This window comes from Pleurodeles waltl, chromosome 10 (genome assembly GCF_031143425.1).
Source record: "Pleurodeles waltl isolate 20211129_DDA chromosome 10, aPleWal1.hap1.20221129, whole genome shotgun sequence".
NCBI lineage: Eukaryota > Metazoa > Chordata > Amphibia > Caudata > Salamandridae > Pleurodeles > Pleurodeles waltl.
The window spans coordinates 150,129,577-150,273,755 of NC_090449.1; the positions used below are offsets into that span (position 1 = coordinate 150,129,577).

The 144,179-nt window shown below is 43.9% G+C and overlaps 1 protein-coding gene across 2 annotated transcripts; it reads left to right on the forward strand.

The window, feature by feature from the left end:
* The first annotated feature begins 15,458 nt into the window (after positions 1–15,458).
* On the forward strand, positions 15,459–96,181 carry NT5M (5',3'-nucleotidase, mitochondrial). 2 transcript variants are annotated; one of them, XM_069210064.1, is made up of 6 exons: positions 15,459–15,520; positions 16,165–16,426; positions 51,015–51,115; positions 62,559–62,619; positions 77,535–77,649; positions 83,027–96,181. In XM_069210064.1, the coding sequence occupies exons 2-6, from the start codon at positions 16,199–16,201 to the stop codon at positions 83,194–83,196; spliced, it is 675 nt and encodes a 224-aa protein (XP_069066165.1). In that variant the 5' UTR covers positions 15,459–15,520; positions 16,165–16,198; the 3' UTR covers positions 83,197–96,181. The 2 variants fall into 2 exon arrangements, with proteins under 2 accessions (XP_069066165.1, XP_069066164.1); XM_069210063.1 differs by having other exon boundaries at positions 15,460–16,426.
* The last annotated feature ends 47,998 nt before the right edge of the window (positions 96,182–144,179 follow it).

Sequence of the window (144,179 nt, forward strand, 5' to 3'; positions counted from 1 at the left end):
CAAAATCTACAGGTAGGCACTTTGCAAAAAACACCTCTGTTTTCTGTCAAAAAATGGGATGTCTCCACGTTGTGTTTTGGGCATTTCCTGTCGCGGGCGCTAGGCCTACCCACACAAGTGAGGTATCATTTTTATCGGGAGACGTGGGGGAACGCTGGGTGGAAGGAAATTTGTGGCTCCTCTCAGATTCCAGAACTTTCTGTCACCGAAATGTGAGGAAAATGTGTTTTGTTAGCCAGATTTTGAGGTTTGCAAAGGATTCTGGGTAACAGAACCTGGTCAGAGCCCCACAAGTCACCCCATCTTGGATTCCCCTAGGTCTCTAGTTTTCAAAAATGCACAGGTTTGGTAGGTTTCCCTAGGTGCCGGCTGAGCTAGAAGCCAAAATCTACAGGTAGGAACTTTGCAAAAAACACCTCTGTTTTCTGTCAAAAAATGGGATGTGTCCACGTTGAGTTTTGGGGCCAATCCTGTCGCGGGCGCTAGGCCTACCCACACAAGTGAGGTACCATTTTTATCGGGAGACTTGGAGGAACATAGAATAGCAAAACAAGTGTTATTGCCCCTTGTCTTTCTCTACATTTTTTCCTTCCAAATATGAGAGTGTGTAAAAAAGACGTATATTTGAGAAATGCCCTGTAATTCACATGCTAGTATGGGCACCCCGGAATTCAGAGATGTGCAAATAACCACTGCTCCTCAACACCTTATCTTGTGCCCATTTTGGAAATACAAAGTTTTTCTTGATAGCTATTTGTTACTCTTTATATTTCAACAAATGAATTGCTGTATACCCGGTAGAGGATGAAAACCCACTGCATGGTGCAGCTCATTTATTGGCTCTGGGAACCTAGAGTTCTTGATGAATCTACAAGTCCTATATATCCCCACAACCAGAAGAGTCCAGGAGACATAACGGTGTATTGCTTTCAAACATCTGACATTGCAGGAAAAAGTTACAGAGTAAAAAGTAGAGAAAAATTGCAGTTTTTTTCACCTCAATTTCAATATTATTTTTGTTCAGTTGTTATTTTCTGTAGGACACCCTTGTAGGATCTAAACGAATTACCCCTTGCTGAATTCAGAATTTTGTCTACGTTTCAGAAATGTTTTGGTTTCTGGGATCCAGCATTGGTTTCACGCCCATTTCTGTCACTGACTGGAAGGAGGCTGAAAGCACAAAAAATTGTAAAAATGGGGTATGTCCCAGTAAAATACCAAAATTGTGTTGAATAATTGGGTTGTCTGATTCAAGTCGGCCTGTTTCTGAAAGCTGGGAAGCTGGTGATTTTAGCACTGCAAACCCTTTGTTGATGCCATTTTCAGGGGAAAAATCACAAGCCTTCTTCTGCAGCCCCTTTTTCCCATTTGTTTGAAAAAAACGAAATGTTCACTGTATTTTGGCTAATTTCTTGGCCTCCTTCTCGGGAACCCACAAAGTCTGGGTACCTCTAGAATTCCTAGGATGTTGGAAAAAAAGGACGCAAATTTGGCGTGGGTAGCTTATGTGAACAAAAAGTTATGAGGGCCTAAGCGCGAACTGCCCCAAATAGCCAAAAAAAGGCTCGGCACAGGAGGGGGAAAAGGCCCGGCAGCGAAGGGGTTAAAGGCAGCAGCAAAGAAAACAAAGAAAATTTATTATAATTTGCAAAAAAACTATTCTAAATGAAATCTAAAAACCTCTACATGCCCAATCTGTAAAACATTCTAACCATATAAAAAAAACATCTATTGTCACAAATAATAGCGTTAACAGGACATGAGAAGATGCATATAAGAAAAAAGAACATGAATAAATTACATGATTTTTTTTTTTATATATATATATGTATATATATATATATGTATATATGTATGACAAGAGAATAACATACAGAGTAAGACAAATAACAGGACAAACAAGAGCAAACTCTCAATGATAGAGTAGTAGTAGTATTTACTTTACTTCGGTAAAACAACCATAAAAATATACATAAATACATTCATAAAATTGAGTAAATACAATCTCCTAGTGCATTCAGATCTTAAAAAAATAAATACAAATATTTATTATTTGCACATGTAAAAGAATTAAAGCACATATGCATCGTGTAAGTGCAAGGTACAAATTTAACTTGAAGTACATGTACAGCATATGGGAAACAGGTCTAAATTGGAGATGGAGTAATCAAATGTAAGTTCTATAGTATCTGTCTGATAGCTAGACAGCCTGGGCACTTTGTCTGTCCAAGAATTTCCATTAGGACATGGCTCTCCATCTTATGCGCCATGCTTGCTTCAGATATTTGGTTACAGCAATGACTATCACCGCCTTTGAGTCATATTTAAGGATTCTCAGGGCCTTTCCGGAGTGTCTGGCACCCAAGAGCTTACAAAGAGGGATTATCCATCTCCCGCGAGGGTGTGAATATTGTGGGCAGAAAAAGAGAAAGTGTTCTTCAGTTTCCTTTAGCTGAGGACAGAAATGACAAGACACACAGGAGGTACCCTTCTCCCATTTAGCCGTTAAATGTCTTAGTGGTAAGAACCCGTACCTTAGCTGTAGGTACAGGAGCTTGGCAAAGGGGGGATGGATTTCATCCTGGAAATCAAAGGGGGGATGGATTTCATCCTGGAAATATTCATAGGATGGGGAGCATTTAATATTAAAAAATTGCCCAGTCAGGTTTTCATGACCATTGTTCAACCATGTCAGCTCCAAGAAATAGTTCCAGTAAGCTCTTTTTAATATCAGGGATACGTCCTTGGCAACCGCTGTGGGTGACTTCCAAAGGTCAATCATTTTCAATTTCTTACACAGGGACTCAATGTAGATCAGCTAAGGCGTAATTACCCCTGAGTCACTAGAAATTAGGTCAATCAAGGAGCCCCTATACAGTGTTGGTTCCCTGCATTTCCACAGCCTCACCCAATACAACAAGGGTTTTAAAGCCACCACCAAATGTATAGGATTTAGTGCTAAGTCCATCTTCAGTGGCACCAATGGCGTACCCTTAGGTAACTTGAGCATGTTCCTAAGAAAATTGTTCTCAGCCGTAAGAACGGTAGCATCTGCAAAACCCCAAATTTCTGCCACATAAGTGGCTGCCGTGAGGGCAGAAGATTTGTATATCTGGAGAACCGGGGACACTGCACCACCCCCGTTTCCTTTTGTTTCCTGCTGATTGGGTAATCCTTCTGTATGAGACGATTTTTGCTCTTCACCAACTGATGGCCCCAAGACATTGAATCAGACAGTTGGACCCCTAAATAGTCAAAGGGTTCGACTTGTTCAATTGTGGAGCCATTGATTAACATTCTCCCTCTAAATGTCTTGTAGGTGTTTATCCCCATAGATTTAGTTTTTGTTGGGTTAATTTCCAGACCCCTTGCCTTACAAAAGGCCATGAAGGAGTCCAGTTCTGCCTGAAGGCCCACTGGAGTTCTAGAGATGAGCAGGGTATCGTCGGCGAACATTCCAAGTTAGTACTCTAATGGAGTTTTTAGCAATCAGCCTGCTATCCCACCTCGGTCCCGCACTAGTGCCTGCCTGTCCAGCCATAGTAGAATTAGCTGTGTCCCTCATATCATCTCCCTCGGCACTCAGCTCTAGGTCCTCGATGGCGCATGCTGTAGTTTGCCCACCCATGCCCCCCCTAGATGTACAGTTAAGGACAGAACTTGTCCTTAACCCCCCAACCCCGATTGTCAATCAATGTCTGCTAAGTTAGAGCATTCCCCCACTAATGTGGTACGCTGGGGGTGAGTTAAAGAGTTACACCCTTCTGAGATCTGGGGTTCTCCTAGTCGGCACGGGGCGTTGAGTTTAAGGCGTATGTGTGTTCTTGGTGTAGGTCTAAATCTTAATTCCATGGATATCAGCTCATCCACCAATTTAGGACTCTTAAGTTTCACTCCTATATAATCCCTTTGGAGTGCAAAGGGGCTACAACGTGAGGCAGATAATATGTCATCCCTAATAACAGACGTACAACCTGGTGTGGCTGAGCCAGTGGATTACTTTGTTAATGCCTCCGTGTGTGCGTTTGGGGACATTTGTCAGGTGGATAAAGCAAGACAGACGTGTACTCTGGTTGTTATTTTGAGGTGTTTTGACTCCCACAATGATTCTGGCCTGTTTGGCAGGCGGTGGGCCGAGTGGGCTGTGCACTGTGTTACTTGAAGGTGTATCTACCTCCAATTAATTCTCCTCTTACAAGGTTATATGAGGTTGAGCGCGCTACACTAGCAAACCGACCATTGACAGCAGCTACTTCACTGTGCGCTACTCCATTATATGCTATTCCACTCTACGTTATTCTGTTGCATGCCACTCCATTCTAGTTCATTCTACTGTATGCCACTCCACTGTACGCTATTCCACTCTATGGCACTCCAGTGTATGCCACTTCACTCTACACCACTTCATTCTATGATATTCAATTGGACCCAACTCCAATGTATGGCACTCCACTGTATGCTATTATACTCTACCCCACTCCACTGTACGCCACTTCAGTGTACACCATTCTATTATATGCCACTCCACTGTACCCTACTCCACTATACATTATTACACTCTACGCCACTGCACTTTACAACACTCTGCTCTACACCACTCCACTCTATTTTATTACACTCTACACAACTCCACTGTATGCCAGTCCACTCTAATCTATTACACTTTATGCAACTCCACTCTACACTTGCTCTGTGTAAGCCACTTCACTATATACCACTCCGCTGTATGCTACTCCAATATATACTATTACACTCTCCTGCACTCCACTCTATGCTGTTCCACTGTATGCCACTCAATTGTATGCTACTCAACTCTACGCCACTTCACTCTATGGTATTACACCCCACCCCATACCAATGGTTGCCTCTCCAGTCTGTACCATTTCACTGTACGCCACTGCACTGTACGCTACTCCACTCTATGCTATTCCAGTCTACGCCACTCTACTGTACCCCACTCCACGCTGTTCTATTCTATGCCACTCCACTATACTCCACTGTATGCTATTCCACTGTAGGCCACTCCATTCTATGCAATTATGATGTACGCTTTTTCAATCTTTGTCCCTCCACTGTATGGTATTCCACCCCACTCCACGGTATGCTACTCCACTGTACACTAAACGCAATTCCACTTTACGCCACTCTACTGTACAGTACTACACTATACGCTATTACACTCAATGCCACTCCACTGTACGCCACTCCAGTCTATGCTTCTCTATTTTACAATACAATACTCTACTCACTCTACGACAGTGTCCAACGCTATACTACACAAGACTCCACTCTATTGTCTGAGGCGCCATTCCAATTTATAACAATTTCCTCAATTATATGCCACTCCAATTATGCCACTGCACTGTACCCTAATCCAGTGTACCCTACTCTACTATACAACAATCCACTCTACGCAGCTCCACTGTTTCACACACTATTGTACCCTATGCAACTCCACTCCACAACACTCTACTACACTATGGCCCTCATTACAACTTTGACGGGCGGCGGAGGCCGCCCGCCAAAGTTGCGCCGCAGGAATACCGCACCGCGGTCTGAAGACCGCGGCCGGCATTCTGAGTTTCCCGCTGGGCGGGCGGGCGGCCGCCTTAAGGCCGCCCGCCAGCCCAGCGGGAAACAACCTTCCCACGAGGACGCCGGCTCGGAATCGAGCCGGCGGAGTGGGAAGGTGCGACGGGTGCTACTGCACCCGTCGCGTATTTCACTGTCTGCTATGCAGACAGTGAAATACAAGCGGGGCCCTCTTACGGGGCCCCTGCAGTGCCCATGCCATTGGCATGGGCACTGCAGGGGCCCCCAGGGGCCCCGCGACACCCCCTACCGCCATCCTGTTCCTGGCGGGCGAACCGCCAGGAACAGGATGGCGGTAGGGGGTGTCAGAATCCCCAAGGCGGCGCAGCAAGCTGCGCCGCGTTGGAGGATTCCAACGGGCAGCAGAAAACCGGCGGGAGACCGCCGGTTTTCCTGCACTGACCGCGGCCAAAGCGCCGCGGTCAGAATGCCCTGCGGGGCACCGCCGGGCTGTCGGCGGTGCTCCCGCCAACCGCGAGCCTGGCGGTCACAGACCGCCAGGCTCGTAATGAGGGCCTATATGCCACACTCTGACACTTAAGTCCTTTCTATACCCTTTCACTCAACTGTTCAAAACTATACTATATTATCTGTCACTGTACAACACTCTACTTCACTCTACTCTAGGATTCTGTAGTCCACTATACTAAACTGTACGCCACTCTTTGTATGCCACTGCACACCACTTTACTCCACTCTGCTCTGGCACAGTACTCCACTCTATTCTGCTGTATGCCACTCCACCCTACACCACTCTATTCCATTGTACTCTAAAACACCGGTTCCCTACTTATGGCCTGCGGCCCCCCCAGGGGTCTGTGATACATTCCTAGGGGGTCCGCAGGCCTGGGCCAGCAGGAAGGCACTACTCCAGCCGGGGCGTTTCTACAGAAACACATGCATGTTTTTATAGTTATTACTTTCTTTGTGTTGCAGTTTTAAAAGCACTGCAAAGTCCTTGTAATTCCAGCAGCTTTGGGCCGAAAATAAAAGCGTCAAGATAACTATGTTGATTAATGTACCTACTGGAGAGAGATTGGAGTTTTTGTCTAGTGGCAGTTTTGACTCATTTAAGGTAGTGCAGATGGTTAATATGCCTGCTGCAAAGAACGTGATCATGCAAAGAACTGTGTTTTATGAGCATAGCACAGTGAATTACTGCTTTTGTCACAGAGATTATTTTGCTACTGTGCATTTCGTAAGTTACAACTGTAATCTAGCACAATGAGCTACTAACTGCCATCAAAGAACTGCATGCAAACTGCATGGCAAAAATTAGAAAGTTATGTTCCTTTTTCCCAGTCTTTCATTTTCCTTATGCTGCTAAAAAAAAAGGTTTGCTTGCTTAGAAATACATTCTTATTTTTAAAGTCAACAATAACCACTGTGTTTTGTGATAAATCCAGCATTTGTGCTTCCCCTGACGATGCACACTAAGCAAATGCCTACCAATGGGGATGACATGTGAATACTACACCTTGTAGTCCCATTTAAAGTGCTCCAACACTCTACACTGGTATGAGAGGTGCTATAAAACAAATGAATTACATGTGGCAGAGAGGCTATGCAGAGGTGAGAGGCCCTTATGGTTTTACTTCCTTTCCTCACCACATATTTATGTGAAAAAGCTTTCTCGGATCTTAAGTACCTAAAAAATAAAAATCTGAAATTGCTTGGAAAATTTAAAATCTGACCTGAGGATTCAGCTTTCCTAAATAATGCCAAACATTGAAAAGTTAGTTGCCGAGATTCAGCTCCAACCTTCCCAATAAAATCTTTACATTTTTGCATATTAAAATAATTAGATGTTTGGTCATTTGAGTATTTGGTTTGCACCTGTTTGTGTATTTTTTGTGAATTCCTGTTTTAATGTTTGAAATTTAAATCGTACAAATTGCTTTTGGACCCCGGCTTCCAGTAGTGATTCAGTAGTCGTCCTCAAGGGTCAAAAGGTGTATGTCAATGCACTTTACTACAAACTACAACACTGCACTGTTCTGCACACCACTCCACTCTACAAAAATCAGCTAGACTGGCACTCTACTGTATTCTACATCACTTTCCAATACTGTACAACCTACCACACTCTAGTGAACAACACAGTACTCCAATTCATGACACTTTACCTGACTGCATTATGTGTCACTCCAATCTGTTGCACTCGAACACCACTAAAGTGTATGACATGCCCACTCCACTCTACTGCACTTTACTCTACACTACCACACTCCAGTGTACTCCACTGCACTGTACTCCACTCTGCTACACTTTACCACTCTATGCCACTATACTATACTCTGCTCCACTGTCTGGCACTCCACTCCCGTGTGCAACTTCACTCTACCACACTCTAAAACACTGTATGCCACTCTATGACACTCTACTTTACTCTATGCCCATCCACTCTACGCGACTGTACTACATTTTATGACACTCCACGACACACCACTCCACTTCTATCTATGATGTGCAACTCCCCAATATGACACAGCACTACACTGTATGACACTCTCCTCCATTGTACTCTACAACACTCCACTTGACAATACTCCACTCTGTGACAATCTATGTCACTCTACTCAGTTCTAAAACACTCTACTCCACCCTATGACAGTCTTCAACACCCTACTCTACTGTTCGACATGCCATTCCACAGTATAACTTGCAGCTTCAGTCTACGATATTTGACTCCACTATAGAAGAAACCATGCCACTAGACTATATAATGCTTTTCTACACTGTATGATACGCTACTACACTCTCCTCAACTCAATTCCATTCTAATATACTCCACTCTATGACAATGGACTTTACAACTTTCTCCTCCATGGTACTGCATGACACTCCACATAACAACTCTCTACTTACAATACTGGGCTGTACGATTTGAAACACATTTTTTATTAAAAAAAATAAAAAGCACTGGAATTCAATGAAAAAAAGTTTTGAAGTTTAGTTATAGATAGGAAAATGTATTTTTCCCTATATAAGCCAAGTTTAAACTACACAAACTTTAAAAATTCTAAAGATATAGTTAGAACTTTCATTTACAATGTATCTACCACCTTCAAATTAATATAAGTAGCGGACGTTGTTACAGACTCTTTTCAGCTAGCTAACTGTGGCCACTTATCCAAATAAAGGGGGGCATGTGACCCGCCACTCCAAGCCTTGTTAGGCCCCGGGACCCCGTTCCCCACCCCAGGGCCACTCTTTTAAATAAAGGGGAAAGGGCACGCATGGCCACTCTTCTCAGGCTGATTTTGGCCATTTTTAGGTGGAGCAGGGCACACGTCCCCCCTCCCCAGGCCTATTTCGGACAGGGGGACCCCAGGGCCTGGTTCATTTTATAGAGAGAGGGGGGTATTTTGGCCCCAGCTTTATTATCAAGAAGAAGTGGCTTGCGCCCCCCCACACCAGGCCAATTTGGGCCCCAGGGATCCCACTTGGTCCCACTTCCCTGGGTCAATTTTGGTCCAAACCGCCAATTTGACGACCGACGATAAATGCTTTCTTGCCCAATGGGATGGTGTAATTTTCAAATAGGAGTCCATGGACAGTTTGCACATAGAGTTTGCAAACCGTCCACAACATAGTAGATCGCCCTTATGTACAAAGGTGTAGGGCTGACAATAATTAATGAGGGGATTTACACCAAACAAAGTAAAAATACAGCTCTAAGACAAGTTTTGGTTTGATAGCAGATTTGGTGTAATTCTACTCAGAGGTTTTTGCTGCAGCAGATAGCAAAGATTTCTATGGAAGTTAACATTAAAAAACAACTTTTTTGAACTCCCACTTAATTTATCTTCCCTGGGACTCGTTTTCATAAAACATGATATGCGGACTTAACTAGTTTGCTATTTGATCTGCATTTTGTGCAGGTTCGTCAAACTGCGCCAAAGTTAGAAGCAAACCAAAAATTTTTTTTTATTGGCAGTCTAAACTAAAACAAAATTGCCTCTATTGTCGACTGTAACATTGCCTCTATTGTCGACTGTGTCACATAAATCAAAATAGATAGCTTGAAAGATAGAGTCACTAAAAAAGTTATTTTTAAGAAGGACAAAAACAATTGTGAACAACACAGAAATTCCCTTAAAAAACTGAAGTTCAATAGACTTTATGGTTAAAACGTAAAAACCACTGAAATTTGGCAATTATGTGACCAATCTACCATACCTTATCCTTATACACTGCTTATACCCTGACACATTATATTACAGAAAGCACCACAAGTGACATCATCGGTGTCATTACTGGTGAAATCACATATGATATCCCCTCTCCATTGGCATTACTAACGTCATGAATATGGATACATAAATGCTTGTTGGCATTTGTGGTGTTATTTACTGAAAGCATATAATATTGCGGATATGACCAGCAGGTGTGTCTGTATTATGATTGACCCCTTATGCCATTAAGTGGCCCTTATGTGACTCTGTATGTTTTTGTCTTAGTGATCGATGATAGTGTTCTACTTATTTTCCCTTTTAAAGTTTGATTCGAGGAGTGCGAGCTGCCTTGCTCAGAGATGTTGCGCTTTATAATAGAGTTCTATCCTGGCTCCTTTCCCAGGCCACTACTGGCGGTTCTGCAGAGTGCCTGGTCGGGGTGTGCAAAGCGGAGGTGATCTGGACCCGTTGGTGGTGGCCAGCTTTAGGGCTGCGCGGCCCTGTGGTGAGCAATAACGTATGATTTAAAAGCACCTGCTGCAGAGTTCCTTGTGCATCCAGCTTTCAGGCAGCAATAAAATGACAAGATAACGCTTGTGATTAAAGTTCCTGCTATAGAGAGAGATTGGAGTTTTGTCTAGTGGCAGTTTTGACGCCATAAAGTAGCGCAGAAGGTTAGTGTGCCTGCTACAAAGAACAGATCTATATTTTATGTGGATAGCTGAGTGGATTAGTAAAACCAGACTTTACCAGTGCTTTAAAGAAGATGAAGTTTATGTGAGAGAGGGGCTATGGAGCGTTGAGGGGCACTTTTTCTGTGTAGTAGTGAGGGAATCTGAGGAGGAATTCGGGGAAGGGGCAGAGGGCCAAAAAAGGTTGTCACTCTGGGTGCTACCAGCACTAAAGCCGACCCTGGCAGCCACTGATATGGTGTGAGATCTGTGTTTCCCAGAGATGCAAGGTCGAGATGAGACAGAGGTGCAGTGGCCACTCAAGATGATGCCACCACTGTAGTTGCTGACTAGGGACAGTCAAGATGGAGGAAAGGAGTGTCTTCGACGCTAATGATCGTCCATGGGGTACTTAGTGGATAATTGCAGCAATTTTGAGTCCCCAGACAGAGGCCTGGACCCTATGGAGTGTAGGAGTGGTGATGGCAGTGTGGTACGGGAAAGAGTGTGGGTGATATTATTAACAGACTCGAGCTGAAGAGAATGGGCATCCATCGAAGGTGCTTCCAGCTATACAGACTCAACACTGTAGAGAGGGGGGTGAATGCCCCCCCCTCTGCTATTGGGAGATACACAGCTGAATTCCAGTGTAACTAAAGTCATCCTGCCTGATATATTCAGGGATACCTTCAAACTCAATAAAAGTAAGCCTGTGAGAGATGAGTGTGATTTTTTAAAAATCTAAATCCCGTACATCTCGGGAAGAAAAATCACTCGGACTGAGAGGAACCTCAGGCGTGTCTGTCCTTTTTGATCTCCTGCAGTTCTTAACAGATGTCACAAAGGAAATGGCAGGCAGCATTTCCATGTTGAAAGCCACTCTAAAGAAGAGGAAATCCAGGCTGGAAGAAATTGAAAAAGGATCTGAAGGAACTCAGGGGGAAGTAGAGGTACATGTGCGTTCCTTGTTAGTCCTGTGACACTGAGGTCCTACCGCAAACTGTTTATGTCATCTGTGCCCACACTGAAAATTTGAATAACTAGGAATGCAGGAAGAGCATACAGGTTGAAGGTGTTGTGGGTTCCCCTACCTCGAATGGCGAGGATGTTAAGTCCCTACTGCTGTCATTGGCCAACAAAATTCATGCCGCCTTTATTTTTCTGACAAACATGTCGTCGCCTGCACTTCAGCGTCTAACTAAACAGCGAACAGTTGGAGATTGTGAAATGCAGGTGGGCAGAATGGGGGGGCGGGGGTGGAGCAGGGAGCATGGAGGGCACCCCCATTAAAAAAATGTCAATCACCATGAAGGACATAGGGGTGTTGAGACTGTGTTGGTGTTTGTCCAGGAGGTGAAATGTCTGGAAACTCCCTGGTGTTCTTGAATACTGAGGTCTTTGGGTGTTTCTTAATGTTTGTGCATCCCGAAATTGCACGATTTCCACAAACATCAAGAAACAAAAATATAAAAAATTAATTACCTGAATATAAAATGTAAACAAGTCTGATGATCAAATTCATTTGCAGAAAAAGTGGAGATACAAATTTGTGAAACAAGCGTTCCAGTATGGATTCAATACTGTGTGGTGGAGACTAACCAAACAAGAGTGCACTTGGTTTTTCGTGGATACTTCTATGTTTTAAGAACCAGACATTGTTGATGACAAACACCCCCTGCACCCTCCACCAGTTTGTCACATTTTAAGGAGGGCGCAGGATAGTTGCCATTTTTTCAGCTATTGCTGGTTTTTGCTTCATAGTCTCTCTATGAGAGTTATTGCTCATATCTTGTTTTATTGTTAGCGTACTAATAAAAAAGATTGAAGTCTAAAGTGTGCGTCCATCCATATGTAAACAGTAGTAATCGTATTAATAATGGCGATGGAAATTCACTGTAGCCGGCTTGAAGGCACTAAGGGGGTTATTCTAACTTTGGAGGAGGTGTTAATCCGTCCCAAAAGTGACGGAAAAGTGACGGATTTACCACCAGCCGTATTACGAGTCCATTATATCCTATGGAACTCGTAATACGGCTGGTGGTATATCCGTCACTTTACCGTCACTTTTGGGACGGATTAAGACTCCTCCAAAGTTAGAATAACCCCCTAAATGTGTTTGCCCAACTCATCTCAAAGCTAGACTTTCTTACTGCATACTAAATGCAGGCAAAGTACAAGGCCAGTGGCCTTTGCTCTGAGTGAGCATCAGGTTACAGCACAAAGCACGTAGTTGCACAAAGTATATCTGTGTCCAGTTGCTGTTTCGCAGATGAGCAGCTTTTCGGAGGTTATAGCGGCAATCTGTAGTGAAGAGATGACAAACACTGGGGCAGCAATGGACTCAGCGGCCAGAGTTACACCTAAAGATCTCTAAGTCAGTCGGGACTAATGCAGCGAGAGCCTTTGTTACCAGAGGCTGTTCAGTGCGCCACGAGCTGTTGGTTTACTAACAAGATATGTGCAGTAATTGTAATTGTAATCGTATTTATATAGCGCTTACTACCCCTGACGAGGCGTCGAAGCGCTTTTCGATGAGTAGCACGCTACTCCGGTACCCAACAAGAATTAGTGATGGATTAGTATAATTTAATAAGGAGTACAGTTTTAGTATTATTATGAGTTAATTTGATATGCGGATATGAGAGTTTGTTAGTTAGATTGACTGGAGTAATGGAGGGGTGGAGGAGGAAAGAAATCCAGAAGTGTTAATTGGGAGTTTATCCTTCATTTACTCAATCCAAAGGCTTGAGATGAATAAAAGGGGAGCGGAGGGGAAAGAGGATGTGGAAGGGTTAGGGAGAGCATAGTAGCAGGGTGAGATGAATGCAGGAGAATTTAGTAGGGTTGTGTGGGAGGTCACAGAGGTAGAGTGAGGTTTGGTGAGTTAGATGTGGAGGTGGAGGGAAGAGCTTAGGCAGAGATATTTAGGAGATGAAAGTGGTCGAGGGGATTTGGGATGAGTCCGAGTGAGAATGGAGGATAGTTTGATAGAGACATGACATAAGAGTGATGAGTGATGAGTAGGAGCCATGCAATGATCCACAAACATGCCAGGCACAGAAACAACATATACACATACATACACATATATATATATATTTATACACACACACACATATGCACATACAATACATAATTAGAATCATGGGTAAAAAATACCTAGTCATCCATCCATCATCCTGGTAAAAGGCGGGAATTCCTTTACCTACTTCGAGGGTGGACGGGGTGTGGCTCAGCGGGCGGAGCTTACAGGTGCTTTATAAAGGGAGAACCTTCCACTCTGCGTCTCCAGCAGAGGAAGACAGAACCCGCTCGTCTCAGTCAGACACAGACTACGCTCCAGTACATCACCAGCCCACCTCCAGGAAGGATTCCAGATCCCCTCTGCCATGGGATCTCTGAGCGCACAGCCCCGCCCCATCTTTGCCAAGCCCAAGAGTCAGGGTGGCCTGCCCCCTCCAGAAAGGTGAGCCTCAACTGCGGCATCTGCTGCGTTTATATTGTACACTAGGGGTACGTGATGGGCCATGGGGTAAACGTCTCCAGCAACCTTGTGTGCCTTTGGCAATGTTATTGTTACTAGTGCGTCTATGTCCTGAAAGATTTGTTTCTAATGCTAGACTTATGTGCACAGACTCCCTGAAGATTTTCCCCTGCTTTCAGAGGCCTTTCACCATAGGCACAGAATTTGTCTTGTATCCTAGTTTACGATGACGCTGCCGTCTCTACTGAAGTCGTCATTGATGACAATTGTGAGGCAATATGTGATTTCACTAGTGAAGTCACCAATTAAGTAATTTTTTATGTCTTGTGAAGACATAAGCAGTGTTTTGGTGGGATCTCCATAACTGCAATTTTAAAATATATTTGTATGTTTTAAATTGTAAGGGAATTTCTGTGTTTTTACAATTGTTTTTTTAATTATGTACATGGTCCCCTGGACAGACTAAATGGCCGCTGTCCCTGGTTCAGTGTCGGCATAAACTACCATGTCCTCGAGTATGGGGGCAGGGCCTAGCAGCAGCAAAGTTTTTGTAGTGTAGTTTATAAATTCAGTTTACAAATCAAATAATGGTGGGCGGAGAGAAAAAAAGTAATGTAATGCTGTCCCATCAAATGAGTTTAGGTGGCTTGGATGCCCAAATCCTTTTCCGTAAATCAGTGTTTTTCTGAACCCAAGTTCATGAATAGGTTAAGGAATTTAGCCTTCTATTTAAATGGGGGCACTACAGGCCGGAGGCAGCCAAACTGAAGCTATTTTTGGCTTCAGAAATCGGGAGCCTCTCTTCTGAATCGGGTCTGTTGGCATGTATGGATATTCTAAGGATTGTCACTTTCGAGCCTTGATTGTCAATTTCAATTGCAACTTCATGAAAACGTACTGAGCATTTCACACCGCAAAAATTGGTGTATTCTAACAAGGTCATCTAGTGTACATGTCGTCAAAACTGTTTTCGTTAATAACTTTTAAACCCCCTACCCATTTCGCTTGGACATTTGGAAAGCAGAGTAAAAACAAAATAGATAATAGGTGACTTTACCAAATTTGGAGGACATTTGTGAGATGGGCCGGAAGTTATCAGCGAAATTAAAAAAATGAACTCTTAAAATATCTTCGTTACGTTAAAGTTTATTGCCTTGAGCGGGTTTCGTCTGTCGTATTTTATCATAAATAGCGACATCTGAAAACACAGAGCAGCGGTTTGCTTTTTAAAGGCACAGGAGGCACAGCAACTGGGGTGGGAGATTCAGGGTTCAAGTTACTTACGTTCCTGCCCCTTGCATAGACCGCAACGAGCCTCATTTAAAGGGATGTCCTGAATATATTTGTCTATGTGGCAATCGATTTCCTTACTGGGATTTTTGAGACGACCTAAAAGGGAAATCAAATAACATATGTTGGTTAAAATAAAATGTTTCAGCGGCGAGTGGTGGAATACAAGTTGGGCTTAAAGCGGCGGGGACTGCCCCTTTAAAGGCGGTGCTGCAGCCGCTGCTCGGCAGAGGAGGGGCAGGAACTCTCCACCGGAGAACACTGCCGGGTTCAAGCGGTTGTTTATTATCGCGCTCTTTGCTGGGGTAGGAAACCCGGCACTGCAGAGACCTGTGTTAGCCAGAGGGCATGCACAGGGCCCCCGCCCGCAGTGCCGTGGCCCCGCACACCTCCCTGTTGGAGCCTGTGTCAGCACAGGCTTCAATCATTTACCAGCCTGCCTTTGCACAGCACTGTTCAGTCACTGCAAGGGGAGGAGGGTGGCGGGGATCCAGGCGGCTGCGGGAGAGGGCACTACACTTTTGCCTTTGGTCTAGCCATATTGCAGAAAAATACAGAATCCATTTTTGTGCCAGCTGTTATTCAAATGTGCCCTCCCCAGTGCACCCTGTTGCATTTGTGGGGGACATTATCAGGGGGAAGTCATTGCCTCGGCGCTGAAACGTTTGCCATCGTAAACAAGTCAGGCAGTGCCAGTCACAGAAATCATGTCTTGCAAAATTTAGACGACTATCAATTTTGCGCATTATTTTGTTGACAGGAGTAAGGGAGGGATCTTAAATTTGGATGGCCCATGATTGTTGCTTAATTGGGTGTGGGTGCTCCTAACCAAAATTAGGGTTTCATGTTCATTATAAAAAAATCCTCTGTAGCTGGACTAAAGTATATAATTTGTACATGTATAGGGTAGATATTTATTTTTTAAGGTGGTCATGATTTTACTTTCTAGGTTTTTGTCTCTGCGGAGAAGGGGTGGTATCCTTATGTCATTGGGTGTTGGGTGCTCCTCCAAGTCCAGAACGGGGTCATGTGATGCCAGGTTGAGGCCACTGCGTGTTTTAGTGGACATGGATGGGGTGATTGCGGATTTTGAAGGTGGATTTCTGAAGAAGTTCAGAGCCCGCTATCCAGATGAGCCTTATATTGCCCTGGAGGATCGCAAAGGTTTCTGGGTGTCGGAGCAGTATGGGAAGTTGAGACCAGAACTTTGCGTAAGTACATATATATATTTTATTGATCATTTGATTGTGTAGCCATAAAACCGTGCTTAAATTCCTGGTGATAAACTATTTGATAGGCCCAGTTTGTAGGCCAGCTTAGTTTCTATGTTGTTGTTTATGCCGAACTCCAAACTATGTTTGTATAGATCAAACACTGTTAAGTGTTTGTGTATAGCCACCTCTATTTCACATCTGTGTACACCAATCCCTATTAAACGTTCTGTGTACCAACCACAATTTCAGGCATGTATATGAATGTCAGGTCCCAATGCTCCATCTTGGTTGACAACCTCTATTACATTCACTTTGGTTGGTAAGTACCCACTCTTTTCCATGTCCCCCTCCATTCCGTGTAAGTTGGAAACCTAATCCTCCTCCTCTTAAAGAACGTTAACCCTGCAGGCTGATGTTTGCACAGCACACCACGAGACCCAGTAATTATGAACTCTGCTGTAGAAAAAAAAACAGCTTCAAGCCACCTTCTAAACAAATATTATGCAAAAATGTGAGTATCGCAGCACAGTGGGACAAAAGATCACATCCCCAAGCACTTGAGCTTTTAATGCTAACTCCTGAAGTTTCCCCAGCAATTATACATTTTCTTTATAGAGCCAATCGAAGGAGGGTACATGTGAAAGAGATCAAAACTTTAGTGGTGTTAGCAGGTGTATGGCTTTCTCACAGGAGAGTGCAAAATGAGTTTCAAAATGATACAACAAAGGAGCTCTCCAGATGCTGAGGGAGCTCAGTTGAGAATTCTCACTTTGCTGTGCCAGGCTTAAAAGTAAGGCTGTGTACGTCAGAATGGAGAAGGCCCAAGTGGCTTGGTTTAACAAAGGTGTTCAAAAGGGCTGTAAGCTAAGTGACATAGCCTTTAGTAAATATGCTATATGTCAATAAATATTGCTTGAACTCACACTACGATGTATATAGATATACCTAGTTCTCCAGCATTGGACCTTTCATAGAGTCACGTGCTTGAATATTTCCCTGACTTCAGGCCGGAAACCCTTGGTGGTCAATGTTAACACAGCAGCATCCCAATATAGCAACTAACATTAAGAACAAATTGAAAACAACATAGACAAAAGTAGTCAATCCAGCTCATTTTATGACCTGAACACCAGCCTAACAGCTGTATGGACCCAGACCTCCAGCTCTCCTTCTAGGCACCAACTGTCGGGTTTTCTGCTGCACATCTGGTGAATGGATGGGAATCCTCTCTGCTCTTCTCCAGAAATATTTCTTCAGTAGAATTTCACGTAGAAGGTAAGTTCTGTGCTTCTTCTGTGGCTAGGAAGCTGATCCACAGACCTCTCTTTTTCCTTCAACATGGCAGTCTCCCAAGAGGAAATGTCTGCTCATCCTTTGTGAACCCTGTGGAGCTAGAAAGGTTTCTGAAACACAAATTGTTCCCATTTTCTCCGCAAAGCTGGAGATCCAGTAAAGACGTGCCCCTTATGTACAGCTATTAATGCTAGACCCTTAAAGGGCTGCTTTTAGCTCTTAAAACATCTCTGCTTAGTGGTGAATCTGTTGAAAGTGCTAACCCTGCCCAAAGCCAAGAAAAAGTAAATTATATCCTTTTGCCTGCAGGGATTATGGTGAATCCTTGAACTTCTGCTTTTGAGGTGCCCTCTGGTTCTGTTTAGAAAGGACCAGGCTTCTGGTACACATGACAAGCCCTGTGCTACAGTATGGATCCAAATCTCACCAATCTTCAGCAGCGTCATCTCCAGCTAAAGCTATATACTTTCCATTGCTGAAGACATCACTGTCAACCAATACTGCATCCATGACAACAACCAAGATCCTGTGGATGTCGACCAAGAGACAGATGCTGACAAATGAGACCTTGCCATCAGCGACAAAGGCATCTTTGTCATTGGCATTCTTGTTGATGACAAAAGTACCATCAGTGATCCTGATGGCAGAGCGACCACCAACTATTGCACTGATGATGGTGACATCGGTCAACATTGTCGACGATGACAAATTTGTCCTCAGCGCTACCAACTAGTCTGATACTCTGCTCCTGTCGGTTTTCTCACTGATTTGGATCACAAAAGAACCTTCATCAAGGTTTCTTGAAAGAGATGATGATGACCTTTTAGATAAATGACAACAAATGTGCTGCTGCAGGTGTATTCCAGCAGAAATGACAGTCAGCAAGAAGATTCTTTGACATGCTAACATTAGGACCTATAAATACAATTTAAACATGATGTGACTCTACTAAGAGGAAACTTTACATCTCCAGTGCCATCGTGAGACGAGGCGTTGCGTTATGGAACCACCATCATTCCCAATGATGCCAGTTGTTCAAGTTCTTGCAAATTCATGGAGTCATAAAACGCACCTCGGTTTTTATGACAGGATGCCTCTGCCTGAACAGTATCCACTGCATTATATGCCTTCTCCTTCTGTTCCAGTGTATAACCTGTGGTCCTTGCCCCACCACCACGTCCTCCCTATTCTGAGTCTGTCACCGATCCTTCTCAGTGGATCACACCTGAACCTGAACTTCCTGGTCCATCTCCTGAACACCAGCAAGACGCAGGTAATCTTCTGTCATTGATGACAACAATGGTCCATATCACTCTGATGATGATGATGCGGGCGGTGACCAAGGCAATGACTCATCATCTGTATATGACCACATGCTCAAGTGGGATGTGTATGTTCTTTCAAAGGATCGCAAGATCCCAAACTACCCAACTTGACTCCTGATGACATTGGGAAGGTCTACAGACTCCTACATTGAGTGGCCCAAATGTTTTACATACAAGTACGATGTGATGTGAAAACATGTTTTATTTGACTCTAAAGATAAAGCAAGGAAATGTATTTGAACCACCCAAACTTCGACTGCTTGTGGGAGCAAGGTCTATTGCATATAAACAATCTGGCGACACTATCAGCATCAGTGGCAGGTTTAGAGAAAAAAATATATGGCCTCCTCTTCTTTCCTAGCTTGCTTTTTGAATCATCTCTGCAGCAGCACTGAACCTTTTTGGCTACTTGTACTACTACACCTCACAAAGATGGTTGTGGCCTGGAAACCATGGGCAAGTGCATAGGTGTATTTTTTGCACCATCAAACCTGCCAGTACTTCTCCATATTCTTATTGTAAGACAGGCAGCTCTGGCATGAAATATCCCCTCTTCAGTATAAACTCCTGTATGAATACCGAACCAAGTCTAGGACTGTTTTTAAAGAGGGGGAACATACATTTTCAGCTCTTAATGACACATTGTTAGACGCATATAGCAGTGCCGTATGCCAGATATCTGCAGGAGCCATCCTAAGGGGATATTGTGAGAAATTGGTTTGTTGGTCACAGGGGATGTGAGCTCTTCTCAAGCAACAGCCACAGTCCTTTTCAGGGTGAGCAACAAACAGTTACTAAATTAAACTGTGCTGAACCCTCTGGTAGCTTGGCACAAAAGTAGTAGCGCTTAGCTTAGAGGCAATGTGTAAAGTATTTATGCTTTACACAAACAGTAATAAAGATGAACAAATCACAAGAAAAATGCCACACCAGTTTATAAAAATAATGTATATTTGAATACATTATTTGACACCAAAATGACAAAAGTCCAATCAGTAGAACCAGAGATGCGCAATTTCAAAGTTTTAAAGTAAGTACAGCTCCTAAAAGCAAAGCACCCAATGCAGTTATCTGATCACCCTGGAACAGGACAAAGTCACTAGTTCAGGCTGACCGCGACAGCGCTGGCGAATGTAGCCAGCAAGTTTCTCCCACTGAGCATTGTACCTTGATGCAGAGTGCTGCATATCACCTTTTCTTATGAGGAGGTGCGATGTGAGGTCCTGCGACGTGCTGTTTCAGTTCTGAGGGAGCCCACATTTGGACCAGGAGGAGAACACTCTGATATCAGCCAAGGTTCCATGACTTGGGGGCACAACTTGGTGATCAGAACTCACTCCAGCAGGCAGGGCAAAGGCAGGTCCAGTTGAGTCTGGGAAGCTGGGCAGATGCAGGGCAGGTCACTGGAGCTTGTTATGTTCCTGTGGCTCGGACCAAGAGGACAGTCAGCTAGCCCTTGGAGTCACTGTGGTGGTTCTGGGTTCAATGAGCAGCTCCTGTCTCCATTCCTCAGGCAGCAGGGCAGTCCTCCATGCAGATAGGCAGCAGGACACTCCTTCCAACAGCAGAGCAGTCGTTCTGTGTCTTCCACAGGTCCAGAAGTGATCTGAAAAGTGGGTCTGAGGGTCCTACTTTTATACCTGGTGCTAGCTTTGCAATGAGAGAAGCTTCTTGAGTTTGCCTCCCACTGAGATGTTTGGAATTTTCTGCCCCTGACCCTCAATCCAGTCTGTCTGCGGTCACAGTAGGCTAGTGTGAAGTTCTTTGTGAGCTTAGGCATTATCTTTTTGGTGCAACTGTGAGAGATGACTGTTCTGCACCCCCCCCCATATCAAATGATTAGGACAAGAAAATGGCAACTTTTTAAAAGTAAATTAATAGAAAAGGGGTATGGCCTATAAATAGCCAGGTTAGGCCAGTCAAAATGCACAAAAGAAACAAGAGAAAACACTGTAAAATACTTGAAAATAATTATTATTCACAAAGAAAAGGCAAAACCAGTTACCTTTCACTGGCATCAATTCATAATATTTATCTAGAAAAACAAATTTTTAATTGAAGAACATTAGTCGCTCACAGGAAAACAAAAACAGAAATTAACAATTACCTCATGTAAAGAATTGGCACTACACAAACATCACTTACATCAAAAACATGATAATAATACAAATTCAAAAAACAATAGCACATCACATTACAATAACAAATAAAATTCAGGTTCTGCATCAATTTGAAAAAAAGGGGAAATCTGAACATAACTCATTCACAATCATTTTTTTGGCTCCCCTTTAAAGAGCAAAATATCACAGAGGCGCTGATTATCAGTCTTTGTGATAGCTCAATCAGGAATGATGTACATTACAAGTCAATACTTTGAATTCTCCCTGAAGGCCTCATCTTCTTCGATAGCGCTCATCAATGCTCCCTAGGGCTGATGCGTTTTGAACCCACTGGATTCAAGGGTTCTCTTCAGGACACAGAATACTGGAGCACATCTGTTAACCAAAAACGAAAATCACATACACTACTACAAGAAAGAGTGTCAACAGATCTCATCACTATGCCCATAACACATTCCATTCTAAATACCTGATCAGTAGGCACTGCCATCTTGTGAATAGCTTACCACCAAAGCAGGGGTCTCTCGATTCTATGAAGGAAAATGGAAGGCCTCACTTTTACACATTACAACTTAATACTAATACTATAGCCAAATGAGTATGTTTTCAAAAGAATTCAACAATGTAAACTCAATAGAAAACACCAATTTAAAACAAGCTTGCTAAAGCGTCACCAGTTTCATGCAAATTCCATTAACCACAAATCCAACAGCAAAGACACAATGATAAAATAGATTACAGCCAAAGAGCGTTGAGACAGCATTTCAAAACAAGCTATATGAAAAACTAAATTGCAAACAAATGTCACTTGCCACAAATCATAACAACTAAAATGGTAATAATAATCCAGCCTGGAAAGCAAAACAATTAAAAAATACACGCCTGCTGCTGATAGAAACGTAACCTCTATGTTACTTTACCAAGTAGAGAGAAGAAGAAACGCTCCTCGACTTGCTGCACTCAAGTGTAAATAACTTTAATTGCTTGTGTGCGACAAATTTTCTACAATTAAAAAAAACAAACAAATTCTAGATAGATGTTCTGAATTGATGCCAGGGGGAGGTAATTGGTTTTGCCTTCTCATTGTGAATAATAATTCATTTCAAGTATTGTACAGTGTTGCCTCTTGTTTCTTTTGTGAACTATTTAAAAGTGACATTTTCAGAATTGTGAATTAAAATCTTACTTTGCTATTAAGGAAGGTTTTACATTACAATTCCTCACACACCAAACATGACACTCCTCCATGCTGCCACACAAAATGTATCACTTATTAAATGTAATTAAATAACCCAATGTTATCCAGTGGGAGAGATAGGCCTTGCAATAGTAGAAAACAAATCAGAGAGATCTTTTGCTAGCTGGAGATGTAAAAGTTAAAAGTAAATGTCTAACTTTTTAAATACAACACACCCTGCCCTATGCACTGTTTAGGACCTACCATAAGCGTGACATTAATTTTAAAAAGGAAGGTTTAGGTTGGTAAAAGGTTTATTTTGCCAAGTCGAACAGGCAGCTTAGAACTGCACACACAGCCTGCAGTGGCAAGCCTGAGACATGTTTTGAAAAGGCTACTTAAGTTAATGGCACAATAAGTGCTGGAGACTCACTAGTATCATTTGATTTACAGGCCCTAGGGACATGTAGTACCCCCTTACTAGGGACTTACAAGTAAATTAACTGTGCCAGTTGGGTGTAAGCCTTTGCTTTGCTTTACTTTATTGTCAGCTCAGATAAAAAAAGACAACATCCATGGAGAAACACACATTAAAACATCAATTTGCGCAAACATTCCATTACAACCGTAGGCTAAAACACATTAAAAACCTTAGGTACGTCTTCAGTAAACTGCATTTACTTAAACAGTTCACTAATCCTATTTCAGGGCTCTGCCCGTAGGTGACACACTGATTGCAGAAATTTTGGTTATGATTCACAACACGAGTTGTAGTATCAGACGTACATATTCTCAGTGCAAAATGGCATTGTCTTATACTTAATATGATACATAATGGTTTTATCCATTTTATCCTCATTTTTGTGTGAGCAGCAGTAGTTAGAGACTTATCGGCAAGTTAATTAAAACTTTTAACACTAGTTCATAATAAAAAATAGATATTAGGAAAGCCAAGTCTAAGATCATTTAACACGCTAACTAAAAGTATTTCCAATACCTTGAGAACTTTATAGACACAATCATGCTCATGACACGTGCAAAACATATAAATTAAAACTTTAACGAATAGAGAAAAACGCATAAAAGCACATTTAGTTTACATTTAAACTGACCATCTACAGACAAAAGGATTCTTAAACAGAGTACGTATTATTGTGGTGTGCAAAAGTGCAAGAACGTGCTGAAGAGGCAGTTTTAATCACTGTGGCGCAATAGTAGCAGGCAGCTTTTTCCCTGCCAGCCTTAAAAAGTTTGTTTACAGCAGTTTAGGGTAGAGCCTGTCATGTTTAGGCTTACAGTTTTTGCCTTCAAACAAATCTGAATACGTTGAGATTAAAAATGGCTTTCAGCAGTTGTCTTCTTTCTAGGAGTAAACGAGGACAGATACAGGTAATATGAAAAATGCTTTCTTGCCCAGATGAACACAATCTGTAATGACCCTTAGGCTCAGACTTTTCCCATGGTCCATCAAAATCCCCAGGAAGGGCGCCAAAACGGTAGCGCATAAAGTCAGTTTTTACGTGACTGGACTACCCTGTCTCCAAGTAGAGTTGAAGTTTTAAAAACTTGTAGCCGTTTATACTCATCCAGTGGTGTGACCTCGAGGATTGGATTGCTTTGCCTGTTAGCAGAGATTATTTTTTCACCATGCCGTTAACCAGGTCTTTAAAAGTGTTACGTGATGAGCAGGTTTCCCAGATGCCACAAATGCATAAGGCCTGGTAAAGGCGGGCTGGGTCTGTTTCACTTGTTTGAATTTACTGCCAGAGAGGTTGGCAGAGTTGGCTTTCCGTGGTATCCCTGACTTTTCTCCATGTTTTCACGTAGGCCCCCATCCTTGATATTGACTGGTTCGATAAGAGAAATTCAGGCCTTATTTGTGCAAGTGAGGCATTTGGGGGAAGATAAAAAGGTGATCTAAAAGTTTTACTTAAGATTAGATTTAAAACTGAACCATCTCGCCCACGAAGAGCTCCACTTTTGTAGGAGATGGTAGGGATGCGTTTTGCCGATATTACTTTCAAAAGGGGTAAAAGACTTGGACCTGCCAGGGCATGTTGTATGGTACGAAAAGTGAGCGTTAAAGTGTTGCCTTTCCAGAGCAGTTCACTCCTATACTGATGAAAGGTACCCCTGTCATCAAAGAGTACCCCTAAGTAATAGTAGGTTCTCACCTGTTCCAGTTGTTCACCATGTAGAAACTATTTGTGTTTTTTCTTATTCTGGCTACTAACTTCCATTACCTTTGTTTTCTTCAAGTTTTTTTATCATCCCACTAGCTGAAGAAGATAAAGCTAATTTAGCAATTAAATGTTGAAGGCCAATTTTAGTTTGGCTGAGCGTGATCACATCATCCACATAAAGTAAATTTGAGATGGGCTAGGCCCCAAGTTTCGGGGCGAAAAAATGTACTACCTCAAGGGCGGGATATAGATCATTCATGAAAAGGTTAAACAAGAATGGGGCTAGGACACAGCCTTGTTTTAGACCCTTGGATGTGTATATTTTCTTGGACGATGTGAAACAGTCTCTGATTCTCACCCTTGTCCATGTGTCCGTATACAAAAGCTGTATTGCTTTTAAAAGGTGAGACAAAATACCCATTGATGCCAGCTTCTTTCATGATTATTTGCTGTTGCCCATGATCACTATAGGTTGTTTTAACAATAGTGTAAGAGGTAATTAAGCGCAGTAAGGAGAGAGTGACTGCTGTATAATCTCCTGTGACTAAAATATCAGGAGGTGGTTGATCTTGCAAAACGGCAAGTAGAATATTTGAGAGATTGGATACAGTCATAATGCTGGTTCCTATAGTTGGATGCACGTAACGTTTTATTGGAAAATGTGGATTGTTGCTTCCTTGGTGCCAGTGCATAATTTAAGTTATTAGGATATTTTCATTCTCTGATAGCACCTGTTTGCCATGGATCTTCAGGACTACCGAAATAAATGTTGGCAAGCCCCCTTTTGGGCATCCTAATTTCTTGGATTCAGTTGCAGGACTAAAGAAGCCTGCAAAGCTGTCTACAGCAGTGGTTCCCAACCTGTGGTCCGGGGGCCCCTGGGGGTCCGCAAAGACTTCTCAGGGGGTTCGCGAGAGCCTAGAAAATAAAAAAATATTAACAAATATTGACAGATTAGGTCCCCAGCTTCCAGTAATGACTCAGGCGGGGGTCCCCGGATTCCAATGATGATTCAGTGGGGGTCCCTATGTTCCATTAATGTTAAAGTGGGGGCCCACAGAAATCAAAAGGTTGAGAACCACTGGTCTACAGCAAAAGGTTCAAGAGACCATGTTTCTTGCAGGCAGATTAGGTGGCTGCCTTTCAGAAGGACAGAGCGTTTTTTCCCCTGTCTTTTGGTCTGTTCACCATTAATATTCAAAGAGTAGATGTTTCCTGAACAAATTAAAGTTTGAAAATTATTATGTTTATTATTGTTGCAGGCTTTCCTATGTCAAAAACTGGTGTTACCATGCAGGGCAGCTGCGAGCCAGCCTATATTTAGCTTCATTCTGTCATCACTAACTGAAGATGTTGTTTTAGAGAAATTCCCTGCAAGATTCTTAAGGATCGAATAAGCCTGTTTGGATGGCTCTTGATTTCTATTGCTTGGAAAGCCTGTTGATGAGGTAAATGGCATTGGATAGGCCAGAAGGGGAGGCATGGTAATTTTAATGCCCCATGCCAGGAAGCGTTCCTTTTCCTGAAGGACCGGTTTTGCTGGTAGGCTGTCTGTTCAGAACACAAGTGTGGATTCTTGGTTTGTAGCCACCAGAGAAGCCAGAAATCCGATTGAGTCTGTTTCAGCTGTAGTAATCTTGTCAAGAGAGAGTATTGCTTGTAATAGGTTCAAGATATTACCTCTGTTGAGGCTGTCACGCTGCCCTCTCAACCGATATAGTGGAGTAAAGATTGTTTTGTCCGGGTAGCCAGAAACTGAAGGAAGGTCGACAGCCGATTGCCTGGCTCTACAAGCACCTCTCTTTTCAGTTTGAATTGCAACCCTAAAGCAGGGAGAATAACTTGTACCCTGTGTAGACCTGGGACTGGCATCAGTCTGGTCATATTACTGGCTCAGTGTGTCTGCTGCTATGTTACATGTTGAGGGCTCAGGGCTAAGTATAGTATTTGTGGAAAACACCTGTTGTATGGAAAGCGTTGCCCTCTGTTCCCTATCTCGGGAAGCAGGTGTCGTAGGAGTACTTGGATCTATGCGTAGAGAGTGACTAGTTGGAACCGCACCAGTGATGGGGGTACTAAGCTGTGTCGACCCGTAGGCGGTACTTCTGAAAATGGAAAAAGTTTGATCTTTTTTTGCGGGGACTCACTACAGTTTACTGTACGTTGCGCAGTAGAGAAGTCGTTGTTGCCCAAATTTGATGTGCTTCCACTGGAAACCAGGGTCAGACTTGCTTTCTTTTTGTTCCTTGCTTTGCATAACTTCTTCCTAGTTCTCTTCCATATTAAGGGCACTAATGGTTCTTGATGTGAAATATGAGATTCGCTAAGATTCTCCAAGCAGTGGCTTTTGATTCCTAAGACTGGTGTGTCGTCCTGTTGCGGTGCTATTAGTTGGAACGTATCATCTTTCAGGGGCTCTTTGATCCTTTTTTAGTCTTTATTGCTGAACAGTGAATGAGCATTTAGCGTGTAAGTTTGCAATTTGTTAATGTCCCCTTGATATTTAAAGTTTGTTTTTAGATCTTCTATAAAAGAAGCCAGGACCTCCAGGATTTTTACAAGTTTATCGACCACCGGGGAAGTGCAGTCCATACTGGTCGCAGCCGCATATGTTTGTGCGCTAGAGATGAGGTTGTTTTACTCTGCCAGTTTCTGGTCGATTCCGGAGACTGAGTTGGCCATTAAGTTCACTAGGTCTATTTGTGCATCCATTTTGTTGGAGTGGTACGTTAGGGCACATAGGGTCAGCTGGGATGTTCTTAGCAGAAAATCCCAAATTGCGCCTGGATTAGTTGTAATAGTGGGGGCAGTGTGTGGGGAAGTGTATCCGAGTTTCTTCCCTAAGGGTATTTGCATTTTTTGAGGAAGCAATGAGGGCACCTTGTATCTAAGAGACAGCCTCCCCATAACTTCTCTTGTGGTGCCTACTTTTGTGAGGAGTCCTAAGTGTAGATTCGGGGGAGGGGAGGTCAGGTTCCTAAGGAGGGGCACAGCTCATGGTCGAACTCCTTTGCCCATTTCTTTTGTGCACAGTAACTTTGATAGGGAGAGGGACACCATTTGTTAATTGCAACCACTTGGGTATTTGTGGTGACTTTTGTTCCAAAGGGGGTCGAAGCAACATGGACCTGAGTGTAAGGAGTTCCAAGTCACTGAACGGACCTCAAGTGTCTCTTTGTTTTCATCAAACTCATTCTTCAGCAAGGAGTCAAAGGGGCCCTCCTGGGAGTCTGAATTTAGATTGGATGTTTGCAATGGACTTTGGTTACTTTTCGTTGGTGAGATTGGATCAGGGAGAGAGATTTAGGCACTTGGTGTGGAGAAAATGGCCCTAGCTGGATCTTTTAGAAAGTGACATTTTTGTGGAACTTTTCTTGATCTCTCAAACATATGTGCCATAGGAGATTTTAGTAGCGAGTTTCCCTTGCTAGGGTAGCCTTCACACTGTTTGACGTTGATCGAGATCTGAATTTCTTCTTCATTTCAGAGAACGGGTGCGGTATCGGTATCTTTTCACGCCCTGACATCATGCTTGGTCCTGCACTGGAGAATGCCTTTCTTAATGGTTTGGAACTTTTTAGGCTTTGTTGAATGCTTAACTTATCTTGGGTGTCTTCAGCGTACTACTGCTCTTGTCAGTTCTCTGAATGGAGTGCAGAGCTGGTTAAAGTTTCAGGGGCATGCTTCCAAGATGCAAGCCGCACCCAGCCGAGCTGGGCAGCTTCCACAAACTCAAGGCTCACCTTATTTAGCAGAACCTAGATCACTGTGTCAGCACCTGGAGAGTAGCGAGCTTTCACAATCTCCCAGCTGTTTGGACTGGTTTTATTATTGAAAGCTGTGCCTCACTTTTTGGGCAGGCACTCACCTGCATTTAGAGACACTCCTCCGCTACCTTATTTCTGGAGATTTTACAGTGAGGTCTTTTCTGGCCTGAAGATTGTAGGGGAGTCGAGGGGGAAGTGTAGCCAAAATCTTTGAATCGAAAGACTGTGAAGTAGACACAATGGGGAAAACTTGCTTGCGACATGGTGGGTTGAAAGGGAGATGGTTGGCTTGGCAGTAATGCCGCCTTCTCCTGAAATTCCCCGAGGAAGGCACGAGTTCACCCACTGCGCAGCCACCCGGTCCCCTGACCGTTTCCACTTAGAGTGCGCTGTCAGGAGGGCAAGGGGACAAAATTTGGATGCCACATTGGTGGGGGGGTTGTGTGATGCAGGCTAGACAGTAGTGTCATGGTGGTGCCGCCTTCTCGTGTAGATCACAGGAGAGCATGAGCACACCCACTGCGCATCCACCAGCGTCGCTGTTGTTTCCCACTATTGTGTGCACGGTCGCCCAGTTTCACAGTGCGCCTTCCACAGGCTGCAAGGCAATCAAAGGGAGTGGGGTAATCGGGCCCAGAAAAACCTATGGCCCAGGAAACAGGAGCAAATGGCTTACTGCCGCACTCACTGCACTATCTGCCTCAAAACTGTTCTGTCAGCTATTGCGTTCAACAGGGTCCGACAAGTCTAGCCGGGTCCCCATGTGTATCCTGCGGCCAGGCAGAACCACGGAACAATGGCGACAGCCCCATAGCACTGAAGCTGCAGGCAACCCCAAAGTTCCTCAATGCCACACAAACCTCTGGGGGCTGAGGGGGGCGAAGCTCTGTGCGACTCCGGTGGATCTGGAGGTTCCGTGCAGGGATCTAAATGATCGTCGGTCTCCTCTCTTGTAGGAGGCTGGCCTGGCTTATAGTGGGTACCCGATGGTACTTACACCTTGCGCCAGGTCCAGTTATCCCTTATTAGTAGATTAGTAGTGTTCTAGCAGCTTAGGCTAATAGAGGTAGGAATAGCAGAGCAGCATAGGCTGAACTAGGAGACATGCAAAGCTCCTACTATACCACTTATATCATATAGACACTATATCATAAGAAAGACAATACTCAGAGTTACTAAAAATAAAGGTGCTTTATTTTAGTGACAATGTGACAAAAAATATCTCAGAGGATATACTCCCTTAGGAGGTAGGTGAAATACACAAAATATAAACACAAACCAAAATCAGGTAAGTAAAACAGTCAGAAATTAGGGCAAACACTGTAGAATACAATAGGATGCAATAGGCCTAGGGGCAACACAAACCATATACTAAGAAAGTGGAATGCGAACCACGAGTGTACCCCTAGGTTAGTGTAGTGTGTAGAGGGTCGCTGGGAGTGTAAGAAAACACTAAGGGTGTCCAAGATACCCCACCCCAAGACCCTGGAAAGTAGGAGTAAAGTACTACAATTTCCCTAGAAACACACTAAAGTCGTGATAGAGGATTTTGCAAAGACCACAACAGACTGCAAAGCACTGCAGACGGATTCCTGGACCTGAGGACCAAGTCCAAGAGTCGCGAAAGTGTCGGGGGGGGGGGAGGCAGGAGCCCACTAAACCCCAGATGAAGGTGCAAAATGGCTGCCTCCAGATGGAAGAAGCTGAAGATTCTGCAACAACGAAAGGTGCTAGGAACCTCTCCTTTGTGCAGAAGATGTCCCACAGAGTGCTGGAGGATGCAGAGTTGTTTCCTTGGCAAAAGACTGCAAACAAGCCTTGCTAGCTGCAAGAGTTGCAGTTGAAGAAAAAGGGTGCTGCCGGGCCCAGGAAGGACCAGGATGTCGCCATTTGGGAGAGGAGACAGAGGAGGCCCTCAGCAATGTAGAGAGCCCACGCACAAGAAGCTAGCACCCGCAGAAGTCCTTGAACACAGGTTCAAGAAGTCTGAACACGGCGGTCGTCTCAACACTGCAAAAGAGGGTCCAACGAAGCTGGAGATCAACTCAGGGAGTTGAGCATCGCTGGACAGAGTGCTGGGGACCTTGGCTTGGCTGTGCATGGAGGATTTTGTGGAAATGTGCACAGAAGCCCTAGTAGCTGCAGTTCACGTGGTGCACAGGATTACTGTCTGGAGAGGGGAGGCAAGTACTTGCCTCCTCCAAATATGGACAGTTGGATCACTGGACAGTCTGGGTCACTTAGGTCCACCACCTGTGTTCCAGGGGCCATGCTCGTCAGGATGAGAGGGGTCCCAGAGTACTGGTGACAGTGAAGTTTTGGTGCCAGCTGGAGCAGGGGGAAGATTCCGTCGACCTACGGGAGATTTCTTTGTGGCTTCCAGTGCAGGATGAAGGCAGGCAGCCCCCAAAGCATGCACCACCAGCGCTACAATGTCGCTGGTAGTCTTCTTGCTACTTTGTTGCAGTTTGGCAGGCGTCCTGGAGCAGTCAGCATTCACCCTTGGCAGAAGTCGAAGAGAGAGGTGCAGAGGAACTCTGGTGAATTCTTGCAAGTTGTTATCTGAGGCAAAAGCCCACAGGAGAGACCCTAAATAGCCATCAGAGGAGGATTGGCCACCTAGTCAGGTAAGCACCTATCAGGAGGGGTCTCTGACGTCACCTGCTGGCACTGGCCACTCAGAGGCTTGCAGAGTGCCCTCACACCTCTGGATCCAAGATGGCAGAGGTCTGGGACACACTGGAGGAGCTCTGGGCACCACCCCTAGGGTGGTGATGGACAGGGGAGTGGTCACTCCCCTTTCCTTTGTCCAGTTTCGCGCCAGAGCAGGGACTGGGGGGTTCCCTGAACTGGTGTAGACTGGCTTATGCAAGGAGGGCACCATCTGTGCCCTTCAAAGCATTTCCAAAGGCTGGGAGAGGCTACCCCTCCCCAGCCTTCAACACCTATTTCCAAAGCGAGAGGGTGTAACACCCTCTCTCAGAAGAAATTCCTTGTTCTGCCTTCCTGGGACTGGGCTGCCCAGACCCCAGGAGGATAGAGCCCTGTCTGTGGGGTGGCAGCAGCGGTAGCTGCAGAGAAAACCCCAGAGAGCTGGTTTGGCAGTACCGGGGTCCATAGTGGAGCCACGAGGATGCATGTAATTGGATCCCCAATACTAGGGTTGGCATGGGAGGATAATTCCATGATCTTAGACATGTTACATGGCCATATTCGGAGTTACCATTGTGAAGCCACATATAGGTATTAACCTATATGTAGTGCAAGCGTGTAATGGGGTCTCCGAACTCACAAAGTCCGGGGAAATGGCCTGGATTATGTGAGGGAACCTTTGCTAGTGCAAGGGTGCCCTCACACTTAGTAACTTTGCACCTAACCTTCAGCAAGTGAAGGTTAGACATATAGGTGACTTATAAGTTACTTAAGTGCAGTGAAAATGGCTATGAAATAACGTGTGCGTTATTTCACTCAGGCAGCAGTGGCAGTCCTGTGTAAAGGTTTGTCTGAGCTCCCTATGGGTGACAAAAGAAATGCTGCAGTTCATAGGGATCTCCTGGAACCCCAATACCCTGGGTACCTAGGTACCATATACTATGGAATTATAAGGGTGTTCCAATGTGCCAATTGAAATTGGTAAAAGTGTTCACTAGCCTATAGTGACAAATTTAAAGGCAGAGAGAGCATAAGCACTGAGGTTCTGGTTAGCAGAGCCTCAGAGACACAGTTAGTCACTACACAAGTATACACATTCAGGCCACAAACTATGAGCACTGGGGTCCTGGCTAGCAGGATCCCAGTGAGACAGGCAAAAACTAACTGACATACTTGTAAAAATGGGGGTAACATGCCAGGCAAGATGGTACTTGCCTACATCTCTGCACTGTGCTAATGCTGATCTGCAGCTCGATAATCTCCCTTGCACCAACCCACTATCGCACTATCCATCGCACTATTGGTGTAAGACAATTTTACAGTGTTTAAGGGAACACAAGCACTTTAGCACTTGTTAGCAGTGGTAAGGTGCACAGAGTCCTAAAAGCCTAGAAATCATTGTTTTGGCAGGCTACCACAATAGCCTCCCACTTTTCACCTTTAAGGGCCAGCTTCCTCTTTTCCATGCCAATGCGAAGGCTTTTCTACATGGAGTATTTAAAATCTGTTGTCTCAGTGACTGCTTTATGGCCTTGTGTGGATTGTCATTTGCCACTCTACATTCTTTGTCAAACCAAGAATTTCTATGGCGAGGAAATCTACCCTTGGGGCAAGACAGAGTTCCTTTTATATGGGACGTAAGTTCCTCAAAACTTCTTAAAACAACCTCAGCATCTTGGAAATTAGTTGAACAAAGGGACACTAAATCCATACAGCTACCCATAATGTTGCTTATAACTGGCTTCTTATCTGGATGCGGCCAAACAAATCTGAGATTGGCATCTTTAATAGTTATCACCTGACTACTGTCAACAGTTACCTGTTTACACTTTATAGGGACCTTGAGTTGAAAAACAATGAGGTTATGGTCAATGAACTCGATTACACGACATGGCCCCACTTGATGAAAGATTCTAAACTATGTGTAATGAAAATGTAGTCAGTTGTGGTCCCTGGTCCCCTCCCAGTGAAGGTAGGTGTAGCTTAAGAAACTCTAGGAGGAACCACATTTACCAGGTCGTGGGTCACCAAGTGCAGATACAATAGCCGACCCCTGACCTCCATGTCGGTAAGATCTACATCCATAGACAGGCGATAAACAAAATTGCCATGATGCGTAAAGCAAAGAGCCCAGTTTGTCAATGAAATCCCCTGCAAGGAGGAAGTTGTAAGGTTTGCCAACGTGTAACTCCCCCTCACCCAAAGAGCCCACGAATGAGAACAGATGCTCAAAATTCAAATTACATGTGACTGTAAATCATTATTGTAAAAGTTCAGAACATAAAGTCTAAACATGTTGCCCCAGCTCAAGACAGAAGCCTGTAACACATCTTTATATGATGCTATTGGAGTCATTTTGCATCCAAGGCCCACCTTGAAGCAGGCCCCAAGTCCCCCTTTACAAACCATGTTTCCTGCAGGAGCTCGATGTCGTAATCCTTGATGATTGACTGCCAGCCCTGAAGTTGAATCTTAGATGTCAGGCCGGCCACATTTCAGTTAAAGAAATTTATGTTGGAGTTACTCAGTACCACGCTCTCTCCATAAGCAACCATCTCGGGCTCAGCTCAGGGCAGCAGCAATGAAACAGAATTAAGACCCATTCCAACTAAGACCGGGGATGTCCTTGTCAAAGGTGTGAGTACACGGCTCAAGGTGGAATGAATCACCTGATTCTGCTCACCACTAAGCACCACATCAGAGGCCAGAACACCCACCCATCCTAAATGTCAATCTTTATATCCTCACTTGGTGTCCTCGTGGGCAACTGCAAGCTGAGGTGTGGCACAAGGACTCCAAGTGGAATGTTGGAGTCCAATGATTGGGGGGAGGCTCGACGACGGTTCTATGTGACGGTTATGGTTGGTGAGTTGGCCGATTGTCGAGGGGCACGCAGTTTTTACTGGACTGAGAAAAAAAAATACAGAAATTACTTATCTACTTGTGACGCTGCTTCTTTTACTTGTTGAGTATAACACAATCACATTATGATTCAGACCTGCCAAAGATTCAAATCTATTTTGAAGGTGGTAAGGAGGGGGTAATTGCGACCTACCGGGTGGTTCTAAGGAGGCCGGAACTCTATTTTTCCACGGGGTCAGATTCCTATAAGAGAAGCCCAATGGGAGAATCTTATTTAGACTTGATTTTACCAATGCCAAAATATCTCCAGCAACCATAGGGTTGCGGACATTAACTATTACAATATCATCTTGAAATTGCTTGCCCATATGGCCAATACCCTCCTACCACCACCCGCCCTACAAACAAAATCTCGCTTTAAAGATCCGATTGACACCTTACGTTATTATTCAACCAGTGAATCAGTATTCTTTTGATCTCCTGTTGATTCCAGAGAGACTCTTTGTACACTGGGATCATTTTCTAGCATGATTACATAGGGGCAAGCAGCTAGGGGGAGGTCGATCACCGGTACGACACATGCCCATATTAAAATTGACAATTAACTAGCGGGCACAGGAGACCAGAAGACAAGAATTTAAATTTACAGTAAAATACACAGTATCCTTGCGCCGACCAAGAAAATATAACTTCTGGCAGCAAACAAACTTGAGAGATTGATTGACAGGGGAACGAGCCCGACCTGGTCTCTTCCGGGCTATGATGGGCCCATCTTGGCCTGGTCTTCGTCCAGCACGAAGGTGTGTCCAGCACGAAGGTGTGTCCTGCACACATCCTGCAATGCGGGGAGTCACTCACGCTTTTTAAGTGCGTCTCAGTTCCGTGGCCCCTTCTGTGGCACAGGTGTAAAAACAGGTCAGATCGGGCTGCCATATCTTTTTTTACGTTCTGCTTCGAAACCTTCTCTGTTCTCTGCCAGAAGCATTAAGGAATTTGAGCGATTCGTTTAGATTTTATCCACCACACTTTTAAGGGTCCTCATGAGAGATAACTTTGAGCCTGTTCATAACTCATTCTTACAGCACAGATGCTGTGGAACAGCTGGTGAAAGGCCTCACTTGTACTAACCGTATAACCATTGCTTCTGTGCGGTCTTGAAGCAGCTCCGTATCTGATTGGATAGTGTGCTTGTCAGACAGCTGTGTGCCTAATTGATTAATGTGTTGTGTGTAAAACAGATAGTTTCTCTTGGTCCTCCTTAGAAGATGCATGCTAAATTGGCTTTGTCTTATGAGAGATGTTGGTCGTGCCAGATATTTAAGTTGCAGCCACGTCTAAAAAGCGTGTCTTAATACCATACACATTTGTAATTTGTATATCCATTTATGGTTGTATGGTGTAAACCTAGCTGGAAAGGAGCACAGGGATGGGTTTTTCTTCAATTGCTGAGGCCGCCATTGGTTCGGTCAATGGAGAATAAGGGTTTCATGGAGGCTGTACGCTTTCAGCTCTTTTCAAAGGTGGTGGAGTGACCAAGCAAGTGTTGGTTTTGTTCCAGATCAAAAGTGCATAGCTACACAAGGCTTATTTTCTGTTCTTATCATTTTTACACTACCTAGTTTCCATGCTGGTGACAGCAAACCGGTGTGCTACATTGGCCACCAGAGATGTTGCGCTTTTTTTTTTTTTACCAGATAGAGTATTGTGTCAGAGGTTCAGTTGCTGATGCTTCTGTTTGATCAGAATTCTTTGAGAGGACCTTGGGTTCTCTTGTTCATTCCGTGGAGTCCAGTTTATCCCTTCTCAATATCTGGATGTCACCCTCTCCCACTGCCCCAGCATCAGCAGCCTTGGCAAAGTATAGGACTGTCTTGTATACTCTTCTGGTTGATTCATAGACAGCTCTGATGTGCCATTCAACTTCTTCCTTGTGGGGCAGACCTTCTTGTGCATACCATATTCTCCTACCTCTAACACCAGGGGTTTGGAGAAACAGTGTTTCTCCATCTTTTAAGAAGTATTTGATGTACCAAATCACCTATTCTTTTTCATTTATTTTAACCTTTTTGAGTGTTCCTGGTGTCTTTGTATAATTGTGCAGAGGGGTGCAGACAGTTGACAATAGTGTTCTCTTGAAGGTTAGGTACTATTATATGTGTAGCACATACCTTTGGTGTAGGAGCTTGAACTATAAGCACTTTAAAATGCTAGGGCTGTACAACCTTAATATGAGGGATGGTGCAGTGTGGCCTGTATAGCTCCAGTTGTCCAATATATGTGGGTTACATTATAAAGCATGTACCAGCAATGAAAATATCTTTTGTGATTGACCTGAAACTAACAGTTCTTGACCATGATTTCTTGGAGTCAAAGCAGGAAGTAAAATTGGTGTTTAGATCAGCCGGGCTCTTCAGATGGATGTAAACTTGGGTCTTGTCAGCATACAAATGGAGTAATGCATTAAAATAGTCAAACAGCGTAAATAGAGGGAGGACATAAACATTAAGGTAAATTGGAAACAGGATTCCAATACACTGTACTAGTTAGGAGCATTGTTTGTCCTCATTTATCTCAGGATACCCTCCTAGATGTCGTTCCAATTCCGATAGCACGCTTGTCTTGAAGGAGTCACCACGGCCAATGCATACTTGATATTTTCTTCTTGATTCCAAGGCTTTTAAGACCAGGTAGCGAGTAGGTGTAATCATAGGACAGATTCATGAGACCCTCACTTGTGCTCACAACAGCGAATGCCCTTCCCGTTCCAGCCAATTTTCAAGTGGTGCCCAAAACGTATGCCTTCTACTTCCCTGGCCCACAGTGTCCGTTCTTATGTTGTACTCAATGGACTCAGCCAGTCTGCTGATGTAGAGGAGGGGACTTTATATAGCCATTTCCTACATATCTCCCTGGGGTCTACGATGACCATATAAAAAAAGCAGTTTCAAACCATCCTTGTTCATTCTGGGCTGCTTTTCAAAAATGCCAAACATAACAAGAGATAGGGCTTACCTGAACTTTTATGCCAAGAATATGGGTCAAAACCTTACTCATGTCCTCCCAAAATTTCTGTACTCTTGGGCATTCCACAAACATATGGATATCTTCTTCTTTTTCTAGTGCACACTTCGCACACCTCGCCATTCCTCCTTTCCCCAACTTTGATATCCTAAGTGGGATCCAATAGGCCCTGTGAAGGGAGAAAAGGTGGTTCCTCCTTAAATTGGCTGGCTAGACAGTGCTATAAAGAAGGCTCAAAGATACTTGCATGAGGGATATAACTGGAGCTCGGTCAAGTGTTCTTTCCATAACGCCCCTGGCAGTGTGAAGTCTCCATCTGCCAAATCGATCATTAGCCAAAACCATTGTGAGGCTTTCTTGTCCTTAGGCACCACCAGATTTAGAGTTTCTACCAGCTCACTTGAACCACCTATCTCCATCACTGACCCCTAAGACCAGCTCTTAATTTGGAGTTATTTAAATCTTGAGACGGTATTATCCACCTGTTCAAAAAACATGCCCCAAGATACAGGGAGTGCAGAATTATTAGGCAAGTTGTATTTTTGAGGATTAATTTTATTATTGAACAACAACCATGTTCTCAATGAACCCAAAAAACTCATTAATATCAAAACTGAATATTTTTGGAAGTAGTTTTTAGTTTGTTTTTAGTTTTAGCTATGTTAGGGGGATATCTGTGTGTGCAGGTGACTATCACTGTGCATAATTATTAGGCAACTTAACAAAAAAAAAGATATACCCATTTCAATTATTTATCATTACCAGTGAAACCAATATAACATCTCAACATTCACAAATATACATTTCTGACATTCAAAAACAAAACAAAAACAAATCAGTGACCAATATAGCCACCTTTCTTTGCAAGGACACTCAAAAGCCTGCCATTTATGGATTCTGTCAGTGTTTTGATCTGTTCACCATCAACATTGCGTGCAGCAGCAACCACAGCCTCCCAGACACTGTTCAGAGAGGTGTACTGTTTTCCCTCCTTGTAAATCTCACATTTGATGATGGACCACAGGTTCTCAATGGGGTTCAGATCAGGTGAACAAGGAGGCCATGTCATTAGATTTCCTTCTTTTATACCCTTTCTTGCCAGCCACGCTGTGGATTACTTGGACGCGTGTGATGGAGCATTGTCCTGCATGAAAATCATGTTTTTCTTGAAGGATGCAGACTTCTTCCTGTACCACTGCTTGAAGAAGGTGTCTTCCAGGAACTGGCAGTAGGACTGGGAGTTGAGCTTGACTCCATCCTCAACCCGAAAAAGCCCCACAAGCTCATCTTTGATGATACCAGCCCAAACCAGTACTCCACCTCCACCTTGCTGGCGTCTGAGTCGGACTGGAGCTCTCTGCCCTTTACCAATCCAGCCACGGGCCCATCCATCTGGCCCATCAAGACTCACTCTCATTTCATCAGTCCATAAAACCTTAGAAAAATCAGTCTTGAGATATTTCTTGGCCCAGTCTTGACGTTTCAGCTTGTGTGTCTTGTTCAGTGGTGGTCGTCTTTCAGCCTTTCTTACCTTGGCCATGTCTCTGAGTATTGCACACCTTGTGCTTTTGGGCACTCCAGTGATGTTGCAGCTCTGAAATATGGCCAAACTGGTGGCAAGTGGCAAGTGGCATCGTGGCAGCTGCACGCTTGACTTTTCTCAGTTCATGGGCAGTTATTTTGCGCCTTGGTTTTTCCACACGCTTCTTGCGATCCTGTTGACTATTTTGAATGAAACGCTTGATTGTTCGATGATCACGCTTCAGAAGCTTTGCAATTTTAAGAGTGCTGCATCCCTCTGCAAGATATCTCACTATTTTTTACTTTTCTGAGGTTGTCAAGTCCTTCTTTTGACCCATCTTGCCAAAGGAAAGGAAGTTGCCTAATAATTATGCACACCTGATATAGGGTGTTGATGTCATTAGACCACACCCCTTCTCATTACAGAGATGCACATCACCTAATATGCTTAATTGGTAGTAGGCTTTCGAGCCTATACAGCTTGGAGTAAGACAACATGCATAAAGAGGATGATGTGGTCAAAATACTCATTTGCCTAATAATTCTGCACTCCCTGTATAAGCATACCCACCTCAAGCAATTGACCCCACCTTACAATACAAACCTCTTTTAAAGGAAGTGCCAGTTTGTCATTAGCCCACCCAGGGGAGCCTGGAGAATCCCACGAAGGTGCCAGCTTATTATAGTACGCAAGTTTGGTGGTCCTTCTTATGTAGTACCATACTTCAGACATTCCCTGTAATATCTTAAGCCTGACCTTTTTGTAATACTTACGGTCTCAAGCTTATACATAAAACATATTTCTCCCTCTGAATATCCTTTAGCATGGCTTTAAACATGATGCTTATCTCCGAACTATCTGGGCTGCCTAATAACATACTTCTGTTTCTTAGCAAAAAGGCCCAGGCATAATATCGCAGGTTCGGGAGAGTCAAACCACCCTTTTCCCTCTTTCTTCGCAATTTCTTCAGTTCGATCCACGTCCCTTTTGAGGCCCGAATGAAACTGTTAATCCTACCTTGCAACTTCTCTAAGCCTTCCATCTTAAAAGGTAGGTGGATTGTGTTGAATAAGAATGAAAAGTTTGGCAGAATGAACATCTAGACCAAATTTACTCTCCCATATATAGTAAGAGGTAAATGGGCCCAACTCAACATCAGATTACACACTTCTTTCCTAACTTTTAGATAATGCTTTGCATGATTTTTACCCCCAAGTACCTAATTTCCTACTTAACCCAACTTTTTACCCCATCATATTCCAGACCATTATATCTGTTTTGAGATTATTAACAGAATAACCAGTGACTTTGCTGAATCCTAGGGTGAATCTCTCAAGTACTGGTAGAGCACCATGAAGGTCAGATGCATAAACCATAAGACTGTCCACGTAGAGAGCAACCTTTTTTTCCCCAGCAGTTACTTTTAAAGGGGTACTTATCTTTTTAATTTCTAATTTTATTAGCCAACGGTTCAATCTAGAGATTCAAAAGTAACGGGAATAACAGGCACCCCAGACCCCCTAGTTATCCTAAACCACAGGGTCAAATTCCCATTGACTAAGACTTTAGAATGGGTCTCTGGAACACCAAAGCCAAGGACCTACAAAAGTTCTCCCCTAGATTGTACAATTTCAGCATAGACTGAAAATAGACCCAATTGACCAAAAGCTTTTGTAGAATCTAGGGTTACTGCCACAAGGGGTACCTTATAGCTAGTGCCCAGATCTGTGAATCCAGTTAAGCCATAGGTAAACTCATGAAGGGCCCTCCCCTTTAAAAAGCCTTTCTGATCATCAGGCAAGAGATGTCCAATTACTCCATTAAGCCTTCCTGCCCATATCTTAGCAAAGATTTTGTAGTCATAGTTTAAAAGTGAGATTGGCCTATACAACTCACAGTTCCTAGGACACTTTACAGACGTCAATATTAATGTGACTGTGGCTTCATTCCATGATGGAGGGATTGAAGATCCCTTTTCAAATATCTCCCCAAACAAATTTGTCAAAATCGGCAGCAGGGGATTGCTCAGCAGTTTATAGATTTCATGTGGTAAACTGTCGGAGCCTTTTGTCTTACCTAATTTACCCAACTGTATTGCTTGCTTGACCTCCAAAGAAGTTATAGCACTGATAATAAATATATTATTAACCTCACTCAACCTAGTTAAATACGCTAGGCCTTCTTGTTTGAACCAAGACCCCACCTCCTCCTGTGACGCTAGAACTTCATGATTCAATTTTTCAAAGAAGGTTTGAAAACCCTTTTCAATTTCCCCACTATCTTTTGACAGTGCCCCAGTATTATTACATTTTACTTTTTTAATCGCATTTCATACTAGGTCCTCTTTGGTTTTCCAAGCCAGCAACCTACCATAGTTTTCTCCATATACAAAATGCGCCAACTTACTAGTTTCCCACCTCTTTTTAACTCTATTATCAACTACGTATGCTAATTTCTCTTTTATGTTTTGCAGGAAGGACTGTATATTACCCATCTCACTATGCCCAAGAGCCAATTGGGACAGTTTTTCCTCCACCTCCTGAATTTGGGACTCTAAACCTTTAATCTTGTTGTTGTATGCTTCACTTTTGAAAGCCACTATATTAATAATTTCTTCCTGTAGAAAAGCTTTATAGGCGTCCCGCACTATCTCAGGAGATGTTGAGCCTAGATTCATATGAAACAATTCCTCAGTCTCAATAATGAGGATTTCTACAACCTCTTCATCTAACAGGAGAGTACAATCTAATGTCAATTTCTTGTTTCCCACTCTGCCTACTGGAGCCAAATCCAATAACACTGCTGAATGGTCTGAAATATGAACCTCCTAGGTGTTTGGTTGCTTGGACCTGGCTTCTTATACACTGATCAACTAGAAAGTAATCAATTCTAGATTGATGACTGTATTTTGTGTTGTTATAAGTGAAGCCTCTTTTGGACCCCGCCCTTTCCCTCCAAATATCACACAACCCCAGCTGAGATATAATTAGTTTGATTTGGGATAACATTTTGGTGTTGGTTATTGATCTGCTTTTGGCAGATCAATCCAAAGTGCTATTTAAGACTATGTTAAAATCACCAGCCAGGATAATAGGGTCAGAAAACATCGGTAGGTTAACTAGCATTTCCCCAAGGGGACCTACATCATCTACGTTCGGACTGTAATACCCCACCTGATCATACCATGCTAGCTTCACAATGACCCATCTCCCTGCTTTATCCACCACACTTTCCTTAATAAAACTTTTTGGGTTATTTTTTAATACTTTGTGTTAGTATTATGACTAGTGCATACCACTTGCTGAACCGATTTTCTCCATTTGAACAGATCACTCCACTCTCTCTCAGTCAAGTGGGTCTCTTGCAGAATAATTATATGAGCAGGGGAGTCCTTTAAATATTGCAACAGCCTTTTTCTTCTCCTTTTCAACCGCAACCCATTCACCTTCCAAGATAAAATCTTAATATGGGCTACCATATCTTGAGCTAACGTCCCTTAACTAGTAGAGAGAGGCACCCCTGAATAAAGCACAAAACAGTCAAAAGGGCGTGAGAGCATCCCAGGGCGCCTAAGGATAATTTTTTTCTTTTTTTTCCCTAATGCTCCCACCCAGTGACCCTACTCCTATCTCCACCCACCCCCCTCCCTGGACAACCCACCCTATCTTCCTCATGACCTACGGCCTTAGGAAACAACACCACCAAAGTGCACTTTATATAGTAACAAAGAAAAATTAGTCCACCAATTGGAAGGGGAACCCGATAAAAGCAAGTAATGCTAGCTACTGGGGAGGATAGAATAACAAATTGGAGGCCGAAGGAGGGCATAAAGCTCAACTAAAACCTTCTCTGCCACTAACTGCCTCCAGTACGATAAATGGGTTTAATACAATCATCCATTTCCTGTAGCATCTAAAGTTATGCATCTTATTAAACATCACTCTGAGGGTGGCAGAAAATTTTGACTGGACTGTGGCTCCCAACTTTTTTAATCTATCCATCCTTTTCCCCAACTCCCACTGCTTGTTTAAGGTAATCTGAGAGACATCTGACTTAATTTCAGAAGCTATGCCTTCAGCTTCCAGTGCCTTTAACTTCAAATCACTTAAGAGAATTTGCTCTTTAATAGTGTAGGCGTGAAAGTTGACAAGAATCTTCCTTTCCCCCTAAAGCTTGATCCAAATCTGCTATACTTAGTATATCTCTAAGCCATTCTGCATATCCTGGCGGGGCCGTCGACATCCATTTCCTGCATATTTCTCGTCTCCCAACACTATTGCATAGAATACTAACTTTTTCTCTCTCACCGTAGCCGGCCGTCCCAACCAATCCTGGACTTGCCCGAAAATTATCAACCTTAAGGAGGCCTCTATTCTTTGTTTCAGAATACTCAAAATTACTCCACATACTTCTTCCCAGAAGTGTCGGACATCCAAGCATTCCCAAAACATATGAATATCTGTAGCTTGGGCCGCCCCACATTTTGAACAGTTCACCCCCTGGCCTCCTTTCATTTTAGATAATTTATCTGGGGAGATGTAAGCTCTATGTAGCGTGTAATAATGGTTTTTCTTTAGCACAGCGGGTTTCACTGTACCATGGAGCAATGCTAATGACTCCTTCCACCACCTTTCGAGCAGTTCTTCCGAAAAACAATCTCCCCACAGTTTTGCAGGAAGGTCAAAATCGCCATCTACCCCTTCCAGGATCCCCCAGTACCAAGCTGACACTTTGTGGGGGCCTATTGAAGGGCTCGGGATAATCACATCCAAAGGGTTGTTCTTACCCACACCTTCCTTAATCCCTTTGGCCCATTCTCTAACTTGCAAATATTTCCACCTAGACAAGGCTCCTCTCGTTAGTAACTCTAATTCTTCCCATGGAAGCAGGTCTCCTTCAACAAACAGCTCTCCCCAGTACTCTACTCCCGCCTGTTTTAACGGTAGCGCTAGTATGTCTTGAAAACATTCTGGAGTACCCGGGGAGTCCCAAATAGGAGCATTGGAATTATAATAGGTTAGTTTTACCAAACGTCTGATCCGATACCAACATTCCGCTAGGCCCCGCATAATTTTCAGCCTTATCTTCTTGTAGAATTTGGGGTCCCCAAATTTAAAAATAAAGTTTGTTGACGCACCCTTAATGTTGGAAGCCATTGTATTGAACATTAGACCAACTGTTGTAGAGTCCGATGTGGAAAAAAGTCTAAAGTTTTTTAAAATGAAAGCCCATGCGTAATATTGCAAATCCGGTAATGCCAGACCTCCCTTTTGCTTACACCGCCTCAACTTTCTCCTTGAAATTCTTACCCCCTTAGAGTTCAAAATAAAATCGCTTATTAGGCACTGCATTTTTTCTATATATTTTTTCTGCATAGGTAGTGGAGAAGTTGAAAACAAGAAATTCCATTTAGGTACAATAGACATTTTTACCAAATTGACCCTGCCTATAATAGACAAAGGGAGATGAGTCCAGCCTTTTAATAGGCCCTTACATTCCAGCAGTAATTTAACCTGATTCCTCTCTACTAGTTGATCAATGTTTTGAGGTATCAAAATTCCCAAATATCTGATTTCCTTCTTACAATGTACTGATTTATAATCCATATTCTATGCCATTATCTCTGTTTTCTCTACATTCACCTGATACCCTGAAATCTTGCCAAATTCTTCCGCAAGCCTAATAGCCTCAGGGAATGCCGTTGAAAGATTATCAGTAAAAAGCAAAAGATCGTCCCCGTAGAGAGACAATTTTTTCTCCCAGCCCTGACAACGAAAAGGGGAAATCACCCAGTTTTGCCAAATCCTTCTTGCAAAAGGCTCCATATACAAATTAAACAATACAGGGGATAGCGGGCAGCCCTGTCTAGTACCCCTTGCAATAACAATTGGGCCAGTAAGATTCCCATTCACTAATATTCTAGCGGTAGGGGCCTTATAGATTTGGTTTACTACCCCACACACATTAGTTCCCAGATTAGCCTTTCTTAGCAAAAGCTTTAGATAGTCCCAATTTACTTGATCGAAGGCTTTAGCTGCATCAATTGTAATAATCCCCAAAGGGGAATCGAGTGATACCGCAAGGTCTATTGCTCCAATCAATTCGTAAGTCAACTCGTGGAGGTATCTACCTTTTGAGAAGCCCTTCTGATCTGAGTGTATTAAGTTGTTTGCAACTTTATTTAGTCTGTCCGCTATAATTTTAGAAAATAGCTTATAATCACTATTCAAAAGTGAGATAGGTCTGTAAGATGCACGGTTAGTCGGGTTTTTACCCGGCTTCAAAATCAACGTGATAACCGCTTCATTCCAGGAGAGAGGCATATCTATCTCATTAAAAAAGATTCTACCAAATAATTACAACAAAATCGGGCTTATAAGGTCCCCTAAAACTTTATACACCTCCACCGGGATACCATCGGGGCCCGGAGCTTTCCCGTCTTTGCCCCCCGCTAGGGCCGCCCTTACCTCCTCAACCGTAATAGAGCCATTTAACCATTCCCGAGTTTGTTGCGAAATCTGTGGCAGGGTATCTTGAGCTAGCCAGTTTTCTACCCGCTTTGCTTGCCCATCCACCTGTTCCGTATACAGGGATACATAAAAATCTTGAAACCCACGTTCAATATCCTCCCTATATATCAGTTTTTCACCTGTATCCTCGATCATTATTTCCTTAATCTGGCTCCTAACCTGATCTGATTTGGCTTTCCAAGCTAACAGCTTCCCTGAATTTTCCCCATATTCAAAATGTCTTAATTTGCTGACCTCCCATCTTTTCGCAATGCGTGCCTGCAAAATATCAGCTAGTTGCGATCTTAACTCAGCCAATTCCACTCTTCCAGTCTCCTCTTCCTGCGACCCAGACACTCTACCGACCAACACTTCGGTTTTTAACAGCATCTCCTGCTCCAAAGCCCTTATTTTGTCCCTAAACACTTTATATTTGTAGCATGCTATACTTTTGAGTACCCCTCGTATTACTGCCTTAAAAGAATCCCAAACCACTGATAATGGTGCCGACCCTATGTTAATGTTAAAGTAGGCCTCGGATTCCCTACGTACATACAGCAGGACATCTTCATCTAATAATAGTGCACGCTCCAATGTCCATCTTCTAACCAGCCTTCTCTGTGGAGCAGACAAATGCAGCATTACTGCCGCATGATCCGACAAATGTGGCGGGAGATATTCGACTTCTTTAACGTTTTCCAACAACCTTTCATCAACTAGAAAATAATCAATGCGTGACGTGTGGCTATATTTCTTATTAAAAAAGGAGAAGGCTCTAGCCTCCCCTTTCTTCTTCCGCCAAATATCACACAGACCTTGGTCTTTCATCATTCTCTTTAAAAAACATTGCGCTTTGGGTGTACCCAAGGACCTACAAGAGTCAGACCTATCCAGTCTATTGTCCAGAACCACATTAAAGTCACCCGCCATAATAGCTGAATCTGAAAATCCAATAAGCTGAGAGAATACTTTCCTTAAAGGTCCGCTATCGTCGCAGTTTGGGCCGTAATAGCCAGCCAGAACTAAAGATATTTCATTCACCTGTAATTTTACTATAATCCACCGACCAGCTTGGTCTGTCTTTATTTCGAAAATTTCTGGTCTGGCTTGAAATCCTTGCTTAATTAAAATGGCTACCCCCCTAGTATGAAAATTATGGGAGGTACAAAAACACGTTTGCACCCACTTTTGAGTGCTAAATAACTCTTTACACTCATCCTCCGCCAAATGAGTTTCCTGCAAAATTAAGATTTGCGCCGGGGAATCCTTTAAATATTGAAGGATTCTATTACGTCTCGACTTAGTTCTCAGCCCATTAATATTCCACGAGAGAAGTTTTATCATAAACTTACCCTCCCCCTGGCCCATGCCGATTTTAGTCATTTAAGGTTAACCCACCACCCCACCACCTAGGTGAACGAGAAACAATTTCATTACCTTATTCCCAAAAACTCACCCCCTTGTACCTCCCCCTCCCTAACCCCTCCCAGGGAGAACCCCCCCACTATGTCAGCCACCATGGGCCTGATTTTAGAGTGCCCTGCCTACCTGGGGGGCCCAGAATTCAAAAACTTATTGCAAATATTACACATGATCAGCCTGTTCTTTCCTAATAGCATCTAACAATTCATCTGCCTTATCTATCTCTCTTATATTATACATTTTGTTATTATGCATTATTCGCAAAAAAGCTGGGAATTTCAATTTAGCCACTACAGATACAACTTGAGCGTTCTTTAGGCATGGTAGCATGGTGTTTTCTTGAAGTCCCCAAGGAGCTCTGATGCTGTGAGATCAACAGTGGAGTGGCTTCCTGAGAGAAATAACCCACTACACTGGGTACCTGCAGAGGCAAGAGTGTTACATGCTTCTGTACAGAGAGCTACGACTCAGTTAAATGGACACAGGCTCATCCTGGCCAATTAAGTTGGAGTTGAACCGTGCAAGATCCATAGGGAGATAGAAGAGTTGTCTGTGACTCTACAAGTGCAATCTTAAGATGATACTGGGATGAAGATGCCTGCCAATTTGAATGTGCAAATCGGAGTGATGCTCTCATGCACACTCTCCTTCTTCTGGCATTATGAAAAGACTGTAAATGGATTTTCTTAATGGCTAATAGGGGTCCTGTTGGGAGTTCACAAAATTTGTCTTCTGATTCACTTTTTGCAGATCTGAGTAAGCTTGCATTGCCAGCATTTCCTTAACATCTTCCATGCAGTATTTACTAGTGCACCTATACCTGCACAAGGGCTGATTTTCTGACATTTAGGGGGTTATTACAACTTTGGAGGAGGTGTTAATCCGTCCCAAAAGTGACGGTAAAGTGACGGATATACCACCAGCCGTATTACAAGTCCATTATATCCTATGGAACTCGTAATATGGCTGGTGGTATATATGTCACATTTGGGACGGATTAACACCTCCTCCAAAGTTGTAATAACCCCCTTTGTTACTTGTCTGCCTTCAATAGCATTTTTCCACATTACAATTATTAAATTATCTTGCATGATCCTCAGCCATAAATTCCTTTTGTCCATAGTAGCCTGTGATTGATGTTGGAACAGAGAATCTTAGAATGTTTATTTTTCTGTTATTCGTTATCTCATTTTTCAATGGACTCTGCATGCATTAACTGTTGTGCCAGTTATAAAATCAATGTCTCTAGATATTTCCAATGGTGAGAAAGTCACTCAAGAACCGGGTATCATTGATACGTGTAGGTAGTGGGAGATTGCAAAGTTTTGGGTTATTGGTAACTTTTTCCTTCTCTGCTATAGATGTCCCTGCCAGGTCCTTTCCACTAGGACATCACACACCCTGTGCCCAATTTTGCACTATTGAGTACCTCCTCAGGGGTGGGAATCAGTCTTGTGGGTGTTTATATTTTACTCTGGAGTTTCTGTGGCCAATTGATGGCCTTAGCACAGTCCTGAGAGCTGGTGAAAGAAGGACAGGGGCAATTGACACAAGTCTACCATTATCAAAATCATATACCACAGTGGCAAGAATGAAATCCAGAACAATGTAACTCATGCAGCGGTTGAGGCTCAGTAAAAGACTTGACCTCCTCATTTTTTTTTGGGGAGAAGGCAGTTCAGATGCTAGAGACTGATGAGTAAAAAGTTTTGCATCATTGTATGTTTGTGTTTGCCTGCTTGTATATGTGTATTTCGAATTGGAATTATTGGTAGCTTGACATTGTTTTAATTTAAAAGGTGGTTTTGTACCCACTCAGTGGATGATCATCATCAGAGAGACAAACATTTCAGTCATGTTTTCATGCGTCATTTCAGTCATGTTTTCATGTGTCATTTCACTCATGTTTTCAAGGGGTCTCCAGCTGGACCTCAAGAGCGTCTGGTAGCTTGCCAGTAAAAACCCCTTGGATATGGAGCCAGCCTTGCACATGATAGGTCTAGAACAGTGGTTAATTTGAGTCGGTGGTTCCAGATAGGGCCCACCTTTACTCATTTCAGGGGATCCACACTTATTTTACTCATCAGACTTTGTCCCTGGGCAAGCGAGAAAAATCAAACAAGGAAAAATAAGAAGTTTGAAAAAGATGGAAAAGAGTGACAGAGAGAGATAGAGAGCAGGATGAGTGAGATAAAGCCAGGGAGTGCCTGGCGGTGGACTGAAGAAGCATGAGGTGGATCGGCAGCCTTTGTGTTCAGCACGAAGACATTTGGTAGCACCTGTTGTGGGATTCTGAGCCAACCGTTGGGCCCCGGCACTTATTCTTTTACAAATTAAGCACTGCTGTTGAGAATGGCAGTGCTGCCTTTTTCATAGTGCAGGTGGCAGCACTGCTGGGCTGCAGTCCCTTGAAATGGAAGCTTTCCAAACTAATGACAACAAAGTGTGACTGAGAGCTTGGAGCCTGTCACATGGCACGTCACCTGCTACAATGCTACCTGTTAATTATAAACTTAGCTGAGAACTTCCACACACAGAAGAGCGCAGTAGCTTGAGTATAAGAGTGCAGACGCTGGGGTGGGTAAGAACGTAATTAATGAAAATGACAATCTGATGTCTTCATCTGGTTTGTAAGTAGCTCACATAGAAGAGTTTGAAGATCCCTGGTTTAGAAGATGAGGAACAAAATCTGTCTGCACAGTAATTTTGGAGATGTGCACACCACATGAAGGTGTATGATGAACAAACCTGTGTCTTCATGTCTGGAATAACATCTTGAATTAGGACCCCTTAAGTCTTCAATGTATGATGGGGTGCACCACAAGGATTATCTATTTCATCGATACTTATTAATCTATACCTAAGCTTTCTAGCATTTTTGTTGTCTGACTAAGGTATCAAGACATGCTTATATGCAGATGATATACAATTGATTTATCGTCTAAAAGAAAATGCAGCAAGAGACAATACAAAGATAACTGATGTGTTAAATTTAACTCAAACGTAGCTGAAAGATAGTTATCCGAAACTTAACCTGAGCATGACAGAGATCATAGGGCCAGATGTATGAAAGCTTTTTGCATTTGCAAACGGTGCGAATGCCCGTTTGCGAATGCAAAAAGCCATTTCAGAATGTATTAAAGGCACTCTGAAAACAATTTTAAGGAATCGCTAAAATAGCGATTCCTTAAAATTGCGACCCTTTTTAGAGAGTCGCAAATTGCGACTCTCTAAATTAGAAATCGCAAATAAGGATTTCTTATTTACGATTTCTAAACACATGTAAGAAGCAATTCCTTAATGCGAATTGGGCATTAAGGAATCGCTATTTCCACCAAGTTGAACTTGGTGGTAACCATGTGCAAATTTTAAAAATGCATTTATAATGCATTTTTAAAATGTACATGTAAAGCACACATGCCCTTTTGGCATGTGTGCACCTTACATGTCCTAAAAAGCTTTTTGGGGTGCAGCAGTGGGGGCCTTAGGCCCCCAGCACCCTGGGGTTTTGCATTTCCAAAATTGCGATTTCCAGTTAAGAAATCGCAATTTTGGAAATGCAAAAAATTTGCAAATATGGGCCTACAGGCCCATAGGTGCGAATGGGGCCGGTATCACAATTTGCGATTCGGTAATAGCATTTGCGATTTTTGAGAAATTGCTATTACCGAATCGCAAATGTGATACATTGCATTTTGCGAATCGGAAATAGCGATTTCTTAAAAATCGCTATTTCCGACTCGCAAAAGGCCTTCTTGATACATCTGGCCCATAGTCTTTAACAGCAAAATAAATTATAGGGTCCCAATGTCATGGCCTTCTTACCAGGGTCAGTGGCAAATTCCTGTCAAACGTTACAGAAATGTAGGCCTTAGTCTAGATTTTAACCTGAGTATGTAACCTCAAATAGCTGTGGTTCTGCGGCTGCGTTTTCCCATTTAAAATAACTCAAAGCATGATTTGGAGTTTGGCAGACGGCTTAGTCCATCACAAACGTGACAAATATCCTGTCCGCTTTATTACAAGTGTATTATTATATGCTGTGATACTTGTTATCAGGTGGTTGGGATAGCTGTCATGTTTGTGAAGGAGTACCCGTCTGCCAAACTCTAAATCAGGCGATCAGATGGAATTTCTCTTCCTTTCATCAATCATATGTTTGGCCAGATCTTTTATTCATTTCTTTGGACTTTGGTAAATCCGCGTTTCAGGATCTTTCTTTAAAAAAAAAAGAAAAAAAAGCATTGACTGGCTCTAAAAAAAATACAAACGGCAACTGTTAGACTCATTTGTAATTTGAAGAAATGCAACCATGTCTCACAGTACAGGGAAAAGCTTTACTGGTTACCAGTGAGCAAACAGATACAATTTAAGGTAGAGAGTTTAAAGCACATATCTTTAAATGGAATGATGCCAGCATTTTTAGTAACAGATTCAAGAAATCTGTAAGATGTCTTATTTTCAGCTAGGACCACCTCTGGGTTCCTAAAGCGTGTGCAAGGGCCTTTTTCTGTGGATTTGTTTTTGTTCACCTATATCGGTGCCTAACAAGATCACCTTAAATTCCTGGGAATTGCTTAAACCGTGCCTGTTTGTAGCTTAATGGGTATTTGTTGATAGCTTAGCTTGTCCTAGTCACAGTAATTCATAGAGCCTTAAGATATTGTAAATGAATGTATTTGCGCTGCACAAATAGCCAAAATAAAATAATAATTTCCACCCCTTCTTGCAGGAGAAAGCCATAAGTATCTGGGAGGCCAAGAACTTCTTTCTCGAACTGGACCCAATACCGGGAGCTGTGGATGCAGTGAAGCAAATGGCCAGTTTGGATGAGTGAGTATCATCTTATCATGAAGATAAACTTGAGTGCACCCTAAGCGAGACCTGGTTGCTTTTCAAATCAGATCACTTTATGGTGCCATTTTTGTGAGTTGGTCTTGAAAAATTCTACAGTGTAGGTTTGTCATGTGAAAATCTGCGAAATATTGTGTTACCTGTGAGCTGGCTGTTGTAATTCCATTATTTTGCACTTTTGGTACTAAAACTTTGTGGATTGTCCAAATTATTTGGTGAAGCTGTTGTATTACGCTTGTGCGTGCTCATGCTGCATGATTCTGCCCAGGCTTAAATGAATTAAGATTACATCAAATTGATAAATTGTGCATAAATGGGTTGAGGGATTATTTTGCCTGTATTACCCAAAAGTCAGAGGTTTACAGTGATGTTTCCTGTCTGCATCAATAGGTCAAAAAGGTTTCAGGATGCCAGATTTAGTGCACCACTATAAATGCATTCATGCTGCAATTCAATTTTAGGATCTTGAATTAAAAGAACTGTTGGCACTTCCTAAAACAGACAGTGCCCGAGTTCTTCCAGTCATCTAATGTAGTCGTAATCTATTTTTTGTTACACAGCTTTACTTACCGTAGTTCCTAATTACTCTCAGATGATGATTGCATACAAAAAGCTTTAGAGGCAGTCATCTTACTACACTTTGATATTTACTAAGAAATATAATTTTAGTGCCTGGCTGGAGACAAATGTAACCATCTGTTATGAGTGCTTACGGGTTCTGATGGATGCTTCGTACTGCAGATTCCTCACTTTAACAAAATTCCCAAACACCACACCAAATCTAGAAGTCTTTAAAACAGTTGTTCCTGTGTACTTCCAGGAGGCATCGTCAAATCCTGTGTACCGACCCAGAAGTGAGGGAGTGGCTCAGCATATAGGAGTCACCCTGCACTGACATCAATTCCTTTCTTTCAGCGTTCTTCAACAAGGATCTCCACTCACAACTTTGTTGGTGTACAGATAATTCCAAATTTCAAATTAGTGTACCATTGAAGAAGTATATCTCCTACTAAAAGACAGGATTCAGCTGGTGTGGCTAATCCAGATAACATATGTCGTTTAAGCGTTCGCAAGATTTGTCTCTGGTGTCTAAGCACCAGACACAATTTTACATTGGGTGATAAGTGTGCCATGATACACCTGAAGGTGAACATAGATTGAGAAGCAAAGTTATAGGTGGAAGAGCACAAGAAGAGATTGTGCTTCTACTCCAAATTGCAGAGTTGTTCCCGCTCCAGCTTGCAGGACTGTTCTAGTGCGCAAAATAACAATGGACTCGGATGCGACCCTTGTAATTACCAGTGGTTGAGATTAATTCAAGCATTCCATCTATCGCCTTTTGTATACTTTAATACAGTAGGCAAACCAAGCAGATGTCTGCTTCGTCTGGTTTCTTCATCCTGGGGTGGCTCAGGACATTCTCAACCAGTGGGCATGTCATAGCTGGATCTTTTTAATACAACTAATAATGTGCAGAGTTAAGACTATTAAACTCTGGAGTTCCACTTGTCTGTGATGGACTACAGGTTGAACAGTGACAACTGACCAATTTTGATTTGCCATCTAAAGTGTTGGATGTGATCCTTGCATTCAGACGCCCTTGAACCAATTCCATTTATTCAGGGTGATAGGAGAAGTTTGAGGTCCTGTATGTAGACCATCACTTTGATGCCTTAAAGGCCAAGATACCAGATATGTTATTGTTTGTTTTGTTGGTAGCCCAGGAAGGTTTTGCAGTGTGCACATTTAAAGATTATAAGTCAACCATTTGAGGCTTTTTATATTTCCCAGACCAGCCTTCCAAGTTGAGATCACCAGTTGTCATGAATTTTCTGAAAAGACTGGCACTAGCATTTCTCCCAAATCCTTTGATCATGTCTCAATGGGACCTCAATTTGGTCCTCATATTTCTCATGTGCATGTCCTTTGAACCCATGCACAGCTGTCCCTTGTGGTATCAGACAATCAAGTCCGATTTTCTTATTGTTCTCACTTTCGCAGCCAATGTCAGTGAACTACATGAGCTGTCAGTTCAATCTCCTTACACTGCGTTCTTTCCCGACAAATTGGTGGTGCGCTGCCTTTCAGCATAAGGTGCTGTAGACCTTTCACTTGGGACAATCCATCACCTTACCAGCAATTATCTCTTTGCCACATCCCTCGAAAGAGGTGAAGCAACTTTCATCAGTTTGATACCTAGAGACCTTGAATGCATGAAGGAGTATTGTGTTGATGATCTACGTCAGTATGCTAAAATATTGGGGACAAAAATACTGCCACACTGATATTGGTTTTAAAAAATCCAGAATAAAAACATAGAGTTTACATACTTTTTATGCAAACTACAAAAATATTGACAAAAAATATATATCATATGAAATGTACTAAAAAATATTAAACTTTCACATAACAATATAATTAAAAATAAATCTAAAATGTATGTTATTATAACACATAATAATATATACTTTAAAAACAATGTTATACATTCCCTGTATTGTATCTAAAATTGATTATTCATATTATATACAAAAATTACATTTGAATCATTACTAACTCTAAAAGTAAACCAATTATTAATATATATCAAAAACATATATCAAATGTATATATAAAAAAAAATCTGATAGAGACATCTAGCCACAGATTCCTTAATTTAGAATCTTCCCCAGGCCACAGCCTTTTTACGTAAACTTTTTTCCCGTTTTATGTCTGGGTGTCAGCAGAGAGCGTCGCGCAACTCTGTAATGACGTCCGCCGGATGTGATTTCAATGAAGTCCATATAACTCCCAGTCGTTGCACTGATGTCAGTTCCTTCTTTTCTGCGCTTGCAATGCGCATCAGGAGACGGTTTTTCTGGCTGTTTTTCGGCCTCCTTCGAGGTTTTCGTTGTCTTGGAGCAGTGTGCTTCCTATGTCTTCAGGGTTTGAACCGCATGGGTCCTGTGGATGGCAGATGTCAGCTACACACAACCTCAGTGAGCATGTGGTGCCTGGGTGTGAACCATGAACCAGAGGACTGCGGCTTCTGTCAGCGACTTCGGCCGAAGGCTCGGTGAGAGCAACGGATGAAGCTTGTTCCGGCGTGGATGTCTTCCTGGCGCATGAAGTCCCCTTCTCGGTCTGATGTCCTTTCACGGGGCAGTTCAAGGAGCCGCTTTCGTAGACGCTGTTCTCCATCGAAGTCCACAGGTAAGTGTCACAAGCGGTTGAGGCCTCAGCAGTTACCAACCTCACCGCATTTAACCTCCCATCCTTCCCTGGCTAAGGAGACGGGGTCGGGGTCCGTCCCGCAACTTCCTTGAGACAACTCTAGACCAGATGCATGCATATTATTCTTCCCTTCACGCAATCTTTGGTCAGTCACCTCCCTCTGGAGCGCATGTTGGTCCCAAGGAGGTGCGAAGTGCCTTAACTGTGTTCATGCCAGCGGGTTCACCCTTGGCTTCGGTTCGGCCTTGAGAGTCAGTTGATGCAACTGTTACAGCACCGGTGCACACCACTTTGGGGTTCCCACCTTTGGCGGTGGTGTCCTGTCAGCTGACTCCGGGGACTTCGCTGGCCCCACCAATCAAAATCGACTCCCTCTCTGAGTCTGATGTTGATGCAGAGGTTTCGCCTTCTCGACGTTTGGAATGGCGCCTGTCATACCTCCACAAACCTTTAGTCCTGTTGTTCCTATCGCAGGTGATGGTAGAGAGGCGCTACCAGAGTCAGATGCTCCTAGAGAGGACAGTTGGTTGTCTGATCTGGCTACAGCTAGTGACTTGGATTCTTCTCCAGCCTCAGGCATCCTTTCCCCTCTGGGACTTGCTACGGAAGCGAGTTCCTCCTTTGCTGACAGGGTTGCAGAGGTGTTAGGTCTAACCCTTCCCTTAATAGGATTTGGTTTCTGGTCCCTTAATTGATTCACTCCATCAAAGCCAGACCAGGGTTGAACTGGTGCTTCCTTCTAGTGAGGCGCTACATGATGTCTTATTGTGTGCTTGGGCTAAGCCTGCTACAGGGGCCCCTGTTGACCGGGATATATTCCACAGGCACCGTCCTGACCCTGGTGATTCCTACTCCTCGCAGTTTACTGGCACAGGCCACTTTAACTTTCAATGAGATAGAGTCTCACCCCCATACTCCTCCTGATAGAGAGTCCAGGGGTCTAGATGACTATGGCAGGCATATTATTTCCTCACAAGTTTTGTTCTACTTTCAGTGAACAAGTCTTGTGTGGATTCCACTGACTCTGTCGGTAGAGCTACGGCTTTCTCAGTTGCGATCCATCGCCGTGCCTGGTTACGTACCTCAGGGTTCTTAGAACCAATCCAATCTACGTTACTGGACATGCCTTTTGATGTTGCACTTTTGTTTGGTGCCCAGGCTGACTCAGCCTTGAGACGTTTTCGAGACAGTAGGGGTGGAGCAACGGGTTAACTTTGTTTCTCTCTCCATCCTTTGGCTCCTTCTTCACTGCTATTAATTGTTTTTCTTTTTTTGTGTAACTTGTCTTGATTAGCACTTTGCACAGTTACATAAACACAGGTCATCTGAAGAGTTACATTATACCGAATTGTTGAACAGGTTTATGCAGGACAGTGAGTGTATTGGAGCATTACATATATGGAGTCGCAATCCGCCTGCTCCACAGAGAACCATCCCAGTCAATCTTAGCCAATTCCCACTCTTCCAGCATGGCACTGTGTCTCGCTATCGAGTGGCGACCAAGCTAGAGCAGTAGTTCGCTGTAGTATTTTGACCCTGATTCCCCTATAGACAACAGATTATATGCAGTGCAAGTTTGTATGCAGTCAAACATTGAATTAACCAGTTAACAACAACAAGAACCAGGGCTAAAACCAGTTACTGTTTATTCACGGCGCGGGTCGGTCAGTGACAACATATCTTGTTGAAAGAGTACTATGTACTATATTGTGACACCAGATAAGTGGGAGGTGCATTGGACGACCCATCGGCACCCATGTGTACAATTCCCCTGCAAGAGGGCTCTGTATGCGAGGGTAAATAAATATTTTAAAAAACAGAGGAAATACTCAGTAGCTATTATCTATGCTCTTATCTAACCATCTGATTCTGTGGATTCACCCTGAGTTACCTCTGTGTTCAGTTCCAATGGTTGTGATTCCTGCGTGGACTGAGTGGATTCCAGGAGTCTAGGTCTTCTAACATGTCAGTTCACCATTCTATATCTTGCTTAGCATTTTCATCGGTGCAAATGATTCAGCCTCCTCTCTTCAGCAGTGCCCTATTCACGGAGGTCGGCCCTCCATCGTCCCAGCCTTGGGGGTCTCGCCTGTGTCCTATGAGTTGCGACACAGAGTTTTGCCAATACCAACCCCAGCAGTGCAAACCTGGAATTATTTTTTTCCACTTTTTCAGGAGGGTAGTATGCCTAATAGGCAATGGTTGGTCAGAAGTTCAATCTGTATTATGGTGATTTCTCTCAAACCATCAATGACGATTGCCCAAAACGGTTGTAGTCGGGGGCATTCCCAGGTCATATGTATGAAGGAGGCAGGTGTGAAACCACATCGTGGGCACTCAGGCACGCGAGCAGGGTAGATCCTGTGGAGGCTTTGTGGGGTGAGGTAGGTACGATGTAAATAGTGGAATTAGGTATATTTAAAACGAGCGTTACTCGCCACCTCACAGACTTGTGCAAACGTCTGCCTCCATTCCGAGTCGACAAGAGGGGTCTCCAGATCTGGAGCCGATCAGATCCGTATCATTGCCACGTCCACTGTGCATTCTGCCTTTAGTGTTTTATATATTGTCGATGTCAGGCCTCTAGTTACTCCAGGTTCCAGAAGCATCCGTAGTATGTGGGACTCCTGTGGCTCCTCAGGAAGAGAGGGCCATAGCTCCCTAATGATATAAGAAACTTTTGCATATTGTAGGTGCTGGCCCCGGGGTAGTCGATAACTGTCCTGAGCCTCATTGATTGGGAGGAATGTCCCAGGTTGATATAGCGGAAGTGATCACACTTTCAGGTAAGTGGTGTCTAAGTGAGGTCTGAGATGGTCTGCCCCACTAGGCTAGCCATCAGGAAAAGGAGCGATTTGTGCCGGTTGACTTTCAAACCTGACATGTTACCAAACTTTGTCAAGATGTCCAGCAGCATAGGTATTGAGCGTACTAGGCCTGTCAGGTACATCAGAGCATTGTCCGCATAGAGGGAGAAAAGAGGACAGATGTATCAAAGATCCGTTTTGCATTTCTTAAACAGCGAATTTTAAGAAATCGCTATTTAAGAAATGCAAAATGTGATTTATGAAATTTGCGATTCAGTAATAGCGATTTCTTAAAATTCGCAGTTGCTATTACCGAATCGCAATTAGAGAATGGGACTCCATTCATCCCTATAAGCCTGTCGGCCCATAGATGTGAATGGTTTTGCATTTCTCAAATTGCGAATTCCAGTTAGGAATTTGCAAATTAGGTAATGCAAACCCCAGGGTGCTGGGGGCCTAAGGCCCCCTCTGATGCACCCCAACAATATATTTGCAGACATGTGAAGCACACACATGCCCTAGGGGCATGTATGCGCTACATGTCTTTTAAAAAAAATCATTTTTAAATATTGCACATGCTTACCACCGAATTGGATTTGGTGGTAATTGCGTTTCCTAAATACCCAATTCGCATTTAGGAAATGCTTGATACATGTGCTTTGGAAATCGGAAATAGGAATACCCCATTTGTGATTTCCTATTTAGAGAATCGCAATTTGCGATTCTCTAAATGGAGTCGCAATTTTAAGGAATTGCTATTTTAGCGATTCCTTAAAATTGCACAGCGAATGACTTTCATACATCTTGAAAGGCATTTTTGCATTCGCAAACGGCAGAATTTTGCGATTCGCACCGTTTGCGAATGTAAAATTGCTTAATACATCTGGCCCTAAATGAGCAGGTCCTCCCACTGTCACTCCCCATTCTGCCATCTCCCCCCACAGTTTCTGTACCAGTGGCTCTATCGCCAATGCTTAGAGGAGCGAGGATATTGGGCATCCTTGCCTGGTCCCCCTTGCTATAGGTATGCTTTCGTAGACCACTGTACATGTGCGCAGTCGTGCTAATGGGCGGGTATACAGAAGATGGACCCGCGCAAGGAAGTTCTGCCCAAGGTAAATCCTCTCCAGGACAGTCCACATGTATTCCCACTCAACAGTATCAACCGCTTTTTCAATGTCGAGCACGGCCATAGCTGCCAGCATTTCAGTACCTTCTGTTGAGTGGAGCACGTGGGATAGGTGTCGGAAATGCATGTGGGTCCCTCTGCCTGGTATGAAGCTGCATTGGTGTACCAAGTGAGGTACGACTCGCTTTAGTCTCGAGGCCAGAGCCTTGGCTAGTATTTTTGTGTCGGCACATAACATGGTTGTTAGTAAATAACATGGAGAGAGGCTTATATGATCCCAGGTCCACAGGATCCCTGCCGGGTTTGAGGAGCATGATAATCTATGGTTCTCGCATTGACTGTGGTAGTGTGCCTAGTCTCTAAGATTCTTGAAGAGTTTTCAAGGAGTTAGGGCAACAAGAGTGTTCCGTAGGTCAGGTAATATCCGGGCCGACCAACCGTCTGGGCCTGAGGCTTTATGGCGCGTCATGTCCCTAACCGTCTCTTTGAGTTACTCTAACTTGGGGCCAGATGTAGCAAAGGTTTTTACCCATTCTATGTCTATGGGAAAAAGTGTTCGTACGTATGGCCCTAGATGTCCTCATCTAGCTTTTTACTTTCCATCTCTGTGAGGCGTGGGAGATCTAAGTCAGTTAGATAATCTTGTATCTCTGACAGTGAGGAGCCCAGTCCCCCGGTGTACACACCCGCCAGATGGTCCCTCAGTAGTCTGTTGATGCCATCTTGTCACTCTCAATACATCCGTGAGTTTCAGAGATAATGTGAGTTGGGCGGTCTCATCTCGTAACAACCAGGCCAGCAATCTGCCCGACTTGTCACCTTCCCCGTATAGCAGCTTGCGACAATCACGTCTGGTCAGTTTGGCGAGTCGGTCCCATATTTCAGTAATGCGATGGCTCACCTGCAACTCAGTCTCCCGGTTGCCTATGCAATCAGAGTTTATCTGCTGTAGGTCAGACTAGGGAATCCACAGCCTTCTTGAGGACTAGTTCTACCTTCAATGTGACTCACTTCAGGCCTCTAGTTGCAGTGGACTGCGAGTTTGTGTCAAAAAACCTGCCCATCATTTTTCTGAGCTCCCCTCGAAATATGGTTTTTTTTAAGGACTTGGGGCGTAACCGCCATAGAGGAACGTGGGGTCAGCTACCCTCACCTCCCACTCCAGTAGTACTAGGGTGTGATCAGAGAGGAATGTACCCATAATATGGACCCTGTTAATTGCCAATGCTATGTCGTCCGTTATGAGGAATCTATCGAGTTGGCTGTACACTAGATGGGTTGGAGTGTAGCATGTATGTTACTGTGTTGCTAGGTATGTGGCTCGCCATATTTCAGCGCCGTGCAGTCTATTAATTGCTGCTTGAAGCGCAGTCGTCAACTGCGATTTAGTGCCGGGTTGTGGGGGTGTCTGCCTAGCTCATCAACATGGACACAGTTACTTGGGGTATCCCTAAATAGGGTCTGAACTCTTTCTCAATTGCGGGGAAAAAGCCATCATCATCAGTGTTTGGGGCATAAATATTTAATATGCATATTTCTAGGCCATTCAGGAGCCCATGCACCAGTATGTACTAGCTGGTTACATCAGCCTGGAAACCCCTACACAAGAAAGGAACCTCCGGAGGAAACCAGTGGAGGCTGGCAGCAAAATAAATTGGAGGGGTGCACAGAACTACAACATACACACATAACATACATACATAAAATACATAACATACATAACATAGACACATAACATGCACACCAACACTTACCTTGCTCGATGTCTCTCAAATGATTTGATTAATTTCTCACCGAATGGAGCCAAAGTCTCAGAGTGGGTTCCCTTCTGTCTGCTGTTGCCTGTTCCATCTGTGGTGTCCCCAGGGATCACCTTTGTCACCTGTGCTGTTCCACGTCAACTTGGCCCCGTGTTTGATCCTTTTGAAAACTGATGGGCATGAGTACAATCTTATGTGGCACATAGTTGTACATCTGCAGCTCCAGAAATTCTACTAACATCTCAGAGATACCAATTTACTTTTAAAGGTTAAGAAGTGCTAGCATTATTTCCTCCAGCTGCACCTCTGTCTTTAGAAAAGTATTTTGAATATTATTTCACTTAGTACTAGGCTGAAAAATTGTGCTGTAACATTAATCTTTTGGCAATTTTATGCAAGGGATTTAAAAACGTTACTCTCATGTTAGCTTTACCTGTAGCCGCATCTTTTTTTATGTATGTCTCAAGTCATAGACTTTTAGCTACAATACTATCTAAACACTCCCTGAGCCTTCCGATAAACTGGATTACAATTTTTAGGAATTTCTAGTTCTTCTGAAATGTCCTTCAGTTGGAATGTAGAAAATTACCATATTTTGTTTTTTCTAAATTGATCTTTTCCACCTGCCGTGTAGGAGTCAGTGTGGGCTACCCTGCAAGTTACTGCATCTCTTACGATAGTCCTAGTGTCTGGAAGGTTATTCCACCTAGCACCCTATGTCTTTGTTCGTGTAGTACAGTGTACCATGAGAAAGTACTTTCACCATATGCAAATTCTCCTTACTCTATCCCTTGTAGAAAGATTTGCACAGACTCTGTTGTCCATCGCATAATGAGGGAGGAACTCTTAACAACATGATGACTAATCTTTCAATATGTGAAAAAAGCTTCCTAGTTGGAAGCTTTATGTGACCCTTACCTAAGGTTAATGTCACATTAATATTTTGTCCATTTTCTTCCAGCGTTTTTCATATGTTAACATTATTCCTTCATTAATTGCCAGAATGTAGGTGTCAGATCCTATGAGCTGCCTCTTCTGTTCTGCCTAGTTCATCCAACTAGACCATGAATATTTGGGTAGCAATTTATGATTTGTTTCTATCAAAGAGAGGACAAACGGCCCAGCTGCATTTCATTAGCTATTGCACAACCTGGCATAGATGTCTACAATTTAAATTCTCTAGCTGAAATTGATGAAAAATGATCAAGCTATGAAACCTGAACAATTGTGAATCTTTAGAAATAAAATTCTAAACCAGATTACGCCATGCACTAAAGAAATATTTCTTGCATCGCATTGAAAGGACCTGTGAGTACAAATATCAAGATGGATTAAAAACGATTTGAATGTTATCTATTTAAAAATAGCTGTTTCACTGTTACAGAGGAGAACATGTGGCAGCAGATCAGTATCTCAGATACAGGCAGGAGTAAGAATTTGATGCAACTTAATTTGGTGTGAGGTCTGATGACGATTACATGCTGTGCACATGAGATTGCTTTTCTCCTCTTTCAATACACTCCTTTTTCTGTTTGTTGTGAATAGCGAAGATTGAATCCTTGGGGACAAGGCTGCTCCGGGCCATGCTTTGTCTGCTGAACTAGAACCTTATTTAAAGATTGGTGGATGGGCTACTCTGTCAAAACGTAGCAGATATCCTGGTCACCATATTACCAGTGCCATAGGTTATACTGCACTTGTAATATGGCCGACAAAATATCTGCCATGTTTGAGATAGATTATATGCCCCCTCTGTTTAAGGTCCTAAGTTTCTTCACTGCTCTGAGTCTATAGCGGCAGAGTGCAACAGAAGTGTGTGGTTCCTGAATCCATGCCACATGTTTAGTATATCCAAAAATGATATACTTACGTACAGTGTTTATAAACCAAACACGTTTGCACAGTCAGTGTTCGTCTGGAAAGTGTGGCACAGATCTGGTGCTCAAACACTGATTCCATGTCCAGCCGCACACTCTGCTCTTGGTGTCCCATTCTGAAGATGGGAAGTAGAGATCATTGTGGTAGAAACAGTTTTCTAATGCCTTGTAGTTAAATAACAGAACATGGTCTATTTTCCCTTCATTCTCTAACTATGACTCCCGCCATTTTTACTCCTATAGTTTTTTGTTCTTTTTCACCCTCCAACTCCAGTGCTTTGAAACACTCGCCCATCCTCTTTTTTCTGCACTCCACATTTTTATGCCCCTCTTAGCCTCCACCCACTCGCCCCTGCCTTTCCTTTATCCGGGGACTTGTGACGCATTCAGGTGGTCCAAAGGTGATGTGGTTAGTAAGAAAACAACAATAATAGATAAATATGACAACTCACAGCAGGATTGGGTTTTGAGAGGGAAACGTATCAATCATGAGCTCTGAGAGAGAAGCATATTGGACATGGGCTCCTCAGGGCTAACCAGACAGATCATGACAACTGAGTCATAGCACAGGATTTGAACGAATTTAAGACAATGATTAAACATATTTCTGATGTTATTTAATTTCTTCTTCCTCAGCACTGATGTGTTCATTTGTACAAGTCCAATTAAGAAGTACCAGTATTGTCCTTATGAGAAGGTAAGTTTGGATCCTTGGTTTAACACGTAATGCGAATTACGTGGATGGAAGCCATGATGTATCGGGGTGGGGAGTTTAGAGATGAAGGGAGGAAATGCGTGTGAGATTGAGAGTCGTTTTTGTCTAATAGTTTTATTAAATATTCTTGAGAAAACCAAAAATTGATATCAGAACAATTTGCAATGATAACTGAGATTTTACATACTACCACTTTAAGCAACTGTCGAGCTGAAAATCATAAGACAGTGAAAATCGTTGAAAAAAATCAGTTGCTGTATTTTTTAAGCAGAAATATGGCAGTTGAGCAGGTTTTGTTTCCACTTGAATGAGGATGAAAGACACAATGAGGTGGATTAGGTGAAAGCTTGCAGAAAATCGGCCACGCCTTCAGAAGAGTTACAAGTCATAAGACATAAATTCAGGCCAAGGTGTGGGACATGGTGTTAAAAACAATGAGATGACACTCATCTAATTGTTTTTAACACCATGTCCCACACCTTGGCCTGAATTTATGTTAGTGTGTAGGAAGTTAAATGGGTTTATGAATTATCTATAAGTGTTTTTGGACACCAGCGGCAAAATAATTCATGAAGCGTAAGAGATGATTAAGTAATTGTAGAATAACTAAAAATCTGACTTAGTGAACAGTATACAAAACGTAATTTGTAAATTATTCCCGTGGACCTGTTTGTAAGATTGATTGAAAGTTGTTTTAAAAAAGAATCACTGTACTATAACTTTCTCTTTTCCTGTTTGTTGCTGATTCACATATTCTAGTCAAGCGAAGAGAATAATGCCTGAACTGAAAGAAAGTTTCAGGATCTCAAATAATTCTGTTAAATCTTATTTCTTTTGTCCGAAACAATGCAATGAAAATATTAATAGATTGTTTTAATATCGATTATGTAGAGCATCTTTGACAAATTTTATTGGAAGATAAATTTGCTTACAGGACATGTTTCCCTGAATGCCATATAATCTCATAATTCTGTTTTGTATCTGTACAAAAAGGGCCACACATTAGGGTGACCAGAACTTTAAAGCCAAAAACAGGGACATATCACAAAAATAGAAGGACTACAGTTTCACTTCAACGGAGCACACAGAATGTTATGACTCATCATCTTAGAATTACAGAAGAGGCACTAATAACATAAATGAAATGCAAGTTTTAAGGCCAGTATCAAGCCTATTAATTAAACGGGTTCCTGATAACACCTGATAACTAAATGTGCTCTGGAAATCTAATAAATTCACCTCCCATCGTTTTCTGGCGAGCCTCTCTAAAAACCTGGACATGATCTTAATTACCCGAACTCTACTGGGACAACTGGTGACAAACGGGGACTGTCCTGGCAAATCCTGTACGCCTGGTCACCCTAGAAAACATACACACGCACACACAAACTCTTTTAATTTTAAAATATTTATGCATTTTTTCTGAATTCAGAATTACATATTTTTTTTGTATCAAATCCTTATGCAAATCCTTAAGAGACCCACGGAGTGTAGTCTACTTGCATATGCAAAGCCTTTGCTTCCATTTTGTATAAAATTTCTCAGATCTGAATGTAAATCTTTTTCACGTTTGAATATAATACTTCAAGTGCCAATTAGTGTGCTTTAGCTGAATCCCTGGTTTTCCAGAATCCTACCACCACCTGAAATGCTGACTGCAGAAGCAAGTAGATTGGTTTCCCATCTCATTGCACTATAGAAATCCTCCCTTTACGTGAGCGATAAACCCAAACAACTTAGGCTCTGTTGGCATATGGAATCTGGTGATCGCCTCGATAATAAGTGCCAGCTCCTCCCAGAGCTATGATTCTGACACTGACATCAAAGGCAAACATATTCCAGCTGCAGGGCAGTAGAATGTGCATGCATTTGATGGCAGTTTCCAAAATTGTGCATGTTTAGAAGAGAACCATAGATCATTTCCATACTTATTAGTAGGTGTGCAATCTGTTCTGTTCTGCCTTACACCTGTGCAGATACCTCAGTTCTCTTGTTTCCCCACTCTTCCATTAATACATGAAGTTCCACTCCCAAACTTTTTGTCAGAGTTCACCCTCTCCCGAAAACCATCTGTGACATAAGGAAAATGTAGTCTTTGAGGACTACAAGCTTTGAACTTTGCCATTCCTGCTGAAAACAGATGTCCGCTGCTGTGCCACACAAAGTATGCCTTTGCTGCTTAGGTTCTAAGCATGACTCTTAAGTCCTGTGACAAGTGCTCCATGATGAACTTCTCAGCACGAAGCTGTACATCACTGAACACAAAAAGTGAGGTCTGTCAAACTTGAAGTGCCTGGCCTGCTTGCGATCCAAGTTTCAGCCATGATCTTCTGGTAAGTCCAAGGGGAAGTTGAATGTCAAGACAAGACAATCCAAACCGAACACCAGTTTCTGGCCAGAATCTGAGTTTGGCTCGCTCAAGTACAATATTACATTATTAAATCACCATACCAAAGTGTTGCGTTCATTCATTGAAGCCCTAACGGAGAACTTGATGGCAGCGTGGTCCAAACCTTGCTAAATACCACTATTGCGTCAATCTACTGCTTGACGTCACAGGCCTGCCTCCTGGAAGCCAGCCTTTCTGACACAACATGCAATGCCCTAAAATACTAATTGTACAGGTGTCTGCCAGGAAGGTAAACCTAAATTGTTTCATGATCCCCTATACAGAGAATCAAAGCATATTGACACACTGGGAAAGGGAGTATTCTCTGCTGTCAGTCTGGCATGAGATTGATTGATGTGATTTGAATTTGGGTTGGTACTCTCTTGCATTGTGGGATATGATGAGCTAGGACTTGCCCCTCCTGATTAGATGAGCTTAGAAATTAATTGGCTCAGACAATACATGACTGCGTTGGCCTTGCAGTGGGTAATAAGTAGGTAGTCTGGCGCCATGCCTGTAGGTTTTCATGGTGCCACATAAATGTCCTTGATGGATATGTCTTCTTATGGCTCCAGAATTTTGGGAGAGACTGCTGACACAGACTTAGCGCGCTGTAACAATAGTCAAGTTATGGCTTCCTTCTTAGATGTGCCGTCTTACGTCCGCCAGTTTCAGCAGCAGTACTGGATATTTTGGGTCTTCTTGAAGGGCCTTATGGGTCACCAGCCGTAGTCCTGTAACCTGTTCAACAAGCCACTCCGCCTTTTTCGGGAGCTGTAGTGGACAAGTGGTAGTAGAGGTGGGTGTCATCAGCAAGGGCAGCAGTCCTCTTCTGCATGCTGACGGTAGAGGGCAGGATTTGTTTTTATCTTTTCCGTTTGCTTGCAGTTAGCCTTATACCAGTGTCATAGTTCACAATTAGACGCCGTGCTGTGATCAACCCAAGATCTTTGGTTTTAAATACCTTCCTATGGAATGGCAGATTCAAAATGCTGACTCTGCCTGGGTCCTCTTTGCTTTATACATTGGGGATTGAATAGTGTCCATGTACTTGCAAGATGCATACTTACCTGTGCCCATCCTGCAGTCCCACAGATGTTTGCTCCTCTTCATTGTGGGGTTAAAACACATCCAGTTCGCTATCCTTCACTTCAGCCTCACATCTCCCGACCACCTGGGTTCACAGAGGTGATGGCGGTTGTTGCGACTCATCTTCGGAGGTTGGGAGTTCACGCATTCCTCTATCTCAACACCTGGCTTTTGAAGACGGGCTTTCCACAGTCAGTAATGGACCATTGCCAGCAGGCAATTTCACTATGTTCCTTGTGTGTCTCCATAAACAACGAAAAATCTTATCTTCGGCCAGTGCAGACGCTCAAGATGCAGTAGCTTGCAAAGCCTTTCGTTCCCTGAAATGAGTCCATGACATTCAGAGTACGATCCCAGTGTTTTGGGCTGTGCCTGGGTTGCTTCTCTGATAGTTCTGAGGCTTCTTGGTCTCCCAGCTGTGTGCATTCTGCTGGTGCCTCATGCCCGATGGTACATGTGAGCTCTGTGGTGCCTTTGCCTTCAGTGAGCTGAGCACCGGGGATGTCTGTTGAACAGCATCCATGTTTTGAAGAGGCAGGCTAGGACCTTTAACGGGAGATGAAGCATGCCAGCCTAAGTTGCATGAGATTATTCTCCCTTTTCCATCCAGAACTAGCTAGCCTGGCTGATGAATGGTGATACCCTGAAACCGGTCCCAGGATGCCTGTTTCTGGTCCAAGGAGGACCTGGTCTGGAAGTTCTGGCTGTTCTGTTCCCATGGAGAACAGGGTCAAGACTGATTTGCGTATTGCTGGGTCCATACTAGGTGGCATGGTGAGCAAAATAATTGAACCCAGATCTGTGACTGGGGTGAATGCTTGACTAGTTCTTGTTAGAAATGGGGTCTCTGGTTGGCAGTCGGTTTGCACCCTGTCCAAGTAGGGACCCTTATTCTAGTCAGGATAAGGGAGATACCCACTCAGATAACCCCTGCTCACCCCCTTGGTAGCTTGGCACGAGCAGTCAGGCTTATCTCAGAAGCAATGTGTAAAGCATTTGCACATAACACACAGTAATAAGTGAAAACACTACAAAAGAACACCACACCATTTTTAGAAAAATAGCCAATATTTATCTATATAAAACAAGACCAAATACGATAAAACTCCAACATACAGTAAGAAAAATATGAATTCTGCACAATTTACTCAAAACTACAGTTCCTTAAAGTCGATAGCTCCACCTAGGGCTATCACGGCATCGTGATCAACAAAACCAACAGTTCAGGCTGGCCTTGGCGTTGCGGGCCAGCTATGGTGTCGGGAAGACCCGCAAACAGTACCTTGGATTTGCAGGTCATTGTGATCCTCGCGGTGAGCTCCGGAGAGCGGCGTCAGTGACGTTGTGGTGTCGGTTCAGGAGTCGGTGCAGGAGTCGTCGGGCCCTTGAGGTCACACGCATTGCAGATCGAACTCCAGGCTGATGAAGTCAGGTGCGCTGGCGTGGATGGTGTCGGGGCTGCGTTGCAAAGCGGGACGATGCAACGTGCAGTGCCCGCAGGTCACGGTGCAGGCAGCAGCTCTGTGACGACATCCGGTGGCGTCGGTGAGACCAGGGCTGCGGTGTGAAGTGGGGCAGTGCGACGTGCAGTGTCCACAGGTCACGGTGCAGGCAGCGGCGTTGTCGTTGCTGAAGCGCTGTCGTCTGCAGACCCAAGCCAGCAGTGCGGGACGGGATGGTGCTTCGTTACCCTCACGAGCGGTGTCCACAGGCCACAGTGCAGGCAGGATGCCTGCTGACAACACAGGAGTCGATGGTGCTGGCGTCGGTGGAACGAGATGTATCTCTTCTAGTCACTACTAGTCTAAGGCCGCAGAAAAGCAGCTGAGCCCGGGGTAGGTCAGTATTGTTGGGGATACCTAGAAGGCGAAACTTTGGGTCTAAGGGGAGGGGGAAGGAGAACACAGCACTAAGTTGACCAATAATTCCACTCCATTAGGACTGTATTCGGGGGCAACTCCAGACGGTGTGAAAGAAGGAGCCATCAGTGTCATTGCATCTCAGGCTTTGGGGGTTAGAGGCCCTTCCCATAGCATGGAGTCGGCATCTGTCATAGTAGACCCGGTGAAGGATTTTATATTGCACTAACCCTAATTGTCTCTTTATCGCCACCTTCCTAGGGTGCAACAGGGCTGCTCCTTGTCGATAGCCTCAATATCTCCGACGTCTGCCACCCATTTTTTACGCATTGGTTTATTGTTATTGTGGGTTTTGTAAGTGGAGGAAATTTCTCCCCTTCCCAGTTCGTCCATCAGTAACCTCCCCTCTGACGGTGCAAAGTCAATGATACCTGCACCCGAGAGACCCTCCATGCATGCCGCTACTATGCATATTTTAGGAATTGGTTCTTGTTTATTTTGTAGTGGCGCTGGAGCGAGAAGAACGGCAGAATATCGCCGTATTCAATTAGATCGCCCATTCTGGGGATCCCTATTAGGTCCCAGGTCCTGAATCCCTTGAGTTTGCACATTTTGGGAAGTCATCTCCCTCCCCATAGCGGCGTTTCCCTCCTGGGCGTACCATGGCAGCCAATAGATTTCATAGCTTTTATCCCAGGCCATAAGTGCTACCCGGGTGGCTGGAAGGAGGTTTTTGTGCCCATCAGCCCGTGTACAGGTGGTGAAAGTCAAATTTTGATTTTTTTATGCACCTCATTCATAATTTGGTCACAAAAATGTGAATCATGCTTTAAGCATCCGCGACATAGCTGTGCACGTGTAAGTATGTTGAACCTGCCTAGTTAGTGACCTAGAGATTAGAAAGTTAATAGCATGTTGTTGTCATTGTGTGAGGGGGATTGGGGGGGGGGGGCTGTAGCCAGATATGTGAGCCACAACTATGACAGGGAAACACCTCCCAGCTAGTAACACCAGTTTTTTGACAGTCTTTATGGCTGACTTTGGTCTTCCTTTAAAAGGAAGGCCGGCCAGCATGGTTTTTCGGCATTGAATTGCCCACAGTACAAAATCCCAAAATCATCCCAACACGTAACTTCGTTCCATTCTTCCAACCCTAACAGCTGAAAGTTACCATTTTTCAGCCCCATTTTTCCTGTCTTTGCGATTTTTTCACACATTTCAAGTGAATGAAACACGCGTTAACTTCTTACTTTAGGTTCATGCATCGACATAAATGCAGCATATAAAGCAGTAAAGTGACGTAGCTGTCTTCCATAGCAAATATGTTCTAGAATAGCAAGGGGAAGGAAGATAGCGGACATTCCGGTTAAGCCTTCCTGGGCTCTGGAGATGGTTTTTACCTGGGTCATCAAGAGATAGGGGCCCTTATTTAATTTGGAAGACAGCATACTTCCTCGTAGACGTGGTGGTTGGACCATCCGCCCTAGTCAATGCCGCTTGTAATGTGGCAGACGGATCATCTGCCACGTTTGTGACAGAGTTCCTCTCTGCCAAACTCTAAATAAGACTTTAGGACTTTTGGTAGAAAACTGCTGCGAAAAAGCAAACTGATAGAAAGAAGTGGTTGAAACTCAGTTTAGGAAAAGGTGTTTTTTAAGTGAAACCACTTAAATAAAACTGAATTAAATTACATTTTATCATACATTATGGTATTTTCAAGAGTGCTTTGCCTGGAGCCTTTCCCCGAACACTTACAAAATTAATTGATGCAATCCCATAATACTGTTGGGGAACTCTAACTCTGACTTAAACTTTTCAAACAAAAGCATTCCAACCAAAAGCGCTGTATAATATAAAGTATATTTTTATCAAAACTTTTCATTTATAAAGTTGTTATTAAAAAAGTTCCTTTTAGCAAATTTCTTCCACTACAAATCCCTAGTTCCAGCAGATAGATCTAAGGGCCTAATTTTGAGTTTGTTGAAGGGGTTACTACTTCACAAACGTGACGGATATTCTGTCCGCCGTATTACAAGTTCTATAGGCTATAATGGAATTGTAATACGGCGGAAGGCATATCCGTCATATTTGTGACGGAGTATCCACCTGCAGCAAACTATACATCAGGCCCAGGCCCTAAATCAAAACTGTTTGGGCCAAGCAGGATATGCAGACTGGGGGTGGGTGAAGAATTCTGTTCCGCCGGTGGAGTTCACGGTGTTTTCCCGGCTCCATGCGGAGTGCAGAGTTTGTTCACTCGCTCTTGCCAACATTAAGTTGGCGAGTGCAAGCGAGAGAAATCACTAAGTTGGCGAGCGAGATTTGTGAACGCGAGCGTCATGATAGGCCGCAACCGCTTGTGATGAGAAAGGTATATCTCACATTGAGGAAGCTGCCAACCGAGTAGAAAATCTACTCGAGCAGCAGAAAGACGTTAGTGCCCTCTGACTCTCCGTGTGATGCAGTTCATGCTGATTTTACAGCCAGGGAGAAACTCCTGTGCTAAAAATCAGTGCAAACAGTTTGACTTACCCAAACTCTGCGCTCATGGAACCGCGCGTAGTGCAGAAGAGTTTTTTCAGCACTTCGCAGAGTTCCGTCTAGCAGAACTCCGCAAACTCCTCCCAGGCCCAATGTAAACTTTCTTGTGCCAGGCCTGCAATGTTCAACTTTTTACTTTAAAAGAAATGATGATGCTGAAGTAACATGCCAAGGACTTATAGTAATAGGCAAAAATGCAAGCCTTGTGTGTAGCCTTTGTTATAGGTGCCATGAGGGTACAGAAAAGAGCTGCTCTTTCTACCAATTCTTGCATCACTGGTAATCACCAATAATAGCTACTCCAGAATGATCTTTGGCGACGTCAGCTCCGGTTAGGAGACCAATTGTGACATCACCAGATGGCACCTTTATTACTACCCCGGCCAGGAGTGCATCCCAATGGCATGTTCCCTCACATGGCGATGGCTGCGTTCTTCCCGCCCGGGATGAGCTGCAAAGCTGGCCCGTTCCCTTTGGTCTCTCAGTGCAGTATCATTCAGATGTCAGCCTGGACTTTGGTTGGCCTCTGATTACAACCAGCACATGTATAGCTGATTATGGCAGGGTACAGCTGGAACAGAAGATGATGCTGCCAGTCAGACGAATGTCTTTTTAGCTGACGCACCACAAATAATTTCCTAGTAAAATATGCAATTCACAAGTCACAAATAGCATCATATACACCTCCAACAACTGCCTCTGTTGGTATAATTTTCTTGCCTCCGGGACTAGCGCTTTAAAGGTGGGTGAGTCATCAGGCTGTTGCTAGGACACCAGCCTGAAAAACGTACATTTTGTACTAAAGTTTTCAATCCAATTAATTTCACAAGAGCGCGTTTCTGTACATGATGTTTCATTAAGGGACCTGGTTTGGAGAGCATTAACTGAGAAACAAAATGCTGCATGTTAGAGAATGGGTAGGGGAGAGGATGTGGCGTAACTGACAGAAACGCCAATTTTGGAGCCGGGGAACCAAGTTCGAGTCTGGGCGTCGGCTCAACGACTTTACTCTAAAGAAAATTCAGTTTTTCGGAAATGTCTTGTAGATGTGTTTTTCAGCCGATCCACTTTTTTTTTTAGCACTTGTGTAGTGGTTTATACCCTTTTTAGGGGGCGAATCACTTTAAATGATTAGATAATGGGCTACCACATTTTTGTGCATGGCGGTAGAGTGTGGTATTATCGAGTGGGCTATGTTGGGTGTTGAGTGTTCGTTCAGAGGTGTTGCTCCAGTCTGTAGCTGTGAATTTGTAGTTTGCGTAAGCGTGGAATGATGCTGCAGGTTGTGAGGCAAGTAGGACCTGGAAAAGGCTACCACTTAAACCTACATTTCCAAGTGAAAGTAATTAGACACCATTAGACCCAATTCCTCTGACAATAGTACCAGCTTTCCTCTTTCCAGATGACAAGTTACAAATAGTTTCAAGTGGATCCAGACGTGGTTAATGTGTCCAAAAGAAAAAAAAACAAAGGAAGTCATAGTTCTAAAAAAAATCTAAAATGAATATGCACCAAAGACGAGTCCAATAAACAATTTGAATAATTTCGTCGATCGTCATGCCAGTGTATTACGGAAGCAACATCTTATGCCCTGTAATCTTCCAGTGACCTCTTAGAAAGTGACATCATTTGGCCCTGACCACCGCCCAATCTGTGTACTGTTAAAGTCAACTTTATGCAAACATTACGGTGCACTGTGTTAATAGGCAGTCTTTATTAGGACGGAGAGACATAAAAGCATTTATTGAAAATTGTGTGAACAGATTGATTAAACAAGCCAACAGCATTTCAAGAAGCAACGTATACGTATCAGTTGCCACACTAGACGACTTCTAATTCAAACTCTTCCATTTTTGGCTGCATGATCGGCACTATTTTGAGAATACTAGTATTGTGGCCGACGGACCCACCCTGTACACCAGGAGTATATCGAGTGTGCCACACTGATTTTCTCTCCCTTACAAAAAATATCCATTTGCTTCTCGGCAACCAATTGCCGTGTGATGGTAAGTAGTAATTTGCTGTCATTTATTTAAAAGCCGCATATAACATGGCTCTGAAACGTCGTACAACAGGACACGTTTTCAATCGCTCACTTACACACAGTTGTAAATAATATATTGCAAGAAGCCATTGAATTAAAGCAAGAACATGGATAAACAGATATTCAAGTACTCTACAACGTGAAGCATAGACAGTGGTCAGACATGTTGGGGCAGGTAGCCTCACTTCGGGTATACATGCAATTAACATCTCTACACTGTTTGGAGCAATTGTAGGACATACAATCTTTGGATTTAAAGAGATGAAAGTGTATCACTGTTTTAATTTCTTGTAGTCATGGACCAGCCCGAATGGCTAGACGTATTGAGTTCCAACGACTGGGTCATGGATGAGTGGTTCGTGGACCTGAGGGAGTCCGTGAGCCTACCTAGGGGGTTGCAACTACTTAAAAAATAAAATAATATTTACAGATTAATAAAGTATATATAAAGAAGACGAAAATGTAACATTGAACATTTTAAAACGTTCTGTAAATGTGAAGGTATTTGAAAATGGAGGTTGAAAATTAAGTTAGCATTCTCAGATTGATTTGTCGGAGCGGTGCAAATGCACCAAAGAGACTATGGTGTATCTGATGAGTGACCTCAGTTGAATTAAGAAAAGCTTCAACATTCTCACAATAACATTTTTTATGTTTGTGAATTAAATAAAATATTTAATTATACATGTATTTGTTTGATGGATGCTCGTTTCTATATTTTCTTTGCATTGTTTTGCGGTTCAGATCATCAAAAATGTTTAGGCCAGGGTCTTCTAATCATCACTCTGTGAAGGTCCCTGAATTCCAATAATGATTCATTACGTGCCCCCAGCTTCCAGTAATGATTAAGTGGGGTCCACAGAAGTCAGACGTTTAAGAATCACTGTCCTATAAAGTTGAAGGACCTGAACATGGACGTTGTGAGAAGTGTTGATTAATTGATCTTAGATTGTGAATGGGATTGTGTTCTGTTAAGCTGTTTGAGACCTAGCCCGGTGGTGTCCCCTAAATGGTTTTGAAGGGTAGTGTTAGAAGTTTGTGAGGCTCTCTTTTTGGCAAAAAAACTGGTGGTCTGCTGGCGGTAACCTGAACTCGGGGTGTTTCTAGGGAGAAGGTACACTACTCTAGTGGCGAAGTTTAAGACTCTGTCAAAAGGAAAGTAATAAAGAACGCCTACTCAACAATGATTGCAGTAATCCAATTTGCTAATTACTTTTAAGAAGATTAGTAGCATAGCTGTGTGCACAGGGATATGGGAATGGATCTTAAATATATTTAGGTTATTTTCCAGCAGTTGCTTTGGGGTGGTGAAAGATTCCAAAAACGTGATGGGGTTAAAAAGAACATTAAGATTTCTTAGGGAAGCAGTGAAAGTCCTGTAATGGGCCGCACTGCCCTTGCGAAAATGGTGGTTCTTTGACGATTATTATATTTTTTTGCCACTGTTCCCGTCCGAACCTCAGGACTGTGTTCTGGGAAATAGACAAGTTATTATTAACCCTGCTCAGGTACAACAAGAGGCTTAGGGTTTTGATGGCCAAACTCTGACTACCAACTGCTGAGGACAGGCTAGCAGTCCAGACTGTGAGCTTTGTTATCTGGCTGCGTAGCTAGTCTGGGCGACATGGTGGCGGGTGCAGAAACTCCTGGCCGGCTTGCCTTACTCCGGCTACTTCCACACCACTCAGGGAGGATAAAGGTGGGGTAGAAGCTATACTACTCAATACACTCCAGTACTCCTGGGCCCTCGCCCTCCAGTGGACCCACTGCAAACTTCCTTACACCTGCGATTTACCTCTGTTGATTTTGGCACCCATCGAGCCTCTCAGTGATTGGTGCAGGTTATGGGCGTGGGTAGGGTCATGCATGAATGCTCACTTTGGGGGATACTCTACAAGAATGACACGTTTAAAGACCTTCAGGTCCTTGTGGACACATTTGGGATCTCACCCCACCATTTCCTGCTTTATGGCTCAGTTAGAGTCATGATTCTGGCCCACTGGAGATTCAGCGCTATTGAGCTCCTGTTGTATGCTGCCCTACAGCTTGTGTATATGACATCTGGTAAAGTCATAGAGATATATCTGCTTTATACCGCGATGGTACAGCAAGCTGAGATAAAACTGCTGGACCTTCGCTCCCGCTGGACGGAGGATGTTACCATCCAAATTACGAATCAAGACTAGGATAACATTCTTGAGGCAACTCCCTGTGTCTTCAGAAATGTCAGCTTCAAGCTTATCCAATTTTATTTCCTCCATAGAGCCTACTTTACTCTGAAGAGGATTAACGCAATGTTCCCAGACGCGCACACAAAATGCCCAAGATGTGTTATGGAGGGAGTGGACTTCTTCCACATGGGTATGGGCTTGCCGATGCTGTACACCTATTGGGACGCTCTACTGTATCACATTGCTAAGGCCACAGGCCAACACATCCTTAAACACCCAACTTATTGCTTACTGGGTCTGTTCCTTCACCTGCGAGGGAAATTATTGTGACTAAATGTATAGATTTAGCATTGAATGTGGCGCGCCACCAGCTGTCAATGGCCTGGAAATCTCACAGGGGGCCAAACATTATGCATTGGTGAGTGAAGGTCATCATAGGGACAGAATGTGAGGTAGCAAACCTAATGAATGGTGGTCTCTGGTTTCTGGAGAAGCACAAGCATGGGACACCATTATTCTGGATTGCCCACACATAGATGAGTTAAGCAATCTTCTGTCAGCCCTAGACAGCTCGGTGGATGATTCAGTTTGATACTATGTCCCTCTCATGTGCTCGTATGGGCCATTAGACACCCCCCCCTTTCCCTCTGGGACTCCCCAACCCAAAACACATATTCTGGAGATAAAAAAGCCATTTAAACCACCTTGGTCGGGAGAATCCCTGATCCTCTGCCCTACCCTGACTAGCAGGTCTATAAGTTTAAAGTTCTGTTATAAGTCGCTGTTTATTCTTGTGAATCTTCTCACAATAAGGGGCAGTGCTTACCTGCTGAACCACCTATGTATGGAATGTATGATTTAACCTCTGATATCTCCTTAGGAATTTAACTGTCGTGAATCGCATCCCGCCCCTACCACGAGGCTCCACCACGGTTGAGACACCAGTTTGGGAGCAACAGGCGGCGCCACAGGCTATTGTTGATGCACTTAACTTGTAATCATACGCATAAAACTCAATAAAAATGTTTTGTTTTAAAAAGCAGTGAAAGTCAGGATGAGAACAGAGCTAGATGTAGCATCTGGTGAAGAGGTAAATATGGTACTTCCTTCTTGAATGATTTCAATATGAGGCGTTCATCTTTACCGACAATTTCGACTTTCTCTGTCATACAGTAACCCATTCAGTACATCGTAGGATCGTTCTCTTCGTTCGCTGCTACCCTTTTGGCAAGCAAAATGGTCTCTGCTACCGATAGTCTGATTAATTCACGTAGTGGGATCACAAACTCAGTGTCTGCAGTTTTAAAAAAAAAAGTGTAAAGCTAGTGCAAGTACATCATCTCTGCGTAAGTAGTTCACTTGTTCAGCTCTCTTAGGTGCATTGAATGAGTCCTTTTCTCTTCTGATGACCAACAATGAATGGAACATTTTCCACGGTTGTGTTTGTAGCTGTGCCTATGGCAGAGCCATTTTCAACTCGGAGAGTGTGTCACAAAAGCCCAACAACCAGGATGGCAAACTGTGGGACCCTGCTTCACCTTACCGCTCCCAGCATTTTGGCAGCCTCCGCCAGACTTACTAGCATAAGGGATGGCATTTTTTTAGAATAGCCAACATTATACAAGCACCTATGAAGTACTTATGGTGGTCATAGAATGTGTTCTGCCCATCAGATGCAGATTTACCATATATATGTTAGCAAGGGAGACAATGCTAATGCACCTCAACACTATTCTTCACATATTAGATTGTCTTTGACTCGATATGTCATGCTTGTTTATTGGATCAGTTACAAAAAGGCACATTGTTATTCTGAGGTTGACCTCAATTGATCTAGTTCCCCTTCTGGTATAATGTCTTCAGGAGTACCAACAAACCCCCCCCCTGCCTTCTCACAAGACTTGTGGTGCTTCAGTCCTGGAAATCCCAGAGATAGTTCGGCCTCTGCTCATTTTTTCCAATGCAGGCATACGTTCCCTGGATCAAAGTCTCCGCATCGACCCCAATTTGTCTTCTCAGTTTATATCACCCTTGTAAGGAAAATTTGGCATTATGGTAGAGACATGTACTTTGTCTTTTTAAGTATCCATCAATCGAGGATACACCTTTTCCCTGACCCAGGGAGTCGTGTTTGTTGCTTGCAACTAAAACACAAAGCTTAACATGCAACAAAGAAATGTAGGATTGGATGTTATGGAGTAGGGAGGTTTTTGATAACAGAGGCCTACCAGAGCCTCTGTAATCAAAAGCCCCCCTCTCTCTGGCTTTAGGGGCAGAAACATGCCTGGACTGGCTTACAAGGCTGGCAGTGTCTGGCGAGTTTATGTTGGAAATCAAGTGTTGAAATGACCCGACGCCATCCTAGGTACTATAGTCACAGACAACACTTATAGGGTGTAGGAGAACAAATAATTCAGATTCACTTCAGATTCAGAGCCTGGAATTTGGTTGCTGATTGTTAGTGAAATGTAGGCTGGGTTAGGTGATGAACAAAGAATGAACAGATTTTTGCCAACATTTTATGGTTGGAATAAAATCTTAGTTTTTATGGAATATGTGAAAGGCGCAGTTGGGAATAGAAGTATTATTGTGGGCCAGCATTGTTATCCTTTCGGGAACAAAATCCAGCTATCCAAGAGGGACTCAAATTGTGATATCTTACAATGCTGTATTTTTTGTGTTTCTGCTTATAGGATTGTATTGTTTTCACGCCGCTTTCCAATGCATTTCATGAGTAGATGTCCACAAACGTTAGCTATTTTTAACCCTTTACTTTGCGTGACGTTCTGCTTCTTTGTTTTCAGTACGCCTGGGTGGAGAAACATTTGGGGCATGAGTTTCTGGATCAGATAGTCCTGACACGGGATAAAACAGTAGTCTCTGCAGATCTGCTCATCGATGACCGCCTAGACGTAACAGGTAAAGTGAAGGCTTTGAGCTGCAGAGAGGAAGAGCCCTGAAGAATGGTAGCCATGGGCATTCCTGTTTGGGGTCACTTCTAATCAACTTTCTAAGCCTCTGGCCAGCACTGTTCAAAGCACCCAGTAGGAACTTTGGATCTGATGGCAACATCTGGTTCAATACAACAGACCTAAGTCTTATGGGCATTTGGGAATCTACAAATTAATCAGAAGTACCAATGGTCTCCAGAACACTCCTGGAAAGCTGCGAAAATACCAGGCTTCCATGAGTATGTCAGGGAGAGACTGTAAATTCCCATTTCCATTGCTGCAAAGGATTCCCACATCCATAATTGCACACGGTGTATTCACTGAGACATCTGTCTGGCCTACGTGTGGACAATCAGCACTTTGTGCAAGGGAGGAATTTCTCAAACTTATGTATGACGTTCAGAAGGTCCAGAAGAGACTTTATCTGTTGTAGGTGCGAAAACGATTCTTTCTATTGAAGTCATTGAGTGAGGACATTTGGGAACATCAGATGCTCTTGGGCAAAGAGGTGGATGTCCCATGTGCTAGTCCTCCAGTTTCAGTTATTGGGATTCAGTTCTCAAGTAAAAATGCCTAAACAAACTTAATATATATCTACAACAATGTGTTAGCGGGTATAATTCAAGACCAAATTGGGAAAAATTAATGATGATTGCCACATGGAAGTACACAAAACCAATAAATATGTATATGATTATTTGATCAGTCATAAAAAAGCAACCACAAAACAAACGGGCTCAGTTTTGAAGGTGAACACAGAGTGCTCGAAGTGATCGTGAAAGTGAACGGCGAAAGTGAAACACCAACATTCACACATAAGAGTAAACATATACTTATAGTACATGAAACTAAATACAGCCAATGGGCAAATGTTGTAAACATTCAATCTAAGAAGGTGCAAAGAAGCATTACCTAGTATTATATTCATAGAATTTATTCGACCAAGGAGGCCCAAATATGGCAGTAATACATTGGCTGTATTTACTTTTATGTATTATATGTATATGTTTACTCTTATGTGTGAATTTTGGTGTTTCACTTGTGCCGTTCACTATCACAGTCACTTCGAACACTTTGGGGTTCACCTTCACAATTGAGACCGTTTGTTTTGTGCTTGCGGTTTAGTACTATTTATGACTGAACCAATAACCATATAAATATTTATTGGTTTCGTATACTTCCCTGTGTCAATCTTAATTTCTTATTTTTCCTAATTTGGTCTTGAATTATACCCGCTAAGACATTGTTGTAGATATGTATGATTGCCCAGGTCTTGGCTGGTGTTTTTTTGGGTATTTCCCTGTAACGGTTACCTCCTTAACAAACTTAATAGCACTGGTTTTTGTGTAATGCAAGAAATGCATGCTAGCATGCATGCAAATAGGGCTGGGTGAAATATTCGGGGGTAATGTTGCAACATGTGAAATTCTATTTGTTCTGCCTGTGGAGTGGAATCAGGGTTCTTTGCTTCGCAGGCAGAACAAGAAGCCCAATAGAGTTGCTGTTACAAGCACTGTAAGAGGCCAGACAGTTTATGTATAGTAATGATATTTGACTGCCTCGACCCCTAACAGTACCATGAAAGGGAAACCTCCCCAGCAGGGAAGCCTGTGTATAGTGCTTGCATGCATGAGCCTCCTGGCGCTCTAGCAGGTTGGCTGGTGGTGGTCTTGCTTCCATGTAGAGCAGGCACCAGATATTTTATTTACCAATAAGGTCCTTCCCCGCCCGCTGTCTGCTGGGGGGCACAATAACTCCTTACAGCATGGAACGAGACATTCTCGTACTGCAGACCGACCTGCCACAAATCAGTTTTAAAAAAAAATGGAGGGTCAACTGTGTTTAAAACCAGCAAAAATGAGGAGAACTGCCCGAAGGTTCGCATTTGTTTATTACAGAATTACAAACCAGGAATAAACTCGCCACTATGTGCAGACCGAGTAAAACAACTAACAGCATCGATACACACAAACGCAACACATATAGAAAAGCACTGAAGCACAGAGACCACATTCACAGACACACACCTCACACAAGGCACACATTCGGCCTGCAGAGCTGCTGTCATGGTCCACTCCCACACCCAGTAGTGGGTTTGTGCAATGCTCATACTCATAATGGTAAGAGAAAGCTACAAATCCAAGAGTGTTCTGTTGGCTACAAAGATAGAACTTGGATAAGCTGCCCTCATAACATGCATTTTTATTTTAAATGACTCACGCAGTCCTGGTGATGGCTATTTGACCGGTTCTCTCTGCCCCACACCTGGAACAACGTGTACCTGGGAACCACACCACACACAATCCAATGAAACTTACTATGTTGAACATACACGATGAACGTTTATAATATGACGGGCACAGAAAACATACATTCAATTAGAAAACGAAAAACTTTATAGTGAGCTGGAGGGGGCTGGGGAAAACCTGATTCAGTTTAGAGATAAAAAACATACACGTGTTGATTTGAGTTAGCGGTTGTTTTTGGCACAGAAATTAGATTAGAGCAGTGACTGATGCTGCAAGGACATTCACTATTTTAACCTTAAGCACTAGCAAAGAAAAAGGTTTGCAAATTCACTCTCAGAAACACCTGCAAACCTCTGGCTCAGCCATCTGAAAGGCGGGCAGTTCTAAACATCACACCCCAGTCCCTTGTTCGTTAATCGAGCGAAATGTGTGGCATGAAACACCACTGCGGGCAGCATTCGTTAAGATAAACCTGAAACCAGTGACCAGATGTGTTGTGAAATCTACCTCTTGCTTTCATTCATATCAGTGGACTCAGGGCCACTGACCCATGGGCTCACCATCTTGTAGATCTTCGAGCCCTGCCACCCTCATTCTTAGAAGTAGTACCACATCTGGTAAGTAGTAACACCTTACTGTGTGCGGTAATACACCCCACCCCATTCCAAGTATGGTACCTCGGAATGGGGTGGAGTGGTCAAAAATAGTTGTTTCTGAGTCCGAGGTGCAGAACTCAGCAGGGACGGTTTCTGGTTGAGGCCGCCAGGGCTCCGCCCCCTTTACTTTCACCCCCAGGGCCAGCCATTGCCAAAATGAAAGGAAACTGTTTAAATCTGCTTCTTTAAAAACAAAAAAACACACACACACACATCTCTTGCTTGTGGTCGGAGTTGACTGCTGCTCACTGTGCTCGTTTGTTTGTTGCTGTGATGAGTCATGAGTGACACACTGCCAGCCACGCCCAAAATCTACAGTATTTGCCAGACTGACGGTCTCACAGCCCTGAGGCCTGAGAGGTCATCAGCTCGGGAAAGACATAGCCTTAAGGACCAGTCTCCACCCCCTGATGACGTGGGGGTAAAGTTAGCACTGGGCGCTTCAGGCTGAAGCCCTGTAGCACCAGGGGCTTCATGTCAATCAGGGAGTTGAGAGCATGGCCACCCCACCCTTTCCCAAATCGTCACAGAGTGGGGTGTGTCCCACCCTCTGACAAGTTGGGAAAGGGTGGGGTAGAGGCTGCAGGGGGGAAGCAGACAAATCAAGTCTGCGCATCAGTTTTGAAAAAACACTGCGCAGACTTCAGATGTCTGCTTCCCGTGCTGCAGGGCCTTGGACACAGTTGAGCTTCAGTGTTTGTGGTTTCACCGGCAGCTGAGGTGCGGACAAGGTGGTGTGCATGTGTCTGTGTCAGATTAGACTTGAAGCTTCCCTCCAGCCACGACAGTGCATCGCAGCCCCCAACCCTGTGAGTTAATATCTGTGTAATATGGGAGACTACGGCCCAGCTTAACATTCTGCAGGGGCTGGGAGGTATCCTCCTGTGTTATGCCACTGACTTCATTTTGTCACTTATTGCATGCTTCTATAAACAGACATTACTTTGTACAAGAAGCTGGGTACATCTATGAAGTTACCGTTCTAACTCCTCTGCAAGTAGGCACCAGAAACAGGTGTAATTCTATCAACAAAGATATTGCAATTTCCTAAGGACAGCTACACTATTCTAAAGGGACACACCTCTGAGGTGTATATGTTGAGTTGATTTCCGCTTCCCACACCAGGAGCACTTTTTTAAGACACAAACTTTTCTTAAGCAATATTCCACTTAAAGATTCGCTGCAATATCTTCCTGCCAATGACAGACTAAGAACAAGAAATGAATCATAGCTATTTCCGATTTACTTTTTGGAAATGATATTTGGAATTACGAAAATTTGGAATTATATCTTTTTTGTGTTCTCATCACTAGGTTGAGTACTGCGAGTCTGTGTTTAAATTGTGAGTGTATTTTGGCTGTGGTGATGTGTCTAGTCTTTGAGGTTCTCGTCTGGTGCGGTGTGACCAATTTTGCAGATCACATGTGGGGTACAGTGTGCAGTTGAAGGAACTGCTACTGGATAATGGAAGATGTCTATTTTCAATACAGAGATCGAATAGACAAGGGGGCTGCATTTGCAGTGCTGTGTAAACTTAGAATGAGACGCGGGTGGAGGCCAAGTGTGTGATGTCTTAGAAGCAGTACAATAAGTTACTAACTTCAGATAGAGCCTCCATCAGTAGAATGGCAGGAGGCAACACTAGTAAATTCAGTTCAGGGGCTGTGGCCCAGAATAGTTGTGGTTGCAAGGAGGGTCTGAGGATAGAACTAGAGAGCAGATAGATGCCCGGGGGGCTTAGAACAGGCAGGCCTCATTGAGTGTAAAATTATATGTCCAGTGCTTAATTTGAGCCTGTGGTTACCAGTGGGGCCTACCAGCACTCATTTTTGGGGCCTGGCACTTATTTTTCTGCATCAGACATTTGCCAAGAGCAAGAGAAGGAAAAACACCTAAAGGGGAAAGACAGAAAGGAAGAGAATGGCAGAAAAAGTGTCAAAGGGAGAGGGCAGGAACCTGCAGGAGTGAGGGAAAGGGTCATGGAGTGTCTGGTAGTGGAGTAAAGAGGCTGAGGTTCATTTAGGACTATGCAGCCCTGTATACCTTTTGTGCGCATTTAATTGTACCCGCTGCATGATTTACATAGGAAATGGCGACCGATCTCACAAAAAATGCTGTGACCGTCTAATATGAACCCCCTACTCAATCCGAGATCCCCCCCCTAACTAATACCCACCAATACCCCACCTGGTCAAGCCCAGCCCCACTACTCTTAAAGTTCACCAGCCGCCCCTGGATCTCAGGTCAGTGTCCTGCTTCCTGCAGAAGTTTGTGGTGGCGGAAACACTGTGTGAGGTAATTTCATACAAGTGGGATTTGGGTGCAAACTCCTGTTTGCATCCGAATTCGGACTACCGGCTCAAGAAGAAAGTAGGCCTCAGGCCTTTACCGCCATTCTTATACAAACCATAATGCTGTGTTTTTTTTTTCTTTCCGCCAGGTGCTGAGCCAAACCCCACTTGGGAGCATATCGTCTTTACTGCCTGCCACAACAAACTCCACCGCGTAGCTCCACCGAGCAGGAGACTGGACTCTTGGGCAAGCAACTGGAAGGCCATCCTGGACAGCAAACGGCCGCGCCTTCGCCAAGCTGTGATACAGCCGCACTAATAGGAATGCCACATGAATGCGTTTCCTGTGCCCCTTCAGTTAGGTTTGCCAATGTTGTGTTCACTGCATGGATGGATACACTGTGCCACTAGGAACCTGACTTTCAATAGGTAGAAATCTGAAAATATAGGAATTTGATGTTTTTTACACCCCTCACTAAGCTGTTTCTGTTTGGAAGACAGATGTGTTTGAGTAGCTCTGGCTTCAGCCTCTCTTCAGCATCCTGTCTCCTACCTCATGCTAGCACCATAATGGAGTTAGGTCTGGTATTAGCCAAGACCTTTCCACTGCACTAAAATGATATGTACTAAACTTGTATGTATAATATTTACTTATATGCAGGGCCACTGGCATTATGCGGCATGGAAGGGTCAAATTATGCAGCAGGGTTGAGTAAATGAAGCAAGAAAAGGCAAATTATGCTGCATTGCGCGACATATTTTGTGAAAGAATTACTAAATTATTTTGTCATTTTTAAACTTATTAACACTGTCTGTGCATTAGTTTTACCCGTTAGTACCAGTTTAAAACCTAAATATAGAAATAAGCTACTGAAAGGTGACCACTCGGGCCTTCCACTGCACAGCAGGGCATGTCGCTGCATTTTTACTGACTTTTGAACTGTTTGCGCAAGAAACTTTTTTTGTTAGAATCTGCAGATTATGCGGTAGATGATGGATTATGTGGGAAATGTGGCTAAACTTCAGTCATGCGAAATTCACCACGTCCGCACAATCGCATAATTCCAGTGGCCCTGCTTATAGGGGCTTTCAGCCAGCCCTCTTCATCTTCTGGTCTGTTTTTGTGTTAGTCACATTTTCTTCTGGCCTGTACAGCATACAGAATGGAGCAGTGGGTTAGCCGACTTCAGCCATTGGCTAACGTCCCTGTGAGTAACTGCATTTTGCTCTTTCACAAGGAGAACATCAACATACAAAGTAGCTCCCTTTACTGCCAGAGACTAAGATAGTCTGTGCATTTTTTACACCCAAAATATATTTTTTCCTTTGGCCGGTCAGCTCCTCTAACATCAAAGTTTTACAAAAACCAAGACAAAACAGAACAAGCATTGATAAAGCCAAAACACTAGCAGACAACGTAAGACATAGAAGCTGTGGCAGTGCTTGTTTTTATGTGATGTTTGCAAGTTTTATCATTTTTGCCAGCATTCTTTTTTACCATTTCATTAGGAAATGCCCCACTACTCTGTGTAATGTTTGTAATCGATCCAAAGTATTGCTGAAGTTGACAAAAAGCAGAGTTTAAAAAATAGCCTTTTATTTTTGTTTTATGTTTTCGCCCCTTTTTTTGTGAATTTACTAAACACAGAAAACGGTGGACACATTTGTAACCATTCAATGGCACTTTCAAGGTAAAAACACGTTGCATAACCTGTGTGCCTCAGTCCTAACTCGCAACAGTGGAGGGAAATGCACTGATCCCAGTTATTCCCTTGAGTTGGTTCTATGCTTGTCCAAACTCCATCACTGTAGCCTGCTGGAGGTGGGGCTAGCACAGAAGTCATTGGATGTGATGAAAGTGTTACCAGTGCATGTTATAGACATGATCAGACTCGCTCACTGAACAAATAATTGACCCAATCTGTGCACTGAAGTAACCAAAAATGGACACAGGTCGCTTTCCAGAATCCCATATAAATGCATTGCGGCCCTCCAAACGGGGTCTGATAGCAGTGAGACCGCTCGTATCTCTTCGTATTCTCGAGAACCAAATTTAGTATAGATGTCCTGGAAATTGCATCCGTGTTTGATCCATTTTCTGCAAATGCTCAGCGATTTCTGATGTGCAGTGGATGGTAATTCCCACTTCAGATGGGTGAGGGAGGTGCCCGTGGTCCACTGTGTGTTTCTCACTGTAAAACAAAAGTGCCCAGCAAGCTAGTTTCCTAAAACATCTGTCTGAGTTTGTGCTCAAGTGAGAAGTGGTGACTGTACTGAAGAATCACTGTTGGACCTCTTCTGTTTTTCGGTTTGGCGTTTTGCCGGGTACTCGGATTCAAGTGTAAGCTTGATTGACGCCTAGTAAACAATTATTATTATTTTGCATTTCACATGTAAGATTAAATCCATCATTTAGAGCGGTGATTGGCATTCTTGGTCGACAGAGCCTCTTTGCCACCCTCTGAGCTGAGGACTGCCAGTCCAACATAGAGCTCTCTTGACAGAGATCTCATAGTTAAACATGTTTTCGCCAGTGTGGTAGAAGCACTTTTGTGAAGACTACAACATCGTCCCCCCGTTTTTTTTGGGTGTTTACAGAAACAAGTTTCCAAAGCTGACTGTATTTCTGTAACAGCAACAAATCAGTGGCCCCGGTGCATCAGAAGTGTTTTTGCTGCATCTGGGTGTCACTGTTTTCTTCCAAACAACCGTTGTGCCCATCACAGCAGCTGTAAACAGTACAAAAGTGTCAGACGGCACACAATAAGTCAAGTGGGCTTTCTAACATGCTACAGCAGACAGCCATCTTGTGGATGGGCTGCCCGTGAACGTTTTCCCATGGTGGACCCAGTTGAGCGTCAACCAATGGAAGCCCAGTGATTCCTCCACCCCTAAATGAGACGGGCGAAGTATGAGTTTGATAGTGGAGAACTGCTGATGTACGTACTCCTTTCCTTCCAACCTCTAGAGACCCCCTATGTGTTGATTCAGTGTTTTGTGAACCCCTGCCAACACCAGCCTCTGTCACGCTTGCAAGAAATCCCCAGTGCACTGTATTTTCTGTAGGTGTTGTGGATGTTCTAGTCTGCCTTGAATGCCCGTTCACCTAAGCATTCTGCATGTGTCCATATTTACACTACATAGTTACCTTCGCTTTGCCAAGCATCTGGAGTACTTTTATATAGGCAAACAGAGACAAAAAACACATTTTCATCATCAAGAGTTGCTAAATCAAATATGAGGTCCTATTTCATATGTCCAAAATACTTCAAAACCCGCCCATGTTGTTCTAGATTACATCATTGGTTGAAAAAGGCGTGTCTCTTTGTTTTAGGCCTGGCCAGCTTCTGTCTGCATTCGGGCTTACCAGTGGTGGAGTGAGTCAGTGTTCTCCAAGCTACTCCAAGCCCACAGACTCATGGGCCCGCCTGGGCATGGGTGAAATTGAATGTGATTGTGCCGTTTGCTAAAGACAGGGGCACGCTGGCTGTCCTAGTTTTCTGGATCCCTTGCCCATCTTTAGTATGGTGGACTATTAATTTCTCATCCAGAAAGCCATGATGACAAGAAGGGAATCATAGAGGAGGTCAAAGTGTGTATACATTTATTCTGGCATTCAGGACGCTAAAGGCTTAACTTTGACATTGCATCATCATGGTTGTGGTCCAGGACCTGGATGCACTCTACCAGTTCCGATTTAACTCCTATATGTGCTCACTGGCTGAAGTAATCAAATGTTACCCTCTGGACACCCATATGTATGCCTATGGCCCCCATGTCGAGGTGGGTGTTGAAAGAAAGCATGAGAGAGAGTGCACAGCTACCTCTTGGTCATTTTCACCTGGATGAGGGAGTACAAACTGGATGTAAAATGAAAGAGGGCAGAAAGTCCCATTGTGACATGATGACACATCAGTGTGGTAAAAGGCAGCATGATTATGCTCAGACTGGGAACCACAGAGGTACACAAACTCTGTATAACAAACTGACTCATCAAAACACTCTTTGGCCCAGGTTTAAATGTTGGTAAGATGAGGAAGCAGCTTCTAATCACTATTCTCAGTGAAAGGAGGGTGACACTAGAACGTCCACTAGTTGCAGTGGCTATCTGTCAGGGACGCAAGAGGAATCCTTCTTCAGCCTTAAACTAAGGCCTGTGGGACATTGTAGAGAGAACCAAGGTACTAAAGGCATCCTCCTATTAAGGTTGATCTGGTCACAAGGAGGCCACCCTTTTGTTGGCCTTTTCAGGAGTGCACTACGATTGCTAGTAAATTCATGGGCAGAAATGTTTTTTTTAAATAATTTTTATTTGCATTTAGTAAGTACAGAGTATGAAAAGCTTCTCAGTCAAGCCATACAGCACATACTAGGTTCACAACCCTGAACCAGCCAGGTCAATGCTTATGGCTAAAGATTCGACTCACAATGGTGCCTTTTTTGGCAGCTGTTTGTACAACTACACATTGTCTTCAAGACTTTCTAAGAACCTGGCTATTTCAGCCACCAGGTAAAAAAAGAGGTCCTGTTTCCGAGATGCATTTTCAGTTTACAGTGCACAACACCACTGCTTCTGCTGAAAGCATTAACAAGTCTTTCCTCAAGGTTAGCATCCATATTTTCCCTTTGATTGTCCCGGGACATAGATCAGGGAAAATACAAGGATGAAATCCTCGATCAAGGTGTTTGGGTCAAATCCATCCTCTGATGCCAGCTGTCCTTTAATCTTCTTCCTTAGGTTTTACTGTCTTTCTCCACGCTGTTCCAGGCATATCTGGAAGATCCTGCACATATTTGGGAGTTCGATTAACTTTGTTGCCCCTCTCCAGCTGGTAGACCACAGGCACTATTCACTCACACTTAATTTCCATTTTTTCTATTTTTATCCATCTCGAAGATCCTGGGGATGCTTTCTTATTTCTTGGCTTCGTGCGCTGCCATTCTTTCCACACTGTGATTTTTGTTTATTTTTCCATGCAGCATTACCGCTCCTTCAATCATCATTATCATTTTGTCCTCTGATTCAGAGGGCTACTCTAACCCCAACTCTTTTGAAAGCGAGCACCAACATGAAAACCTGTTCTCACGGGATGACAGTTTTTTACATTTTTTTATGGTCTGTCTGACGTTTCAGATTTCCACTCGATATGCAGTTTCCCCCATCGGATATTGTTGAGGTTACACTTTGCTTAAAAGTCGGAATTATATTTCAGACAGTGGCAGACCTCTTGTACAGAGACGGATTGGGAGGGGGATTATGGGTGAGTTCCTTACTGGCGGCTTCTTTACTGGTTCACATCCGAGCCCAAGATTTCTCCACTTGTCTTTTCACCCATAGCCCTCATTGGTGCCGTCTGTCTGCCGAACAGGATCAGATGATGAGGTGACAGAGAATTATGCCATTGTAGAAGAGCCGCCACCACCTCCTCAACGGCAGATGTTTCTGCCACAAGTTACTAAGGCCCATATTTATACTTTTCTTAGCGCCGCATGTGCGTCGTTTTTTGACGCAAAATCGCGCAAACGTACAAAATTGTATTTTGTACGTTTTCGCCGATTCTGCATCAAAAAATGACGCACATGCGGCGCTAAGAAAAGTGAAAATATGGGCCTAAGTGTTTAGTGGTCACAACTCACTTTCTCTCACTCACCTTGTCCCTTAGTCATTGAGCTGGGGCTCTGCTGCATGTTCACCGCCATTTTTATCTCAGTTGAGGTCAGTGAGATGTGCCGTCTTCCCCTGCAACAGTTGAGGACCATGGTGTCGCCGGTGGCAGTAAAATGACGCTTCCAATCCCAGTCACCTCTTACACGTACACAGTCACCAGTTACCAATTTAGTTACCGAGTGCAGACAAAAGCACATTTACTAAGACAGCAAAGCACGGACCGAGAGGCTCATGGGGCCAGATGTAGCAAAGGGTTTTACCCATTCTGTCCTTATGGGAAAATGTGTTTGTACATATGGCCCATGGTGCTGTAAGAACAAGTTGTGTGAGACTAACCTCAGTTAGGTGAGGGTGTACACATATGATAGCCAGATTTTCATGGTTGTGTAGAATTGTTTTTTTCTCTTACGGCTTTAGGCAGCATGTTCCTAAGTGCCGGAGTCCAGGTACTACGGGTCCAACTCACAAAGGCATCCATTAGTACGTGAAGTAGTACATTGTGAGGATTACTTCACATACTCACCGAGATCCCAACATGTAAAACCCCCAGCTTGGAGAAGTGTGAATTGGGTACTGCCTTTTTATTTGTAGTAACTGTATATGAATGTTTCCTGAATATTCCCATTTTATTCTAATATTAGATGTGTTGGGCCAATTCACAAAGGAATGTGTATGAGTACCAGAATACTACCTTTGCAAATGTGCCCCCATCTAACTATTTTGACAAGTCATTGCTTTTGGACGGGACACAGCAGAAGGGAAAAAAAGTGTTTATGTTGGTAGTGACAAAATATGTTTGCTAGAAGCAGTGTGTAAGAGTCGAAATTCACAGGTGCAAAGTTGCTTTCGTTCAGTAGAATTGCTTGCAATGATTGGAACATATGCACACCAACTAAATGGAAATCCTGTTTTTGAACAAATAAGATATTTTCATAAATATTTTCGGGAACTGGTATCTTGCCATGGGACATCAAAGCTACAATGCCTAAGAGGTGTGCCACATGTAACCATGTTCAATTTTTGCCTTTTTAGGACCGATTGTGAAAAAACATCAGGAATCTAACCTCCGGTTTGAGACCTTACATGGCTGCATAGTTATGATTTTTTGAAAATCTGAAGCAATTACAGTTTTGCAAGTATACCTCTGAAAAACTTTGTCACTTCCAAGATGCGACCATGCAGAGGCTTGTCCACATATGTAATTGTACATTCTTAAACAGGTGGGCAAAGGGAAATAGATCTTATTATGCATGTAATTGCACTTCTTCGGTTCATGTTCTGCTCCAGAGAAAATATTTTTTCCAGTGGAGAAGCACCCTGATCATGCACCCAGAACACTCTTTGGTTTATTCTCTTCTCATTTCCACCTGAAAATGTGATTTCTTGCAGCGCTAGACAGAATTAAGTCTCCTACTGTTTTTGAGGCTAAACTGAGTAAGAAAATAGTTTGTGAATTCCAACAAACAGGTACATTTGTAGGTGTGCTGAAACATTAAGGGAGATTGCACACTAGTACAACTAATCCTTAACCTTGAGAGTGAATTTACTCTAAAAAAAATCTTTATGTAGATTAACCTTTTTACAAGTGCAAAACAACACTTTTTGTGCTGCAATCTTTGGAAATGAGGCCCTTTGAGTTTTGTCTAGTTCTAAATTTAACAAGGTGTTCCTTTGAACACGTTACCAAAGATTTCAAGTGCTCACTGTCATCTGGCCTATCTATTCTTACAACTGTGAAATTTTGGTAATCTGCCATCAACCACTTAGCATTGAAAAAGCTGGAGGAGTTTAAAAACTCACCCTTGAAATCAGGCCACATGAAAATAATATGCCTTATTCACACACTTTCTGCACACATAAATACAACTTAGGTGGACCAAATGTGCCATTTCTGGGTAAAGCTGTCAGATCCCTGTTCACAGAATCTGGATTTGTGGTCATTTATGCCTGCAGATAGAACTTATAATAGTCGTAAAAATATGGAGAATTTTCTGTTGTGATAAGTGTTGGCGGGGTGACAGTAACATCGGTGTTACCATGAAGAGAGACAGAAGGTGCAGCCATCTGGAAAGTGATGGGCATCCAGAAAATCATACCTTCTTTGTTGGCATTCACGAATGCTTGTGCTGTTTTTATCCCATTTACACACCTTCATGTACTCCTCAAAAGCCTTGGAGTTACTGCAAATGGGTTGGAAATGTTTCTTCAACGCTCCACTATTTCTGTTGTTCAAAGGCAAAGGACTTTCCTAGCTAGAAAACCAGCAAGAAAAATAGCTAGAAAAATATTCTCCGGGTGGGAAAAAAGAAGAGTTAAATGTGCAAATGCTCATTTCCTTCGCATTTACTCCTGCAAATGGTTGGTATGCGTATATGTGTGATAGTAACACACTTGGAAATCTACCACTTCCTTAGATTCCAATGTTAAGTTGTGTGACTCTCCTAAAGGACAGACACCTATGCAAACTGTAGGAGGGAAGGAAACTAGCCATCCCTTCATCTTCAGCTCCTTGGACGTTACTTTATAAAACGCCCACAATGATTGCAACAATGTGGGAGAAGGTTTTGGGAATGATTGTTTGTGGCCACATGTATAGATACATTCTTAGTTTTTGTAGGGCTACAGTCATGGTAATCCTGGGGACTTGTAAAGGGCAGTTTGTCTTAAGAATGGGGTCTTCACCCAGCCCGGTGCTTGCTACTAAGCTCAAGCCACGTGCAGTACTATCTAGTTGTACCACGTGCAGAGATCTGGCCATGTGGCGCAGTGATTATGCATGGTTGATTATCAGCTTATTTGATTTCTATTGAGCAGGTTGCTTTGACCTGCATGATGCTCCCCTCAGTCGCCCACCTTCGTTCTGTTCGGAGCATCATACAAACAAAGTCTTGATTGTGGGATTCTCTTTGGAACATCTGCAGTTAAGCCAAGTGTTAGGACATTGCTGACGTACACAGCCTCGATGCACGTGCCAATAAGGCAGGTGGACCTCGGCTGAAACGCTTGTAAAATCCGCTGCCAATATTTATTCCCTTAAATAAAAGCAGAAAACCCTATTGACTATTGCTTTCAGCAGAAAATTGGTCTGTGTGCTGGAGAACCAGTGTTAATTACTCTAATTCGTCGCTGCCTAGCATTAGAGCACCCTTCGCTGGCGTGAAGCTTTGCTCTCTCATTGGAGTGAATATATCTATGCTTGGCTCTGATTTCCAGGCATGCTTGTGAAATTGCATCTTTCAAGGGTCTCCTTTAATTGTACCAACCCTTAACTTGTCAAAGGAAACCCTCTGTTGGTGTAAGAATGTTCTTTTAAGGTACTCATAACTGTTACCACAGATAAAGACTTCAATGGTGGTATTGTTTTTAATCTTTTCCCCTACTCATGTTCTTAAGGTGATGTATTTATGCTCTACGACTCATACGTTTTCGAAAACGGAGACCAGATGATCCCATTTCATTGGGCCAATGTGTTTCTAGATTCTGGTTGTCAAACCATTGATATCTGGTAAAAAAAATGTCATGATATCCCTATGTCCGGTGTTATTAGCCGCACCAGTGCCCAGAAGCAAAATAAAAATAAACAGGATCGGCTTTTCTTCTTCAAGCCTGGAGATGACTTATCGAGTTGTATCTCTGAAGCACAGGTCCAAATGTCTCACCTGAAGTATCCTAGGAGTAGAGTTTGCAGAATGTTTCTCCCAAGGTTTCGCCGGTCACCCCAGTGACAACTGTGTGGCGGCATTTGTCTAGGCTCCACATGGAGCCGAGTCCAATGCCATCGTACAGGGGGCCGTCCAGCACCCTCAGAATGCACGCTGTCTGCAAAGCAGACAGTGCACCTTCCGAGGGTGCTGGATACGGGACCCCCAGCAATGGCTTTCTGGGTCCCGGCCATGAAAAGGCTTGGGGAAAATGGGGTTGTAATCAGCCAGGCGGCACTGAGTTCAGCACCACCATGACTGGTTACAAGCCCGACTGCCGCCACCCCACCAGGATCCATGATCCTGGCGTTGGGGGCTGTCCACCAGGGTTGTAATCTGATGGTTGGACCAACAGGAGTGCAGCAGTCCGACCGCCACCGCAGGATTGCCAGTCCTCAGACCGCCAAACTCTTAATAGGGCCCTAAGTGTTTTTTTTCCCTCTGGAATGAGGGTAGACGAGGCTCAGACACTTTTGCTGGTAGGTGAACTTAACCCTTAATCCATGTTCATCCAAAGGACATCAGACGTGAACAGCTAACTGAGCATGGTCCCGATTAATCTAGTGCTCAACTTTTTTCCATTGCAGGGGACTGTCGATGCCTTTTGCAGTTTGGTGCAGGTCTCAGTCAACATCAAGGACCCTGCAACAAATTGTTTTCTTTTTTATTTTCATAAAAAGAAAATCCAAAAGCTGGATTTACTGTTTGAAAACAAAAAATACTCTATGGAAGTCCTCTCCCTTGTGAGGGGAGCTTTTAGCATTTTTCACTGCCCCTTACCACCATGGTTTTCATGGCAGTGACAGGCAGTGAAAGCTCGCCTCTAATTCCGCCCATCTATATTAAGTGGGTGGAATTAGAGGTCTGCCTCCAACGGCCCTTACTCCACAAGGCTGCTGGAGGTGTTAAACCAAAGGTCCACCTGCATCTAAATTCGGGGGCAGACCATTATGTTGACAGTAAGCATACTCTGTTTCCATTGCAACAGAGTAAACGTACTACCACCACATAAATGGGGCCCCTAGGCTAGTACCTGTAAAACCAGAGACCATCTCTTCACCTCCCCGTTGTCCCGCCTACCCTTGGAGACCAACCCAAGTCCTATATCATCAGTTTTATGGGAAACAAAAGGATTGGTGAAGCGATTCAAGATACTTTGGTTTAACCGTAATTTGCAATAGTATCAGGGCGCCATTCACGGTGTAGAAATGTTTTCCAGACTACCGCTCATGCTAGAAATACAATTCCTCATCCAACCATTAGTCTAGATGGTTGACACCCTCTGTTCATACCGGCCACTCTCTCGTCATTCACACCCCTCAGAACTGATACTTTTAAGAATTCACCCTCCAGAGCACCACATCTAAATGTGTTCTCCACATACCGTCCACACATGCATGCATACTCTGCATACTTGTGCACGCCCTTCAAATGCCACGTGCTGCCTTTTCCTCAGCTTTTTTTTAATACTCTGCAAAGTTTCTACACACCTCATCCAATCTCACGAAGAATCCTTGTTTGGGAAAACCCCCAAACACAGACAGATCCTCCAAACTCACCTCTCCGCCTTAAAGCAATTTAGTTATGCAGTGTATGTGATACTAATCTGTACGAAGAGAGAAATTAATAAATAAGATCCACATTAAGCAACAAGCGACCATGTAATTGGTCAATACTGTTCTTCGCAACAACCACACAGCATGACGTCATCACAGTGCGCCGGAGTCCCGTGTTGCAATCACAGTTTAAACATACAAATAAAAAATAGAACAAATTACTTGTAGAAAGGGGTGGTGAATGTGTACTGTGCGTGGAAACAGATTTTAGCACCTAGTGTTTATCACAGTAAGAATCCACAGTACTGTGAAAGTGCATAACCAAAGCACATTTGTTGCCCTGCATGGAGACCCTCAGTAAAAGCTGTATTGAGAGAAGATGCAGTAAAAGCGTTCTTCAAGAGTTATAACTGAGATATTTAAAAAAGAAAACTCATTTTCATGCCTTTTGAAATTCAGGTTAATTATATATACTTGTAGCAAGTGTGATGAGAGCTGCAATTATTACATATTCAATTCCATTCTGCTAATAAGCCAATTACAGTACAGACATATATTGGACTAAAGGTATCCTTTTCACGTGTGTTGTCCTCATGTTGTGTACCTCCTTCTGGCCTTCATGTTCATCTAACCAATGTCACAGGAATTGTACCAGCCCACAGGAATGCTGTCATAGCGGAATCTTAGACAGAACAGAAATTAAGGGGCTTGTTATTCCACATTATTGTGTAACAAGGAGTAATTCCCTATCCTTAATTTACTGATTGTCACAGTATCAGCAATTTTAGGTTGCAAGACTTTTAGGGTGATAACCGAGCCACTCTAATCATCCATTTCCTAGAAGGGCAGATTCGAATGCTTAAGATGTATGTGTTTGCCTGCAGGATGTTCCTTAAAGATGCAGTGTGGTCTGGCTTCAGTTTTTGGCTGGGAAAACCTCTTTATAGTCACTACCCACACCCACATTTTCAACTAAAGGTGTGGGTGCTATATTTATATTGTAAGACAAATAAACAGGAGAGATTCCAGCTCTCCAAGCAAAATAGCTTTCTTCATATGCATTGCTCCCCAAGCAAAGAAAAGAGCAATTTTTGCAGCATCCTGTTGTGATTTGCTTTCAGCATACAGTGGTGTCTTAAAAGCTGCTGACCAACTTGCCAAAATGGAACACCAGACCTTATGTGAAAAATCTGTTGGTACATTAGCATCCTCTGGCCTTGTCCACTGTATCAGACCTTACCCAGGCCATGTCTATCCTCCAGTAAATAAATTAGTTTGTGTCCCGAAGCACAGCTTTTAGGGGTTCCTGTCAGGAGTTTAACAAAACTAAGCCATAGTTGAAACATACAGAAATTCCACTGTGATACGTAGTAGACCAGAATTATTTACAGGTTATTTTGGTGTTTTATCCTTTCCATTATCCTCCAAAATTTGACTGAAAGTGTGAAATCGGCCAATATATACAAACAACAAGCTCTCTTTTAAGAGCACCCTTATATTTGTCCTTTCTTTTTCTTTGTAAATGTGTTTGAGTTAACAGCTGCTTACCGATAGCCTTCACGTACAGGATGCCTGATATATGGCGCTTCCTGACTTGAAGTCTCATCAACATGTACACCTTTGATGGGCAGCGTACATTGGTATGTGACCATATGTTTGCTCACTTCCCCATAAAGGCAGCCGTCTGTGCTCTTGAGGCACACATTTAGAGTCTTGCATTAATGCAAGCAAATTTTAAGTGATGGGTGAATAGTATATCTCATCACAAAGGTGCCTTTGGCAGATTCCCTATAGCAATTGGCTGATGTTACCAAAGCGCAAATCATTGCACATGACTCTTAACTCTATGGGTAACAATGAGGTGAGGTTATTACTGCATCTCGGTATTACCCCTAAATGTAGAGCTAATTTAAAAGAGGGCCTACATGAGAATAAAAAATTGGCCTGATTGAAGATGTCCAATCTTTTCTGTTATGGGCAGTTTCTTCTTAGGCACTCAGTTTTCAACATTCAGATAAAAAGTGTAAACCTTCATTCTACCTTAAAAAAGAAACCCTGTCAGAAAGGCCAGACTTTATTTTATGACAATAGGCATAGATATATACATGTATAAATATATGATTCTATCCTTTAACGACTGAATGTTCGAAATCCTATATTATATTTTAAAAAGCCTGAATTTTAAGTGAATGTTAACATTTTACAATTGAAGTTGTACCTTATTGTTTATGATTTAATGCGCACAATCCTTATTCTGTACATTCATCTGTCTTCAATAGACTGTATTACACAGATTGTTAATGTACAGTGTTTAGACACTATTGTTCCTTTATATTAAATACCTCATTGATCCTAAGAATAAATGGCGATTTAAATCAATCCATGGCAAATCTGTGTAATTTTTGTGCTAACCAATTTGTTAGGTGGTGTTTATTGGAGGTGATCTATTAAATGTAGTTTTGCATAGAAAATATATCCACTGTTTAGGATGATCAGATACTAGGCACTTGATCTAGCATAGAGGCACTTTATTTGTTGTATTTCTTGTAGGTCCTTACTCAAACATGTGGAAAAACTGCAATTTAGTTATTTCCATATTTGGCAGCCTTTTCTTCAAACTCTTCAAATTTTGCATGTGTGCAGTACTATACAGCACACATAAAAACTTGGAAAAAGAATACCAGGGTGCTGATAGCTTTGACTTGCACTTGCCTGTTGTAATTAGGGCTTTGACAGTCACATAGCTTTCCAAATAAATTATTCAATTTGTTTAGAAGGGTGTTAGCATTGGGCTTGGAGTTGATGGGGTGAGACATGAGTTCCAGCAATAGCGTTGTGTATAGAGAAGTGTTTGAAGGATCTGAAGGTTTGGTCTTCTCTTTTGCTTTGACCTTGGATTGTTCGTAGTTTGCTGAGCAGGGAGATAGGGGTGGCAGAGTGATCAGTCCAGTCCAAGGCCGTGAGTGCTTTGCAATGGAAACTTGGTGATGTTAAAAAGATACGTTTGAGAATGTGGTCTTTGGAATGTGTTAGTTGTTAGTCATACTGTACTGTGTTAAGTGTATCAATGAGGTTTCTGGGGTTTTGTTTTAGCTTTCATTGTCTGGGAGGTTAAAGTCACCCAAGGTGGAGATGTGGGCATGTCTGATGGATGAAGTGGTGAGGAGATCTGAGAATTCATAAATTAAGTTCTTGTTCTACCCAGGAGGACTGGAGAAGAGATGGGATGTGGTGGGCTGAGCTGAGAATAGACAGAAATGGCATGAGCAGCACAATGAAGGTGAGTGTTATTTGCATCTCAAATGTGCAGGCTCAGGAGAACTTATGGATGATATTGAGGGGTCCTTCCTTCGTATGCGCCTGGTCCACAGGAAGGATGCTGTTGCATGTAGGAAAAAGGATACGTGTTATGTGTGAAGATGTGGGGGTAAACAGGTTTCTGTGCTGAAGAAAGCGTCAAGCTTATAATAGGTGATGAAGTCTATGATGTCTGGAACATGGAGTCCTGCAGAGCGACCATTTATAAGCATAAGTTGGAATGTGTGTTCTGTAGTTTGAGGGTGTGTGATAGTGGATGTGTGAGAGGTTGAGTCTATGTATTGTGCAAAACCCATGTGAGTGTCTAGGTTGTCTACGTCTGGATATCTACTTGGGTGGTTGGCAGTATGGGGTGATGAATGAAGCACATGGTTATAATCTTACCTGGTAGGTTTCACTGGAAAGGAGGTTCTGGCCTTAGGCTCTTCAAAGCCCTTACAGGCAATGCCATTGTCTGTCTGTGTCCTTTGCTGGGGTGCCCAAGTGATGGGACACTTTAAAGAATTTATTGAAGTAGTAAGAAGGCAGGAGATTATGTCACTTTGTGTGCCAGTGGTTGATGGGAAATGCAGTGACGTTATGTCTTGTGCAGATGGATGACGGGCAATCCAGTGATGTCACTTCCTGTGCAGTGGAATGAAGGGAAAATAAGTCCTCTTTCTTGGCTTCTTCATTTAAAGACTGTTTTGTCAGGAAACCAGTGATGTTACTTACTGTGAAAATGCACAATGGGAAATGAAGACCTCTTAACAGGCTTCTTCTTTTAACCCCTTCGCTGCCAGGCCTTTTCCCCCTCAGGTGCCAGGCCTTTTTTTGGCTATTTGGGGCAGTTCGCGCTTACGCCCTTATAACTTGTTTTCCACATAAGCTACCCAGGCCAAATTTGTGTCCTTTTTTTCCAACGTCCTAGGGATTGTAGAGGTACCCAGAGTTTGTGGGTTCCCCTGAAGAAGACCAAGAAATAAGCCAAAATACAGTGAAAATTTAGTTTTTAAAAAACAAAATGGAAAAAGGGCTGCAGAAGAAGGCTTGTGTTTTTTTTCCCCTGAAAATGGCATCAACAAAGGTTTTGCAGTGATAAAATCACCAGCTTCCAGGACAAGGCAGACTTGAATCAGAAAAACACATTTTTCAACATAATTTTGCCATTTTACTGGGACATACCTCATTTTTACTGTTTTTTGCTTTTAGCCTCCTTCCAGTTAGTGACAGAAATGGGTGTGAAACCAATGCTGGATCCCGGAAAGCTAAACATTTCTGAAAAGTAGACAAAATTCTGAATTCAGCCAGGGGTCAGTAGAGTCTACAAAGTTTTCCTACAGAAAATAACAGCTAAAATAAAACAATATTGAAATTGAGGTAAAAAACCAGCCATTTCTCTCCACATTTTGCTCTGTAACATTTTCCTGCGATGTCATAGTTTTGAAAGCAACATACCATTACGTCTGCCGGACTCTTCTGGTTGTGGGGATATAGAGGGCTTGTAGTTTCATCAAGAACCCGAGGTACCCAGAGCCAATAAATGAGCTGCACCTTGCAATGGGTTTTCATTCTATACCGGTATACAGCAATTCATTTGGTGAATTATATAAAGAGTGAAAAATAGGTATCAAGAAAACCGTTGTATTTCCAAAATGGGCACAAGATAAGGTGTTGAGAAGCAGTGGTTATTTGCACATCTCTGAATTCTGGGGTCCCCATACTAGCATGTGAATTACAGGGCATTTCTCAAATAGACATATTTTTTACACACTGTCTTACATTTGGAAGGAACAAATGTAGAGAAAGACAAGGGGCAATAACACTTGTTCTGCTATTCTGTGTTCCCCCAAGTCTCCTGATAAAAATGGTACCTCACTCGCGTGGGTAGGCCTAATGTCCCCGACAGGAAACGCAACATGGACACATCACATTTTTACATTGAAAACTGACGTGTTTTTTGGAAAGTGCCTAGCTGTGGATTTTGATCTCTAGCTCAGCCGGCACCTAGGAAAACCTACCAAACCTGCACATTTTTGAAAACTAGACACCTAGGGGAATCCAAGATGGGGTGACTTGTGTGGCTCTCACCAGGTTCGGTTACCCAGAATCCTTTGCAAACCTCAAAATGTGGCCAAAAAACAAATTTTCCTTAAGTTTTGGTGACAGAAGGTTCTGGAATCTGAGATGAGCCACACATTTCCTTCCATCCAGCGTTCCCCCAAGTCTCCCGATACACAAAATGGTACCCCACTTGTGTGGGTAGGCCTAGCTCCCGCAACAGGAAATGTCCCAAAACACAATGTGGACACATCACATTTTCCCAAAGAAAACAAACCTGTTTTTTGCGAAGTGCTTAGCTGTTTTGGCCTCTAGCTCAGCCGGCACTTAGGGAAACCTACCAAACCTGTGCATTTTTTAAAACTAGACACCTAGGGGGATTCAAGATGGGGTGACTTGTGGGGCTCTCTCCAGGTCCTTTTACCCAGAATTCTTTGCAAACCTCAAAATGTGGCCAAAAAGAACACGTTTGCCTCATATTTCGATGACAGAAAGTTCTGGAATCTGAGAGGAGCCACAAATTTCCTTCCACCCAGTGTTCCCCCAAGTCTCCCAATAAAAATGGTACCTCACTTGTTTGGGTGGCCCTAGTGCTCGCGACAGGAAATGCCAAAACACAACATGGACACATCACATTGTCCCAAAGAAAACAGAGCTGTTTTTTGCAAAGTGCCAAGCTGTGGATTTTGGCCTCTAGTTCAGCCGGCACCTAGGGAAACCTACCAAATGTGTGTATTTTTGAAAACTAGACACCTAGGGGACTTTTGGGGCTCTCACCAGGTTCTGTTACCAAGAATCCTTCGCAAACCTCAAATTGTGGCCAAAAATCTCCTTTTCCTCACATTCTGGTGACAGAAAGTTCTGGAATCTGAGAGGAGCCACAAATTTCCTTCCACCCAGCGTCCCCCTAAGTCTCCTAATAAAAATGGTAGCTCACTTTTGTGGGTAGGCCTAGTGCCAGCGAAAGGAAATGCCCCAAAACCCTATCTCATTAAAATGATCAAATACAAAGCTTCCTGTTTTTGCGGGGGGACCTGCATTTTTGGTCCTGGGCTAAGCAGCCATACAGGGAAACCTACCAAACCCAGACATTTCTGAAAACTAGACACCTGAGGGAGTCCAGGGAGGTGTGACTTGCGTGCATCCCCCAGTGTTTTCTTACCCAGAATCCTCAGCAAACCTCAAATTTATCTAAAAAATCACATTCTTTTCATATTTCTGTGTGGGACCACTGCACCAGGACAGATTTTCTACCACCCAAAGTTCCCCTCAGTCTCCCGGGAAAAATGATACCTCAATTGTGTAGGTGGGCCAAGTGCCTGTATCAGGAAAGAGCCAATAACATGTTGAAATTGAGGGCGAACAAAAGCGGGTCCAAAAGGGCAGTTTGAAAAAAAAGATTTTTAGGCTGACAAGTGGGGCAGAATTTTTATTGGTCTAGATGAGACAATAATGGGTGGTAGGAATTTTGTTGATTCCTGCAGATTCCGGAAGGTTCCTTCACAAAAATGTGGGGAAAATGTGTGATTTCCATCAAATTTGGAGGTTTGCAGGGCATTGTGGGTAAGAAAATGGTGCTGGGTACATTTGAAGCACACCACCCTGGACTCACCTAGATGTTTAGTTTTCAGATGTGCCTAGGTCTTGTGGATTTTTCTACATGGCAGCGTCTTAAAGTCCAAGAAGTGCAGCCCTCAGCATTTCAAATGGGACGATTTTGAGAGTTAGCCAAGTTCTCATGGCCCAAATGTTAAACCAAAACCCAAAATAATGAAATGTCCTCTTGCTTGCCGTGGGATAAGATGTTTTAGAGTGCGGGGCGAGCTGAAAGACTGTTACCCCTTTCAGTTGGGGTGGGGACATAACCATGCCCATACTGGTTGGTAGCCACCACCCCACTAATTTTTTTTTTTTAATTCCCTGGCATCTAGTAGGCTTTCTGCCCCCCGGGGTGTGGATCGGGGGTAGTCACCCCATCTGCCCACCGGTGGACAGAACAACTTTGGCCTCATTTATTTGGGGTGGGGGTATGTCCACACCCCCACCCTCTTATTTTGAAAAACAAATATTCCCTGATTTCTGTTGGCCTTTCTGTCCCCCCCCCCCCTTGGGGGCAGATGGGCCTTCCAAAAATAGGCTGAGGTGCCCCCATGGGGGCCAGCAGTAATGTGCCCCCATGGGGAGCGACCCTTGCCCAAGGGGCTGGCCCCCCAAACAAAACAGACACATACACACACACCAATCCCTGGTGCCTAATAGAAATAGGCTGATCTGCCCAATGGCCTAAAATAAATTTGCCCCCCACCCCCGGGGGAATGGCCCTTACCTAATGGGTCGCTCCCCTTGCGTGAAAAGAGAATCCCTGGTGTCTAGTGGTTTCTGCCCCTTGGGGGCAGATTGGCGTAATAAAGATTGGCCGATCTGACCCCAAGATATGGCCTAAAAACAACTTGCGCCCCCCCCCCCCCCCCCCCCAAGGGAGCAACCCTGACCTAAGGGGTCGCTCCCCACATATAAAAAAAATAAAATAAACAAACAAAAAAAAAGATCCCTGGTGTCTAGGGGTTTCTGGCCCCCCCGGGGCAGATCGGCCTAATTACAAACAAACAAATTTGCCTAAGGGGTTGCTCTCCTCACGTGAAACTGCTATAAAAAAAATATCCCTGGTGTTTAGTGGTTTCTTCCCCCCTTGAGGGCAGATTGGCCTAAAAAAAATACGCCGATCTGCTCCCAGCGGGGGCAGAAATGGCCTAAAAACAATTTGGCACCCCAAGGGAGCAACCATTGCCTAAGGAGTCGCTCCCCACATGTAAAACATAAAATAAAGTACAACAAAAAAATACCTGGTGTCTAGGGGTTTCTGCCCCCCTGGGGCAGAAAAGGCTTAAAAATAATTTGGCCCCTGGGGAGCGGCCCTTGCCCAAGGGGCCACTCTCCTTATACATAAACAAAACAATTTACCTGGTGTCTAGTAGGCATTTCTGCTGCCCAATCGCATCACGATTGGGCAGCAGAAATGCTAAGAGAGACATGAAAGGAGAGGAAAGGCCTTTCCTTTCATGCCTCTCTCGCTCGCTCCATGTGATCAAAGAGAAATGCTTTTTCTTTTCTCCTCCGTAGGCACCTGATGAGGTCAGCGTACGATTGCGTGCTGTCATCAGATGCCACGGGGGGTGAGGGGAGGAGGGCGGGGTGGAAGGAGAACCGATTGCCACAAGATCACTGCCAGTATTGTGGATCCCAAAACGCTGGCAGCGGTGAAAGCCATGTTCAAGCACAGCACTGCCAATGTCGGCACCACCGTGCTGGTCATGACATGCCTTTTCTCCAGCCTTATCATGGCCAGTACCCGCCCTGAAAAGACCAGCAGAAACACAGAGTAGGCCCCCACACTGCCCATACCCATGTAGTGGGCATTGCAGAGGCACCCTATTGGCGCAGTCGGAATGCACACTGTTCGCCATGGCAGACAGTGCACATTCCGACTGTGCTACAGCACAGTCAGTGCAGTTGACAATGGCCTTGGCTCTCTTTTAGAGCCCAAGCCAATGTTGCCGCACTGACTGTCTCGACATCTCTGCTGGACCATCATAATACGGCGGGCTAGAGGCCCCCGCCTTGCCGGGTCCTCCACATCTTGACGGTTCGACAGTCAGACCACCAAGTTTGTAAATAGGCCCATAGTCCTTTTCTGTGTGGCAGAAAGCAGCATTGTTAAAAACATCATGTCATATGTTTTTAGATAGATTGATGTGTCCCAGAAACATTTATAACATACTTGGTTGTCATCTTATTGATTTACATTCGCATGCACAGGGGACACCTGGTGTTACCATTTTCAGGTTACCTACCCAACACCATGTGCAAGGTAAAAATCACAAATATCATACTTTTCGGGCCAAAATATATCATGGCCCTCAAACTGTCCCAGAGAAAATTGTCGATCACAGTTCATATACCACAGATTATGGCAACTACAATCCCTATCCTGCTGCCAGGCTAGTCCAACTCAGAGTGCAGGAGAACTGCCTGGTGTTACTTCTTATAGCTACAATAGGGGTATATAATCGAATTTATTGTACAAGAATATCTATGCTAGACGAGATACACACCCAGTTTTGTGTACAGGATGCTCTTATCAAAGCTAGTGTAATGGACTCACATAGACATATGCTGGGTTTCAGACTTCAGATGGGTGCAGGATACATTATCATAAAGCTCTAACACTGGACTTTGGATCCAATGGGGATGACACACTTCTACACGGATAAGCCATTATCTTCTCACACAGTGCTGGTCCAGTCCTGCATTTTGACTCTTTTGTGGTGCCAACATCAAGGGAGAGTACAATAAGGGGTTACACGGATGTATGTAGAGGGATTTATCTTGCAAAGTTCTAGCTACAAAGTAAAGAGTAGTGGGATAGGGGTAAAGATGCAAGCTGAACATGAAAAATCACCAGCTGGGAACCGTTGTATGCAGCAATACACCGTGATGAAGTTTTGTTTTACGAGGAGTGTCTTTAATTTCTTCCTGAAGAGCAGGGATGAGGCAGATGATCTGGTTTGGGTGGGGTGAAAGTTCCAGAGTCCAGACCCTTAGCTAGAAAAAGCTTGAAGTTTTGTCTTCTACTCCCTACAGTTTATTGTCTCAGGCCTGATGAGACTGCTGCAGTGAGTGCTACTTAAGCTACTGGAGATCCTGATCTTGCTTGCTTGATATGTAAGTGTTCGAGCTTGCTGATTTGTAGGTGATGCAGAAGAATTTAAAGGAGACTGGGTGAGGGTAGTGGGAGCCAGTGGAGTTATTCGAGTATGGATTAGATTCAGTCAAACTTTCTGAGACTCTTAATTTGTCTTGCAGTGGCATCACATTTGATTTTGGGATGTCATAGTGCAGGGCTTTGCTCCCTATATTGTGAAACAGATCATGGTGTGTACTGCTCTTCAGAACTATTCTTAAGGGGGATACCTGCACTGCCACTTCTCCGATTGCAGGTGCACAAGTGTGGCTAATCCTCTGAGATAAAAGATGTTACCACATTTGTGAGTTGAGTGATTTGGTAAATTGTTAGGTCTCATTGACTTATTAAGGATCTTGAAACTAATTGTATCTATGATCTATGGACTCATTGTGAATGCACCTGTGTCGGCTCGATAAGTTTGACCCCCACCTCCTCCACCTGAGTCTCCAGAGATAATAATCCTAGTGCCAGTGGTATTTTCAGGGGTTGGTGAGCAGGTAGGGGTGGGTACAGGGTTGCCAGGGTTTGCAAGGGGAGCCTGGAGATAGCAAAGAGGAATCATTGTGGGAATCTGACACTCCGGTCCTGATTCCAGTGATTATTCCTCAATACACCTTGGATATTCACCCACTGATTTCATTTCCTTTTAGGAGCTAATTCATCGGTTTCTCAATGAAATCCATGGGTTCTGTAGTTTTACAGTGGATTTGCATCCTAATGGGGTCGGTTACTCCTTGTAATCCACTTCAAAGATATGACGCATACCAAGTTGAATTTTCTTGCAAATATTTCAGCCTCTTCCTAGTACAAGGGTACCATGTAAATTAACAATGCTGAGTTCTCCAACTGAACTCAGTGTCTTCCCACCAAAGAAGAGAGAAGGACAAGGCACAATATCGAGCAGAGTGGTCCTGGTTTCAGAGGAACATCTAAATACATTAGCGGGCACAGGTTCCAGTAAAGCCTTCCCTTTACCATGCATGGGTTGTTAAAGGTCCTTGTCGCTCTACATCTCACAGTAGGGGGGAGCCTTACTGTATTTGGTCATCTTTGAGGAATGCACCTTTTATACTGTTCAATCAAATCACCTCTAGAAGACTTTAATGAGATCCTTTTTGGAAACATCCCTCCTTCAGCTGTCCGCTTAGATATTAACCTAACCCTTCAGAACAGTGGTTCATATCCTTTTGTCTTCTGTGGATCCCTCACTTAAAGCCAGGGACCCCGACCTAAACAATTACTCTGATTCGAACGTCAAAACAATACACAAAAATATACAGAAACAAGTGTATACATTTACACAAATTCTGAAAAATGTTATTTAATTCACAGATAAAAAATATATAGAGTTGAAATTTTAATGGCAAAGTTGCTTTTTAATTTATTTTATTTCTAAAAGTCGAAAAGATATACTAGGTTCTAACAAGTTTCACATTATCTTTTTTTAAATCCTAATGCATGCTCTTTTTTTGTCTGCATATACCAGTGCTTTGTTTGAGGCTACCAATTGTTTATAATAGATTCTGCTTGATGTACTTATGTTGCTCCCACAAATAAAGCTAGATAAAATTAACTTACAACTAATGTAAAGGAAATCCTTAGCACACTCAAAGGCTATCTTCAAAGCCAGATCTGAACCGGATACTTCTCCGTGGCACCCTAAATACCATGAAGGAATGTCCCTAAATTTCCTCTTGAATCTAAAGTTATTGCAGAGTACGGAAATATTTTACTAGAAGGGGTTGATGAGGGATGCAGAAAGGTTGCAGTGCTTAATTTGCACAAACAAAAATGAATAAAAAAATATGAAATACGCTTGATGACTTTCGTCCACAACCCTCCAGTAATCCCTGTCTCTTTTTCTGGCTTTTGCAGATTCTTTCTTGTCCTCCCTTCTTTACCGGTGTCACTTTTTATGTCTTACGCTTCCTTCTTTTTGCCGTGCCTGCCTTTTTAGGGCAAGCTCGCAAGCACACTGGCCTGTTGTAATCTGTGGGTTTTTTAACCACGCCCACTGCACGCCCATCACTATCATTCGTTCATGGGCTTGCCTTTCAAAAATCCTTTGTTGAGGCGTGGTCTGGCCATGTTGAAAAATGGCCACCTAGCCGAGCCGCTCCGATCGATGGTGGGCCCTGGACCAGGCAGGGGGGCGCCCTGGCCTTGTGTGCCCCCCCTGGAAGACTTTCCAGGAGCTTGTGAGGGGTGGAGGTCTCCGCTGAGCCCCTTGGATCGAGCCGCGAGCAACCCGATCCAGCCTTCCTCGGTCCTGATGAAGGCCGGGGCCTACGCCCGACTGCTAAGCCGCGGCCTCGCGTGAACCCCCTGGGCCGGCGGGCCGCGGACGAAGACACGGTGAGGAGGTGGGGGAGAAATGGCCCTTGCCGCTCTGGCCACGATCACGTCGAGCGCCCGCTGCACAGGGGGCGGGCTTTAGGCCCCACTCTGATATCTTGCCTGAGCCCTGTATGCCCCCCCCACAGTGTCCTCAATCCTGAGGGGGGACGTCTGGATTGGGAAGGCACCTGGATGGGGAAGGCACCCCCCACCCCTGTGTGAGACGGGAGAAGCACAGAGAAAAGTCGAGCGGTTGCGGGGGAAAGCGAGGCCATTTTGCCCCAATTGCGGAGCAATCAACGCAGGGTACCTCCACCTGGATACGCCATCGCTGAGACCCCCACTGAGCACTCCCACATAAGGAGACCAAACTGAGTGCACTTCTGGATCACAGGACATCTACCCTGGGGGAGATCATTTGAGACCTCACGCACTGCATACTGCAGGGGCCTATGACTTCCTCTGCCTGGATACCATTGTTCTACCCCCTCCCCCCATCCTCCCTCCTCCCCTCCTCTCTACCACGGAGAACTCTTTCATATTGCGCCAGGAGGGGACCGTGTCTGGCCTCTGCATGATACCACCAGGTCACCACCGCTGCAAGAGAAGGGAGCTGTGGGCATAGCGGGACGACTATTGCTGCGTCTCTGTCACGTGGAGAGGAGATACTCAGGACTCTGGGCACTGTCCCCTCCCCCGCTGCCCTCCTCATCCTGCTTCTCTATCCGAGGCCTGGGCACATCTGTCACCACAGTTGGGAGTGTAGACCGAGACCTGCATGAGCCTGTGGTGACCAAGGCAGTGACCCCTTGATGCTGCGGGGTGTGTCCACCCACCGATAGCACAGCCTACCAATGAGGAGATCACACCTCGCCTGCAGCCCCTCCCCCAGTGCCCACAAACCGGTGATGCCAGGGGGCAAATCATCAAATAAACACCTGGGTAAGCCGGCGAGACAATTGCTCTTCTCGGAAGCTCTGAGACAGACCCGAACCCCATCCCCGGCACCCCAAGAGCACCCAACCATCCAGTCTCGCGTCATGGCGGATACCTCGCAGGGTGCAACCATGGACCGTATCCTACAAGAGATCTCGGCGGTGGGCCGCAGGCTCGAGGGGATGGATAGCATGATGACCTCCCTAACAGAGGATACAAAGTCAATGCGTCTGGACATCGCGGGCTTCCAGTCGAGAGTGACTGCACTGGAGCAGCAAATGACGACAGTTGAGACGCAAGCCGTGCTCGCCTCAGATAGAGACCAGGAGCTCTTGTATCTCCGCAATAAGGTCATCGATCTAGAAGACAGAAGTCGTAGAGACAATGTCCGTTTTCTTGGCTTCCTGGAAGAAATAGAGGGTGCGGATGTGCAGTCCTTCCTAAAGAATACTCTACCTCAACTCACTGGCCTCACCTTTGACCTCCTCCCCCCCTGGAGTTTCAAAGAGCACACAGACTGGGTCCCAAATGTCGAGAGGGGGCCAACAACCCACGGCCTATCATTGCTTACTTCTTGCGACATACGCAGGCTCAACAGCTTTTGCAAAAAGCGCGCATGCAGGGTCCATTCCGTATGAACGACCTCCAGATACGGATGACGGCTGACTTCTCCAAAGAGACTAGTGAGCGCAGAAAAGCGTTTCTAGCCCTGCGTCCCCGTCTGCAACAGCTGGAGAACAATTTTGGTATCTTCAAACCGGCAAGGATGTGGATCACAAAGAATAATGTATCCCAGGACTTCTACGCCCCGATGGACCTGGGCTTTTACCTCAACAGCAGGACATAGTCAATGAGTTCGCATCTTACTACAGCCATCTCTATACCCCTGAGTAGACAACTCCACCCGAACACATTGAAACCTTCTTAAATGGCATAGCGCTACCCTCCCTCTCTGCAGAAGGTCGCACCCTTCTAGAAGGAGACATTAGCCGACTAGAGATATCACAAGCCATCTCTGACCTTCCCACAAATCGCCTGGTGAAGACGGCTTCCCAGCGGAATTTTACAAATGGGCGGGGGATGAAGCGCTTGATGTCCTTCAAGGAGCGTTGGATGAAGCCTGTCGGACGGGCTCCCTAGGCATGATCTCTAACACAGCCACGATAGCAGTCATACCGAAACCTGGACGTGATCCCTTACTTTGCAGTAACTATCGGCCAATCTCGCTCTTAAACTGAGACATTAAGATTCTAGCCAGCATTCTAGCGAACCGCATACGTAAAGTTATACCATCACTTATCCACCAATCCCAGGTAGGATTTGTGCCGGGCCGCACCTCCAGAAACCACTTGCGTACCCTTTGACACACCCTGTGGACATCTAGAAAGGTGCCGGAAGCCGCCCTAGCCTTATCCTTAGATGCTGAAAAGGCGTTCAACCGCATCGAATGGCCATACTTATTTGCAACCTTGAAAAGGTTCGGCCTCGGGACCAGTTCATCTCCGAAATCCGCCTCATATATGATCGTCCGCCAGCGCAGGTTAATTGTAGGGGCTTTCTCTCAGACCCCTTCCCCATTTGCAGAGGGACCCGCCAGGGTTGTCCCCTCTCACCTCTTTTATTCTTGCTGGCTATGGAACCGCTTGCAGCTGCTATCCGCACTTCCCCCTCGATAATGGGACTCACTTTGCCAGGTGGTGTTTCAAAAATTTACCTCTATGCCGATGACATCCTACTCACAGTAGCTGACATCAAGCGTTCCCTCCCTGCGCTGCTGGAGACCATCGAGATCTTTGCTCCTATCTCTGGTTATCGAGTGAACTGGGGGAAGAGCGAGGCCCTCCCCCTCTCACAGATGACGACGAAGGCCGACATACGCAGGTATCCATTCCGATGGATGCCTAAACACCTTAAATATCTAAGAATACTAGTCAATAGAGGACTGGAACATATGGTGACTGATAATCTTACCCCTCTGGTCACACGAATGAGGCTGGACTTTGACAAATGGTCCCCTCTAGGCCTCTCCATGTGGGGCATAGTACAGACGGTGAGAATGGTTACTGTACCGCGATTTACCTATGCCCTCGGCCTCCTACCTCTCCAGGTGCCTCTCAAGTTACTCCGATCTGTGGATGCAGTGATTAGAACCTTTGTATGTGGCTCCATGTGACCACGCCTTGCCCCTACCAAACTCATGGTGCGTCGTTCCTACGGGGGTATGGGCCTCCCGTTTGGTGGAATACTACGCCCTAGCCTTACATCTGTCACCCTTGGCTACAATAACATCGGACGTAATGGAACTGCCTCAGTGGGTAGCAATCGAAAAAGCTCTGCTTTCTCATAACGGAGGCCTAGAGAGAGACTTTATTGCGCTAGCTCATCCTCCTCTACATCTATAAATCTGATACTGAGGGCGACACGAGCGGCGTGGAAAAGGGCCCACCTCCTGCTTGGAGTTCACCCTTCTCTGCATACCCAAGCACTCTTGTGGTACAACGATGGCCTGCGGATTGGGGGGAGGGCCTTCCCCTGGCCGTCTTGGAGGGAGGCTGGCATCGTCCATCTTGGCCAGATCCTGCAGGACGGGGCAATCAGGACTTTTGCCTCACTACAGGAGAGTTTTGGTCTTCACCCCCAACAAGAATGGCGGTATCTGCAACTTCAACACTGCCTGCACCATAATGCACGCATTGCCCAACAAGGATCTCAATCTTCACCTGTGATGCTCTACCTCCGAACGTGGGGAAAGCACAAAGGTGTTATGGAAGGTCTCTATGAGGTTCTCACGCGACAAGTTCTCCAACCCCTTCTAGAAAATCTCCGTTTACAATGTTAAACCCCGCCTGCAGAGATCCTTTGACGCGGAATACTGGGTGGACTTACTGGAAGCACTGGACAGAAGCGTCCGCGAGGTTCGCTTGAAATTCTGCCTCTTTAAGATTATCCATGACTGGTACTGGACCCCGCTGAGACTACATAGAGCAGGACTCCTCCTGCATGTGACGTGCTGGCGCGGCCCGTAGATGCACTGTGATTTACTTCACATTTTGGTCGACTGCCCGTCGGTCCACCCTTTATGGGAAGCAGTTAGCCTCACCCTTTCCACCTCAATTCCGCTCACAGCACAGCTGCCTCCCTCTCTTACCATCTTACACGATCTGGATACCCTTCTGACACTATCGCGCCCTTCCCAGAGACTGCTGCATACTGCACTCGCCACAGCGAAGATATGTATCCTTTGTCATTGGCGTTCGGCGGAACCCTCCACACTGGATAACAGCAATGACCCGGATAGCAGCATGCGATAAGATCATTTATAACCTCCAAGATCAGGTTGCCCTGTTCCACAGAATATGGGCCCCGTTCCTTGCTGACCCTCCGTCAACGTAAACATTGGTCCGCAAATAATGATCCTCTCCCCGCTGTTCCCTATCGTTTGACCTATAAACAGTGTTGCCCATGGTCTAGAACTCATACTCACCTACTTCACCTCCCTCTCTCCCCTTCCCTACCCCGATGCTCCCACTTACGCATACACTTTCACGCCACTACCCATTACGCTCCCCCTTCAGTCACTCTATCTTTCTCCCCTACATACCTTAGCCCCACCTTTGCCCCTCCCCCTTCCCACAAATACCCTGTCCCCCCCTTCCCATCTTCCATTATTTCTTCCTCATCCACCTCTCTACCCCCATTTCATATTTCATATTTTGTATGCACCTCCTTGCCCTTGGACGACCGTTTCTTTTCCTTTCTTTTCTCTTCTTTCTGTCTTTTCTTTTCTTTTCTTCTCTTCTCTCCTCTTTCTTCTTGCTATTCCCTGACCATTTACTCTAGACTTTTTATTGACATGCTCCCCTCTTCTCCCTCCCCCCACTCTCCCCCATACTCTCCATCACTCACCCTCTTTCTTCCCACGGTATACTGCCTAGCTGTACAATTGCCTGGATGACACGTTCTAAATTGCACACTCCTCTGTAACCCTCGCACTGCCCCACTAACACCAAGCTGCCCGGCTCGCTTGCAGTTGTGTTCACCAATGACCCGTGGCCTTGCTTGCGTTTTCCCCAACCCTTTCTTTTCTTACCCCCCTGTCCACTGTCTCCTCAATATTGTTGAGGTCTAGTACCTACGGGATTGCGATTGATGATGTTTAATCAAGGCTATATTGTATACAATATGATTTGCACGTTTTAAGCACAAATATAGGAAACATGTATATGCATAAATATATGCCTTTCCTTCTGTAAACTGTACTGTATAACCCACAGTTGGCGATCCATGTTTTCTCCATTATGTTTCGGACCCTTGTTACTAATAAAATAGATACAACACACAAAAAAATCCTTTGTTATCATTGGTAAAAGGTTTACGTTTGTCCCTCCTTGGGGCAGTTTCATTACCAGCTCGGCCTGTTACTTTCGCAGATACGTTTGACCAGTGCTTGAAATGGAAACATTAAAGTGCCGGTACTCTGTGCCAGAGTACCTGCTTGTTCCTGAGAAGTGCCGGTACTCTCCAATTAAAAGTATTACGTTTTTCTTGAGATGTGCCGGTACTCCCCCTCTCAAAATAAAAAAGTGCCGGTACTCAGTACCGGACAGTACCGGCCCATTTAAAGCACTGCGTTTGACTACAAGTGAACTTTTTCTTTTTGTGTCTCTCCTTCGTGCTCATGGAGGCCGTGGCGCTTTGAATTGGCTCGCTTATGTCAACTGTTTTACTTTTCATTTTCAATTTATGTGCAACAAAAGTCCAGTTAGGAATTTACAACGCTAATACCTCTAACTCGAGCAAACGCGAGTCTCATTGCATTGCAAATGCTTGTTCTTTCTTGCTCTGGGTCAATGTCTGGTGATAAAAAATAAACTCGGTTCCCAAAAATGGGTGCTGGTTTCTGCCACCTGCTATCACCGGCACGAATTACCCTATCTTATAGTTTGTTTAATTTGAGATACACTGGTCCACGAAAACAATGACGGGCTCCAGAAAAATGAAATAGAGAGATCCGTGTGTTTCTTTCGTCTACTTAAACAGCCGTCGTCTAATCATTTTTCAGTTTTCCTGGGTTTGTTTTTAATTTGCCAAAGTCTTTCCCGTATTACCTATCATAAGGGCTCACTCTCCTTCAAAACATCCGGCCCTTATCGGATTTAAGCCGGCTGCTGACAGAAGCGGAAATTACACTATATGTTCACGTTGGAGTTAGGGCTCGCGCCCGGTGAATCAGCTGCAGCGCAAACATCGGCGGTGACTAAGCGCACACAGCGCGCTGAGCTAAAGTGAAACTCGGCCGAGAGTCTGCTCGTATCGCCAAGTGCTGGGGCACAGGCTGGCCCAAAAGGCTTGACTCATTCCTACCAAGCCTTCCGTCAATGATACGTGCTGGTGTTTTAGCGCTCTTCAATCTTTCTACCTGACGTGAAAAAAGGATAGCGCTTCGAAACTAGCGTCTGATAGTGGCGACAAAGACCCCTTGCCATTTGAGTGTGGCCCAGTCTGTCTGTGGGGACGGAAGAGATTGTTTCAGTTTAACGCATCATGGCCCCAAATGGATGAATGATGAATAAACGAGCACACTTCCTCATAGCTATACTTATCCCCGTTATAGATTTAGAACTGACCTGCGTTCATATCAATCCATTCCATTATATTGTGCAGCGCGAGAAGCCATCTAGGTAATCCATGTCCTTCCATTGTGAGTCTTCATTGATGTGATACCAGGCCTCACTCCCTTTTTCTGCTTCCTATTTTAACCCATGATATTCTCCTGCAGCAGATCATTCCGGCACCAACGAAATTGATTTACCACTACTGGCAGAATTTACTTACCCAGTTTGGTAAGCCCTTTCTTTGGATGCAATTTGATATGGTTCTTTTTTGCAAGTATGATGAATGTCATACCAGTGAGTGGCCTTACTCGTGTATGTATGCATTGATGTTTGCCTTTTTTGCTTTATTTGCTTTTAATTTCTTTTTTGTTTGTTCTCTCTGTGTCTCTGTTCATGTTGCATAGTTACAATTACTCAAGCATGAATTAAGCTTGTCCTGATGATGGTCCTACAATCTTTAAGGATCGAAACGCTGTTAACAAATTCATAGGGAATTCCTATGAATTTATTGTGCGGTTTGATGGTTGTGTTCCTGCTGTTGTTGTGAAGCAAATCTTGCACCTTCAAGTCAATGGTCACATTTTATGCAACAGCACTTTTTTTCACTCTTTTTATGATAACAATTATTTATGGATCTTTGTATATTAAAATATAATTTTAAATTTCTAATATTTGATGTTTCATGCTTATCCTTGTTGTCTTAGAGACCACTATTGTTCTATAATATTAATACTCCCTCATGTCCCTAGGGTGCCCAGAGAGTCTCTTGCTTTTGGTAACACACGTATGTAGCAGCCAACTACAGAGACATCGCTAGAATGGTAAAAGCCTGCAGCTGCTTCAACCCCACCCCGGTTGATAAATGAAAGAATGAAGGTCTTTGAATAACTTTCTTATAAACTCAAAGTTATCTCATTGCTTGGGGTAGCAGTAATTTGTAGAACACATAAGGTGCAGCAAGGCTATGGCTGCATTTTGTAAGTGAAGGCAAGGCAGCCTTCTAGCTCGAGCCAGTGCACATTTCTTAAGATGTCCGAGGCATAGCTTTTTGAAGCCTTGTGTTCATTCGGGCTTATGCATTTTGCGCAACCTGGAGTTTTTAGATAAGAGCCTTGGCCTGGTCCTGATACAGCACATTTGTATAATCAACAGCAGCAGCTACCACCATTTTGAGAGCGGGAGAAGATGGTGTTTTTTCTCCACCTGAGGCTAGCGAAGATCTGAGGTCCTGGTATCAGGGTGTCCCCTAAATACTGAATTTAGGGGCGTTACGGGAAGTGAAGGGTAGTAGCCAATGGGCTACATACCACAGGTGTCAATATACCCCCTAGATGACCACTTCCTTTGTGTCGGGCTCTCACCTGCAAAACGTTTTGCGCAAGTGAAAGGACCACGATGACAAGTTCCCAACTTCCCAAACAGGACACAAAAGCCCAATGATGTCAAAGCTCAACATGACCCACCGGGATGAGAGGATGAGAGGTGTCAGACAACATCACAAGAATGCAGAAAACTCTGGAACACCTTGCTTGGTCTTCTCCTGAAACCAAACAACAGTCATTAGGGCGAGAATACTAATGAAGGAGTTTGAGATCGGTGTGGTGAGTTCTCTGCTAACATATACCTTATCATCTCCTCCTCTGTATATCTGATGTTAATGAGTCGCATAATGAGATATCCACTCTATAATACAAAAACAAGTCTTATGGGTTTTCAGGAATACCCAAATACCCTAAAGTATGTAGTCTGCATACGTATATATTCTCATATACTGATAAAGTAAATGTGCTGGGCCGTGACCAAACTCTGGAGCTTGCAGATAGTCATATAACATAAATGTATCCACTTCCTGTAAATGTGATTATATAGCTTATGCCTTAAGAAGCATTAACACTTTCAAAGTAGCCTTTGCACATTCAGACTTCATTGAATATTTTTAGTCCCAATTTCATAAGGCATTTATAGTGTAGGAGGAACAAATAAAAAGTCAAAAAAATAAACTAACCTCCATAAATATTAAACCCACTTTTCTGGTGTTTTTTTTCTATTTTAAAGTCTGTGTTTCTGGGCACATAACCATGAGACACCAAGCACAGTCAGATAAGTACTATATATATTTACTGTATCGCACGCAGCACGTTATCCCAAGTACAACAATTGCCAAAAATACATAATTAATACACAATTCTTGTGTTTCCCTTTTTAGGTTCTAAGTTCCAGGAACATAATTACGAGGAGCAAAACACAGTCAGATAAGCACAATAAGTATATATATATATAACTATATTAGAGCACATGCAGCGCCTTACCTCAATTAGAATAGTAGCATGGTTTTCAAACTTTTGTCTTCTTGTGTTTCCTTTTCAGGCCGCTGAAGAATTTTTTGGAAGAATAGCAAAGCCCGACGTGGCCTTCCGTAGTAAAATGGATGAACACGACACGAGTCAACAGGAGGCTTCAGAAGAATCTCAGGATGCAAGAGGACGCAGAGAACAGTTGAGTAGCCGCAAAACTGGAAGTACTTCTGTACGCCGAGCAACTTCTGAGGTGCAGCTCGCAGCCTTATAGGCTATGCGCTCCGCCTCTTAAGGGTACCGCACACCCAGACACTTTGGGGAGTGGGCATCACCCTGTACCAGAATTCCTAATTCCACCACACACAAGATGGTGGAATTCCTAAGGATGTCTTCATTTTAGGCTGGTTACCCTAGATGTGTGTCCAGCCTGCAAAAGCAACACGCCTCCTGCATAGCTAATTTTCCCAACTGTGCAGGTTCCAAATGGGCACTGGGGCTGGGGGTGTTGGTATCTCCCATCTGAGAACAGCCAGATCTGCATACTAAGGGTGGTGGGCTTCGTTGAAGCTCCCATGTCTTGGAATTCAGATATGCAGGTCATCCTGTTAGGAGTGGTGTGCTAACACCCCTGCCAGAGCAGGCTTTGTTCCAGACCGCCCGAGAGCAAAGGTTCTTACCCATGGGGGTCAGAAACACGTCTGTTGGAGGCAGACTGGTGGGAAACTACTCAGTTAGCCACCCAACAGTTGGTAGGTTTTCAGGGGTACCTCTAAGGTGCCACCCTCTGGGTGTATTGTATTAATAAATCGTTCACTGGAATCAGTGAGGGTTTATTAATTAGAGTTGTTTGATACCAAACATCCCTAGCTTCAGTGAAGCCATCATGTAGCTAGGGAACTCCTATCTGCCAGTAAATGTACTTAGAATGGCTTCCCTGTTCCCTTACTATGTCTAAGAATTGACACCGATCTTGTAGGGACATATTTGCTCAGGGATATATGCCCTCACCTGTAATATAATGCACCCTGCCTTACGGCTGTAAGACCTGCTGTAGGGGTGACTTACAAATATTACAGGCAGTGTTAAGGGGCATGACACACAAGTGTGTGCCCTGTTGTGTTCTTACTTTTTGCAGCACCCTATCACACAGCTTGTGGTGGCAGCCTGTGTAAGTTTGATGCTGGGTACGTTGGAGTGGCGCAACCTGCGCTGTATCTCTTGGGGGACCCCCTTTAGTACCCCTGCCTTAGGTACCGGAGGCACCATTTACAACTGACTTACAGAGGTGCTTAAAGACTTGGCCACTTGAGGATCAAATGACCAGGTGTCTTGTTTTGGGGAAGGAATAGTGGCACTGGGGACCTAGTTAGCAGGAACCCAGTGCGCTTCAGGCAAAGTTGCATCAAATACCAGGCAAAAAGTGGGGTTGGGCTTCTGCAACCAGGACCCAGTTTCCTACAGTGCTTCCTTCATCTTCCTGCTACACTGTCCCTAAGAATGTTGAACACAATGCTAATTGCATTTTTCATTCTCCGAGTAGCATGAGTCTAGAAAAGCAGTACTTCTAATTTGTGCTGTTTGTAGCTATGTTTGATGACAAGTTCAATAAAAAACATATTAGGTCTACATTTGTGTTCTCCATTCTGGGTTTCTATCTAGGAGCAATCTCCATACTCTCCCGGACACCATTTAGTTTTGCAAAAACTACATTTCCGCAATTCTCAGGCACTTCCTTTTAGTCTAAATCTTCCAACTTTGTTCCCCTTTCCAAATTATTGGTTGCTCCACCCAAAACGTATTGCTTATGTAGAATCCTGTACTCCAGCTCAAGATTTCCCAGAGGTCTGTTGCTAGCTTCCAAATCTTTGTTCCACGTCCTTGGCATATCTTTTATCTAGCACCTGCAAATAGGTGTTGTTATTGTAATTCTCACACCAAGTTTCTGGTCTGAATTATGTCTTGCCAGTAAGCTGTTTTTAGCCCAAGTCTTCAGTTAAAGTCCCTATTTTTGGCAGTTGATAAATATCCTTACCCTGGTATTTGGAATCAGTCTAAATTAAGCAAATTAATCAACAAAATTCTTAATGGAAATCCCCTACTACAACATCCATCTCAAGTGAACTGCTGGGCTCCTTGGTTGATTATATGCTCTTAGCAGCATTTAAAAGACCTAACCATAATCTCTCATTTAATCCCTCTCACCTGCTGTCCCATATATTCCCGACCTCTATTGTGGCACTACTGTTCTGATGTTCTGGTTAGTAATTTGTCTCATCTGCCTGTGAGTTCATCTTGTCCAGATTCCTCCTTACCAGTTCCTACGTTGGCTATCAGAGTGTTTACTCATCTTCGTGGTGTAGGCTGGTTACAAGCTAATCTAGTGTGGATGGAGGAGGGCACGAGCCATGCTATCTTCATCTATTTTCTAATTGGCAAACTAATTTATCATCCGTACATTTATTTATTTGATTCAGAATTGCATTGTCTAGACTCGCCTTCATATTGTAGGCTTATTTAACGTTTTCCTTTTCTTCTTTTCCTGCTCACCTTAAATATCAGCAGGGGGCAGGAGGAGGTGGTGCTCAAAAGGAAAGAGGGAGATTATTTTGATTTTAATGGGCAAGTGTTCATCATCACTATCTCATTTGTCTTACCCCGTGCATAGGTGAATTGATCTGTAGTAAACTTGTGAACTTTTAATCAGGCCATTGCCTCTGAAGGACTAACAGCTGATATGGAATGACTATGCCAAACCCCAATCATTCCTTCATTTGCAAAATAAAATAATTTGATTTCCTTGGCAACGAACCTGCTCTGATGTCATGAGCCTCCTTGACATTCACTTTCCATTGCATACATTGCTCATCTTCAACTCATAACTCCCTTCTGCTCAGACATTTAATTTTCTTTCCTGTAAAATTAATGTTTTTTTTTATTGCAATTGAGTTTCCAGTTTGAAATAGAGCAATAAAATATAATTTTGTCACATTCTCTGATCTGATAGGGATAATTTGATTCAGCTCTATTTTGTGCATCTTTTTGTTGCATGTGGAACATCAACTTCTTCCATTTAAATGCTAGCATTTGTCCTGGTTGACAGGTGTTGGACTTGGCCCTCTGCAGGGCCACCCCCCCAAACCTTTTGCCTTCCTCCACATACTTTTTGCTGAATTTGGTAATGCTAGCCAATGCTAACCACTTTAGCACTGGTTGACAATAATAACCAGTGCTAAAGTGCTTGTGTTCACTCCCCTAAACACTGTTTGACTGGCATATACGCAGTTGGCATATATAATTTACTTGTAAGTCCTTTGTAGAGTGGTAACCTTATCCCAGGGCCTGTAAATTAAATGTTAGCAGTCGGCCTGCAGCACTTGTGTGCCACCCCTCTAAGTAGCCCTCTTAAACGTGTCCCAGGTCTGCCATTGCAGCCTGACTGCAGTGTCACACTGTCATTTCGACTTGGCATTCAATCCCCTTGCCAAGCCTTAAACTACTCTTATATTACATACATACACTAAATGTAGGCCGTAGGTAGGCCATAGGGCAGGGTGCTGTGTAATTAAAAGGTAGGACGTCTATTAAGTTGTACATGTCCTGGTAGTAAAAAACTCCCAAATTCCTTTTCCTCCTTGTGAGGCCTACCCCTCCCATAGAATAACATTGGGGCGTTTCTTATTACAATTCATAAGCTGTAATTCCTAAATGAGAGGAGGTAGATAGGTTATGTTTTGTACCTATGGGTTTGTATTGGTAAACCCATCTATTCATAGATGGGGCTCCTGCTGTGGCCTCATGGCCAATGCCATTTTGCCATAAGGTTAATAAATCAGGTAGGCATGCTCTTATGAAGTCAAGTGACTAGCTTTGGTGACATTACAAGTGTGGTTCCTACTATGTTAGTGCACTTTCTGTAGCTGGCCATCTCATTAAATGTTGAATTTACATCCAGCCAATAACCAACACTTTTAAAAACCTGAAGGCCACTTAGAATGCAGATGAAAATCAGTGCATTGTGACTTTGTCAAGCCTATGAAGCGCTCTATAAATTATGTATACAGTTACTTATTGAAAACTCAAGAAAGCAGGTTAGGCCTTTTAAGGTGTATGGAAGACCAGTGGGGCTTCATTTTGGGATGTACCTGCCCTCTCACTGTTTATATTGCTTCCCAGGTCTGCTGCGCTACAGGTTTTTATGGTCTAGTTTGACAGTGAACCTGACAATTACGTGAGCATCACCAGGAGAGGGTCTTTGGCTTTGCCCACTTGTTGGGAGCCTGAAGCACATGTTTTGATTGGACAGAAGTTCTGTGATTCCACAAAAAGTGCTTGGCCTCCATACAGCTGTAATTATTTTGTTTATTTATACAGCTGTCTGAGCTTGAACTTTCAGGGACAAGGTACACTCACATGACATTGTAAATCTATTAAAGTGTGTCAGGACCACTTTCAGAGGGCCATGGGGCACACACAGAATACTCAGCCGAACCATGTGGGTTGTGAGCTTTTACTCCTGATGTATTGAGGCCCGACCTACTATGGATTCTGAGCAACTGGGCCAAGTACCCCTTCTACATTTGACTCTCAGGAAAGTGGGGTCCGAGCAGTCCACAGCTCCCTCTGGAAGAAGGTGGATGGAGGGAAGTAGACACAGGGTCATAACTCAAAATACATGCAACAGTAGCAATAAGTCAGTGGCCAGGAAAAATAAGCACTTTTATAGAAAGTATTTTATTTCTACTGCCATCAACTCAAAGACAATATGCGACATGCCACCGCAACTACACAGTCACCTGATGTCTGGGGGCTAGTGTTTCTTTAGGCAATTCCCTCATGTTTCACTCCCTCTCGCTCCCAGCGATAGTGGTTACTATTCACCTCAGTTAACATCCAGGGTAAGCTGCACTAGCAGTGCAAGTTTCAAGAGTCCACTTTGACTCAGATTTAAAGCCAGCAATGTTCCAGCGGTGTGGCAGTACCTAGCAGAAAGTTCCCCAGGGGCTGATTGGCCCAAAAACAGTATTACTTGCACCTGCAGTAATGAAGCATCTGTAGTTCCTGAGCGTGCCCTGTGTGCAGGTGCTTGGAGCTGCAGCAGCTGCATTCAGTTGAGTTTGCTACATGCGGCCCAGGTGGGCTGCACTCGTAGTCATGCCCCCAACACAACTGGAGGTTCTTTGTGTCTCCTACAGCATGGCAAGTATTTGATCCATCTCCCAGTGGGGGGTTGTTGCGAAGTCCTAATGTGGGTCCTTTGCCTTGGTGATGATGAGCAGGTGCTCCCGAGGTGGCCTCACCCCTCCGACGGAGTTGCAGATCAGGTCGCACTTCTTTATGTTCCCAGTGACCTCACGTTACAAAGGCTCCAGCCTGATCAGCACCGTAATGTCCTTGGCGGTGACCTGATAGGGAGTCGCGGCCCGCTACCGCAGAAGGCCATGGCCCTTGCCACATAGCAGTCTTCATGCGGCGGCCCCTCCTAGCATATTGAGTCACCGGCTCAGCACTACGCATGCTCAGTCCAGATTGGCGCAGCACTGCACACAACTTCATTCACAGGGGCCTCCCTGTGATATATGCGGAGGTCAAGACTTTGTCCTGCACATGGGCAAGGACCCGATCAGTGCAGTAACTGGTTCTCTGCGTCCCTCCTCTGGTATATGGGGGGGGGTCACTGACTTTGTCCTGCACACGGACAACAACCAGATGGGTGCAGCAACTGATTCACAGTGGACCTCCTCTGGCTTACGGACACTGCGGATTATGTCCTGCACATAGGCAATGACCCAATTTGTGCAACTGTCTCCTTACAACACGCAATGGAAGTCCACTGGACAGGGCTCTCCACTGCACCTCACTTCCCTCCAATGCTCTCCTATTCATTGTAGGGCAACCTGATCTAGGGAAGCAGGCAAGCACTGGTGCTCCACGCCCCAGGAAATGTAATATTGGATATCCTGGATGATGTCCCCTCACCCAGCTGGGAAACTAACATGCCCTCATTTCTGGTTACAGGCAGAAGTCTTGCAGAGCATCCACTCCTCACACAGTCCGTCTCCGTCTGGCTGCTAGGCAGATGACAATGTTTTGGCGTCTCAAACATCCCCCTGTTTTAGTCCATTTCTACACACCAAATGTGATTTTGGGTGTGAGTTGTTGAAGTTTATGTTGGGGGCCTGCTTCTTTTGCAGTGTCCACTTCTCTGCTCTCTTCTTCCTCTTGAAGGCAGTCTGACACAGCAAGAGCAACTCTGAAGAAGATACCCTACAGCATAGGCCATGGGAGTGACTAGAGTTCACACCCGGATGTCAGCCACAGTGATATGTGTATCAAAAGGTTAGTCCAGGGCCTCAGTCCTACTCTTTATGATTCCATCCTCAGCCCTATCTCCTTCCTTCCTAGGATGTACCAAGGCCCCTTCTTTGTGACTACTTTCTGAATCAAAGAGCACCATTGGAAGTCTACAGGGGAAGCCTGGCTCTCACCTCTCCAGTGTGTGTCCCACCCAGCTCACAGGAATGCAGCAATATACACATTTTTTGGAGGGGATTTCTCTTCCTCCTCTCTATGTTTCTCCATGCAGGCCTGGACCTCCAAGAATGGAACACAGTGCCCTCCATGTACTGTACAATTTCCAGGCACCCACACCCAGCACATGCATTTAACACACATGCACTGTGCAGGGCTGTAACCTCCATGTACTGTGCCACTCATGGACACACATACACCCAGTACATTTTTTTAACCTGAACGCACAGTACAACATTACATCCTTTATGTATTGTACCACTCCCAGATACACCCAGCACCTGCATTTACCAAGCATGCATTGCACAGTACTGTGTCATCTATGCACTTTACTACTCACAGGCACACATACTTCCAGCAGATGCATTTACCATGCACGCACAGCACAGCACTGCAACCTTCCATGTATTGTACCACTCTTAGGCAGACTTACATCTAGCTGATGCATTCACCGTGCATGCACTGCACAGGACTACATCCTTACATGTACTGTACACCTCCCAGGTTCCCATATATCTAACAAATGCATTTACCATGCCCGCACTGCACAGCACTATATCCTTCCATGTATTGTACCCCTCCCAGGCACACATACATTTAGCACATTCATTCGCTTTGCACACATTGCACAGAACTGCCTTATGCCTGTATTGTATCTTTGCTAAGCACACACACCCAGCGCAGCATACAACACTCGAACTGCACACACTACACCAAACCAATGTGGTGAGTTAAACACACGGGAGCTGAATTTTAAATGAATGAGCCTGTAAGCCTCACTCCAGTGACAAAGGTTAAAAAGGACCTTTCACTACTGCTGATCTCTATACACTATTCTGCCACCACCGCCCTTGTGCTGCTTAACTCCTGGTGAAGGCGGTAGCCTCTCATCAATATGAGGACGGGGCTTTGGGTGCCCCTCCCGGTCCAACAAGACTGAATCTATGAGGCAGGCTATGTCATGGCAACATGCATGAGCCGCATTTGCCTATGACAACAAAAATCAGCATTAGGGATCCAGACATCAGTACAGTCGAAGCACTCTGGCAGGAGTGTGCGTCCATTTCCATGTGGATGACTTTTCTGTCCCAATTAAATGTCTGTTTACTAGAAAATCTATGAGGTTTTTCTAAGGCAGCAGCATGGATGCAAAGTAGGCAGTCATTAACGTACATGGATTTTATGTCTGGCTTGACAGTGGAACTGCCATCTGAACCAAAGGGATCAACAAAAAATAGCTTTCATAGTCTTACTGAGAGATGGGTCTAGACTCCACCCACATGTTGCTCTTCTGAATACAGGATTTGTTTGGGTCGAATGTGTGTGCTTCCTCCCAAAAGACTGCTTGTATTGCACTATTTGGCTTGTCGTAAAGTTTATACTCGCTGGGAAAACGGAAAAGATGGCTTTGAGTGAATTAGATGACACATCTGGTTCCTCTATAGGTCTATACACCGAGCCGTAAACATTGGAGTGAAAATGGAGATCACCTGCAGAAGGAGAGCCCAAACTAAACAATATTTATTTTTACTAATCTAACAAAGAAAAACACAGGCAATAAAAGAAGCTGGGTACACAGAATTAACGCGTGTTCCGAATTTTATGAAGCACCTGTTGTTACTGAAAGAGTTCCTGGGAAAGTACAATCCTGCCCTGTGACGTGCATGCCCAGTTCACTGTGGTGGAGCTCTGCCAGCACACTTGACCGGCATCGCTGATGCAGGGCACGTAGTGCAAAGGTTTATTCACATGCAGACAATCCAGGCTGGGGATTGGTAAATGGAAACTCGGGGTGGCAGGGCTTTGTATGCTGAAAGGCAGGGTGGGGGTTTCTGGGGCTCCAGGCAGCAGCAGGTCAGACTGGAGCTGTTCCACTTCCTGGGTCACTGCTTGAATGCTCCCTGTCCACTAATAAAAAGGCTTTTTACTTGTCATTTGGTAATACCTTGTGTATGAGGGGCATCTGATGGGGTGCCTAAGAAATTGAGGGTGTCTGATGCCAGACGACTCTCTGAGGGGCAGCTGGTTGTGCAAGGGATGACCTCTTAGAGCTGGCTGAGGGTCTCAGAGGGTCTTGAGAGCCTGCTGGAGGTGTCTGATGTAAGACTGTGGGTTTCCAATGGCCTTTGCAGGATTGTAAGGTCCTGTGGAAGTGACTGAAAACAGACTGAGAGTCTGTTCAGGGAATTCTGGAGGTATCTGATGAGATGCCAAGGGTCTCAGAAGGACAATGAGCACTTTAAATTATCATTTGAGGATGGTGCAAACTGAGGAACACATTTACAGATGCTTTGCATGACTTCTCTAACACAAACCTGACGCAAAGTGTTCAGGCGAGGTTTACAGTCCAAAGCAAATTGCGATGTGCGTTGCATTTGAACCAAAAGTAAGGCAAGGCTGTGCAATGCACTGCCTTGTGTTACTTTCCATCAGTTGGGCGTTCAGGGATGGTGTATGGGCGTTCAATGATGGTGTATGGGCGTTCAATGATGGTGTATGGGCGTTCAATGATGGTGTATGGGCGTTCAGGGATGGTGTATGGGCGTTCAATGATGGTGTATGGGCGTTCAGGGATGGTGTATGGGCGTTCAATGATGGTGTATGGGCATTCAATGATGGTGTATGGGCGTTCCCATGCAACAATCCATGGGCTTTGATGCACCTCACTATCTACACGGAATTGTAGGCTGGGATTTGCTCCAAATTTCTGCACCTACTTAAGGCAGCCGTAACAAGGAGAAATGTTTTCATTTCCCTTCATTTTTCTCACTTTGCCTGTGTAGCATGGGATGTCTGAAAGGAGAGTGAGTGTGTCTGTTAACTGGGTGCAGGAGTCTTAGACTTTGCTGGTAATGTCTGAAATTAGAATCCGCATTCCTTGGAGCTATCCAGAGAAATCTAATGGAGTGTCTGAAGATGGGCAGAAGGCTGGTTGAGGTAGCGAATAATCATCTAAGGAGGTCTGAAGCTTGGCTGGGCCGTAGGGTCGCTGGAGATATGGCGAAGATCTCAAAAGACCAGTTCAAGGACTTTGATGTTGGCCTGGAGGTGTTTGAGAGTCGACTTGCAGTCTCCGATGACCGACCAAAGGTTTCTCAGGCTGGCTGAGGATCTCAGAGGGAATGCTGGAGGTGTCCATCTCAGGGTCCTGAAGGAATTTGTAGAGATGTCTGGTAGAAGGTTAGGGGCCACTGACCGCAAGATCACAGTCTATGAACACTTGCTGCAGGTCATGGAGGGCCATTTTGGGGTCCCTGAACGTCACTAAGGGTAGAGAGAGAGTGTTTAAGTCCAGTTGTCTGAAGGCACGCCAACTCGTAGTTTCTAAAGGCAAGCTGAGGGTCTCAGACATTCTGAGGGTCTGGGAGAGAAGTTGGAGGTGCGTGATGGTCAGCACTGAGTGGAGCGACGACCAGCTGGTTTTGTGAATCGGGGCCTTTTCAAGGAGGACAGCCAGGTCGTGTTACCGCTGACTCGCACCTCAAGGCCCCGGGTTTCTGATGAATTTCCAGACTCTGAAGTCAGCAAGAGTTTACAAATGTCCTATCTCTGGCTTAGGCCTGTGTTAACAAGAAGCGTGTGATAAGAGAAGGAATGTCTTTGAGTTTCACTTTCCACCCACAGTACTTTGTGAAGCCTGCTGCCCGGAAAGCTCCACAGCTATTCCTCGGAAGTCTTTTTGTGATTTCCAGTATTTACCTAACTATGTGTGATAATTGAACCTCAAGTGATTTCATTTTTTCAATATCGAAATAGTTGAGTGAGGTCAGAGTGATTCCATATGTGAGCTTGCTGTGTTTCAATTTGGACTTTTCGTGCAGTTTCAAACTCCTCCGGTACTACCTTTAACTTGTGATTTTCATAATCTGATACTTCTCTTCGCTTTTGATTGCCTTTTGCCACTCAGATGGAAGACATGTCCATGTCCTCCCCCCACCAGTGGAGTTGTTTATTGAGTATTAGTGTTGATTCGCTGCGCCCTTATTGCAAACCCGGCAGAATCGTCTTCAGTGCTTATACGTTTGCTCGTGTGTGTGTGACCTTCAGTGACATGAGTCCCACTTGTGATTATGTGCTTTTGTCACAAAAATATGTTTTATAAAATAATACAAAACCTCTACCGCTGTGTTCGATGCTAAAGCGCCTAACTGCACAGGTAGCATGCTGCACCCTGTAGGGGTGTGTTTTTAAGCAGTGCTTTAAATGGGCCGGTATTGTCCGGTACTGAGTACCAGCACTTTTTTTATTTAAGAAGGAAAGTACCTGCACTTCTCAAGGAAAACGTAATACTTGTAATTAGAGAGTACCGGCACTTCTCAAGGAAAATGTAATACTTGTAATTAGAGAGTACCGGCACTGCTCAGAAACAAGCAGGTACCCTGACACGGCACCTGCACTTCTATGTTTCCATTTCAAGCACTGGGTGTAAGTGTGTTGTCTTCGGTTCGAGGCTATGTAGGAAGTGTTTCCCGCTCATACGTGACCATCAGTGAAGTGTGGTTTTCGAATAATGAGGCGCCGCATTTAGCAGTGTGATTGACGAGAAAGTGTCAGAGATAGGCACACATTTTGACCATGTGTGTGTGCTGTTAGCTCTGCCGGTTCAGTTATTGTGTTAGCAGATTGTCATTTTATGTTCTCAATCCAGTTTCACATGCTGGCTGTGACAGGGGCCTATGCAATGCTATTGTATGGACCTGGAGGTGGTAACAGCTCTAGATAAAGTGTGAGAGGGACTAATAGATCCGCCCCGATAGACTATCCTACAGTCCTCATTGAAATGCGTGCCGTTATCAGATGTCAAGTAAAGAGATTTGACAAGATGCACTGAGTTATCATCATCATTTTTGTCAAAAGGATGTCAGTGCTCAGAGTATGTAACTGTTTGGTACCTGCAGGTGGACTATGTATGAGCTGCTCCCGTAACCTGTAAATTATGGCAGAACTCTTTGGTTTTGGCAGACTTGTCTGGTTAGTAGTAAGTGCTTAGTCAAGTTAGCTGGTGTAGACTGCATCTGTGCCATACAGTTGCCAGCAATGTACCACATGTTTTAATGCATGATACGCCTGTCCTGTTGGCGATGAGAAATCAGGTAGTTGATTGGTAATTAATATTACATGGATTATATCAAGTTGTGACTGGGAGGACTGCCATATAGACTAGAGTTAATAGAGTGAGACAAGTTACCACTCTTCAGGTGTTTGTATGGCCGTGCGTATTTCTAATGCTGGCAGGGGAGGCATCTATTAGAGCAGGGGTGCGATAGTTATTAAATCCCATGTAGAGATTTGTTTGAAACCTGCAAATCACACATTCAGCTCTCAAAAGGTTAGTGCACCCTTTGTCGTTATGATAAAATAAGTAACTAGCATTGTAGATCCAATTTTGTTTATAGACACAAACCCTATCCATCAATAACTTATTATTAAAGTACACTAGAGAGGCGAAGAAGATCAGTTGTCCACTAGAGGGCACTGTGGGATCATCAAAGACTTCTGAGTCCTGCAAACTTGCTTTATTCCGGAGTCAATGTCTAAAACACCTACACTACTAATCTCTAGATATTCCACAGTTCTGCAGCACTTGGGCCCATATTTATACTTTTTGACGCTAAACTGCGTTATTTGACGCTAAACTGCGCTAACGCAGTTTAGCGTCAAAATATTTTGCGCTGTCTAACGCCATTCTGAAGCGCCATGCGGGCGCCGTATTTATGGAATGGCGTTAGACGGCGCAATCAGACCGGCGCTGCCTGGTGTGCGTGGAAAAAAACCACGTAGACCAGGCAGCGCCGGCGTTGGGAAAAAATGACGTTAGGGCGTCTTAAAATGGCGCAAGTCCGGTTGACGCTAAAAAATCGTCTTAACCCGACTTGCGCCATTTTTTTTCGACGCCCATCCCCCATCAACATGACTCCTATCATTGTAAAGATAGGAGTCATGCCCCCTTGCCTAATGGCCATTCCCAGGGGACTTATGTCCCCTGGGCATGGTCATTGGGCATAGTGGCATGTAGGGGGGCACAAATCAGGCCCCCCTATGCCACAAAAATTAAAAAAAAAAATACTTACCACAACTTACCTTAATGTCCATGGGATGGGTCCCTCCGTCCTTGGGTGTCCTCCTGGGGTGGGCAAGGGTGGCAGGGGGGGTCCCTGGGGGCAGGGGAGGGCACTCTGGGCTCATTTTGAGCCCACTTGTCCCTTAACGCCATCCCTGACCCAGGCGTTAAAAAGCGGCGCAAATGCGCCATTTTTGGCCACGCCCACTCCCGGGCGTCTCTTTTGCCCGGGAGTATAAATACCACGTAAAGGCCTGGGAGTCATTTTTTAAGACGGGAACGCCTCCCTTGCATATCATTAACGCAAGGAAGGGGTTCACGCTAAAAAATGACGCACACTCCGGGCACTTTGGCGCCCGAAGCGTCTAACGCCAGAGTATAAATATGGCGTTAGTTGGCGTTAGTTCTGCGTCGAATTTGCGTCGAAAAAAACGACGCAAATTCGGCGCAACCAGAGTATAAATATGGCCCTTGGTTCTTTACGATATTGATATATGTTCAGCAGTATTTTACGCAGTTCACCGAGGGTTGTGAAATCAGCCCAAATGTCCCGGCTGTTCACTGGTCCAGTTTTTAAGAGGTGCCTTAAAGTCAGTTCTGTGTGTTTTTCCAGCCAAAAATGTTAAAAGTTATGGGATCTGTAGGATTGTAATAGTTTCAACATGCATGGAGACTGTTACAGGTTGTAGACCAACACTGACTGAAAGGCATTTGTTATCTAAAAAAAACGGTGTACAGGTTTCAGGTGCACCCTGGAGTTGGTGGTGAGAAGGGGGAGAAAACATTATTTTCTATCACTTTAAGAGTATATACTTTCTTAACGGAGATTTGGGTAATGGAAATTTGGAATCGGGAGTGGAGTGGGCACGACCGGGAGCTGCTTGCGAAATAAATGTTCAATTTTGATTGGCTTTCGGACAACTTGTGGGCGTTGGGTACAAACGTTGATTTAAAATAAGGAAGATACAAGAGCGTGACCCCACAGACGAAAGATTGGGTGTGGCGCCTGTAAAGCTCACACATACGGGGCTGTCGAGTGCGTTCGGCCATGTTTGCGCTTTGTTTACCAGTGGGTGGCCCATCCACGGTGTTTACTCGGAGGCTGGTGTTTGCTGAGAAGAAAGGAACTCGATGAGTTTGGGCCACTAAGGCCCTTATTACAGGGGTCGGTGGAATTTAGCGCACCTGATAAATAGCGATACCACGGTGTATGTCATTTATCTGGTGCGAAAAATAGCACCTATTACGAGTTTTTGGTAAAAAACATGTGCATTTTGTGTTTAACTAAAATCCGCATTATACGGTAAATACCATATGCATTTCGCAGATCGATTTTGGCAGTTTTGAGCTGCTGAAATGTAACTTATCAGATGCGTTAAATATCTTTTAACTTGTAATTCCAAACCGTGAGTAAATAGGGGTTTACGCATGGGTCGGAATTAATCGAGCAACTCGTGATCAGGCCCTAAGTTGGTTAGGATCAGATCGAAGTACTTCAATCATTGCCTTAGGTAGATTGAGCAAGCCTCTAGTATGTGTGATCCAACAGTGGCTATTTGTAGCTGGCAGACATTTAACGCAGGGGCAAAAGAGGAAATGCCCAGGGCCCCCACCTTCCAAGTGGCCATGGGAAAATTAACTTTCTCTGTATGCCCCATCAGTCTATTTCTCTATCTCCGCCTTTTATGTATTATTTAATATTGTTTGGCATAATGAGGTTTGAATTAGCAGAAAATTGGTAATAAAATACAAAGTTGCTTTGAACAGGGGCCCTTAAATCTTTTTTTGCCCAGGGCCCCTAAATTCCTAAAATGAACTGGTGACTGGATTTGAGTAAGGTTAGCAAGTTCGCGTCTGTATCTAGATGTGCCAGGCGTAGGTACACTTTTAATCGTGTTTCTGACATTGACACAGACTGTGATTTTGCAGGCAGCTATAACTATAACTCGTGCCCTCGACATGCCCAGTTTTTTCGACAAAAAAATGACTCCAAGTATTACATTGATATTATCAATGACGTTATCAAAGATGTCATGAGTGCCATCATTTGTGGGGTAATTAGCAGTGCATGGCGAGGGCGTGACTTATAGTTACCTTAGGGCACGAGGTATAGTTACTTGAGATAACTCTAACTATAACTCATGGATTTCTTTGGTTTCATATGTTTAAAATGTGACCCTAACTATAACTTCCCTGTAACCTTCAGTTTTTTGAGTAAATTTCTATGTTTAAAAAAAATTATATTTCCTAACTATAACGCCCCTGTGACCTTTGTTTTTTTCAGATAATTTCTATGTTTTTTCTAATATAAAGCAATTTTCATTACTATACGTTAATCCAACCAAAGCCGTGCATTGCCTTTGGCCTGAAGGCCCCCACGGTCCCAGCTGGCTCCCCACCTAATGTGAGAGCTAGCATTGCTAAAGCAGCTCCCTCTCTGTGAAAGCAGTTTCCTATGTGTGCCTACCATCCTCTCCACGAGCAGGCAGACAGAGGAAACTTCCTTTCCTTCCCTTCATCGGAGGAGAGTGTTTGCTGTGACCTGGTGGCAGCTGTCAAAACTGCCACCAAGCCACAGCAAACAGCTATGTCCCAGGTGTGGGCACCCCGGGACATACCAGGAGCCAGCCTTGGGGGGTGGTGTTCCCGAGGGCCATTGGTTGCTCCTCGAGGAGGGCTGCGCAGGCCCCCTCCAACATAGAATAACCTTTGGTAGGTGGTGGTCCCTAGGGTGGCAGGAGATCTGAAACGGACCCCTTTCTATTTTTTTAAACAATTTATCCCGGGGAGGTGGTAGTTCCCGGGGCTGCGGCGGAGGAGGGATGCTCAGCCCTCCTGCATAGAATTAAATTGAAGTCCTGGGAGGTGGTGGTCCCTGGGGCTTTGGGGAGGTGGCGGGTGCACTCCCTCCCCCACATTGCTTTTGTTTCTAGCCTTGAGGAGGTGGCGGTCCCCAGGGCTGCGGGGGGGGGGTCCTGGGTACCGTCCCCCTTACAAATCATGAAAGCCCTGAGGAGGTGGTGGTCCCCCAGGCTCAGGGGGGTGTTGCCCACCCGCAATGCCCCCAGGGCTTAGCCCACACAGGGGCTTTAGAATTATGAAGCGTGGGAGCCCGCACTTCATTTAAAAAAAACAAAAAAATGTGGGAACCGCGGATCCGCTGCGACTTCTGGCAAAAATAAAAAATAAAAGTGCTTTTTAGCCCCGGGGGGTCCTTTTGGGACCCCAGCACCAGAGCTAAGGGTCAGGGTGGCCGTACACTGGCCCCTTTGGTTTTTTAATTCTTTTTTTGTGGGACTTGGCTGAAGTCGAGTCCCAACGACGCTGCCAACACTTCCTTGTTGAAGTGTTAGCAGCCAATCGGATCTCAGCACGAGATCAGGAGGGGTCATGAATCCTTTGTGTCCCACAGATATAGAAATTTGGATTTCCTTTAATTTTTCAAAACATACTGAATGGATTTACACCAAATAACTAAAAGGGCTCTTTCTGGACCAAGAGCTACTTTCTGCCAAATTTGCTATAATTCTATCCACTGGTTTGGGCGCTATCACTGTTCAAAATCCATAGGGAAAAATTAATGGGGAAAACACGTTTTGGGACCCCTCCCCCTTTTCTCGGCCTCGCTTGATGGATCACTCCAAAAAGTTTCCAGACAGCAGCTGAAGTGAGTGCCATATTTTCTTGGAAAAGTTCGTGAAGATTCATCGAATTGCGCCAAAGTTATTAGCAAAACAAAAAACGATTTTCTATAGAAAATAGGTCCTAACTATAACTACCTAGTGGCGACCACCACCAGGTAATAAATATATATATTCCATTACTCAATTTGTAAATTAATGACTCATTGCCCCTTAGCAGCTAATCTATCCTTGATCCACAAGTGGAAATTCACTAAGTCATCCTCCACACATTTATGGTGGGCGTACTAAGATTTGGGCTATGTTGGCAATGGAGACAACTGCACAACAAAATATCTGAGATTTATTGAATTCATCACTCCAGCTAGGGATCCTTCTCTCAGACCGACATACCTGGTCAACTCCCTGGAATACTGGCCATGGGCCACTGCAAGAGATGGTCACCTGCATTTCAACAACAAGCCTGGGTACCTTTAAGCGCTCTTCCGAGGGCGACCACCCATCCGTTTTTTTCCATCAAATGTCCTGAATTTGTGAGCCATGTCCATGGAAGCAAGAATAGTCCATTATGGATGCCTTTTGATCATAATTTTATACCAACCTCTAGTCTCTAGATGGGCTCGGCGACCGCGGTGTGAGCACATTGATTTTCTTTCCAGTGTCTCTCAGGACTAGTTCAGTTGTTGCTGCTTTCAGTGCTCTGGTAAAGAAGGCCCTTTGTTTTACAAGGAGTGTTAATGATAGGCCATTAGGAGTGAGATTATCGCATTTGCATTTGAAAGGCCATCTCTGTCCTCTTCCTCACCGGACTGTTTAACCATTAACTGCCTACAAGAAAATAAGCAATGGCAAAACCAATACTTTCACATATGAAAGCTACTGATTTTGGCATTGATTTTCAGCCATACTGTACTGCAGTGCTAATGAGCTTTTTGTAATAATAAAAAAAAACAAGCAGACGGTGGGTTCAGGGTGAGTCAACACAGAGGGGGGTGGAATAGAAGGATGCTGTTGGGGGGAGGACATGCATGGTGGGTTGGCAGGACGGGATGGGAAGCAAATGGACAATGGAGGGTGGGCCTGAGGGCCTGGAGCAGCAGCTGACATCTGAGGGCGGAGGAGAGGGGTTGGGGAAGGAAGCTGCCAATGGATGTTGGACAATGGGGTTGAGGTTGAGCTGATAATGGTGGATGCGAGGAAGCAATTAGGTAGAAAATTGACAAAGGAGGATGGGCAAGAAGGGATGGGGCAGCAAGCTGGGCACGGAAGGTGGGTGAAAGGGGATGGAGTAGAAAATTGACAAATGGTGGGAGGGTGGTCATGGGGTAGCAAGCTGGTGAATGAAGGGGTTGAGGAAGGGATAGTGCAGCAAGACAAAGGAGGGTACGGTGGCTGCAGCAGAAAGCTGACAACCAAGGATTGGGAAGAGGGCTTGGGGAGTAACCTGACAATGGAGGGTGGGCATGAGATGCAGGGTGAGCAATTTGACAGCAGAATATTGAGCTTGGGTGGGAGGAGCTGGGGCAGCACATATGCAATGAAGGGTGGTCGAGTGGATAATTGAGTACGATATGGGCAATGGAGGGCTGGATGGAGCGGCTGGGATTTTTGCCTGCAGTTAAATTATTGTTCAATTTACACAGATGTGTCCATAAAATTGACCTTTTGTTCTTCATTTTTGTCCTGAATTTTTATAGCTCATGCCCAGAATTTGCCTCTTTGTTTGGTGCTCACCATAGCTCCTACTTCCATATTAAGGCCATTCCCCGTCGCTCCTGGTTTACTTCTCAGGCATGTGCAACAGTATAACATCCTATGTTTCTAATTTGCATACGTCTTTCTTGTGGTTGCAATTGCAATGCAGAGAACACAATAAATGTAATTCTTCACTTTCCACTAAACACACTCGAAAACACAGAAATATGATTTATTGCTACCGCAGCAACACAGATACACGGAATCAGTTCAGCCAAGTGCCCAGTTTCCTTTTCTACACTGGACGCAAGAAAAGGTACCTTTTGAAATTGCAAAGGGTACAAAATCAGTCCACCAGCATGAGTCTCAACACAGACTGCCATTAATACGACAACTTCACTCGCATGTAGTATTCTGGGCTTGATTCATAAATACATTTGGGCACCTTCGTCCGACGTGGGAGCCCACAAATGGCCACTTTCCATGCTGACTTCTTCAATGAGCATCCCAAATTTGTGAATAAAAAAATTCCACTAGAATCTGTGGCCTCATATGCGAAAACTCCATGGGTACATCCACCTGTAAAAATGGTTGCTCACTTAGGAACTTGTTGGCATGTGGACATTCACCAACAATTCGCAGGTAGTTTCCCTATGCAAAGTCGTTTTGTTAGGGGCAACAAGTGCATTGCAATTGTAGGAAAAGGGAGACAATGCTCTCATATTTAAGAGGACGGAAAGCATGGACGTCATTTAGGGGGTCACACGGGGTCGCTGCTGCGACCCCTGACTTGCTCATTTGTGATCCCTGGCACTGCCTTTGGGTCCCCTGGCCTTAACATCAGTGCCAGGAAAACCGGGGCAGCTCCAATCTCCTTGTTTTTTGTCAATTTGTTATTACACAAGAAGGGAATAATATCTTAAACCTTTTCAGGGGGAGACTAATGTCTCCCCCTGAAAAGGACTCTAACTTAACTTGTGTCCTTATGTTCTATTTATATTTGTACTGAATGTTAATTTTGTAACTGTGTACGCATCTTTATTTGAAGTTCCCTCTTCAACGCTTAATCCCAGCGATATATATCACCGAAAATAAATAACATAAATACATATACATAAGCATCTTTTAACAATCAAGTGCTTCATTACACCTCTAGGGGTCAGTATTGAACCGTATTAACAGTGTACAAGCACAAACAACACATTGGAAAACTAATTTATAGTCTGTTTTTTGGGGATATGTCTCCTTCATTTCAACACAGGTCAAAACATTGTACAGTTCTGAGAAAAGAATAATAAAAGACACAATATTAAGCCAAAAATAAAACCAGCAGTGCTAACAATACTGATCTCAGCAAATTCTGTAAGGAGAAACCTGAAGGCTTGATTTACAGATGAGATCACAATATTTTTAACTTGATTAAAATAAGTGTCAATTTCCCGTACATAAGCTAGTGGGTTTTACTTTATGCGTGACATAGCCAAACCTACGGCTAAAATATGTATTTTTATGTGTTTGATTTTAGTATATACCAAACACTGAAGGCAATTCCTTAGGACAGTGATAACTAACACTTGCTAAATTACACTTGTTTAAGAAAGATATCTTAGGAATTGCACTCGAGACACAACATAACTCAATAGTTGTCGGTTTTGCATATTTTTTAAACCAGGCCCATGTTGAAGGCTTTAACATTATCTGCTGGTAAGGTGATTGGTGGGTTGGGTGGTCGTGGCAGAGGTTTGTGGGTAAGAAGCAGGCCAAAGGTTTGAATCAAGCTCGACCCTGCCTATCATCATTCCAAGGTTACAAAAATGGACACGTTTGAGCGGGGTAATCCAGAGATCTACTGTTAGCATCATCAAGGGGCAACTCAGTCTGCGATGCTCGCTATATGAAGAGTGAATGCCATTGTTAAAACAGTGAGGCAGGATATTATTCTAGCATCCTGAGTCAGAGCCAAGGTGAACCTGCACGAGGTAGGCCGTACAAGAGATACCCAATGACATAACTGCAAGAATCCTGGTGCCGCTGTGCTGTTTGTTATCAGGTGGGGTGCAGGAAATATAAATATGAAGGTAACATACACACCAGGAAGGAGAGCCCTGAGGAAAATGTTTTTTAAAGTCATGTGTGACAAATTTAAAGAAGGTCCGCCAAATAACGCGTGGAACTATAAAAATGACAGCTGCTAGCCAAATTGCAACTCTGCACCAGGTCAGTATTTAAACAAGCATTGGCAAACCCAATAGCTCATGCCTTTGGAGCCTATTGGCTTTGCTAATACCTTTTAGCCATACTGTTCAGCATCCGCGATGCTCTGCAGCCTGGCTAACACATTTAAAAAAAAGTCTTTGATGGGCCCACCTGTGTCATTTTATAGGCATGAATACCACTCTTGCCAGCGTCTACAAAATGATGCAGGTATCTTTTTAAAGTTTTTTTTTGTGTGTGTTAGTGATCTGAGGTGGATTGGTAACTAAACAGAAAAACAACGCAAAGTAAGAAGCAGGTAAATGAGAGTGACAGGAACGCCAACCAATGCTAAGAAAGCGGTGGACTCCAAGCCCCTGTGTATTCTTGGTACACCCTCACTATGCCTCGCGACAGAAGAACATGTGCTGTCTAGTAGGCAAGACAGGAAAAGTGAATGGACAGAGCAGAGGAAGATCCAGTTTGATTTTCAGCTTCTTGATTGAAACATTAAGGCCCATATTTATACTTTTTTAGCGCCGCATTTGCATCATTTTTTGACGTAAAAGCGGCACAAACTTGCAAAATACAATTGTATTTTGTAAGTTTGCGCCGTTTTTGCATCAAAAAGCGGCGCAAATGCGGCGCTAAAAAAGTATAAATATGCACCTAAGTGCTTTACAGACTTCACTGCAAAAAAGCCTGATTTCAAGACCCATTCCTTATGGGGATTCATCTTCCATAATTACAAATACAATGCATCATTACTGTGAGTTATGATTTAGTGCAATGGAATGACTAGTCTCTGCCTCAGTAATGAGTTTATAAACATGATAAAGTGTTTAGATGAGGAAAGGACAAAAATACATTACTCAGCTTCATGAATGCTTGTTTCATTAGCATCCATCCAGGTAAAAACAAACCTGGACATTCTAATTGCAATACGCAGATGTAGTGAATGGTGGATGCAATAAAATGATCCCTTCACGACCAGCAAATCACATTATTTGAATATGCAGATCTTTCTGGATTCCACTGGACCTAAAATTCTCAATTGAAAATATGCTCCCTCATACAATTTATAACATATTTATCCTGAGATCCTCCACCGATCTCGGATTGTGCATGATTCATTAATGTACTATCCGTTTATACCAAACAATTTACCTTTCAAGGCCTGGCAACACATTTTTATAACACAAATATTTTGAAACCTTCAGAATGGGTTTAGAGCAAGCCACAAAAAAGGGCGCTAAGTTCAGTCTTTATACCACATTAGTAAATGTTTCTATAGACCTTAAAATAGGAAATTATAATTTAAGATCTTGATAAATAACGTTATCTCCTCTTGACCAACTTGCAGTACATTTAAAATGTGGACTCTGAGCAAATGTCCTGAATGACTGCAGGATTTTCTACTGAGTTTCTATCACTTTCTCCCTAGAACTATACAAATAAAGTGATACTCAGTCTGTGCAGGTAATACCTTTGGGCCTGATTTATATATTGGCAGACGGGTTACTCCGTCACAACGTTGACAGATATCCCGTTCGGCAAAATGTAAATCCCATAGCACAAAATGGGATTTAGATTTCGGTGGACAGGATATCTGTCACCGTTGTGACTGAGTAACCCGATCGCCAATATCTAAATCAGGCATTTTGGCTCAATTTGAGGAAGCTGCCTGAAATTTCTAAAATCAGCATACACGCAGGTGCGATTGATCCTTAAATATTTTGACTCAAATTCCCATAAGATAGTCATTTCTCCACACACCAAAACCTTTGAATGGATTTGTGTCAAAAATGGTCAGGCTGAATTGCATGAATCAATAGTCACATATCGTCCTTCCCAGCTGGACTTGCAGTGTGACGGTATTAAGGTATCTCTCTCCTTTTCCCCTAACCTTAACACTGTTACTGACCCTCAAAGGAGGGGGTAGGAGCACACTGCCTCATATCCATGCGCCATTACCCCTTTGCATGCTGGTTATCGTAGTGCAAATATTCAGCAGTCATTACTGTATCTTTTAAGCACACTGGTTTCAAAGTTCATCAAAATATTCACCTCATTTGGTGCAGTCATTGCTGTATCTCTAGACACGTGTTTCTGGATTATTCCGTCATCAGTAGAGAAAATAAATTTCTCGGGTTTCAATACCGCTACCGGCGTGCAGGCCCACCCAAGCGTGTCAACTTATCGGCTCGCCGGGGCCTTTCAACAGTGAAAGGAGGTGGTAGGAGCACACTGCCTCATATCCATACGCCATTACCCCTTAGCATGCTGGTTATCATAGTGCAAATATTCACACGTGCCCTGGGAAAAATATATTCCGAATAATGTCCTCTCCTCGGTACACACTTATTTCAGTAAAGCGGGTTTACTGTAACTTCTTTCCAAAACTGCTCTGCCTTATACTGTCAGACATATAATTCTCTCTGAAAAGAGAATCCAGGAGAAAGAAACATTTCTCCTTTTTAGTGCCTGCCATTTGGTGAATGGGACATTGAAGCAATGTCTTCAAACCCTCAAACTTTCTACAATTAGTAGAGCAGTGTGAAGTTTGTGTCTTATATAAGCAGTTTTGATGTAGATTTCTACCTTTTTTTATCATATAAAAAGCAGTGTCAGTCAAATGCTGCCCATTCTCTCAGCCAAATCATGCTAGCCTCTGAGGAGGTGTCACTGACTGACATGATGGTCCACAGAGCGGAAGCATTGCTTGAGGAATCCTCCTCTAGCCTCAACCTGTGCTGTGGTCTCGGACATGAACAGTTTAAACCATCAAGATCCTTCGTCTAAGATAGGTCAACTCTTTCGACAAGTACCCAATAAGAATAGGACTGTTACGAGTTCTTCACCAAAACCGAGATACAATCAAGTGTATATTTGTTGTGTTATTTCATAGACTTAGGCCAAAATCTCAGCCAGAGTGTGCCTCAGTTATGGCCCACATATATGTTCACCAAAGCGGCTTGAAGGTGGTCAGTGCCTACAACAGCTGTCTACTCAAAATGACATTTGTGGGCAATAATGTGTTTGGGGAACAATCGGATGACTATGCTCAGTGTTTAGCCTGACTGCAGGCATGGAGTTCCTAGCCGCCAACCAAAAGAGGCCATTTCTCAATAGACACTCTAGAGCAGTGGTCTCAAAACTTTTTAATGCTGCGCTCCCCCCCAGTTGGAAAATAAAAATCATTGGGGCCCCACTTCAGACTTTTTTCACAAACATTTTATAAAGATGGCAATGTTTAAATATGTCTAGATGTATTTAAACATTGCAGTTAAGTACTGTTACCTTTTTAAAAATGCAATAACACGTTTTTGCTTAAAACAAAACACTTTTATTTGTGTAATGACTGTTTTGACCAGAGCTTGGTGCCCCCCCCCCCCCGAATCACTTGAGGACCCCTTGGGGGCCCGCCCCCCAGTTTGAAGACCCCTGCTCTAGAGGATGACCTGATAAAGGCTCACCTTCTCCCCTACCCAAAGGATTTTAGCAGTCCTCACCATGGCTCAGTAAAAGCATTGTTTCTCACCAGGCTTTTGAGAAGTCGTATTCAAACAGGTGGGCCATCGAGAACTTCCAAAAGAGGTGCAGAGTAGAACTGAAGCCTTGTTTAGAGTTTGTTGAATGCTGGACATCCGTCTGCCCTTATGAGCACATTGGTGTGAACAGCATTCCAAATACAGCGGTTCAGACATCCATCACTTTTTAGTGGAAGCCCCATTCTGCCAAACTCTAAACAAGGCTTGGTTCCCTGCTTCACAATTCAAGCACTGTTTTAATGCACATGCCCTAGAACTCAGCCAGGGATCCAGCCTGTGCAGACATATGTGAGAGGATTTTAGAGCTAATCTTGAAGGAAGCAAAGTCCAGGCTCAAAGCAGTGGGCACTGTCTCACAGCCTACACACAGATACTCCTTGTCCAATTGGCACTGAAGGCATTTGCACTTTCTCTCAGGGGCCAGTACGGAAAACACTAAGGTAAAATCCTACTTGAAAAGATAAATGACATTGTTAAGAGCACTGGTTTGCCATGTCTCCTATAAGTGCATGGACATAGATTCACTTATGAGCATTTCCTGGAGGGTACATTACAGGCATGGCCAACACCAGGACCACCTAAACTGAGTGTTTATGGTATCTTAGGAGTTTTCGTCGCGCTCTGGAGACGTGTGTAAATGCTCAGAAAGTCCAATGAAGATTGCTTTGTGGACCAGATCAATGGCCTCTGTCTCTTCAGCTTGTAGTGGCCCCACAAAGAGGTGGTCTGGTGGTTGCCTGTGTTTCTGTTTCAATGGGCTAATGAGCTCTTGCATACATTACTGACTTTCTCACTCGTTCTCATACTGTAGGGCTGGATGTGGAGAAATGGTGCATAGAAGTCAAAGTGTGGGCCAGTTTGCACACAACTGTCCTGTGGTGGGGCTTTCCCAGTAGTTAACTATGTCCTTATGTGTCCAGAATCTATACTTCTCTATTTCATCATGCCCTCATCTGTATATGTTGATTTTGAGAGGTCAGGCGACATGGCCTAGGACTTTCATAGCAGCTGCTCATTTCTGTTTGCGCTTCCTACAAGACCTCCTTTACATAGACCTATGAAGCACTTTCAAATCTGCTGTTACACCATGAGAACACCCTAGATCTTGCGGTGTTAGAGAATCTCCATCAGGGCCCTTTGAGTAATGTGAGGACATCAGTCAACCAATGAGGATCTTGGGAGCTGACTCAGATGTTTTGCTCTCAAATATCCTGATTGGAAATTCCTTGCTTTCATCAGGGATCTTCTTCTGGTCTTGGTTTATTGAAAAGAGCCCCCATATGAATCCCTCTTAAAGGCAATAATTACATTTTACAGAATGAGGGTGTTATTTAGTGTTGACGACTCCGGGCAAATGGCTGAAGATGTTGGTCAGGTATTCCTACCTTTAGGTATTTTCTGACAGACTCGTCATGTGCCTGGGACCAGGATTTGTCACAGGGGCCATCCCTTCATTATATGTTGCTCAGGAAATCACTCTCCCTTCTTTTCCGAGCTTTCTTCCTCTGAGAAATATAGACTCCAACTTTCAGGTGTTTCTATTGTGGCGTGCATATATGTGGAGCGTTCAGCATTTTAGATGCATTCTGGTACTCTTTTTGTTTATTTTGGACTGCTATGTAATGGTTTATATTTTGCTCTGTCGTGTTAAGTATGAGCTGATACAATTATGAACACAGGACCTACTTACCATCAGGACACATCTCAAGACATGGCTGTTCGAGCAGTTGCAGCCCCCACCTCCCTTCAGCGCCTTGAGAACCTCACAGGTGAGTAGTGTGCTTTACAAATACTCTGATTGATTGAACGCAGTGTCCTATTTCAGAGTTGAGGTAACTTAGCCGGAATCAATTTTTATCAACTCAATGCCTTTCGGAGATCATTAAAGCAGATGTATTTAGAAGCAGCCTCTTGGTGTGATGCAGATAAAAGAACCTGGCTTAGGTACACTCTAAAACAAAAAATTATTGGGAAAGGATAAGAAGGTAATGGCTGAATTTATGAGCCGGTGCAGTCATCATTTTAGAGTACGGCATACTGTACACGTTCAACTAAAGCGCAAAAAAACAGTTGTTCCAATATTCGCTGTCCTTGATGCTTCCATTGACTTAAGAGAGGGACAGTGATTGTAAGGTGTGGAACATGCGCACTGTTTGAGCATCGCTGGTCGGAGCGTGTGGGCGTGTCCTACTCTAAGCAAAATGGAAAACGGCAGAGGGAGGACAACGCATCCCTGTAGTAAAATGATCAGTCTGGCCACTCATAGCTTTGAATTCACGGGTCACACAAAGGCTGTAGAAATGAACTGGAGAGGAATAGGAGAAGGAAGGCAGCTGGGAACGAGGGAGACGAGCAGAGGAAGAGAAGACTGGACAGCTCAAGCTCCTAGGAGGAATGAATGAATGAAACCAGGAGATGGGGAGATGTGAAAGAAAGAGTGGGGATAAAAGAAAGTGGAGAGTGGATATATAGTCATTCTTATCCATGATGAATGATGCTGTTAGCTTTTAAATTCAAAGTCCGACGCCCATTCTTCGGTCTGGCTTGGAAGCGCAGTTATTGCCAGACCTTATGTGATCACCAGAAAAAAAGAGCTGTAAGAAGCAGGAATTAGGCCGACTTAGGCTCCTTCCGTATTTTGATTTTCTTTACTACAAGTTTTTTTCATTGGGCATAAATTGTGTTTTCCACTGAAACAGGGTGCTTGGTTTGGCTTTTGGGAAAGCGTAGGCTCAATGTACGAAGCCTGTGGTTGGCTATAGTGTCGAGCCAATCGTCAAGGATAAAAGCCCGTTCATTGGGAACATTCATGCCAGATGCCACAGGTCTGACCTTTTATTATGAAATGTTCTGACAAAAACAATAGGCCCGCCTTAGTTATTGTGGAAATCATTTCTTGAAGGCAATAGGCTTTTAGCTGTGGATAAGTATTACATGGTATTACAGTTTTCAACAGGTATTTTAGTTACATGGAAGCTCACAGATTACTCTATTAGGCATGGCCTCTGGTGTTGGTTACCCACCTCAGACAAACCCCGGAGGTAAGAGATCATTACTGTGCCAATCCGTATTGGTCCCTCTAGTACGGTGTTGTAGATTGTTTTGTCAAATATAACTTTGCACATATACATAACTTTATGACTCTGTACCTGATGTATGCCTTGTAAGAAAAGTTATGCTCACTACCATAGGGCTAATTTCGTTTTGGTGACAAATCGATGATAAAGGCTTTTGCCTGACAGGATCATTAGCAAACAGTATGCCAGCCAGGTCTAATCTGTTATTATAAACAAGTTACAACAAAGGCAGAGTCAAGCCTGTTTATAGTGAAAATAATTTGTTAAAGCCAATATTCTAGAATGGTGAGTGAATGTAAGAATCATCAGTGGTGGATAAATGGATGCATGCATGAAAGGATGAGTGGTTGAGTGCATGAATGATGAGGTACGAAGTGCCTAAACTCACCAACGACACGTGAGGCACTTTCAGGTATAAACCAGACCTATTGGCATTAGGAATGTCTCCTTTTTATAACTGTGTCCGAGAATGGTTTGGTGTTTAATTTTACTATGTAATGCTCATATTTACTTTTACAGATAAGTTACATTCACTCATTCGTTATGGTTGAGGACAGTCACCCAGTGAACTCTCCTTTGGAATTATCATTTTCTCCCAATATTGTATGATTTCAAGTTTCCTCCAAAGTCTAAATCAGCCAGGAAGGTGGGAGTCAGGAATAAAGAGAGTGAGTGAACCACGGAGGGAGGTGAAACAGAGAATTAACTGAGAGAGGAGAAAGCTAAGAGAAGCAGAGTCAGTCAGTTACAGAACCACTTCTGTGCTGTGAGCTCCTTCTGCACAGAGAGTGGCACTGGAACTGAGAACCCACAGCGACGGTAGAGGTCACGCCCCGGAAATCACTGGCATGTAAATCGCACAACAGATGGCATTTAACGAAATGATGAGCCACCTTCTGGGGCAAAGTGCTTTATCTTTTATCATTTATAATTGTTGTTTTCAATTTAGTTCATGAAGTTATATTGCTGCATTAAGTGACATTAACTAAACGGACTAATTGATAAACAGAAACATAGACATATTTGAGAGTTCCACCCAGTATACCCTGATTCCATTGCCATAACTGAGCAAACATGGAAGCCAGGGTGTTATGTGCAGTGCAAATGGTAAATATTATCATTTCGCACAGAGCAGCATCGTGGTAAACACTCGGTGCTGAATCACTTCTAGGCGCTACATAATGTTGCTATGAATGACAAGCGACTTTTGTAAAAAATGCATTTAGGTCAAGTGCTGAACCTGGATCTGAGGCTGTATTTCAGCCTCTAGACTATTATTGTAGCCAGTTGTACCTCAAAACACAGTTTTGTGCATAGCTGTATTTCAAGAAACAAAGCACAGTGTGATCAGTATTACTGGCGTGGAAAGAGCGCGAATCACAGGATACATTAATCAGTCTCTATACAAGAAATGTTACTAGAAACAAGTTAGGCAATCATCATTATTTAAATAGACAGAATAAAATACACACACGTCGGCTTCCGGAGTACCAAGTTAAGTATTCACAGGTTAGTATTCATGGCCCAACAAAAGTTAGTGCTATTTTTAATTTTAAATAATATGTGCGTTGTAATATGAACATTTTGCAATTATGACAGCAATGTTGAGATGTACAGAACTGTGTTTACTTGGCATAAGCCAAACTTGGCCATGGTTAGGCCTCAACTCCATTTTTGGAAATAAACTGTGTTGTTTGCACTCCTCATTGACACCTCTGTAGTATAATGTGCACCCATGCTTTGTGGTGACTCCCTGGTCCTGAGGAGTCTCAAGGAAGTCCCTTTGCTAGAATTTTGCTTTCCATGGTGTCTTCCTGTTCACTCACTGTAGGAGCATTCACTCCTAAGGCCGCTCTTGTTTATGTAACTGGATTTTCACCGACATGTCCGATGACATTAGGTTAAAAGGGGGTTAATTATTATTACTTTGGAAAGAGTGCTATGATGGTGGTGCTATGTGACATTTTTATAATGCTGTTTTATGATTCGATGTGTTGTTTTATTCGCTCAACCTATTCTTACTGTTCGGTTTCCATTGCTTTCTATGGTGAAATTGTCTCTAAAAGAACATGTTTTATGGGTGAGCAAGATATTTTGGGTATCTACTAGGAATGCTTCTATATGTTCTGTTGATGTACTGCACATATTAGACTTAGGCGGTCATTACAACATTGGCGGTAAAAGCCGTTTACCGCCGTGCAGGAGACCGCCAACACACCGCCGAGGCAGCGGAAGTCTGCCACACCTATTATGACCCACAGCACGGAATCAGCCAAAATTCAGACACCCACACAAGTCCGCCACACCAAAGGTCAGTGAGAAACTGGCGAAAAAAAATCCTCCA

Bases quoted from the DNA above. Each gene is read 5' to 3' on its own strand.
- NT5M (XM_069210063.1), top strand. From the start codon at position 16,148: ATGATTTTACTTTCTAGGTTTTTGTCTCTGCGGAGAAGGGGTGGTATC. The intron at 16,427-51,014 runs GTAAGTACATAT...CCCTTCTTGCAG, and splicing joins AGTTGAGACCAGAACTTTGC to GAGAAAGCCATAAGTATCTG. The intron at 51,116-62,558 runs GTGAGTATCATC...CTTCTTCCTCAG, and splicing joins CAAATGGCCAGTTTGGATGA to CACTGATGTGTTCATTTGTA.